We start from the raw sequence: 144179 nt of genomic DNA on the forward strand, positions 1-144179 counted from the left end.
CCAATGATTTACTGATCACTGATTATTGCAGATTTGCTTTAATTTAAAGAATAGTTTTAGTGTTGGTTAAAACAAAAAAGTAAAAATCCTACTTTTCTTTTAAGTACCTGATAAATTGCTGATGCTAATTTTTTTTTTGCTGATTCATTCTCTTACATCTGACAAAATTTGAGAGTTCTGTCACCATATAACTTTTTTTTTTTTTTTCAATTTAGGATTTATAGACACTATTTTTTGGATTAGATATTCAGTCATGCCAGGTGGTGAGTTTCCAAATCTTTGTAAGTGTATTACTTTGAGTCTTAGTTATTAGGACACTGTACGTATTTGATGAACATGATCTTAGCTGAAAGGCCCTTCTTCGCTTGCCCTTTATAAACTGGTCCCTCATCTGTCTCATCTCTTTAACATTTTAAATCCCCAGGCCTTTGGAGCGCAAAGAGGATATATGATCCATCTGCTACAGCAGACTCAGACGTGGAGATGGAGACGTGGCCAGGGAGGGTGAGGAGAAGGGAACAGGGACAGAGAGAAGGAGGCCAACAAAAAAGGCAATGAATTCTGAGAAACTACCTCTTTTCTGGCTGACAGGATTGTTGTATGCAATGGAAGGCATGACAGATTTGGATTAGGTGTGGGAATCCTCTTTATTCCTCACATTTGAAATGGCAGCTATCCCTTGTGTTAGAACTTAATCTGTTTCAGGTAGACCAAGAGCTTTTGCAGAATAGCAGATATGTCTTCTTTATGATTCCTTAAAATACATTCCTCACTTGGGGGGGGGGGGGGGGGGGACTTCTTTGCCAATGGACCCTCATTGTTTGTATGTACTTGTGTCTGTCAGTGCCCACATGCTTTCATGTCTTTCACATTGGTATTAATATAGCAACATCAAACCAAAGTATGGTGAAATTCGGAGGTGGCTACAATAATTATATTAGGAAACAAGTAGCAAAAGATGAGACCAGAATGTACTCGACTGTGTTTGGCGAGGCCATTCAGTACATTGAGGAATGAGGACACAAAGCTTTGAAACATTTCCACTTCTTTTTTTTCTTCTTCTTGCCCATAACTCTTCAGTATTGCCACATTTTGTCCACATCCATAATATCACATAATACATAAATCTGTATGTAATTAATGCACGGAACGTTTGTTCCGAATTCATATGCATTTTATGGTGGAGCACAAATGGACCTTTATGCTTTGCTTCAGACATGCCACTCTGTGTTTTTGTTTCCTACCCACAAATGCTTGATTATATAGGAAGTGCTTTTCCGAGCCTTTTCAGAGTTTGTCTAACCCTTGCCTATGTCAACACCAGGCTTGGTTGTCTGGACCTTGGACCTTAGATAATTATTTCCCTATGTCATTTACACTTGCTTGTAAGGTGAAACTAACCAAAAAAAAAAAAGAGTTGAGTTGCAAATTCAAGTCCCAGTTCTCAGAAGACTGGAAAGAGAGAGAACTCTTGGACTATCTGTATCAAAAAGTGAATGTAAACTACAATGTCAATGAAAGCCTTCATCACTGTGTTAAGTGGTGGCTTTTTGCTGCTGGCACAACTCTTCTTTAGAATTAGTTTTTCATAAAGGGTGAAGAGAAATAAGAGGCTGGTTTCATGCTTGCAGTTGGATAAATGCAGTCCATCCACTCAGCGCCCATGAGAGAGTGATTGAGTCCCTCACTCGTGGGCACTGACTGACCAGTCTGGCTTCAACACTTTCACAGCCAATTTGCTAGCATGACTTGGCAAATTCTAATATCTGCAGAGCTGTAAACACTTAAGTGTGCAAAGTCAAGGTGTGCAATGTGCTTAAACTCCTTGATAAAACATATTTTTGCTAATGTGGCAAATTTAACACCGGCTAAATCCAAGAAGTTGATCGCATCACCTAATGAAAATCCAGTATGACCTCAAAGTAGTTCTGCTGATTGATTTGCATATTCTCAATTGGCTACGCATATTAATGGCGTGGAAAGCTTGTAGTAAAGTAAAGTAGCAGCCATGCCTTATTGCAAAGTACTGCAGCAAACACTTGAGTAACTAGAAAAGCACCCAGAGAGCGCAGACCTCCGCCGAGCAGCTCGTTCCCCTCAAAATTAGGTTTACACATCCACATGGTGATCTGGATCGTCACCAAAAGGTTATTATTCTTGGTATCTTTATACACCAACCATGAAAAGTAAAAGTGAATCCGATTTAATGTGTATTTTTAACAGATTTTTGAATCCATAAATGGCGTTTTCAATGTTAAAATTGTATATATTTTTTCCTAATGTCATGCTCGATCAATTCCCAACATTTCCAGAAAACTTCATCCAGGTGCACCCAGAGCTTTTTGAGTTATCTTGCTAACTGATGAACGAGCAGTCAGACAAATGCCGGCGATCCCATAAGCCCCGCCTTGGTGGAGGTAAACATATGTCATTGAGTATAGAGCCCCACAGCTTGGCGCTCAAGTAGAAACATGGAGGGTCCCTGCTGGCCATGCAGCTTCACTCCAGCCCATTACAGTCACTAATCTGGTCTGACACCAAGCTGATTTACAACACCCCCTACTCTAAGCACTGACCGACTAGCGGTAATTGATTTAGAACAGTGGAAGCGCATGCTGAGTAATATGAAGCTTTCAAAAGCCCTCATGTAAGCTGTTGCACACAGTCCGGCCAAGCTCACCTCAGTGAAACACCGAATCTACAGGTGATAACGGGCAACCCAACGCGAAAGGGAAGGGGCTTTTGTTAAGCAATGCTAGTGAGAAAATGTGTACGCAATATTTTTCAAATGCTCCCGCCATGTGTCTAAGATGCTTTGGTTTTTGTAACATTTTAGCTCTTTCCGGTTGTGAAAACTCCACCCATGATATGGATAGAGCTGAGCCAGATCTATCAAGCTCTGTATCTGGCCAGTCTTTCTGCTCACATACCTTCACTGTGTTTGTCTTTTACTGGCGGAGACAAAGCTTTCTGCTCAGGCAGTGGGGGTGCTGAAGTCCTCTGTTTGGGGTGTGTGTGTGGGGAGGGGGAGTGTGTGTGGAGGGGAGTGTGCAAGCCTTCTGTGCTGCCTAGTCATTTTATGGCACCATCTGTCCACAAGTAAACCGTCAAGTGGTGACGTCTCGCCCATTTTTATCTCTTAACAGTGTGAATTTGTGCTTGATATATATGCACATCTGCTGTTTAGAATGTGTCTCAGCTGCAGCTCTAATGTTTGGTCATGGGAAAGAATCATTCTTAGTGTTAGGGTTTTCCTAACCCTCTCCCGGTTCTTTGTTCTCCGTGTGGGTGTGTGGTCAATAAAGAGGATTTGGGTCAAGATTAAGATATTTCTATAACATGCAGATCAGTACAGTTGATTTGGATTATCAGCGCTGAGGTTCGATCCTGTTCCGTGTGTGTGTCTCAGGTCCGAACAAAGGGCCGCTCTCTGCGTCCGTGTCTTCCTATGTCCATGAGTCCGTCCCCCTCAAGGTGGGGGTCCCGCCCCAGCCAATCTTAACCCCTGTTGGTCAGTGTTATTATGTGTCATCACTAAATGAGACGTTCATGTAAATCGGTTATAATAATACTCAACTAAATGTGGTGCGTTCCTGTTGTTCTGTCGGCATGTAATCACGTTGTGGAATCCCATCTAATTTGGAAATTCCCTACATTAGTTATTCAGTCATTTATTTGTACAATGATCTGTAGATCCTTCTAAAATCCAGGAAAATCCAAACATGAAAGAGGCTGAGTCTATTACATTTTTAGAACATCTTAAATGAACATAAAGTTTTGATTAACTATCATCATTCTTCATTAGTTGTGCTTTGGCTACTATATATGTGAGATATTGACGTTTTCCACATGGCAGAATACTTGTAAAATATAATTCGATAACAAAGAAATGCCTTCCTGCTGTTTCATTTGACTTTCTGTTTTTATGAATATCCTGTTTAAAATATCGCATCTAACTTGTTTGAAGTCTGAAACTGCTGCTCCTGAGGTTGGTGCCGCTTCACAGAGAGCTGCTTTATCCACTCGATTGGGCCAGTTAGAGACAGACTTGCTTTTATTTGATGAATGTCTGTTTTACATTGAGCCGGCATTTTGATTTATTGCGGGCCTTTTACCCAGCACTTTGTTGCGCAAGCCATTTTCTCCTTGCTCTGCGGCTCGACAATGCCAATAATAATCGCTCTCCAATAAATTCAAGTGCCACTCTGCTATGTCTCTTCCTGTCCATGTAATACATATCAGTGTAATTCTTTCATTCCCAGATTGATGTGCAGCTACACTATTGGTAGCCCTCCAATAGGTGATTGTAAATCCCTACTGGAATGGCAATTTATGGAGGGCCTAAGTTTTGTTTAATGTTCACCCAACCAGACTAAACGTCAATTGACACTGAATAATAAGGGTGAAGTCAGTATGCAACTGTCTTTTCATTCTGTGGGAAGGCAAGATCAGTCTGTTGCATAAAGTCCACAGAAGCTCTGTGTCATATGATGTTAATATCTGCATACGTGTCATGTGAATGTATTATTTTACTTACCAATTACAGTGTTGTAAATGGATTTCTGTAAGTCACCCATGTGTGTCGACACTTTATTTATGCTCTTATTAGGTTTTCCTAGATGAGTACTTTCATTGTAGGTCATCATTGTGTTCTTTACTTTGTAAAGTTCAAGTTGAGGCAGTACATTTATTATTGGTGTCTTTAGGTCTCCTAATTGTATTAACAATTACACTTAGGATTCAGCTTGCAAAAAGTGCTGTAAAACCACAATAGGTCACAGAACATTACCATTGTTGGGTGAATTTCAAAAGGTCTTGCCATGGCGTAGTAAAAAAAGACATGCAACATCAAGTCCCTGAATGCAGCAAGGCCTTTTGGGATTAGAAGGAAATCGCATTTTGTTACTTTTACAATGGCAAGTCTCCCTCAGTTTTAAATGCCTTTCTGCCAAGGTAAGAAGAAGTGCAGTCTTGTAAGGGTGAGAATTGTATGCCATGGAAAACTAATCAATTCCAGGTATCCAAATGCAACAAGTGTTTCTGGAGCCGCCATCAAAAGCCTCACTTGTTTTGGTGTGTCTTTTCTAGAGATGGCCGTTATTAGCACGCTACTCTTCAAATTATGTATCTAAACTGCCCTACTTCCCAGGTCTACAGAGCTTTACAGAAATGGAAAAAGAGAGAGAGGGAGAACACGAGTAGGAGGGATGGAAAGGGTGGTGTGGAGAGTACTACCGGTGGCCAGAGTAATAGCAGAGTTCAGCCAGACCCTTTCTGTGTGCACAGCTGGCTCTCAGATTGTCTGTCTGTAGACTATCAGTTCCATATTCTTATATTCTTTGATTGGTAACGCCCTTACCACACATGCACCCACATGTTAGAGGCCATACGTTGAATGAACGGCAGTTGATGTGGGTGGTAAGTAGGCAAACCGGATAGGTGTGTATTTTCTCTGCTCGCCTCCCTTCTGAACGCACTGCAAAGTTGTTTTTTTGTCCTTCACTGCTTCTATGAGACGCTCATATCGCATTGTTCCCTTAATGACTTCACTAAACCTCTCAGTCAGCAGTCTACAATACAGCATGCACTCTGTATATAGCATGGTGCATGCTCGGCATTACTCAGAAGTCCCCAGACACTAACGACTCCAAAGCTCTCTAAATGAGTGGCGGCTTTATTGGGGGTTAAGGTTATATAAACACAAATATTATTTTTAGAAACTTATGTTCTCTTTCATGGTATCTGTGCATTAAGATCTTTTTTTTTTTTTATCTTAATTGAGGCCTCTATCAACAAGTTAAGAAACATAAACTTATCCTAAGAAATTCAATGCTAGTATATAGCAAAATTGAGTTTTGTCCCGATTGATCACCTCACATATGTGTACATGTAAAATCTTAAGTGATTCAGCAAGCGGTAGCTTAATGCATGGCTGTTCCTTACCATTATCCGACCAGGCTGCAGAGCTTGAAGCTTGAATTTATTATGCCACGTCACAAACAATGCTTATAAGAATAGAATAGTTCCCATCTGTCTATTTATGCATTATTCATGTTTAGTTTCCACATTATTATTTTAAAACATGATATATACATATTTGTTTTCAAATATCTCCCATGTACTTGAAATATGCCATTTAATAGCTGGGGAATATTAACTATTTTTTATTTACTGTTGTCTTTAAATTACTCAGGCTACTAAACAACTGCAATGGTGCTATTATTAATAACATAATAGGTGTGAGCTACACTCTAACGAACTGATGTTTCTGATAAGACAGATATGACTTATGTGACAGGTAACATCTAGGTAGTTTTTGTTACATAACACTAAATTTGACCATACTGTCATACAATTTCTGTTCTTGATAATTTGAAATACTATTTCACACAGCTTAGCTCTGTTTGTTTGATTCTTACATTTGGCGTATTTTGCCGCAACTGGTAGCTGAAACAGCTCAGAGAAGTATCACAATGAAAATGTTTATTATGGCAAGATGCTTGCTGGTTTTAAACCTTTCACATATTGATTCCACATCACTAAACTAAAAAACAACAACTTGTTTGTGCAATATAAGAAACATACAATAGATAAGGATGTGAGTTATTTTCATGTTGAATTTGCTTAAAAAACAAACAAACATCAAAGGCTTTCTTTACTATTTTGCTGAGATCAGATTATCATACCCACATTTCTTTACTTCTTGTCAGGAATTAAACTTAATATTTCACTTAATAGTTCTTCCTGACTAATTAAATTAATATTACATTTGATCTCAGTTTCTGACGATGTAATCTGGATGATTGTTTTAACCATAATTATGCATTGCGAACTATTCCTCTTACCAGGCTGAACCATGAAGTCAGTACTAAGACGGAACGATTCACACGCAATCTCACAAGGGCAGACATTCACCCATTTGGTTTCTGGCTGTTTTCCCTCCCTCTCTGTCACACAGCGAAGAAGGTCTTCCTGTGTGCTGTGAGTCTTTCTTGTGTTATGGATCACACTTCCCCAGTTCCACCACATCGGTGTCTTGTCCTCTCAGTGGAACTGCCGCCACGGCACAAACAGCAGATAGTGGCAAGTGTTTGTCCCATAGTATTTGTGTGCTGCTGGGAGGCGCCAAGCCACACTGGGATAATAAGTAGATAAAAAAATAAAGAATAAACCTCGCTCCAGGAATTTGCCTCATTGAAGATGAAAAGCATCTGCCTCTCTCTGGCAGCTGCTGTGAAAGATATCCCTCCGCCGCCAAGGGTTTGGAGCACGGCGAATAGCCAACTCTATCAGGCTCATTCACTCTGTCTACCCACCGAACCAGCGCAATGCTGGCGTACATAAAAATGAGTGTCAAAACAAATGTGTCAGCCAACAAACTTGAGAGTTACACTCATTTTGCAAAGGTAAGTTGAAATAAAAACATGTCCGAAATGTCTTTGAATGTGGTTGCCGAGCAGGGACGTGATCCGGTTCATTGGCACTCCAGGCAGGCTTTTTTTTGTGTGTGCTTCTTTGTCTTATTCAGATCGCTAATGCTCAAAATGCCAAATACAAACTGCTTTCTCATTATCCTTAATAGTTTGGACACGTGGGAGTTCCCCCCCCCCCCCCCCCATGGACTTTCCATGGATACATTTCTGGAAAAATATACATGCAGGTGTAATATAGGGAGATGATCACACCGTTAAAAACTTTATTGTCTGCCGGTGATGCTGGCTGCACACACTGCACGGAAATTCTGGAGATGCAAGGTGTGTGGAATTTGAATATGAGTTTACTAGATATTAAAGCCTGGAGGCACATTAGCTGCCAATGATATGTGTTTGCAATTGTGTACTCGTGAAGCATCACCACAGTGAGTCATAAGAGGCAAGCTTTCCAGACTTAATTCTCTGTGTTGAATAAAGTCAACTGGACTTGTAGGAAAAGCTTGAAGATGTTTTGCCCCTGGAAACGGTTCAGAGCTGAAGAGGCCTCTTGGATGAGAGATAAAATGTCTTCAAGTCCAGTTGATGCTTTCCAACATGGAGAGCTATGATGACCCGGATCACAGGATCACAATCGGACATACCTGTTTTCCCCCTTTTTCCAAGCGAGGTTTTACATCAGTGCTCAACAGAAGCAAAAGAGGCTCTGCTAAGATCTAAACTGTTTTCTTAGCTTTGTTTCACAAAGAGGGTTAAATTAGTGCCCACTGTTTCCACGCATTGAAACAGCCACACGAATAATGGCTTGCCCAACACGTCCACAGGCTTGATAATGGAAAAGGCGTTTTTCTTTTCTTGTTCTTCTTCTTTTTTAACCACTAGAGGCAACGTGTTGAGCCGAACTGAATAAAATATAGCTGACCAGCCAACCAGGAAGCCTCAAGATATTTCACAATGTTAATGTGTCTCTTTTCAAATATCAGCAAATCAGTATTTTATTTTCCAGTTGGTATTATAAACTCAAGCAGAAATGGCAAGACAGTTTGCACTTCTGTTCCAGCAGGCCTCTTGTAGAAGCTCTGCACAGAATTACTGTCCTTGAAGACAAAAGTAGGCCTGCCTTAAATCTTTTGAAACTTTTCTCGCTCAGTTCTTTCTTCTGACATACTCCGGAGATACTGCTTTAATTTAAGGAGCGATATCTATCCCCCACCATATTGTGGGCCCCCTTTACAGAGTTGTGATTACTCATTACAGATGGCCATGGGCATGAGCAGAGCGATAAGAAATTTAGTTAGCAGAGTTTCTGGCGATGCACAGCCACTTTGTTAATAATGGCATGAGACATTGAAAATGCAGGCCATCACAAATTTCATTTATCTAAATCTTATCAGTTGGCGACGTCATTTCCAACACACAATCTAATTTCCCAAAGAGCAGAGCATCAGTGCTTGAGAGGCTCATCTTGAGAGGCAGCCTTTGTTTCTGTGGCTCCACCCACCGCTCTAGACGATCGGAGAAATGCTGTCTCTTCAATTGTGTGGTTCATCAAGGTTACTTTGTGGCACACCTGCTGCTGCTGCTTTATTGACCAGCCATGCCCCCCCCAATGGGCCGTGTTGTATGCTAATTGTTAATGTATGCACGCATGTTGTCATATCATGAGATCATTGCACTTTGCTTGATTTGAGCCCATCTGGAAGACACTGTTCCAATTTCTTAATGGGGGGAGCATTAAGTGGGCAGTGGTCCTCTGGGAGTTTAGGAGGTCCTCTGAGGGTTTTATTTCTTCTTTTTTTAAACTGATCCTCCCTCTGAGAGGAGAGTTGAAGAGTTAATCCTACAAGCTGACCCCCTCTTTGTTCTTACCCTTTCTTCCCTTCATGTCTCTGCAGCACGACTGTCCACCGTATCCGCTAACATGCTCCTCTGCCTCGAGCAAGATTTTGCTGTGGGTATTAGGTGTCTTGTTCATCGTGACCAAGATCATAGGAAATATGCTTAGATAATTTGCGTCTCCTTTGCTTCTGCTCATTTGATATTTCCGTACTGTTAGCATTCAAATCTATGCAAATATAGCCAGTTTGAATACTAATTTCTGCTCTCCTTTTCTGCATATGTGTCCTCTCCCAGGTGTTAGTCTTTGATCCTGTTGTCAGAGTGGGACGTGTCTAGTGGGGGGACTGAGGAGGGAGCAGTGCCAACTTGGAACATGGTGTCTAATATTCACCTGGCAGTGCCCCTCCTGCCCAGAGGGGCGTTGCTAGTCCTGCTTCTGCTCAACTACCAGGTGTTCTCCTCTCTGGCAGACAGTAAGTCACTTTGTCATGTTTTCACCGTCGTTTGTCTGTTTGTCTGTTTGACTTTTAGCAAGAAAACTCAAAAGCTTATGGACAGATCTTGACGAAATGTTCACGAAATGTTGGGAATGTTACCAGGAACAGATTATTACATTTTGGTAATGATCCGGAAGAGATCCTGGATTTTCGGCAACTTTGCAGTCAATGGAGCTTCAAAATTTGTTCATCAATATCTCTGTTGATTATTGACCAATATTTATGGAATTTGACAGTCATGCAGGGTGTTGACCTCTATCTCACCACCAAATATAATCTGGATCTAATCCAGAATGAGGTCAGAAAATATTTTTACATTTTAACATTGAATACTCCATTTGCAGATTCAAAAATCAGTTAAAAATACGCATCAACTCCAAGCCACTTTGACTTTTCATGGTTGGTGTATAAAGATACCAAGAACAATAACCTTTTGGTGATGATCCAGATCACCATGTGGATGGTGTAAATCTAATTACGACGGGAATGAGCTCCTTGGCGGAGGTCTGCGCTCTCTGAGTGCTTTTCTAGTTCACTTGTGAAGTCCTACCTTGCACTTTGAATATGCTCACGCTTTAGAGTCATACGAGCATTTTAGCAAGCATGATTTGTGACTGAAATGTAGCTCCCCTTTTTTTTAAAAAGAGATTCATATGTTATATTTAACCTATATATTGGCCATCAATAGAATATGTGACTATTTCCAGTCAGAAAAAATGTACACTACTGTACAGCAAGGCGCTTTAAAATATTACATTTTTATTCAGTGTACAAAAATTGTATCTTAAATAATGCATTTCCCAAAGTACAGTGAGCTTTAGCACCTTCACAGAGTAAGTGTGCAGTGCATGCTACACCAGCCTCTGACTAGCTGTCAATCTAAATGACAGTTTTGGGTGGAAGAAGGCACTCAAAAATACATCACCAATGCTATGCTTTGGATCTTCGGATCAGCCAAGAGGTAGTGCCCTCTCAAAGAAAAGGTCAGGGGCAGAATTAATTCAACACATGGACTCACCTATAGTGCTGTCATAGGGTCACTGTAATTCAGTTGTACCCCAGCACCTCCCATTCCCCCAGCTGATCGCAGCCTGCTCTGTCCTTTCACACTTGAATCCTGCAGGATGTGTCTTTTTATACACTTTGCCTCGTCACACTCGGCACTGTTTCATTTTTAACTCCTGTGGCGTGTCTGTAGTTTTGCACAGTGTCGGCGTGGACTTGACCTTGTGGAAAGGTTTTGCACTTTTTCTAGAGATCTTGTAAGACTGTCTTCCCTGTCTGCCTGTAATGTGATCAGACTGAATCAAGCTTTGACAGGACCCCTGCCCAGATGCAGTAACTTGTAACTAAGTCCATTCATGCTGAAAGCGAAAGATGTGACAGATTTAGCCATATTTCCCATCCCACCATTGTATCGTAATACAGTGACACAGTTTATTAAAAAAGAAAGAAAGCATGATTTAATATTTGATTATGTCAAGGAAATGTCTCAAATAGGACACATTTTGGTTTTTGATTAATCTCCTAGACAAAACAAAGGAGATGTGGACTTTCTGTCTTTTATTTCTTGATGGAATCGTTTTTTAACTATATTGGAGCAATATTAATTTGTTTTAATTAAATCATTAGAATTTAAGAAAACATAGTTTATCATGGATTTATCAATTGTAAGTGGGTCATGTTGGCAATACTAAATCCACCCAACACCATGGAGGTATTTAAAGATACACTCACAGCCAGATGCAGTAAACCAGCTTGAATCTCACTGTGCTATAAAAAAAAGTGTGTTGAAGTTCACAATGGTTTCACTTTCTTTTTTTTGCTCTCTGTCTCTCTACCACAATGAAAGCAAGATGTCCTTGTCTAAAATTTCAGTATATATGTTTATGGACTACAAAACATGCATGTATTTTAATGAGCTGACATATTCTAAATCCAGTTTGCAAGCATTTACTTTAAAGACACACCCAGACAAAGAGACAAAATGAGCTTGAGAAAAGATGAAGTTTAAGCTTACATTTCTTTTAAAGAACAGTTGATGTTTGTTTGTAATTTAATCTAAGCACATATGGAAAGAAATGTCTAGACCCCACAATTACCAAGACTACAACGCAAACAGACATAGAATTAAAATAAGACAGCGAGGGGGGCAAAAAATAACACCTGCCACTAATGGCAGGGTTGTGTGTATTTCATGCCTGTAATTTGCATGCAACTTAGTAATGTCAACTTTATAGTTCTGGTTTGGATTTCCTGTATTACAGGGCAGACACCAGACAGATATAACGGGCGGAATGCCTGGGAAGTTTTTGATTACATGCACTCGTCCGGCGTCCCTGTGTTCTAGCAGGACAAAGTTAAAGCAGGCCACCGGTTTAAACATTTTAGTAGTGAGGCCTTCCATTGCACATGGAGCCCAGCTTGCATGGCAAAGTGTGCTAGTTTAGGATGGCTACATTTAAATGGCTGTTGTCATGCTGTTCTGTACAGTATGGTGCTACACCTAAGATGGGACTCCTGTACAAGCACCGTTATTGTTACGGCCCTGCGACATCATTCGTCTCATACCGCCATTGAGTTGCCACACAAGTCACTGATTACACTGATCACAGACACTGCATTAATCCCTGGGGGGGGGGGGCTTACCCTAATCAGCCAGCTCTCTATACAAGCCTCACTGTACACAGCAGGCTCCCAGCCCACAAGGTCATCCTCAAAGTCACACATAGCCAGCACTTAAATGTAATGGTTATCTTTTTGTAGTGCTGTCATTGTGAGTTATTTCGTAGGCTTTAATACGCTTTTGACGCATGTGTCTCCTCCTGCACGTGTCATGTTAGAATCCTGGATGTCTTTTCACGTGTGGTCGGCCAGTCTCTGTGGACCTTTGTGTCTCTTTCTCTTATCACTTCCTTTTGCAGAATGTTCGCAGGGAGACCATAAATAGCTCAAATGGAAAGTAACGTGATTTTGTTCGGTAGCATTTAGATGCATTATTTGCGTAACTGTACGTGCTACCAGTAGTTAATTTGTTGCTCATGGGAACTAATCTTATTCATTGTGCTACTTTAAAATAACTGCTATTAAAAACACATTGGTTTTAGACGGAAATGTTTCAGAAAATTACCTGACGGGGGGTAAATGTTATTGTTGGGCCAGTTCCTAAAAATCCTGCAGTTGACTGCTGCGATGGACATAACCAAAGTGGTTTAGAGACGGGTGGCCAGACAGGGCAGCTGGGGGGGTGAAAATTGGATTGTACTTTAGGTGACCATATGGTCACCCAGCTCAAAAAAGATCACAGATAGAAATGGATTCTTTTTTAATTAATTTAAAGTAAGCATCTCCACCTCAGAGAGCCACTCTGAAAGTAATGCAGTTTTCGCACATACATATCCTATAGGCAGGCACAATGGAAGCGAGGGCGCGAGCGAGGGAGAACTGACCTGATGAAATATAGTCTGAAAGCAATGCGGAAAATATAAATGTGAAAGAAAAAAAAGGCATCTGCAAGATGAAGTGTTGTGTGTGTGTGTGTGTGGGGGGGGGGAGGGGGTGCCTTAGCTCGGTGGCGGAGATGCAATGGGAGGTTGTTTATGTAGGGCGGTGCAGCAATGTCAGAATGGAGGAAGGAAAGGGTCATCAAGGTTAATGATGTGAGATTAATAGTTTAATTAGGGAGCTCAATAACAGACTAGAGTCGACCGACCCTCCTTAATGCCCGGGATAAGTCGAAGTCTCAGGATTACGAGATGGGAGACAAAATAGATGGCTGTATTTTGAAAAAGACACTTCATTCTGGCTCTCTTAATTATTACATTTTAAGTTAATCTTGGGCTTGCCTAATTAAAATTAGTCTCAGACATACTGAACAGTTGATGTGATTTACTCTGGCGTGAGAAACATTCTGTGTATTTCAAGCATTAAGTCGTTTTCTTTGGTCACATCCTGACCATTGGTCAGACTTAATTAATTGTGAGCATCATCTGAGGGTGCATTTTGAAGTCGACCCAAACACAACCCATGGAAATCATAAAACAAGGTTGGATCTCATGTGTGAACTATTTCATGGGTATAGTCGCACTTCAAATTTCAAATCTGCCAAATCTTAAGGGAAGCATAAAAGAGCTTGTTGGCCAGAATATTTTTTTGTTGTTCCATGTCCCTGCTGTAACACAATTTAATTTCTCACTTCGGTTTGGCTAGTAGAGAGTTGCATTACTTAATAGCTTTGGGCGTTGTATTTGAAATGAGAAGAACAATGGTAGGGGCTATTTGTGGTCTCTCAGGGCTTTTTTGTGGGCTCTAAGGGGGAGGGCTAATCTTGGGGAGGCAAATTAATGAGGTTAGCAGGATCACTAGAAGTTGTGCGGTGATGGATGATGAGGTCACTCCACAATACAATCTGTGAAGAACTGAGGAGCCGCCGCATCAGCCGAACCACCGACCAACCCCCTCCTGAGATTATTTAACACACTTAACTTACACTTCCTCTTAATGGTGTATTCATGTCATGGTCCTGGCCAGGTTGGCCATCGGCACTTAACCAGCCGTATTTACACCCCCCCATGAATTGCGCAAATATCCCTTTGTTTTTATTTTTTTCATATATCAAAAAGCACAGCTTTATATTTCTCCCCAAAAGCAATCACTGTGAAACGTCCACCTTGAAGTATTTCTGTTGAATCTCAAGGAGCCACACAGGTTGAAACCACAGGTAGCGAATCAGCTTCAGACGAGATTTAGGTCAGGTGTGAGTTTAAAATATCCATGATAATATAAAAACCTCCAACTTTTAAATGTGTTATTCAAGGAATATCCTTATAAACAAAACTACACAATGAAGTTTTTTTTCTTTTTTTTTTTTACACAATTGTTAACCCCTGCAAAAATTGGTCACCAACGCACATCATTTGTGTGTGAATGAGTGAGTCATTGTGAGCATCAGTGAGTAAGTGAGTAAGTGCGTGTGTGTGTGAATTTTAAAATGTCATACATTAACTGACTAGACTGAGAGCTGTCTCCCTTGGCTTTAACTGGCTTGAGAATATGAAAGCCATTACATTAATGTTGCTCGCGCTGTGAAGAGAGGAGTGAAGGGTAATTGCTCTCAGAGTTCTTGTTCTTCTCTGCTGTCTTGAATAATTCACTAAGGGTTAGAAGGCCTGATTGAGAGCTTGTCTCTGTGGTCCACCCAGACGCTGGAAGTTCAATGTTTTCCATTTCCTCATTTCTGCTCCAGGTTTTGACTTTTTTGGCTTAAGCCCTCCCCCCCCCCAGTGATGATGAATAGCATTGCTCTTGTGATTTCACGGAACTTCTGATTAAACTTGCAAAGCTCTTTGGCTGCTATCTGCTGCCGTTTTTCTTTTCTTCTTCTTTTTTCAACTGTCAAGTTTCTTTGTTATCAGGCGTGAACACAGTGTGAGTTGACTGTCAGTGAGTGGGAGTGGAAAGCGCAAAGAAACCAGATCATCCTGCAAAAAAACCTGTTCAAACATGTGGAGGAATAAGCAAACTCCACCCTCATAGGTCCATGTTGCCATCAAAACAAGCTCAGCCTTGAGTGTGAGGTGACAATAATTCTATGCAGGAAGTTTAGAGTGAAGACAGTCGATTTGATGGAAATAAAAACACTCCCACTTTGTGCCACCTTGTGAAGAATTTGTTTATGTATTTCACAGCGAGGGGAGCAGTACGGTGTGATTTACACTGCTGCACGTGGATGAGGCGATGGACTGCTGTACTACGTTACACAATGGCAGCGGTGTTGTTTTCTCTCAGCATTATGTACTCGTGTGGCAGATCTGAGAATGTAAATGAGAAAAAAAAAAGTTTTACAAAACATTGTAATGACCATAAATACACTGACCAGTGAGATGATTAGGAGAAATTCCATTTACTATCACATTATCCATGGATATAAACTGTAAGGTGTGTCACGGGGGGACAGAAATCCGTTGCCCCCTATGGCGTTCAGCTGTAACCGAGAAATACAGATAGCAAACACAATGTTTATTGGTTTAAACAAACAGCCTGAAGTGCAGTTGACTTTATCGGTGTAAATAGCTTGTACGGGAGACAGCTTTATATGGAATTAATTGCAAACAAGTTGCCTGCTAATGGCCCGAAAAAGACCTTAATGGAGGTGTTCCATTAAAACAGCCAGTGCTGAGGCCATCAGGCAAATTTCCCACTAAGTGTTGCTTCATGAAAATGACAAGTTTCTAATCCATTATTAATAAGAATGAATGGTTTCTCTCTCTGCTGTGTGTATATCGATCGCTGATACTCAACACCGCAGAGTGGCTTTCATTGGGGCGCTCTGGTCGGCCTGGGATTACGCTAATGGTGAGTCACACAAGTGTCATTTACACAACTCTCCCTGCTGTCTCTGCATCTATTATGAGCCCTGCTCCGAGGCCCCACCGTAGCTGCTGAGAAAACACACAACCAGGAAAACAACTTCTGATTTGTCATCGCTGTAAACTTCTCTCCATTTTGTCTCGTCTCTTTGAAGTTAAATTTTGATGTCACCCTAAAGTATGAGCCACACTCATTCATTGATTCGTTCCTGGGCTCTTTTTTGAATTGACAGGTGTTTCCTGATCACTAGTCCCGGCACCTTGAGATAAATCTAAAGTGAAAAATAAAGCAAATGCAGCAATGTCTTGCAAAGCCTTGTATCTTTCATCTCTCAAATGACCTCAGACCCATGCAGCAAATAGAACTGCAGGCAGTAGGTTAACTGAAAAGGGGCTTTTAACTCTTTCAGCGCTAAAGACATTTTTATAACCAAAACATTCACTGCCAACCCTGACATTGAAATCTGCCTCTCTTCAATGGCCAATAACTCTGGAACGGAAAATGTTAGGCACACACTTTAGTTTTCCTGATGAAAGAAGAGACTTTGATATTTTGTTTGATACATTCCGTGTTTGCTTAGCCATAGTAAAGAATATTCTGTGGGGATTGGAAAATCGGGCAACATGGGCAAAAACTGGGGCACTCAGCATGTAGCTGATCTGGAAATGGCTGGCACTGAAAGAGTTAATCCCCCACACAGAGAAATCAGGAGCCTTCAGGCTCATTCAGTACTGTCTAAACTACAGATCTATGCAAGCAGCCTGCCCTCAGATTGAAATTGCAAGTCAGCACGGCACAAATATTCATCCTTGGGAGTTTAAGTGTAAATGTTGCACTATTTATTTACAGCACAAATACCAATAATAACTGCCATTAGATTGAGCTAATACTTTATCTGAAGCTTTTGATCAGTCGGTGTTTAAAAGGGATGCTTTTATTTGCCTAATAGAATGAAAGCCTTTTCGGTTTCCTCACAAAACAAAAATGTGTTTGCCGTGGTATTTGTGTACAGCAGCACTGTGTTACATGGAATGGACTTCCCAATGCATTAATGTGGTAATTAAATGTATCATCTTTTATTTAAACTTTAAAAGTAGCTTGATTCCAGATTTGTTTACCTGATTCGGATAACTCAGTTGAAGCTTTTGCATGACACTCGGTAATTAGGGAAGCACTTTGGTTCATGATTGCACCTCATCCCTGCCATTGCTTTGTATGCTAAGTGCCTGACAGCCACGGAAATGGGAATCAATTAGAGGAAAGTCTGGATTTCGTCTTAAAGAAAAAGCACTGCCAGCGCGATCGCCTCACCCACCTGCTGTGATGGGTCACTCTGCAATCCTAATGCAAACATAAATGCTTCTGTTCTTAGGATCAGCTCCAAATTTGTCACAGTTGCCTCCTATGGGTCAAAAGTTGACCATCGGAATTTGAGGACGCTTGTTTAAGAGGATTGGTACAGGAAAGGCTCAGCGAGCGCCAGCTTACACTTCACTTCCACTTCCATTAAAGTAGTTACAATTTCTCAAATCAAGTAGGTCTTCACTAAAATATTTACCGCGGCTCATGGCTGTGCATCCTTGAAATCGTAGCATATGCTGAGGACGCTTTAGTACTATGCTACCCTTCATTTTAGCAACAAAAAGAAAAGCCCTCACATCTACTTCCATAGAACGGCTGCAAACAGCTGTTGGAGGAAACTCTTGGGAGTAAGGATTAGAGATCATCACGCGTGCCTGCGTTGGTGCAGGATTAGGCATACACTCCGGAACGTTAACAAAATATTTTTTTTTCGACCTTTTTTGTGTGTCTAAGTGCCTGTTCGAGACAATTTTGCAGATTGGTCCTGCGCTAAGCGAGAGCTTTGCAGCCAATAGCCGCTAAACCAGGTGCAACATCAATCTTTTTCGGCAATTGTGCGCTTTCAAAGCACATCCACTAAAAGCAAAAAATAAAATGTGTGTCAAATGCTCCACAGCTCTCCATTCACCTTCATTTCATTCTATTTCTTTCTGCTCCTGCAACAGCTCAGCTTGTGGCCATGTGAAAGTAAAATTTGATTTTAGACGACTTGGTTAACATCATTAGCCCCAGCAAACAAAAAGAAACAGAAGGTTACAGATAAAGTATTATTCATCTATCATTCATTCATTGAGAACCGCTTTGTCCGTTAACCGGGTCGTGGACCGTGCTGGAGCCCATCCCAGCAGTCAACAGGCGAGAGGTGGGGTTACACCCTGGACAAGCCGCCAACCACTGCGCCACAATGATGACATTATTCCTCTGATAAAAATGAACACTTTTAGTAAATGCAAACTTTGACGCTGCATTGGTGCCCCAAAGGGATTATATTCAGCACTCGTAAGAAATACTGCACCACTTGCAAAGATCTCCCTGCATTGCTTTTCGCAGTGGGTACCGAGTTGAAATGTCATTTTTAAGAGCATATTTGCAGCTAGCTGCATGTGTTTCCTGTTACACTCTGATGCTCCAGAATAGGACTAATTCACTGGGATACTACCTGGTTGGTTCAGGTGGGTTTGTGTTCTACGTAGGTCACAGAGGACACATGGATGGACTGATGGACTGATGGACTTGCATCGCTGTCCACACATATCCACACACTGACTTACACGCCAGATTGCATCATATTACACTTTAGCCGCATCACTTATAAAGAAAAAAATGAATGAATGAATGCTTATTTGATTGTTATTTGAGAGGGATGAGGAAAAACATGGAATGGATCATTACAAGTAATAATATCAGCTGGACTCATATTTTCTACTTTTAAATCAAGATAGACTGATCGTATATCTGAGATATCCGGTGTTGAGCATCTATATTGCGCAAACTGTGTGCAGTGTTGGAGTATGTATGGTTACATTAAAGAGTAAAGGTATACGTTAAGTGCAAACTCCTACGCACCTTGTTAGAAGCTGGTTTGCTGGACAGAGAGGACAAACTCTGACTCCTTCTCTTCAGGTTTGGCAGAAGTTAATCACATGACATGTAAAACATAAAAAAGAAACTAATTTCGGCAGCCATCGTTGCCATTTCTCTGCTGTGTGCTCAGTGAAGCTGTACTTGCATCACCTCTGCGCGCACAGCTTAATGATTCACCCGTTTGCACGTGCACACGTCTCCTCGTTGTCACTGCAGTTTAGGTGTTCCCCACCTGCCATGTTAAAGACTCTGGAGGTGAAGCACAAGTTATGTGCATCCGAGGCTGTAACTAAAACATGAAGGATGTCATGCTATAGCATGCGCCCGAGGTGCGCTCATTGTATCACCTTGCCAGCTTGGCCGTCTATACACGTCGGTATAACAGACATTCTGTTGTCTTTCACTTAATAATGCAGGGTGTGGCGTGATGCGCTGCATCGACGCCCTCAAGGCAAACAGGGAACTCACTGTTCTTACAGGTTATAGGTTTAGTAAAACACACATGATCCGGAGCCACAGGGATTACTGAATTAAAATCTAATAGTGGAGTTTGGATTTTGGGACATGCCAAAATGCGTCATGTGGCAAATTAAAGGCTACTTGAATGATAGATATCCCAATAAACTCCCAAAGGGTCTCGTTCATGCTGCTCTTTTTTAGTTGTTGTTGTTGTTGCCGTAATTTTTGCAGCCATATTTCTATCCACGTAATTCATTTTTAATATTGGCTAGTGATAAATAGCTACAACTGCAACCTTATTGTCTGCAGGCAACACCGTTCGACCAATTGGAAATTGTGCATCGAACCAGAGGTGAGAAATTTGACACGATGCAGATACGGGCTCACATAGACTCGGTGTCTCTCCCATGGCTGAGCCTCAGGTGTTCACAGCAACAATGCTGGTGTGGGTTTTCTTTGTTGCCTTTGTGTGGAGAAAGTGACACCCGCAGATAAACCATTTTTACATGCCGATGTACTTGGCAGACCTCCGCTTTGGTCTCCCCTCTCACTCCTTTTTTCCTCTTCCCCTCCCTCCCTCTTTTTTTTTTTTTTTTTTTAAATCTCTAACCGTGTCTCTCCACCATTTTGCTCTGACTCTCAGACTCGCCAAGTTTCGTCAAATCCCCTGAGGACCAGACGGGCATCTCTGGGGGCGTGGCGTCGTTTGTGTGCCTGGCCACCGGGGAGCCCAAACCCAGAATCACATGGATGAAGAAAGGCAAGAAAGTCAGCTCCCAGCGCTTTGAGGTGAACGCTCATTTGTCGATTTCAGAAAAATATACACGCCGACGTGAAAAATATCACAAACAGGGATTTCAGCCTGCCCGTAGCCGTGTGAGGCATCCACACTCACACCGTTAACACGAGCAACACTTCCACATAGCACCGATCACTTGCCCTGTTATTAAACACAACACCACCCCTTCTCTTTCCTGAGCGAGACCAGACAGGCTCCCCGTCGCTTTAATCTCCCTCCATCTTGATTTATACAGTCCTCTTCATCTTTTTCAGTGTTTTTACACCTTCATCTCTTCAGCTCCACCTGCTCAGGCCATATATCTCCTTGATGTAACACTTGATGTGCCCCCCCCCTCTCCTTTGAAGGGAGCACTGTAGGTGGCAGGTTACTGTATCTTTGACCAGCCTTACCATACTGCACCATAATGTAGTCATGTTGTCATGTTAGCGGGGTTACTCCTGTACGTCTCAGTGTTTAATGTGGCTTCATAATATCATGCTTTGTGTGTGTGTGTCTCTCTCTTTAAGAGGACATCTAACTTATTTTATGGTGAAAAGCCTCATCTGGCAACAGGACATTAAAATGGACTTTTGTGGAATCTGCTAAGCTGTACCCTGGCAACTTTTCCCTCTCGCATCAGGAGCACAGAAACAAAGAAAACTGTAATCTCAAAGTTCAAACGAATATTATTTATATGTCGCATAAAAGTGACATCCTTGGAAAAGCAAAGCAGGCTCCTCAAAATAACTTTCCTGCCATTTTGCCTTTCCTTTTGTCTCGCTAAGGTGATCGAGTTTGATGACGGCTCGGGCTCCGTGCTGCGGATCCAACCGCTGCGCACAAACAGAGACGAAGCCATTTATGAGTGCACGGCGACTAACAGTGCAGGCGAAATCAACACCAGTGCCAAGCTCACTGTGCTTGAAGGTAAGATAAGTATTTTAATTTTCTTATGTGGGGGGGGGGGGGCTCAGTTTTGTTACCCATCTTGCCCCTCCCTTTCCTGCAGCAGATGCTCTTTTAAGCATTTATTCTGACGCTTCGAGGAGTGAATATGGGTGTTTGCTGTAATCATTCATACATTTGCACACTCTGAGGATTCCTGGTGTTGCCGCGGCGTCGTGGAGGAGCAGATCTATCGGAATGTCAAGATGCAGGAGCAATGCAAGGGATTGATTTTTAAATGAGACGGCATACAGTTCAGCAACTCAGCAGATATGTGACCTGGAATTGAAGCTACATTCTCAGAAATAGCTGCATTCCATTGGCTATAATACTCGTGTTTACTTTATCTCATTCTTTATCGCGTCAATTTGAATATTTTACCACAATTAATCATGGTACAATCGATAAAACAACAACAAATTGCTCCATAAAAAAAACCCTGGATAATGACTGATGAATAAATGATTTGATTCTAAATATATATTTACAAGCTAATGATTCTTATTCATCCAAAGAACGTGTCGGAGAATGCTCCACGCAAACGTGGCAGTAATTGGGTCCACTCGCTGTGCCTGCAGGCGAGTTTCAGCTCCAGTCTCTTCTCGTCCATGGAGTTTATGCATGTGATTGAAGTAGATCGTTTGACCTACACTGGCTTCCACGCCGCAGCGCCGTGAGCGTGATTTCTTCCTTAGTTTGTGTTAGTTTGTCACGGGGTCTTGGCTGGTGAGAGGTCTAAATCCACCCACAGTTATTACATTGAAAGCAGATCCCCTCCTTCTCATTCAAAGGCAGTTATTTTATCATATGTGGAATCCCATCTTTCTTATGCCCCCCCCTCTGTAAATGCTGATCTTATTGATTTGGTTTGGGTAATCTTCCCAGAGAGACATTTCCACTGCTGAAAGGTTTCCTTTCCATCTCTCCCCTGCATTATATCATGAGGACTTCCATGGCTGACACAAATAAGCGGCGCTGACATGGCAATGAATGAGAGGAGAATTTCACTCAGCGTCGGAAGGCAAAACAGAATCTGCTCATTTAGTGGAACAGAAAGGTGGACAACAGTCTGACCCAGCAGTGGAATCCTGTTCTCTGCATAGAAGCTTCACCTGTACTTACATGCATGCTCATTATGGGATGTGAAATACCAGTAGGTCTTTAAGTGCTCTTTGCATTTTTTGCGAAAAAGCACATGCGAAAGTCACAATGGAAAAAAAAAATGTTTACGTTTATTTCTCACAATATACACCTATTCAAAAGCAAAAATACTGAAGCCAAACAAATTCTGCTTGTGATCATCCCAGTCTGCACCTCCACACATTCAGGGTGTTGTTCTTGTCTGGACAAAAAAAAAACAATGTAGGTGAATAAACAACACGATGAACTGCTGCTGTCAGACGACAAGATCGAGCACGCCAGCGCTGCACGACCTGCTCAGAGTGAGATGGCAGGCAGCCAATGCAAACAACTGGCTGGTGAACGCTGAGGACTTCGTTGAACATTTAGGAGGGTGACGAGAGACGGGTTGGCTGGAAATTTTGTATCTATCTCAACATTTCAATAGCCTTAAGAGTCAACATGCTGTTGCTATGACACTGTTTTTCAGCCTCTCCGTCGAGGAGGTTATGTTTTCGCCGATGTTGGTTTGTTTGTCTGTCTGTTTTACTTTTAGCAACATAACTGAAAACGCCTCCAGGAACAGGTGATTACATTTTGGTGACGATCCAGAAGAGATCCTGGATTCTGGATCACTTTGACTTCAAAAGTTGTTCCTCAATATCTTGGTTGATTATTGACTGATGTTTATGGAATTTGAAACATTCGTGCCTCTATCTCACCACCGAATACTGGATCGGATCCGGAATGAGGTTAGGAAATATATAAAAAAAATTACATTGAAAACCCCATTTTACGGATTTAAGAATTCACATCAACTCCGATTCACTTTTACTTTTCATGGTTGGTGTATAAAGATACCAAGAGCAATTTAGAACCTTTTGATGATGATCCAGATCACCGTGTGGACGGCGTAAATCCAATTACGAGGGGAATGAGCTGCTTGGTGGAGGTCTGCGCTCCCTGAGTGCTTTTCTAGTTAGTGTTCTGGAATACGTTCCAGCCTCGCGGTCAGCAGGAGCTAACGTAGCATTGCCAATCTCTCCCTTGTGCTGGTCTCAAGCCCGGATAAATGCAGAAATTCACATCAGGAAAGAAAGACATACCGGATCGGCCGAGGCCCAGCCAGCAGCGTTGTTAACCCACGGGACGCTGCTGGAAATTGGATTACTGTAGACACGTACACAGTCTGTGCAAACACACAACCTCACAGAATAATTTTGTCAACTTGGCTCTATTTTTAGAGTATTGTTTGTAGCCTGGTGATACATCAAGTTCATATCAGCCACACTACACAAGAAAACTCTGGGGCAGCACCAAACAGACTGAGACTAATGTTTCCCCTGTTCAGTGGCACAGCGGCAGCCTGAAGGTCCGAGGAGTTGGTGTCACGTCACAATGTCTCATTGTGGAATCAAATGATATCATCTGAATAAAGTGACTTCTCAGAACTATTTACTGCAGTGCCCTTGATCAAGGCACAAAACCTTTAACGCTCCTTTGTGAGTAATAAAGAAGGACATCGGGCTGTCTTAACTCGAACAAAGAGAAATGCAGAAATGCTTTAAAAAAACGTGACCCTTGCCCAAATGAATAGAATTTGATCAAACATCCACTGCTTAAGAGAACACTCGTAAGCACACTTTGCATCCGCATGCCGTCGTAATAATACACTGAGCGTGCACCCAATTCAGAGAGGCAGTGAGAATGATGGAGTCATTACACCATTACCGGTAAGTCAATCTGGATTATACGTTTTAGTAATTTACTGTATTGCGTCATGTTTTTATTGTAACCTCTTGTTCGTTTTTAAGTCTTGTTGTGTTTTTATTTTACATGTCTAGGGACTGCGGATGTAAATTATCATTTTTGCTAAAATCCGTTACATTTACATCTATTATATTATTTTGTAATGATGTTCATTAATGTGCACTGTCCCTATCAAATAAATAAATAAATGAAATGAAAATGAACGTTTAAGCAGAGCAAAGGAAAGTTGACCATTAATTATGGTTATTTCATATACTGGCTCTTTATTTTGGTATGCCAATCCTGCAAAACATATGGATTATGAAAGTCATATTGGTGCAGCTTTACATGTGCTCAGAGAAAGACTGTAGAATATAGTCCACAAAATAGGAGTTCATTACAATGCCTGGATCAATTTTGTATCATTTTTAAATTCAGTATAGCAACATAATTATACCAGAACTACCAAATTCATATTTAACACCAGAGGCTGTGAAGTCTGTCCTTGGACTCATTCTATCCATGGTATTGCTTGGGTAAAGTGACACTCTGTGTTTTAGCACAGTTTAAACTACTGCTTACCTGTGGGTGATTTCCAAAGGCATGTTTTCACACCACAGCCTAGTCAGGCTTTAGTACTTTTGCAATCATGAATCTTTGGTCCCCCTGTAATTATGGCATGCTGTAACAGCCTTGCACTTTCTTTGTGGTTGTTGTCAGACTCGGGATGCCCCCCCCTCCCCCCGAGTCCAAGTCATTTGATTTTGAACCGATACCGAGTCCCGATCCGATACTTCTATAATAAATTAAAAATAAAATTAAAGAAGACTGAAGAAGCGGATCCAGGATGTCCCTTACTTTTTATTTTAACGTCCGATTCCGATCGAGTCTGCAATTTCTTGATCGGACCCGATTTCCGATCACGTGATCGGATCGGGACATCCCTAGTACAGACCCAAAGTCACTGCCGCCATTTCTCACCATGTGCAAGTAAACAAAGTTGCGTTATTGTTGTTACTCTGTCATGATTCAGAATCTTTATTATTGCCACCTTTTTCTCACTCAGATCTTTTCCTTCTAAGCCTTCCAATGTTTTGAAGGCATCTACCACGACTACTGTACTTTCGGATTGACTCATCAGGGGTCGCAGCAGGGCCAGCAAATCGATGCTCTCCACTTCACCCTGTCCTTTGCATCGTCCTCCCCAACAGCAGCCACTCTCATGTCCTCCCTCACTACGTCCATGTATCTTCTCCTGGGTCGACCTCTAGCCCTGTTCCCTGGCAGTTCCATCCTCAGCATCCTTCTACTGATATAGTCCCTGTCTCTCCTCTGGACATGTCCAAACCATCAAAGTCTGGTCTCTCTGACCTTGTCTCCAAAACGTCTAACCTTCACTGTCCCTCTTATTGTCTCATTTCTAATCCTATCCAACCTGGTCACTCCCAAGGAGAACCTCAGCATCTTCATCTCCTCCACTTCTAGCTCTGCCAGGCATGAGTGGTAGAAAGCTGCATGCACATCTGACCTTTACGGTTGGATAATTACAATACAGACAATATTGAGACCAGAAGTGTAGGTGTGATTGAGAAATATTGATGCTGTCAGTCTTTCATTTTCTTTTCTTGTCCCTTGTCTTTCATTTCTGTTTCTGCCTTCTTGTCTCTATAGCTTCTTATTTGTATTTTGTCATCCTTCTATATCTCTATTTATCTCTCTATTAAATATGGTGGACAGCATGTCTTTGGTGTGACGTTACAGGTTGGCATAGAGATATTCATTGGGTGCCAGTTTTTTGACCTTGAGTGCTTCTCTTGAATTTGATCTGCCTCAGTAAATGTTCAGGTAAATGGCGCTTGTCTCAGTGATGTATGAAATAAACTCCTGCTGGCCAGAGAATACAGAAAATCAGCTCACAACATCAGTCTGAAGTGTCGTGTGTTGCCACTTCTCCATGCCAAGACAATATTTCACATTTTCCTCGTATTTGATGAGCGTGTGAAATATAAAATGAAATGCCTCCACCCAAGATGCCACGGTTCTGGGGCAAAGGTAAAGACTAGGGGATCTTGATGGTGTCAGAACCGTGTCATGACCCTAATTGTAATGAGAAAATGACAAGGCTCTGTGGGGTAATGCAGAGGGTCTGGATTTATTTAAAGCCAAAAGCTAAATTCTTTCCTTCAGCAAAATCCTTTAAGAAACATAATTTTTAAAATGGCCTCTGAGGCTGGACCTGTTTCTAGAAGGGAGGGATGTTTTGGTATCAGATCAAAAGCCTCATCATTACCAGAATCCTCCTGCCCCAATAGATCATTCAGACCAAGTTTTGAATGTCTGAACATGTAATGCTGGGGGGGGGGGGCATTTTGGTTAAGGTCAGGTAAGAAATATGAAAGGATTCAAAGGCTCTGCTGTGGACAGGAATCGCCTTTGATTGGTTCAAATATGTCAACTATAAAACATTTGAGTGATGCCATTGCTGATAGTACTAATAGAGTTCTGTCAGTGTTTCAGTTCAGTTCAGTTCAGTTCAGAGCTTTATTGTCCCTCAGGGAGAAATTTGGTTTCCAGCAGAGGTCAACAACAACAACAACAACAGTAACACAATCACAATACACAGGACGACATGGAACATGAATCAAACACAGTAAAAACAGCCTTAAAAAGATACATATGTCCTATCTCTCGGATGGAGGCCCTAATAATAATAATAATAAATAAAGTGCTGTTTAGCAGTGCAGACAAGTGAGATTAGCGCAGGTTAAGAACATTTATTGCTGGCTCATGCTCGACCTCACCATCCTGGAGCAGACTGATTAAAACAGTGTTGTCTGCAAACTTTAAAAGATGCCTATTTTCATGGTTGCTCCTGCAGTCAGTTGCATATAAAATAAACAATAATGGGGACAGGACACATCCCTCTGTTTTACCTCTGACTGGAAAACAGGGCATGATCGGACCCATCAGGTTTCAGATACGGTAGACTTGTGTGCCCTGCATCTGTTGGATGTCCACAAATGACATTCTCACTGGTTAGGAAAGGCAATATTCTCTTTGCATGCATTATAGTATAGCTCCTGGTGCAGAGGCAAAAATGAATGTGACAAAATGCCATGAATAAATATCTATATCTGTGTACAGCTCGGCAAGTGTGGACAACAAACCTGACTGGATAAACGGCACAGAAATCACAGTTGGCTTCTTCCCAGGCAAGATAAAAAAAAAAACCATACAGCGACTATATTGGAATGATTTAACACCAAGCACTGCTCCTCCAACAACTTAATCCCCCCCCCCCCCCCCCCCCTTTATTTTCCTTTCTGTTCCCATTATCACAATGGCCACAAGTACTTTATCTCTCTCTCTCTAATTCGTGTATGTAATGGTCATGCTGCTATTTCAATGGCTGCTCTTTCAGTGGCCAGTCCGTGTTTAACGTTGCACAATCAAGTCATTATTGAAAGTTGTTTATGAAATTGATGCAGGCTGTAAATGTCGACGTTTGCTTTGGCGGGACAGGTTAGGCTGCTTTACACGCTGGGCTGCTATGTGTCACAGCATGCAGTCAGTAAACAGACGCTCAAACTCGCACGCACACAAACTACTGAGAGAGATGCATCCGCACGCAATCACACGACCACACGCAAACACGCCGGCCTGCAGTTCCGCCTTCCTGTTTATTCCTGAGCTCTATAGTAAAGCACTGCGTCACCTTTAATTTGGATAGAGGACTGGTGTCACAGATTATACCCAGCCTGACTAGTAGGATTTCTATGCTGGCTTCTCCAAAGCCACCAAGTCTGCATTCTGACATCATTTCTGCGAGGAACGTTGGGCTTTTTTGAGGACAGATGGGTGAGGACAACAGGGATACGGATTTTTTCGTATGGGGGGTGAGAAAGGGATCTATCACACCAGGATGGAAACCAGCTCACGTCACTGCTGTAGTCTCTACTCACTATAACCCGACTGAAATGTAGAATCTAACAAGAAATTCATACTTAATGTAAATTTGTAGGCTTATTTTTTTCTCGCTCGATTTTGGTAACAAATACGAAGTATAATATGTAGGAAACACAAGTACGAAATGAATACATAGTAAGTATCCATAAGTCGGCTCGCCTGTCAGGAAATAAGAACAAATGGAACTTTCATATGTAGATTCTTGCTCTTATGTTTTCCCTTAGCCTTTTACAGAAGAGGGAATCAAGTCTGATTCTCCTGGCACCAAGCGAGCAGATCCGTGTTTCCGATCAAGGGGGTTCTCCTGCAGATGCAAGTCAGGGTCAGGGTTTGCATTCTGTCGGAGGAGATGTTGCACTTAGTCCGTGGCAGTCATGAAACTAAGCAAGACAACATCTCCATCCCAGTCATCGCACCACTTATTTGGTTATTGCAGCATCTCGTCCAGATCTGTTGTTTCATTGCACACATTTCCTGCTGCAAATAATACATTTTGTCTTCACAAACTTGCCCACTGCCCTGCCCACTTCTTGTGTCATTCTAACGCGTCACCAAAATGTGACAAATACTCAGCGTTGCTGTCGAGTCAGGTAATGTCCATGCAGCTGAAGTCTGCCATACAAATTCAAAAATCGAGCGCCAGCAGTATTTCACACGTCTGTCTTTTGTGGCGCTGCTCTTTTGTTTACATAATCAAGGGAAGGTCATCTTTACAGATCATAATCCTTCCATTGAGGACGACTAAGCAATAATTAGCCATGGTTATATTTCATATAAATCGCTGTATGCACTCGCACACCAATGTAGTTATGACGGCGACGAGCTCAGCCTTGCAGTAGACATCACATAAGCAAACTTTTTCAACCCAGGGAAATCAGTCAGATGGATGAATAAGAATAAAACAGTGACTCTGCAGGAACTCGTCTCATGCAGAGGACTGCGCACGGATGGTTTGTTGAGATTCTGGATGCAATGTGACATTAAACTTCCTTTCATTTAGCAGAGCACTAAGGGATTACCACACATTGTTGATTACTAATCTATGCTACTGTCATTTTCACACCCACATTGTGTATATAGCAATATCTGTTCCCATATATGCAATTAATACCATACTGGTATTGAGGTCTGGCAAAGGTCAACTTGGTTAGATTATGCTGTATTATTTGTCATTAAATCAGACTGAGCCTGTTTGAATGCAATGAAATTTAAATGGTAAATGAAGTAAGCCTCCATGTTATCAGTTACCGTCTCATGTATTAACATCGCATGTGCTAATTTAATAAACATGTTCCTCATTATATATGCATCCTCTTATTTCACTCCTGTGCGCCCCGTCCAGAATGAATCAACATGTTTTCTATAAAGATGCATGTTTGCCTATATGCAGTCAAATGGGCTTGTTGATAGGACAATAAAGGAGTGCAAAAATGACACTCTGATTTCATCTTTATTCCCAAAACACACCTTGACATAATTACAAGGAATAAATACAACCCCTTTTAACCTTGCTAAGTATCCATATTATAACCCATTTGACTCGCAAAAAGAGAGTTGCTCTAGTTGTGTTTGGAAAGGTTTCATCATTCAACCTGGGAATAAAATTCCTAAGCATTCTTGTCAGCATCTTTAACATTTGAATATTTTGCTGCACTTCTTGTGTGTGATCAATAAATGATCACAGAAAAATAAGACTAGCCAGGAAGCAAAGTTAATAAAAAATGCCCTTGTTAAATTATTTATCCAAAGAGATTGTGATCCCAAACAAACACAACCACATTGTGTTGAAATATATGGGCAGAGTCAGAAAGATCTTGCTTTGACATAGTATTTCTATCAGCTGCACTTGTCACTCAGTTGCTCCTTGCTTTTGGCAAGTTGTATCATGCATATACAGAAATGTGTGGTCTGTCTGTCTGTCAATACTGATAATGTCAGGGAGGTCAACGAGTGCAAATAGCATGGAGCATCAAGAAAACAAAACTCTTTATTTCTTTTTTGTAGCTTTCGTGGTGAACAGTCTGTAACTGGGTAATTACAGCTTTTGTTACCTGCCACTACTTTCCACATAGTTTTCCCGTCTGCTTCAAGCGATATCCTGAGAGGTGGTAAAGAGAGCCTAATGTTTTGATGTATTTATAATGATTAACATTGAAATATGGAAAGCCTGCCAAAGCTGTTGCACTGAACTGCTTTTAATAAATAAATTACTATTTATTGCGTGTATCCTATGTTGGAAACTTACTGTGCAGACATAAACATTTCTTGATGGGAGTAATGCATAGGAAAATGACACATGCACCCCTTCAGTTAAAGAGCAAAGGCCATTGTAAAGCTCCGTAGGTCAAACAAGTCAGCAACTCCCCAAGCCCGACTGGCTGTGGCTAGACGTGGTTGCTGCATCAGGGGAGTTCTAATGCCTACATTCACTGAGCTGGCTAATGGGAGTCCTTTTACTCTTGCCCCTTGGGAGTAGTAGTGGAATTTCACACAGCTGAAGGCTTCTAGTCACATGATGCATGGGGAATAAATTGGGCCCGCTCTGTGGATATTAGTAGGACCAATACTGGCATCAGAAACTGGCATTGTAATTTATGAAATGACACCCAGTCCAACTTTACAAAATACCACCAGCAATCAAGCCGTTTTTTTTATTTCAAGGCCATATTTCAACCTCTCTATCGTTCTATCAGCGTAGATTATTGCATTAGCTTCAGTCAAAGTGAACATTTGAGAGGCTAACACCCTTCACATTTTCAATCCCTGCCACGTTGAAGCTGTCGACATCGACTCACAGATTGTGTGTTATTCATTATCTCTGACTGAAAGAATACAATAAGTAAAGGCTGTCACTGGAGCCCAGTCAGTGAGTGTTTAATTAACACAACCTGCCACATTCCACTACGTCCACTGCCTCTCCCAGAACTCATAAAAGCCATGCCTATCTCCTGCAATTACTCTAAGCATGTCACAATAAAGCTTTGCAGGTGATTCATTGGAGTTGTTCAGAAGATAAATGAAGTAATGTATTTGCAAACCGCCACTTTGTTTCCTTCCGTATGGCGAATCCATTAACCGTCTTCCTGATTAACCCCTCCATCCCCAAATTACCTGGATGAATGCCCTGTCTTATCAGCCACATTGTAGTACCACATGAATTCACCATGAAGCATGGCTTTTCAGTCATAAGACACAATTTCATGAAGTGAGTTATCAACCATGGACTGTGGCGCTCCATCTTACTGCATTGTGTTATCTGAAGAGTTTTCAATCAAACGCCGGTTGGTGGGACTGCTTGTTGGTAATTAGAGCTGCGTAGTTAATGCAGGATGTGCTTCTGTGCTGCAGAACACTCGTTCGCTTGAGGGCATGAATTCGAGAGGCCACCCTTGTGTTGCAGTGATTGTTTGAGGCCACATTTATGTACCTACTAGTGCGCTGCAACATAAATAACCAGCTTTGGGCATGTGGCAGGGCTGATATCAGATCGGAGAAAAAGGGAGAAGAGGAGATGAATCGGAATGGAGAGAGGAGATGATAAAAGAAAAGAGGGAGGGTGGGAAGGGAGGAAGGAAGGAAGAGAAGGAAGGCATTTGGGAATAATTAGATGACTGTTATTGATTATCTGAGGAAGTAAGGCCAAATGTTCTGTTTGGCCGGACAAAAGTTCTTATTATTTTGAAGGTCATTGGATGCATTACAGTCTTTTTACTCCAAATGCACTTTAATGAAAAGCCAAACAACAACGCTGCTCCAACGCCACTTATGTGTCGCATGTATTAACAGCTGCATTGACAGTGTTTTTGTCTTTACTTTGTTTTGTGATGTGTGCAGGTTTTCTGTGCCTGCAGTTCACATTATCTCGATACTATCACTATCTTTATAGGGCCTACCCATTTTAATAAAAATTTTACCCTGAGAGTTCACCATTTCCATGTAATTCCGACACTTTTACATCAATTAGTTTGACTCGTGGCTCGATATGTTCCTTACCATCCAAAGCCCTCCAAGCCTTTACAAATCAAAAGAAGCGAGGCAGCTGTTTGAATAGCAGTTCGGTCTGTCTGACCTCATATGGAGCCAATTAGTTGCTACCTGACTGTCTCGCAAAGAAGCAACAGACGTTCATGTCGTTCCTGTCAAATTCACACGAGGTGAAAGTCGACTGAACCACAGAGGATGTTCATAGGGAACAGCTTAACAGATTTTTAACCCCATCCACACCGTCTAACATTACCCTCACCACTGAAAACTGCGGGCGCTGAGTGAACTTACTGAATATTTTACACTCCATCAGAGATCCAGCTATACATTTAAGTATTTAAGTTTAAGTAAGCTCATGTTAGCTTCGGCTTCCTGTTCGCACGCCCAACTACAGCTGACTATCTCTTCACACACTTCAGTGTCTCAGGCAAATTCAATCATCTGCATCAACGGTGCTTTTGTCTTGAAGCAGCCACAGACCCTGAGGTTTGGGTTTTGTTGACTACTTGCCCAAGTCTTCTTGGTAGACTGACTTAAGACCAGTTTAGCCATTGACAACACTTATTTAATTGTGTTTAATTTCCTTTATAGGTTGCCAGTTTTATCATTTGCATCGTGGAAACACCGATGTTTTAATTTTTGTTGTTTCTAGACCTAACGAACATTTTAGCAAGTCTTTAAGATTTAATTAAAAAACTTTTTTTTGTCAGACATCAACTTGATGACGCATGCAAATAAAATATGAAAATGGCCCACATTTTTCTGCTGCAAAAACAGTTTGCCTCCAGTGTACTATTTTTACCGAGGCAGAATTTGCAACAGAATTATTTCTTGTAGCAAGTGGCTTTGTTTTTGTCCCTGTTTTCTTTGCGAATGAGAAATCACCAATTAACTCTTTGAGTGCCATTCACGTCTACCCAAACATTCACTGCCAACCCTGACATTGAAATCTGCCTCTCTTCAACGGACAATAACTCTGTAACGGAAAGGGGAGGCACATTCCTTTTTTTCTGATGAAAGAGACATTAATCTTTCATTTGTGTAGTCATAGTAAAGAATATTCTATGGGGCTTGGAAAATCGGGGGAAATGCGCGAAAATTGGAGCACTCAGCATATAGCCGAGTTGAAAATGGCTGGCACTCAATGAGTTAAAAAAAACAACAACAAAAGATTTGCCCGAATAATTAAGATATTTCCTCACCATTGATGCGAGTCAGATTAATTATTGATACGGACTGAAGCTAAAGGCTGTGGGCAGATTGCAAGCATCTACACAACTCCTTTCATGTAGTAGCAATGTTGGCTCATTAATATTCCTAGACATATGTTTCATTGTATGTCCTCTCTGAAGGGACTTGCTCCTGGTTACACTAACTTAAAACATGAATTGCTGCACATGGAATTCACTATTTTTTGCAGCAGCTACTAGTGCATTCTGAAATGGAATCAAGGCATTTTTATTTTATTTTTGCAGAAAACCTCCCCGATTATGAAGGAAATGGCATTTTGGAGTGTTTTCCTTCCATTGAGATGAGTGTGTTTGGGTTGAGGGAAAATCACTGGCTGATGTTAGTGTTGGATTGAGCTCCAGCAGCCTCCCAGTGGGACAGTAGGACAGGGACGGGTCTCTTCCAGCAGGACGCTGATTAGACCCATCACCCTAGCTGCCACGCTCCACTCACACTAGTAATTGGAGCTAGCAGGAGGTTGGCATGCACCCCCCTCCGCCCCCCCTCCTTCATCTCTTCCCTGATCCTGTCCATTTTATTTTTTCTTCCTTTCTCTTTTCTCATCTCAATCAAACATCACCTGACTGTTGCAGCCAGCCGGTGAGTCACAGCTCATCGATACAGCGGTTTAATATTACTGTATGCGTTAAAGAAGCCTCTTTTTGTCACATTTGCCATCAATGCTTTCTCCGTAGTTCGTACTACTGCTGATCTTCTTAGTGTAATCAAATCACATTCTGCCCTCTCTTTTCAACCATCCCGCTATGCAACTCCAGATGGACGACTTTGATGCATACTCAGCTTTGCATCGCTTGTCTGGCTTTGATTCTGGCCTTACTAATTTTTGCAACGACTGTATTTCATATGAGCTCTCTTAAACAGCACCCCTTTAAGACAAATTGGACCCTGAGTCTGAAGCATCTACCACTTATTTTAGATCAGCAAGTTAAACACGCAGATGGTGTACAGTGAGGAAGTGATTTTTAGAGTTAGAGGTAAATTGCATTGCGTTGGTATTTCCTGCTTTTTTTTGTTGTTGTTTTTGTTTTTGTTGCAGTAGTAGTTTGTCTTGGTAATGGAGCGCTTGCGTGACATTATCACAGAGTTCTCGCTTTACTCATGTTCTCCTGCCTGGACTAGACAGAGAAGTCGAGATTTTTTGATGTATTACTCTCCAGCACAGAGGACTTTTTTATTAAAACTGCCCTCTATCTTGACAAACATCACCCTGCATCGCCTGCATTATTTCATTGGACTCAGGCCAAATTCCCTCATCTTTTTTCACCTCCTTTTTAAATGAACGAGGACTGCACAAAGGCGTGTCTTTGTCTTCTCAGGCTGGCAGGTAGGGAGACGAGGCCATCCACGGGAGGTTCTAGTAGGAGCAAACCGACAGAATCAAATCTTACCTGTGGGATAAATGCGATTTTTTACATGTGGACAGAGAGAAATGTTAATTATTTCAAGTCAAGGATGAACAGCTTTGGAAAACTAGGCTTTCTGATTTTGTGGGTGAAAGACAAGTCAGATTTTCAGCATTATGTTAACATTGTATCTAAATTTAAAAACTTCAGCACAAGATTTTAAAGGCTGAAAACTTCTGTCATTTTAAAGGTTCAACTTTTTAGATTCCTTGTATTTTTTTCTACACAAATTAAATCTTGCACAAAATGTAACAATTCTCTATTTGTCCTGCTTACGTTACCCCAAGACTAAATCCTACTGTACACAGGTTTTTATTTACAGTATGTACCATTCTGACATTGAAACTGTCCTTGTTCTGCCGCCAACATATGTACTAAATAAAGTACTTTTTGACAAATTGTCACAGCAAGCGAAGCCACAGTTCACTTTCCATTTATTACGTGTACTGTGACAGAAATATCTAACAGTTGTAACAGCAGATCACCTGCAATGGAAACATTAAGAAGTATTTCAGTGTTTGTGCTTCCTGATAGGACAGAACCACTGACCGGTGTGAATAACTCCTTTGTGGTCTTCCACCCTCTGCTACCGTTAGTTTGCATTTTTCACATCCAACCTTTACCAATAATCTTGATCAGAAATAGAAAAGGCAGCAACACAAGACGGCAAATGGAAAAAAGCTGATGCTAATGTTTGGGAAAGATATAATTTGACAAAGCACTATAGCATAAGCAGCTTTTCTCACTAATAACCAATACATTTTAACAGACCGTGTCATTTCCGCAGGTATAACTTGGACTAAGTCGAACAAATCTTTACACATTTTCTGTGAAATATAATATGACATGCTTTTCAGGCCCATTTTATACTATCTCAAGGGCAGATGGTTGATGCGACTGACAGGGCCGTATTATGCCTCATTGAATCATTGTTTCCTCCATATATTTACTTCACATTTGACCTAGAGGGAAGCAAAATGGTTTTCTGGTTGAGAGATGAAACGATTTTTAGAGTGTGTGTTAAATCCACAAACACTAGGAAGCAACAGAGAACTGTTAGTCATACAGTATTTAATATATTCATATCTTCATATCCACTTATTCATTGAATAACGATTCATTGAATTAGGTTATTTAACATTCAAAAGGTTTGTAGTAGAAACCCAAAAAATTAATACGTGTATACAAATAGGCCTATGTTTTTGACAAAGTCTAATTTATCTCCGTTTAAATCTAGGTGGTATCTCAGTTTATAATGTGTCCAGCTGCATTAACTTGTGACTTTGGCTTCCTTACGCTGACATATTATTCATATTTTCAATTCTAATTATATGATGTCAGTATTGAGAATGAGAACCTTTCACTTTAAAATCTCACATTCTGCTTTGAGGATTACATATTTTTAGTTTTGTCATGGATATGAATTTACATCCATTATGATGAGTTGGATTATTCAAATAGCCTTGTTTAGCTTGCCTAAGCCTAAAGCGGTTCATTTATGCATGGGTGCCAAGAGGCAGACTGCAACTGCCCTTCCTCTGCCTAAACCTAAGACTCCCCCATGCCATTTAAGAAGCCCGCTATGATAATCAATCAGAGATGATTTGAAATCCAACTCATACCAGCGCTACCATTCCCCTGCAGCATATTCTGCTCATGCATTCATTTATGTGTTTTTGGGATTTGGTGTTTTGGGATGTCACTACTCAGTTTGCAGCACATTAAATGTATTTGACCTCTTTCACACTCTCCTATGTCCTTGCCAGTGCAACAACTGCACTCAATGCCTTTCAATTAAGTGTCTATTATATATATATATATATATATATATATAATATATACAAACAAAAAAATGAGGAATATATATATATATTCCTCATTTTTTTGTTTTGTTCAGTTTTATTTAGCAGTGAGTCTCAGGATATACTAAATACCACCCTTTGTCCATTTTCAGAAAACCAGATCCCACATGGCTTCCCCACCATTGATATGGGTCCCCAGCTGAAGGTGGTTGAAAAGACTAGAACAGCCACCATGCTGTGTGCTGCCAGTGGAAACCCAGACCCAGAGATCTCCTGGTTCAAGGACATGCTTCCTGTGGACATCAGTAGCAGCAACGGAAGAATAAAACAGCTTCGCTCAGGTACAGTTTGATTTGGTCACATTTAAGGTTATATGGTTTGTAGTATACTCTATATGGTATGCCATGTTTTTATTTTATTTGTAATGCTAAAGCAGTATGCAATTTGTAAAATGCACACCAGCCGACACAAGTCTTTGTTAGATGCATGCTTAATAGATTCCCTGTCCGCACAGAGTACATTTGGATTTGTCCTCGAAGTTTGCCACTTTGAAAAGTTTCATGGCGACTTTTCCACATAGCTACTTCTAAGGAAACACAGAAGCTCAATAATGCTGGCCTGGCATTTTTCAAGTCTTTGACAGTGATGCATAAGCTTTCTGTACATTTCACAGTACAGGAAGATAATTCTTCACTGCATTAAATAATCCTTAATCCCTCTTTAAGCATGCGGCTGGGTGACAATGAGACCCACAGATGATGCATTAGCTCGGATTCACCCTTGCAAAATGAAAAAAGAAATCAATGAGGTGCCCTTTGTTCCTTTCAGCAGTGCACTTGATATCTAAACAATGATTGTCTGACCTGGATTACACAGAAAAGGTGGAGAGATTAGTGGCGTTTGACCAGGTTCAGTTGTGTCACTCCTGCCTAAATTATCCTCGCTTAGAGAGATTCAAGTCAGGCAGCAGGTCGCAGGCTCGAAAGATTAAAAATGAGAACTAGTCTGTAAAAAGCCTGGTGCTCGAGCTGCCCGGTGGAAGCTGAATACAGGTCACTGGAGCACGTTCACTGTCCCCGTTGTGGCAGTGTTAAAGAATGTGCTGCTACAAATAACCAAAATTAGACACAGATTTTTCACAAAATACACCCTTAACATAACTGCTATTTCTATTGCTATAATAAAACTGTGCTTAAACAGATTTTTTTTTCTTCCACATCTGGTAACAAACTTATAATTAGTTTTCTTTCTTGTATGTAGTTAGACTGCCTGAAAATCTGCTGATATGTAATCCCCACCCAGGCGAACGATGATTCTTTTTATCCGCCACCCTTTACTTGAAGACATCTGCTGCCGTATCAGGATTTACTTTCCTTGCATATGACCTGAAATGAGGCCAATTTTCCGATGGCAGAAAAAAAAAGCACATTAATTTGCTGCCACAGTGTCGCCTGGCAAGGCAGACCCAGCTCTTTTTAATGCATCACAGGCTTTATTCTAACTGAGTACACAGACACTTTTTGTTTATCTTTCCAAACTTCACTATCATTCACAACGCAGACACTTTAGCTTCTTTCTAATGTTTTACCTCTGACCTGAATAATTTATCCAGTGCATTGCTGCAATTTAGTTTGCAGGGTTTCCTTTATTTCTCTTAGTCATTTTGCCGACTGCGTTCCGTGCAAATATAGCGGTTACAGGTAACATCATCACATTTCAAGCAGCGTACCTGACAGACGTTGACAGAGCTCAATGGCTGTATTTCTTTTGTTCATTGACAATAAATTATATTTAGTTCGAAATGTATTTTTAACTTAGAACATTGACAAGTTTACTGAACTTCTTTGCATTACATTTTTAGATGGCATCTGCTTTATACAGTGGAACCTCGTTTCTTGTACATAATTCGTTCTGTAATGCTGTTCGGAAACCAAAGCTATATTTCCCATTAGAAATAATGGAAACTCGATTGATCCGTTCCTACGCACCAGATAAATGGCCATTACATGCCTACAGATAACATGTAAAAGTGTAAATAGTACGGAAAAACAAAAGCATAATAAAAGTTAATTTAACACAATTCTATATCATTTACATGCCGTTTTGTCTGCGGTCCCGGGAGGGCGGGGGAGAAGGGTTATTACTTTAAAAGGGAGCCCCGCTCCATAAAATAAAATAACTGGGTACTGTCCTCGGGTTTTTATCCTTCTCTTTCTCTTTTGCTCAGCTTTCTTAAGAAAAGTCAAATTTGTTGATTTCTCCATACCATACTGCAGCAAGATCCGAAACAAGGACCCCATTTTCATATTTGTTGATTATTACCTTCTTCAATTCAACAGTTGTTCTCAGTGCTTTTGGCTCTCGGCTCCTCGTGTTCGCTTCGCCTCGGCTACACACCGTGTGTTCGAAAACAAAAATCTGTTCGACTCACGAGGCAATTTAAACTCCATTTTTGAAAATCAAGTTGTTCGACTACTGAGTCGTTCGAGAACCGAGGTTCCGCTGTATCTTCTTTATATATATATATATCTCTAAGCCATGTTTTTTTTCTACCACAGTTGTAAGTGGATTACTAACTAATCTTTCAACCCTGTTTGCATGAAAAATTACTCCCACATAGGTGGTACACCAATTAGAGGTAAGGATGATGAAGTCTATTGGAAAACATCACATCCACACCATTCCCTCACAACCATATCAGATCCCCGCATTCCCAAATTCCACATCACATGGTTCATCCATGCTGTCAGCGCCAACCCTTCCACTCTGCCCTTCGTCCCCACCCAGCGTGTTCTGTCTGCTGTCTTCTCCTTAACAAACAAATGATCACCAACTTTAGGAGAATGGAAATATGTATTTGCCACAGATTTGTTAATACCCTTGTTGTATTTGGTTATTGAAAATATTTTAAAGCATACAAGAACAATGGCTTGTGTTTTCTTTTCTCCCACGAGTGGTCCTTTCACGGCATGTTAACCACATAGGAAGGAGGCTTGTTATTAATGGATGAGCAATTGAAGTTGTTCGTGGTTCTGGTCTTAAAAGTGTGATACCAATATGCCTAACAAATAGAGGTTATTCCACAATCAGAGTGGGTTTTATTTTCAATGTCATTCAATTTATTTTTGTTTCTATAGAGACAGATCAGAACAGAACTTTATCTCAAGGCTTTACAGGAGTAGCAGGGAAATACCAGCAGGGAAAGACAGAACCCAACTTGACCCACGAGAGACATAGGCAAGAGAGAGAGAGAGAGGTAGAAAGACAGAGAGACAATGAATGAGAGGGAGAGACAGAGACAAGGACAGGCAGGGGGAGAGACAAAAACAAAGAGCGGGATTGAGAGACAGCGAGAACAGGAGCAGACAAAAACATATTTACCAGTACTTTTCAACATGTATGCTGCTGAGCAAGCCACTGCCTGAAGAGCTGCTATATAAACCGATATGCTTTTTGAGTGATCTGATACTATACCATACTACTAAAATATTAAAAATTCTGAAATGGAGTCTGTTCCTATTAGTGACCCTGGGCTGCCCACTCAAAGTCTGTGGAGGGGAGGTGGGGGGGGGGGGGGGGGTGCACAATGTTTTTTTTTTTGTGAGAGGGAAAGTGAGAGGGGTGCACAACACCAAAAATAGAAAATGAATAGCTGGCGAGAAATGTGGTGGGTCACCACAAATGGACGTATGGGCACTCCTAGAGTTGGAGAAAGCAAGTTGAAGGTGTATTCTTAGAAATTAGGACCTATTTTCAAATTTCCTCCTAATCTTTAAAAACCTTACGAACGCGTGCGTTCACGTGAAACAGACATCTTTTTCGGCTTTAATCTATGTTCTTGTTTTTAGCGGAAAGAGGTGAGTTTCTGCAGTTTTTAGCTAAAGGCCGTGTCACCACAGGAGAATCCACTTGCCTTCTCCACGCGGCCCTGAAACGGCTGCGCTTGCATCGAGTCGATGTCGCACTTTGCCCCCGACTGGATGTCTGGTAAAGATTGTTAAAGAGCCAACTTTTCTCCATGGTAATTGCGTGCTTTTCCCCTTGAGGTAAATTCTTGTGCATATTTGGGACATATTTGGTTTCACTGTCTGTGAGACCAAATATGTCTCACTATTCATGGATTCTAACAGCACACATATATATAGTTAAGGCAGCTTTATGGAGGTGTCTGTGCCCTTCTCTCATTTCTGCACAGCGGCACAATGCCATGACCTCGAATCTTTTTCCTATGTTTGAGTAGTTGGAAGTAATTGAAGGGGGTCGGAGCGTCGAATCTCGTGACAACTGCTGCAGCTGCAAACTTCTCCTGCGGTGCTCGCGCTGCTTTCTCCCAAGAGAGAATGGGCAGATTGACAGATTGGTGACAACAGCGTTAGTATGCAGGGGCGCGTCAGTGCTGAATCAGACAGCGATGAGCTCAACTTGCAGAGCAAACACCTTGGAGCGACGTGTTGTCATGAGATCTGAGGTCGTTTTTTTCCGTGCGCCGCTGCCCCCCACCCTCTTTCGCTTCGCTGTTTGAGGTCTTGCCTTAACTCGGGTCCCCTCGGTTGGTGCTGAACCTGTTTGTTACCTTCATCTCATACTGCATGATGTGGAGAAAAACATATCCCGGTGTCATTTTATGCTGAGTATTTATTTTTTTTGTCATTTTGAAACTGCTCGGTGGCTCATCGGCTTTTACGCTCATACCATGCTGTTTTGAGACGTGACGACTGATGTCACTGTTTGTGGCGCGCATCTGATTGTGCTGAAGAGACGCATATAGTCTTGTTTTTCAAATATATTTGTTGAATTCACGGGATGCAGGTAAGATGTCCATTTTCGGTCCATTTTCGTTTCACATATTACAACTCCTCTCATCTGTCAGCAAATTTGTGTTTCTGTTGCAATGACTTTATGTTGCTTAGTGACATGGATGTTAAATGTTAAACTAACCAGACCAAGACGGGCCTTCTGGGCCTTTAATGCTTTACTAGTAGCAGCACAGTTAGTCTTCTTTCTGATGACTGCAGATATGTACGATTATGAAAACTAATCTCAGCCATCCTGCAGAGAAAGTATCCCCGTTGAGGACGACAACGAGTACCGGGTCAAACAGTTTTGACTTCACGGCTAAATTTATGATCAACGAGAGGTATAAGAGAAGCTGTCCAACTGGCTTTGTAGCAGTATTTTAAGCCATCAAGGAAAAGAATGAATTTAAGGAGCAGTTCGCTGCAATTTTTACTCCCAGACCTCTCGAAACACGATCTCATTAGCAATTCCCCCGCGGCCCACAGCTAGAGATAGTGACCTTTGGTAAACAATAGATCACAAAGCTGTGCAGGCGCTTTATCATTGCCTTAAATATGATGTTCCCTCATTTGCGGTTGTCGTGAAGCTCGGCTTTGTCCCAACATGTGTTGAAGGTAGATAACGCACCGCGACACAAACACGTGCGTTTCAGTTATTTCATTATGCACAATGCCTCATTATAGTGAGATTGTTGTGCTATTCTGATGATTAATTAACCCGCATTCTTAGTCTTTTTCTTTATTTTCCTTAACCAGGCTAAATTCCTGTTCGTGGGTTCATTTAACCTGCAAAATCAGCTGAACGTTTTAGTTTTTGTTTCTGGAAGCATTTCAGTGACAACATTTTGTGTCCATGTCTGTGAGTCTTAATTACACGTGAACAGGTTTACACTAAGTTGACTCATGATTCCAGCAAGTCGCCATTGTATGGCATGAAACACTGCTTTCACTTCAACATTTCAACATTATGCATCTCATGCTCGACAGCTAAATTTGCTAATCCTCAATACAGGAGCGCTGCAAATTGAGAACAGCGACGAGTCTGACCAAGGAAAGTACGAGTGTGTTGCTATGAACAGTGCTGGGACGCGCTACTCCTCTCCTGCCAATCTCTACGTGCGAGGTAAAGTCAAATGTCTATTTGCTCTTTCTTATCTGTTATGTTACAATGCTGTAAATTCTATTCTAAATGTCATTCACTCCAGTGGCTGTATATATTTTAATATCTCTTTCTGTACATGAGGCTTCGCCCTCGGTGGTTCATCCACACAGGTGCAGGTTGGCCTCATTTTTATTTCAGCTGTTTAGGGTTGTTAGGGCCCTTCTTTTCAGTGTGTGCCTGCTTTACAGACGTGATTGACATCTTCATTTTTTTCCTGATGGCTTTGTAGCGCCAGTCAAGGTAGGAAAAAAAAAGCATCACACCTTATGTTTCCTATTGGTACACTGAGTCCTTTCCAACATGTCTCAGACGGCCGTCAACCGTTTCAGAGTTCCAATTATGTTGAAAAATATAACATCCCTCTGTGTGTGTGTGTGTGTGTGTGTGTGTGTTTGTTTGGGGGGGGGGGCTTTGATTGTTATGTAATTCAACATGTGTTGACCACATTTTTACCACTCTGTTTTTCTCTCCTTCATGCCCCCCCCCCACCACCATTATTTCTGCCTTGCTTTCCCTCCCATACAAATGAGCTAAAATGAACCTCCTGTTTGGATGTGAACTCGAGCAGGTGCGGCTTCTGTTAAAACAGCTGCATTGAAACGGTTTCGTTTCGAAAGTATCGAAAGGCCTTATTAATCCCCCCCCCCCCCCCCCCCCCCCGCCACAACGCAGAGCTCCTACAGGCATGGGGGCGTCTAGAGTTTCAAGGTTTGTTTTTGTTGAGCAGACTAATGCAGGGCAAGGGATGCATTGTGGCCCATCTTGGGGGGGCTGGTATAGGGGTGAGAACAGTCGAGGTCAGCCCCCTGTGAATACCACCACCATGTCTGACAAACACGAAGCAGAATAGCTGCTCAGTGTGTTGGAAGAGGGAGTGGAGGGAGTGTCAGTGTCAGTAAGACACTCAGCTCCCACTTCATAATTGTGTTAAAAGCGCAGCATCGTATCTCAGCGAGCGTGTTATTGGTGGATGGTTCCATCGTCTGAATTCACCATTCATCGAGATAAGATGAGAAAATGCTTTTCCAATGTGTCCCTTTGAACCCAGACAGAAAATTATATTATAACAGCACATAAGAAATGGAAAGTTGAATTTAAATTATTTTATTTTTCAGCAAAATTTCCGACTCATGTATTCTGTGTTTTATTTTGGAAAAGAAAATCCCCAATATAACAGAACCTCCGCCAAGATCAGAGGAGCTGAAACTAGAAGCCATCCTTAAAAAACACTGTGACATCCTAGTTACAGATGAAACGTGGACTCCAGACGGTTTAGATCTTACAGAGGAAGGCATTCAGACAAACAGCGAAGGGGGGGAAAAAGGGTTGCATTTCCTGTCTGTTAATCGAGGCACGTCTGCCACAGGTGCAGACGTAGCCTTTTCTTCCACTCAGAAGTAATTACAGTAGTTGTGAGGCGTGGCGCCGGCAAGGCCCCCCAGGCCCAGCCAGTCAGTGGCACCACCCAGGTAGCTGTCAACCCATTGGCCCCGACCCCATCTTTTCCGGCAGCCTCTCTACACCATTGGAGAGACATAAATCAAACCAACCATATCTTGTTAGGAGGGTTCGTGCCTGGGATGGAGAATAAAGGCTCTCGAGCTCTGCTTTCGCTTGGGCTTTGTTAATTTTGAGGAGATGAGACCCGAGGCTGAGCGATCACAGGGTGGCTTGATTGGATTTGAAACATGAGGGACTCAAGTGACCTTTGACATGCCTCTCCTCCTTTTCTGTTGTTATGTGTGGGGTTTTTTTGTGTGTGTGTTTTTTCTCAGACACCAGAGGAGGGATTTAGGGGATTGCAGCATCTGTTTTTATGTAAATGCAATACACTTTGGAAGTAAACACGTCATATAGAATTGCAAAAAATCAAAATTGTCTGTCAAAATTAGGTAGAGTTCAAACTTCTGGAACCTTACAGGTTTCATGGGATGCTCCTGCTGGTGTGAAACGCCAGGGATAACTAGCCGAAGAGATATGTGAGAGGAATTACCCCGGGGCAAACTAGTCTGGTATTAGCCTCGATAAATGCGCTTCAAACATTCACTGACTTACAAAAACAGATTCAACTCTGCAGTCAGACTTTAATGCGCTCATTATGTGTTGCTGTTTTATGTCTGTGAATGTGCTTGCCCCCCCCACCAACACTCTCTTATTACCTGATTCAACCCCTTTCTGCAGGTACAGACATGCTTTCACCACCACCTTGTCTTGACATAGAGTCTGATGTTCTCATATATCTTCTTCCGAGTTGGGGGGATGGACATGCGGGTGCATGCTTTATAAGTGGACTCCACCAATGTGGGCAGAGTCACAAGAGTCCAGTGATTGTGCACGAGTCCTCATTTGTCAAGTGTTTGTCCCGTAGCGGCGGCGCCATGTCAGCTTCTGTCTGTTCATGTATCCAGTTGACATGTCAACATGTCACGGACGATGCAGCCGCAGTCAAGCTTTGCTTTTAACACAAAATATCTTCATGCTGTTCTTTCTATGTGTGAATGTGTTGTTTACATTTGGGAGGGAAACTGTGGTAATTTCTTCACACACAAAAAGAAACATGCATGTTCTTTAATTCTCTTTTTACGAGACCAATGCCACACTCCCTCCCTGGTACTCGATGTATGCGTCACTTTGCCAATCTGTGCTGTGTCACTGAAGTCCACTGTGTCTTTGGAAGCACTGTTCTGTTTCACTGTGTTGTTTTCCTCTCCACTTTGTATCTTTTAATTCCATTGCTCACCTCCATCAAATCACTTCATCCTCAAACAGATCAGCGTGAAGGTTTGTCAGTTTCACTTTTATCCCCTCCCTTTCAGTTTGATGTGTACTTTTTAGCGAGGTCAGATATCCTTCCCAGCACCTCCGATAAAGACACCGATGCCACCGCTCTAAGATACTAGCACTAATCACAACGATAGATCCCTTGTCCATTGTCGTGTCCGTCTGCCTCTTTGCACGGATCTTCGCCTTGCATGCCTTTTCTACTCCTCTGTGTTGTGACGAGCCTTGCCAAGACACAGACCAGCTCGCTGTGTGGTTTGCTTATGTTTTTGCTAGATCTCTGTTTTACAGTGCATCTTCCCACCACACCCATACTGTCACTGTCAACTACTCCCCCCCCCCCCCCCCCCCCCAAAAAAAAACAATAGTTCACTATTCATTCTCGGACTTTCCATCGATCAAGCTCGGCCTGTCTGAGGTTTTTGATTCATTACTTGGAAATATTCAGGTGGAAACCAAATCTGTCTGGTGTTTAGGCAGTAATGCCACTGAGGGGCGTGGCTATTAGAACTCACAAAGCCTTTCTCTGGGGATTGTGTCCGTTTCACCATGACTGAAGGAAGTGCTGGAACATGTTAGTCTAATGAGAAAGTCCTCTCCCCACTTTCATAAGCTGTTGCAGCGAGGGGCACTGCAGGAAAGGTTTACTGAGGAAGACACGGCCCCTTTTTGTTGTTTTAAAATGAGTGCTGTCGCAGCAAATCATGCATCACTAACGGCACAACATTTGGTTGAGTGCAGACGTTTACTGACAGATCCTCTATTTACATTTCAATGAATGATGGCAATGTCCGAGAGAGATCATGTTTCAGCAGCCGTCTTTACTTGTACCTCCGTGAAACACTTGCAGTGAAAAGAGCTGACCTATAGGATATTTAAGAATGAGCTTGGCAGTGCGCTGACAGGGGGGATGATCAGCCATCATGGTTGCCCTGCGGTTGTTGCCAGGAAGCTTGGCAACCCGCTGACTCCATGCCAGCTTGCTCAGTTTGCAAAGATATTGATTGGCTGAACAGGTTCTGCTATCCTTGGACACTTTGTCAAAGCACTTAAATTTATAGGTATCCAGCAAGCAGGCAGGCAGAGAGGAGACGGGGCTTATTTTGTGGCTTTGATAGAGTCCCAGTGCCCATCTCTCGAAGCGGCTCTCAATGGGAGAGCGGCTTCAGGAGAATCGATAACAATTACCTGCCCTCTAGTCATTTTGTTCCACAGCACCTCTCCAAACTTAACCGCACAGCATGCATTATTCACAACATTAAGTGTTCCATGTACACGGGCCCATTGACTGACTGCTCTTAGCACTGTTTAGTGTATGGAGTCATGAAAGAACAGATTCTTTGAGCTTAATGGTTTTACATTAGGCCTGCGTCTCTCGGGTTCCTCTTTTTCAGGAGTGTGTGTTGCGAAAAATAGTTACACTTGGAGTGCATTACATTTGTGTGAGACAATGCAGGTGGAGTATCTATTGAGATATGCATTAGGCCCACTGGAAATCAGGTGGTTGTTCTCTGTTCGTCACTTGCTCCTTTTCACAGCATACCCAAGCATGTGATCCCATCCTGTACCTTTTCCCCAGTTGCTGCGCATGGTTTCCCAGAGAATGCAGTCCCTGTCCTGTTCCCACCCCCCCGCCCCGCCCCCACACTTGGACCATCCAGTCTTTGCCTTAAAAAAATCTGTCATTTGTCTTTGAACTGCAGGAAGCAAATGTCATGGCTTTTTGAACAAATCTTCCGCCCATTGGAATTTATTTCCCTCTAACGCTCCAAAAAGTTCTGTATTTACTAACTGTTAGTATTTCTCAGATATTGTGTGAAAGAGACAAAACATTTTATTTTTTCTAAATATATATATATATATGTACCAGATTCAGTGTGTTTTGTTGCCCAAATTATTTGACTCTAAATTATTGTGTCGATGATGATGTGATTTACAAAAGCAAAAGGCCGTAAGCGGCAAATGCATCACTACAATTACTTTTAGATGAATTTAGTTGAATGGACACCTCTTCTCTGTTGCTATATTCCTGACTGGAATCCCAGAAGATGTTTTATGTGTGTGTGTGTACGCGTGTTTGTTCATTTCACCGTGTAATGTGGGGTATAACAAGCATGGCTATATGTCTGGTAACATGTTCTGGCTCAAATTAAATCACGGAGGGAAGGGTGAAGGGAGGCGGGGAGGGAGACTCATTTGAAAACCCATTTTCATGAAAACGTGTTCAAAAGGGCAATTACCGGCAAGTTGTTTCCCCCAGAAAGGAACTTAGTTGTCGAGTTATCGAGGAAGTAAGTGTAATTTCTGCAAGATAGTTTTATGCCGTTGTGTTTTCTTGATATAGGGTCCTCAGCATGAAGGCTAATATTTACGGTCTTCATAATCATGGTTAAAGAAGTCATATTCTCCCGCCTTCATATGTTCAGCACATATTATGGTAGAGCAATTCAACAATGGAGAAATTTAAGGGGTCATTTCTTTTTTACTGTGATCAGTTGCCAAACGTTTCCAAAAAAAAAAAAAAAAGAATTTAAGTGTAAATGTGGCTGGCATGACTTGTGTAGCTTTATTTAGAAAACAAGTCATATGTAAATGCTGGCTGGCTATTTATTCTGGGCCAGCTTTTCAGTATTGCATGGAGCCTCTGCATCAGTGTTTGCCTTGTCCCCGGTGACATTAGTGGGCCCTCGTCTCCATGGGAACTCTTTTTTTTAATGTCAGCCTATCTGCATATCAGAACTGCACAAAGAGAGGGAGAAAGAGAGAGAGAGTGAGAAAGACAGTCTGAAAAGAAGGAGCCAGGGAAAGGGATTAAAAATCAGACAACGCCATCTCCACAGGGTCCCTCAATGATGCAACTCCCACAACCAACTGACACAAAAGGGGGGACAGACATAGTCACCAGCAAAACTGTCCTATTTTATTTTCCTGCAGACCCCTTTTGTAGACAATAGGATAAATCAATCTCTCAAAGTTGTCTTTTTGTTACGGTCCTATTATTCTAATTGTGTTGACTGCTCAGTCAGACACAAACCATCAGCACTCCATTCAGTTAGCTTTTCTGCGTTAGCTTTCATCCTTGTTGTGCTGCATTTAGAAAATCACTCCTGAAGTCAGAGGGGGAAAAAAAGACCCACCCCTTTCACATCGTGCATACTACTGTATTTTCTCCTGCTGCCCTTCATCCTCTTAGTGCGAAGAGTCCCACCGAGATTCTCCATTCCCCCCACCAATCAAGAGGTGATGCCAGGCGGCAACGTCAACCTGACATGTGTGGCAGTGGGCTCACCGATGCCGTATGTCAAGTGGATGATGGGTCTGGTGGAGCTGACCAAGGAGGAAGAGATGCCAATGGGGCGCATTGTGCTAGAGGTCACCAACATACGCGAGTCAGCAAATTACACCTGCGTCGCCATCTCCTCTCTGGGTATGATAGAGGCTACCGCTCAGGTTACTGTCAAAGGTGAGAGCCACAGTTCAATCCAATTTGGCTTCTATCCATCTCTGATTGCCGTTGTTGTTTTACTGATATCCTGCCTCTCCCTCCTCAGCGTTGCCAAAGCCCCCCACCTCCCTAATTGTGACTGAGACCACAGCCACCAGTGTGACTCTCACCTGGGACTCTGGAAACCCAGAGCCCGTCTCCTACTACATGATCCAGTATCGAGCCAAGTCCTCGGACAATGGCTTCCAGGAAGTTGAAGGCGTGGCAACTACCCGATATAGCATCGGTGGACTCAGCCCCTACTCTGAGTACGAGTTCCGCGTCATGGCGGTCAACAACATTGGCCGTGGACCACCCAGTGACCCTGTGGAGACACGCACTGGAGAACAGGCCCCCTCCTCCCCACCTCTGCACGTCCAAGCGCGCATGCTGAGTGCCACTACGATGCTTGTCCAGTGGGAACCGCCGGAGGAACCCAACGGGCAAATCAGGGGCTACCGGGTCTACTACAGCTCTGACCTGACGGCTCCCCTCAGTGCCTGGCAGAAACACAATACAGACGACAGCAGTCTAACGACAATCTCAAGCCTGATTCCTGACATAACCTACAGCCTCCGGGTGCTGGGCTTCACTTCTGTAGGTGATGGGCCACCTTCTGACATCCTGCAAGTCAAAACTCAGCAAGGAGGTGAGCAGGCAACCTCTGCGTGGTTCAGGCAACGGCTTAGATTGACCCTGTGTAGATGCAAAAAGTGCTACGTGTTATTTAGGCAGCGTGTATTGTGTGTTTCTACAGCTGGTGTGTACATGAGGCTGTTTGTGTAGTTTTTTTTGTGTGTGATTCAATTGCCTTCTCCTACAGTGCGTTTTTGGAGCGGGATTTATTGCTGCTGACGTTACGGAGCGCATTTAGCTTTAATAATGTGCCACGTTCTTCAACCTCTGTCCTCTTGGCCCCTTTGTCCTCAGTTCCTGCACAGCCTTCCAGCTTTGAGGCTGAAGCTGAGCTGGACAACCGCATCATGCTATCGTGGCTATGGCCCGTGCAGGACCCCATCACGAAGTATGAGCTGCAGTACTGGGAAGCAGGCTCAGACAACAAGGTTAGAATAACTACATCAAGTCCCAACTATTTGACTTGCGTTTTCCTCTCCTCTATTCTGTCCTGTGTGTGTGTGTGTGTGTGTGTCTTTCTGTCATTCTATAAATGCTTTTCTGCAGTGACATTGCAGATGAATGAATCTTCTCTTTATGATGTGGTTCCTCCGAATGGGAGGCAGCGGCTGTCACAGTAATGCATTCAGCTCCCCTGCTGACGAGGACAGCAGAGTTATGTTCTGTCTCCTAGTGCTGTGGCTCTTCACTCAACGCTGCTGGACCACTGCGCCAATTATTCATTAAACATTCATATCTGCAGTCTCAAATGTCATGCATGTAAGAAGGACACACATCAGTTCGGGCTTTATTTGTCATGACAAGGCAAGAAATGGCTTAAATCAACATGAAAAGGACTGGCGTGGCTTCCTTTTGATTTTTATTCACCTGTACGTATATGGCTCTACCCTTCCAGAGATACGTGACCTTCGACCCAGCCGGCTCCTTTGCTGTGGATCAGCTAAAGCCTGACACCTTGTACAGTTTCTCCCTGGCAGCCCGTTCTGAGATGGGTTTAGGCGTCTTCACCCAACCCATCGAGGCTCGCACCGCTCAGTCCAGTAAGTACCATCATTTGACATACCGGTAGCTTACATTTTCTCTCTCATTCGTGTCTCCCGTTGTCCAGTGATTTTGTTGAGGGTCTGAGCTGAAATAAGCAGGTTTAGGTTCAGGCGTTGGTAACTTGAATATCCAGGCAGTTACAGCGCAACATAAAAGAAATGCTGAGCGTGCAACCATCCTGGTCAGCTTCTCACATCCAACTGCCTCACCTGTGTCAATAAAACTAACTCTCCTGTTGATCTGTCTGAGGACAGAGCCTGTGTTCAGTGTCAAAGGTATGTGCTTGTGTTTTCCCCCATGTGTGGCTTGTATTTTGCCGCATGTCATGGTTTGCTTTTAAAGTATCAGCATTCAAAGTGTCACTACGCCCGCCGGCCGCTTGCTTTATTTTAGCAGTGGTGACATCACTCCTTCACCACCTCATCCATGAGTCTGATTCGCAGTGCATTTATTCCTCACACACTCTGTACAGGAAGGTAGATGTTGATGGTAGCGAGAATGCTCATAACTGCATGACTTCAGGCAGCCCAGTGTGCCTCGGCAGTCTCTGAGAAACACTGTTCAGAAGCCCACAGCTTCTGCGTCGACGTGAGAATACCAGTCGACACTGTCAAAGCACTTGTTTCCACTCTTTGCATATCTCTGTCCAGTCCATTGCTCCCCCTGCATCCTGCGAGAGGCAGCAGAGAGGAGTTCTAGACAAAAAAAAAAAAAAAGCATCTCCATAAAAACATTGCTTGAACACGTTTTGGCACATTTTTTACAGTCCATAGCCTCAAATGGAAATGTTGTGCCAAACTCTTCAACAGTTGCCTGGGAACACGATTTTGCCCGCCAATTTCTCAGTCCAAGCACGCCATCGCATTCAGTGTGGAAGCTTTTTGTAGACGGTATAAAAAAAAAAAAAGAATTAGTCCGTTATTTTTAATTTGCAATGCATTGCATTGACATTTATCACCAATACTACAAATTAGTCATTAACCCTAACCCTCACTGAAAACCCAGCCCCGGTGTGTATTTCTATGTACAGTACTGAATTGCAAATATTCAGATCATGCATAAACATTGTCGTTTCCCTAAAATGACTAACGCTCAAATGAATTCACATGTCCAGGCTAAATTTACAATGATTGGGCCTTCATTTTAAAATATAATACTTGTTGAAGATGAAAACGGTCTTCACTTTTCGCTCAGTTGTGTATTCAGATTGGAGCTACATATTTTTATTGTGACATTTTGATCACCTTACAAAAAGCTTCCAGTTTTACCTTCTGTTTGCTTGTGTCATCTTGTATTTTTTTCGGTTTGCTTGATCCATCCACCCCCCCACCCCCCTCCCTGTGATTGTGCTCCCCTTCCACTTCCAGCCCCATCCGCCCCCCCTCAAGAGGTACACCTGGTCAGCTTGAGCTCCACCAGCCTTGAGGTGAGTTGGGTCCCTCCACCTGCGGCTAGTCGCCACGGTGCCATTGTGCGATATACAATCAGCTACCAGGCCCTGGCTGGAGAAGACACGGACCGGAATGAGGTGACGGGGATAGGCGCGGATGTTACTAGCTATACGCTGGAGCACCTGGAGAAGTGGACTGAGTATCAGGTGTGGGTGAGGGCACACACTGACGTGGGGCCAGGCCCTGAAAGTGCCCCGGTGAGGGTGAGAACCAAGGAGGATGGTAGGTTGGCACCTCTTCTGGAGTTGTGTCCTCTCTGTTGTGTTGCTTTGCGCTGCCTGTCGCTATTTGCCTTCGCTTTCTCCGGCTTCGACAAATCCAACTTTTTTCCTGTTCATCAATTTTCCACTTAACGAGACAGTATTTTGAGACGAAGGGTGTTTCTCTCTCTTTTTCATTTCTATACTTCTTTGCATCTCGAGCAGGTTAAGGCTCATCTTGCCGTGGCCGCTCTCATTTTCCCTGATAAATAGCTTGAACTAACCTTCTCTGTTCAACAGCTCTTTCCTCTTCTTCTCATTCATTTGTCATTTTGATTGCAGCCAGACAGAGCGACTTCTCCTGAGAGACAGTCGTCTATTATTAGCATGTTTGGAGTTTGCTGCAGCTCAACTAATTTCATACTAGAATCCAGCGTCTATACCTTCATCACAGGACCACATGCTGTTCTGTTGAGTGTTTGGGGACATGGCTTTCTTCCAGATAAAAACTCACGAGTCATGATTTGCTTTCACTTATTGGCTCCTAATCGCAAAATGCAAAGAACTGAATAAAATCAAACAACCTCAGCATAACCCACCCCACCCCCATCTCTCTCACTGTCTGTTTCATTCTGGGTTTCTCATCTGCTTTCGTCTCTCTTCCCCTTTCCCTCCCGCTGAATCTTAGTGCCAGGAGCGCCCCCGAGGAAGCTGGAGGTTGAGGCAAAAAATTCCACAGCAATCCGGGTTACCTGGAAGCCGCCCTTGCAGGCCAAGCATCATGGCCAGATCCGGGGCTACCAAGTCATCTTCTCCCGCCTGGAGAATGGTGAGCCCAGAGGCCAGCCGAACATCATGGACGTCGCTTTGCCAGAGGCCCAGGTACGGGACGATGTCTTACTCTTGCCCATTCTCTCTCTGTCTCTTGTTCTCTGTGTACCTGCCTTATGTTCATTTTCCTCTATTGCTATTCCCCACTGCTTCCGTATTCTCTTCCATTCTCTGCATTCACACTTAATTCCCCCCCCCCCCCCCCCCAACTGGGTGACACAAAATGTATTTCTGTCCACTGCAGTATCCCTCCCTACATGTTTTGCTTCGAACCATTCCTACATGCGACATTTGACTCTAAATTGGTATCCTACTTCTTCAGCTTTGGATTAGCTGTCGTAATGAGATCCGTTCTAATTCTACAGTAATAGCTATTAAATATTTTACAAGTGTTAGATCAGGAGTGGGCTTAGTGGAACCACTGCACCTCTTTTTGCAGTTTAACCATAATACATATGCACTGCCTTGTTACCATGTTTATGAATTACAGTCCCCCCCCCCACATGGTGCCCTTTGCACATTAATTCAGGCTGATCTGAATTTCCCGAAGCCGCGTGACACTGTGAGATGGATGAGAGATTGTAATCCTTCAGAGAGATTCAGATATTCATGAATACCTTAAAACCAAAAGCCTCACTCTCGCTTTTCTCGCTCTCTGTTGGAGGAAAGAGACCAGCTTGAGAGCCTTGTTCTGATTGCATGCCTGGAGAAAACACACATTTATTCTCACTGTTGATGGTCCCATATAGAAACATCTAATTTGAATAAGTAAGTGTTCCCTGGCAGCAGGAACGCCACAAAATGTTTTTTTGAACAGCCTTGCGTGTATCCCTGAGCGGCATTTGCTGATAAATGCGTTGCAACACCATTTAGGGAGAGCAACAGGTTGCTAGTTCAGTTATTAGCCTGTACACACTACTGTACCCCTGAGTGCAGCTGTTAACCCGAATTTGTTCTGGCAAACTCCTCACCATCTTAAGTTGTAGCATCTCAGAAGAGGCATGCTGCCAAAGTCACCTAGACATCGGGCATTCATAAGAGTGAATTTTGGACTAAGACAGAGCAACCGGAATAAAAGCCGGAGTTTGTCATTCATTTTATTCATCCTCTAAACATTTATTACCAATCCAAGGAACACACTTCTGTAACGGAGAAGCAACCAAAGCGTTCGCATCAACAGAGGCAGATGTTTTGAGACGGTCTCTTGTCATCAGCACATTTTCAGCAGGACCTCCCTGGGAGTAGAGCAAAGGACATGGGATGGGAGTGACGCTAACCAAGCTGGGACTTAAAGCCTTCAATCCTTGCAGGAGAATGAAATGGGACTCAGACTATCCAAGCAATGGAAAATCAAAAGCCCATGTGTCCCCATCTGTGTTTAAACTCCGCCGGTTTACGTTTGAGCCCCAAACATCCATTCTGCTTGCAGCTCGATCAGTCTGATTTGCTGGATGCCCCACTCTTAATATCTTTATCATATTATCTATTTCAGACTAATATGCATATAATAACATTCATAATTTGAATGTGTAAAATGTTCTTTATATTTGTCCGCTTCATTCATTTTTTTCCCTGTACTTTTGCGTTAGGCATGGCAGGTTTTTGGAAGGGTCATTTGGTTGTGTAACCCAGTTGTACAACGATCCTTTATCCTTAATAATAAGAGGCTCTGCTTGCCAAGTGTTCCACCTTTTAATACCCATAGTCCAGCACCTTTGTGCTACAGGAGTGCTTTCTGGCAGCTACTGCTGTTCGCTGTTATCTGACTGCGTGCCTGAGAGCAGGGCGGCATCGAAAAACATTGTGTTTGCTTTTCTTCCTGGATGTGTTTATCGCCATGTTCTGCGTGACTTTGTTTTACGTTATGAAAGCTGAACTGAACATGACCCTGCTTGTCGAGCAAACAATGCTCCCTGCCATGTCTGATTCATGCCAGGTTGGGACGATGAACTCAAAGACAATTTGGCGCTCAGCGGTCCCCTCGTGTTCCAGTAAGGTGCCAGGGACACCGCTCAGACACCTGAACGTCTCCTCCGTCCCATGCTTCCTTTTTGCCCATCTACCTGCCCCCCCCCTTTTCTTTTCCCCTGGGTCCTTCTCGTACACCCTTCCCACCTAAGATGCCTGTTGAGCAATTACCAGAGGCTTGCGTGCGGGTTGGTTACACATGACTGACTCATCTCAACAGACTGTTTTGTATGAAGCCAACCTGCGAGGACCTGCCCGGACGTCACTAAAGACCACACAGTCATTCATTGTCCGGGTTTACCCAGCCGGTTTAAGGCAATTCCTCAGATTCTAAGGCATCTTTCCGTGACTTTACCCGAACAAAACAATCCAGACGACATGTGCAAACATGCTTGCTGCTGAGATGAACCTTGTAGTCTGTGATCCAGTGTCTGAAAAGACTCGGTGACTCATCCCAGAGTCATGCAGATCCCTCCAGAGCAGACCTGCAATTGATGACAAATCAAATGAAAAACAGTTTTTCTCTCACTTGGCCCGTCTCTCATGGTTTTCTCTTAAGAATCTGTTATTTTGTTGTGAAATCAGTTCAATATCCGCCCCTTCACCTGCAGCGGATGCACGATAAGCTTGCCAGGAGCAAAAAAAAAAGGCACTTGCAGCATCATCTTAGACTTAAGTCAGACATCCAAGTCATCTGATTGGATTCAAAATGGTTATCTATCTAACGCCCCTCGTCCTTGTCTCTCTCTGATTCTGGCTCAGGGTGAGCAGAAACACTGGGAGAGGCTGTCTGTGTGTGGGCGGGTTAACAGCCTCTTTTTCTTTTCAAGCAGGAGCCCACATAGCGCCCTCATTTCCCTGCTAAATTTACACCAGAGGCCAAGTTATCTGTGATGTTATCAAACCCTGTTCAGTCACTTTTCTCCTGTGAAAGTCGCCTTAACCTGAGTGGGCAAGTCCACACCACATAGGGGTCGCAGCGACCTCTCGGGTCACGTTGGAACTGCCCAATAAGCTGGCAGATGTGGCCTGCTGGAGTCTGAGGTCAGCCCACTGTCTGCACTTCAGATCATTTCTACAGAAGTTTACCTTCCTGCACTCGTTAGCCTTCATTCAGCGCTACATTCCCAGGTTCATTTTGTTTGACCACTCATGCGTTTTTGTGGTGCATTTGTGTTTGGCAGCGAGCAAGGCGATGCTTCACTGACTATGGCCTTCACTTCTTTAGATTGGAGTTGAATGTGAATCCTTCCCCCCAAAAAAGAGAGAGAAAAGAAGCACCTCAGCCCGTTTCACTCCATCAAACATGACAGCTCCTTCTCTTCCACATCACTCGCTCCCTTTTTTTATAGCCACACATCGCAGCCCATGTCATCACATTTGCATTCACCCGCCTGAAAATTGCACTGCTCCCGTTTCTACAAACGACGCTTATCAGCAATGATGTGTTTTCAGCTTGCGTTGGCATTCGAAATATAAATGAGGGGGGGGGTAATTTATAATTCTCCCATGGAGTTTTGAGCAGAAAGCAAAAGCAGGTTGCGATAGAAAGGGATTAAAACCCGAGATGAGATAGGAACTTTTGCGAGCCTTAAATGCGTTCGCTTCTCCGTCGACTTACCAAATGGAGTCGTTGGTAAACAAATTAAGTAATTGGGCACGTCACAAACTGTTATGCATGGAGTTAAGTTGCAGCTGTTCTTAAATGGTGCTGTTTAATGCCCCGTCCTCTCACAGGAGCATGAGGTAGCAGCTTTTTAACGCACCGTGTGTGTCGACTGGGTTCAGCCGGGGCCACGAGGAGGCCCTGCGTCTGCCTGAGTTAGCGAGGTGGTGATAAACATTCATCCTCTGGGAGGAGGGTGGAAAAGTTGCATCTTTTCTCTTTTCATATGCCAACATTCAATGAAGTATAAAAAACACAGTTGCTCCACTGCGCAATGATTCACCAGAGAGACTTTTTTTTATTTTTTATGAATTCAGCCGATTCCATCAGCCCCATGTTTTTTTAGGACTTGCTTACCTAAATTACAATGTATTTAAGGTTGTCTAGATATGATCTAAAACATATAGATGAGAGATATGCATCTTCCTCAGTGACTGATTCATTCACTGAAGGTCTTCAAACGTTTAGAGATAACGGCTGTATGATTGTGTGCTCATGGTGATCGTGACAAACAACCGGTCTCATTGTGAGACTGCATGTCGTCTCGAAGGTGCCATGATTGATACCTGCAGGAAATGAGACCCAAGAGCAAAATCCCATTGGTTAAAGTTAACGCATAGTTTTTACATGCATGACGTTTTTACACAGGCAGTCCAAATAGCAGGCAAAGAGTCCAGCAGACAACAGGCTCAGCATGAGTTTAAAGGCAGGCAGGGTGGAAAGCGGGGGGGGGGTGTACCGGTACTCACAAACACTAGAAGAACTGACCCAGAAGGGGAAACGGACCACAGACCAAACGCAAAAGCAGGGACTTTAAAGTCAGACGATGAAGGTGTGTCATTAATTCACCTCCTTCCCCTACCCTTTAATGTTCCAGCATCGTTGTTTAGCAGCTTCCTGCATCTCTCTTCCTGCCGTACAAATATACAATCATTGCTATCGACCACCCTCACACGGCTTCCTCCGTTCTGTGTTCCCCAATTTGTCCCCCAGCCTGTCATCTCTCCTGCTCATTGTCACCCGGGTCATCAGTGAACTCTGCCGCGACTGAACTGTAGCGCTGGGGAACACCACGCATTCTGCATCGATGGGGCCTGATGTCACAGGGCTAGCGTAGCAGCACCGCTAATAGGATTTCACACTGATGGAACCCCACAGCAAGAAATGGGCTGTTTGCTCCCCCACACAGCAAGCAACAAGAACATTTTAACACATTATTTGAATATACGTAATGCATAAAAGGCCCCTCCCTCAGTTCTGACAGGACAGCAATGCTTCAGAGCCGCCACAAGCTGATGCTTTACATCCAATGTGACGCAGGTGTCATGTTGAATCGAGGCGCTTTGTCATTAAGGATGAGAAAGGTTTTTATTGGAATCATTTGCAAATGAAAAACGAGGCAGTGCATCGTGAACAATAAGGCGATCCACAACCATTGCTCAACTCGCCCGAGCCATTTAACTTGTCTTCTGTTTTTTGTACTTTCACTCCTGTCCCAACACACTCTCCCTCTGCGCTCTTTGTCTCCAGCATTACGGTGGTGACACCTGCATTCATCTGTCTCTGAGTGAAAAAAAGACAAGTGCTTTTTTTCCCCTGCCTGTTGTGTTTGTCCCTGACTCATCTCTCTCCCCCCATGCTATGTCCTGTGTCTTGTCTCCCATCAGTGGAACATTGAGGAGTCCACCGAGCATGTGAGTAACACTCCATGTGTGCTGCTGGGTTGTCTTGCAGGGCAAGCTCTTCTCCCCTTTCTAATTTTGAAGTTGGGGGGGCGGCTTTGTGTGCCTTTGGATTATGTGTGTGCCAATGCCTGTATTCGACATAGTATGAATGTTCACGAAAGAGCACAACCCGAGCACCACCACAGCCAGGGATGCTATGTTTGTGTGTGTGTGCGCACTACAACCACAAAGCATGAGTATTTATTATATGCACTAATGATTGTGTAGAAGTCTAATATTTCGCGCTGTTGCCAAGAGACGGAAGTTAAAAGCAGCTCTGACTGATTTGTTTTCTCTGTCGGTGCCGTCGAAGATTGTCTGTCGCCATCCTGGTGTGACGCTGGCATTAACCAGGCTCACCCAACCTGCTGTCTCACAAGGCGCTCCACGCGACATGCCCGTCTAACCGGAGGAGCCGTGTGTTTTATCGGCTCAACACATCTCCAAGGTTGCTTTCGTGTTCTTTTCATTTGCATTGATGGCTGCTCGCTGCTCTGTGGCTGTCACTCAGCCCTTTGTTATGGCTTATTGCCGCCTCGACGTCATATTGCACCGGGAAAGCTCCAGAGCCACTCAGCGTTCCTAGTCAGTCGAGGCCAGCCGGGGTACCTCGTTGTTGTTTTCAGCATTCAAATAAAAGCACATTTTTTGATCCATTTTTTTTTTTTTAACCCCTTAAATTAATGTCAAAAAAAAAATTCCCTCATAGAATACCGGTTAATGAATCCAATGTTCACCTGCAAAGGTTGATAAATTCCGAGAGTTTTTTTGTTTGTTTTTGTTTTTCCTCTTTTTACAAATTAGCCAGCTGGATATGCGGCGATCATTTTTATCTATTTCATAACAGGCCAGTAAAACGAGAAATCTGTTTGCATTTCACGCATGGTCAGATTTCTTCATCTTACGCCCACAAGTCGTGAGTCACATTCGCCTTTTGTCTGAACGTGTTGATTAACACCTGACAGACACAGAGCTTTACACTGTCATAGGAAGACATCTGTTCACGCATCTTTATTATTCCTTTAGCAGCCATCTTTGGGCAACAGCAGCCTGTGTGCCAGGTAGCTAATGTAGTGTGACAAGACACAGACACATGTCAACAGCAAAAACAATGGAATGGTTTGTTCACCCGTGGCGTTCTCACAGGTATTACAGTTTTTGATGGAATGTGAGGTTGTTGTTTTTTTATGGCCTTTTTTTTTTATACAAATACAAATGGTTCCTTACGCTCTGAAGCATATTTATTTGCTTTGAGAATGCTGCCCCCCCCCCCCCCCCCAGGCATTTTCTACTACTCGTGAGGATAGTGGTGTAGGGAGCGCAGTAGAGAAGAATCTATTTCTACGACTAGTCGCCTTAATAATCTCTGTAATGCCCGTTGGTGCTGCTCTAAGCACTTGCTCTGAAGGAAACTTTGAAGCCTCGCTCTTTTTTTCTATTTTCTGCTGAGTTTCAAAACTGTTGCTAGGCCCAGTTTGACCTTGCCAGAATAAGGATGAAAAAAAAAAAGAACATCTGCAGCTGCAACTGCTAAGACAGTAAAAAGGATTTTGCATGATTAGAATAATGAGACTTCCTTCATAAAGTTAAAATGGCTTAATGATACTGTAATTTAACATTGTCTCTCCCCTGCCTCCCTTAAAGGCTGGAGTTGGGGGCACCAAATGTCCCTTAAAAATAGGGGGGGGCAGGCAGCAAAAAAGTATTGTCAAACTGAGCTGCCTGTTAAATGTTCCTCTATGGTTAGGAAATTAAAAGTTCATTAGTTAGAAAAACAGCGCCAGGGCAAAGTCATCTAATCTTCTAGAAGGATGGGCTGTTTGCGAGGAGTTCCGGCAGGAAGGCTTGCAGGCAGCGTTGTGTTTGTCCTCTCAGTGGCCCCAGTTAGAAACAGACAACTTCAGTATCTGAGTTCAAGCTGCAGGCATTCATTTGTTCTCAGCATTGCGTGTATCCTTGTGTGCAACATGTGCACGTTAAAACTGTGTGTGTGTGTGTGTGTGTGTGCATACGCATACTTATAGTATGTGTTCATAGCTTACAAACATTGGTGAGTATTCATGTTCATGTGTCTGTGTGTCTGTTGACTTATGGGCTTCGTTCATGCTCACAGTGCCTCATTCCAGTGTGTGTGACTGATGCAGTCTGGTGAAGTGAGTGCCAGTATTGCAGGAGGTTTCCCGTCTGTTTGTTCCTGATGTGTTCAGCCACCTTGATGTGTCTGTGGTTTTGTGAAGAGACTGCTCAGCTACGTGCATGGCGATCCAGAGGACAGCAAAGTAGCGAGAATCCCACTTAAGAATAAAAAAAAAAAATTCAATTGATTTTATTTCCTATATTTGATCTTTATTAGGGGTTTATTGAGGGTAGTCAGAAGTAGAATAAGACTTGGATTTTACAGTGCAGAGCTGAGAGGGTCCTCTGGGTCCAGCTTCATGCTCATCCATGCAGCAGACATGAACACTGACACACTGGTGATGTTCTGGTTCATTTGGTTGGTTTGTTGGTTAACGGGTTCAGCGTGTGCCTTAACATTGGATGCAGGAAGAGGAGTTTTTCTTGACTCAAGAAAAGTTCCTTGTCCTATATAAACAAAACTCTATCAGATGCAAATGTTTTGTTTCCTGTTGTAGGTCAATTTGATCAAGAAACTACACTTGGATAAAGAATGGTGTTTCTTTTTGTGTCTTTCTTTTGGTGTTGTGTGGGGTTTTTTTTGCAAAGGGATGCTTGTGTGAGAGGTGGTTTGTGGTTTGGTTTGTTTGCCACCGAGGCAGCCTTGCTCAGGTTCACCGATTCCTTTGAACCTCTGACCTCGTGATTGTTCCATTTTGCAGGAGGCCATCATTGGTGGACTTCAGTCTGATACCACCTACTCGGTCACTGTGGCAGCGTACACCACCAAGGGAGATGGAGCTCGAAGCAAAGCAAAAGTCATTACAACAACCGGAGCAGGTCAGAGTCACTTTGCTCAGGGTTATCATGCAGGACTGTGTACAGTTGAACGTGTGTAATGTGGCTGGAAACTCATCACCTTTATCTAATAGCTGTTAACTTGACTGGAATGTAATGCTGTGGCTTTAGTGGGATGCTAGATCTTCAGCAGCCACACTAGTTGCCATGGGTAACCACTGCTTAGGATGAGGTGGATGAAATCTAACATTCATAGGGTTCATTTTATCTTCTGTTAACACGTTTGTTTTCTGACTTGCTGTTTCTCCTTGTTTTTAATTTTAGTATGACACTCAACTAACGGGCAGTATTTTTCCTGACCTTACATTGATGGCATGTCAACGAGTACAATCAATGTTGTCATTGTCTTTACTATATATTTTAGCTGTGTCTCCCCAAAATGGCTAATTATTTCTTGAACACAGGGTGAGCATTTAGTTTCGACATGCATCTCTTTCCAGTGCCGGGCAGACCCAGTATGATGATCAGCACCACTATGGGCAACACAGCACTGATTCAGTGGCAGCCTCCTAAAGACATGGTGGGCGAGCTCATGGGCTACAAGTTGCAGTACAAACGTACTGACGAGGACACCTACAACGAGCCTGAGCTTAGTGAGACGGACAACTATTACACCGTCACGGGTCTTCACAAAGGCGCCACCTATGTCTTCCGCCTCAGCGCCCGCAACCGCGCAGGCTTCGGCGAAGCCTTCGTCAAGGAGATCAGGACCCCTGAAGATGTGCCCTCGGGATTTCCGTTCAACCTGCAAGTCACTGGGCTGACCCAGTCCAGCACCCAGCTGACATGGGAGCCCCCGTTGCTCGCTGAAAGGAACGGCAAGATCATACATTACGTGGTTGTGTACAGGGACATCAACAGTCAGCAGAACAACACCAACCGCACGGCCGACACGCACATGACCATTCAAGGCCTTAACCCTGACACCACCTACGACATCCGGGTTCAGGCGTTCTCCAGTAAGGGCGGAGGACCCCTCAGCCCCAGCATCCAGAGCAGGACCATGTCAAATGGTAGGATGACGTCACACCTGCATGACACTCACACATAACATAAGCACACCAGTTGTGATTTGAACACATGTAAATCAGGATTTAATACATGCACAAATAATCCGCCCACACTCTTGGCTGTGCATATGCTGATGCGTACTGAGGCGCAACACACACACTGCAGCATAAACATGATCACTATATCACCTGCTTATCTGAACAAGCTGAAACTGTGTTTTATCATCTAATACTCAGTACAGTACAACAGTTCATTGATTTATGGAGTACTAATCTCATTACATGCTACAGTCCCATTAACATGCATTCTCATCTCTCCGTTCCCCATTATCATAAGGCATGCTCAGAATATATCTACTCATGCATTTTACAAGAATGAAAATGTTGGATTTCTTATACATAACCAGTTACGAGCAGAGCGCACCCCCACTGCCATACTCATTTTCCCATTATGCGGAGATCTCTTTCTCTCGTTGTAAACTTCAGTAACTGACTAAAGCAAATGAAGGCTATTTTTATTTTCTTCTGTAACCAAGCATGAATGATTGCAGAGGCTCTTCAAGCTCCCCCTGTGGCTTGTCAAGTTTGGCCTAGAGGTATCACTGTGAAGTGTTAACCTTGTTTACTTCCTGTATAGTAGTGTGAAAATGAATTACACAGACTTGTGGTGTACAAGATTTCATACTTGAGATAACAATCAAAGGATTTTCTCCTTCCTAGATTTTCCCACCTTAAACTTCGGGGTCAAAGCCGTCATGAAAACATCGGTCCTCCTCACCTGGGATTTGCCACCAAACTACCAACCCCAAGTGCCTTTTAAAGTGAGTGGGGAAAAATGTTATGTTATTATGTTATGTTTTTTTTTTTTTTTTAATATATGATGATAATATTTGTAATTGCACTTGCTATTAAACTTGGATAAAAATGTGATTACAATAAAGCATTTTAAAATCCAACCATCAAAATAAAAACAGCACAATAGAAGATGGTCAAGGTTTTCTAAAATTGAAAACCAGCATTTTTATCTAAAAATATAATTTGTGCTCATTCAATATTTGTATGTATGACCATATTGCAGTGCTCCCCTGTAACACCTGGGTGGAATGCACTGACATGCCCTACTTGCACAAAGAAATCCAGAAAATCCAGTCCCAAGCTCATTTATGAGGAAATGGCCTGTCAAAATGATATTTATATTGATTCCCGTCTAATGGTAAGGGAGCAAAGATGATTTGACACTAAAAAAAAAATTGGATATGCACCAATGAGCACTAAAGCCTGCGTGACGAGGTATCAGATGAGATGGACGCCACGCTTAGAACAATTCTGCTTTTGTCCATGTGTGCATCTCTGTGTGTTAGAGGGGCGAGTGGAGAAAGAATTGGCCACGCCTACATGACTTGAGGACCAATCATGCCTGCTACATGCCGTGTCTGGTCGACACGTGCGCGTGTACATTTTTGTGGGAAAACACTGGGTCAGACAAACAAGCCAACTGCTGCTTTGATTAGCCTGTCATGCAAATGGGAAAATGGTGAAACGTCGTCACGTTCAATTCTTACCCTGCTGGACAACCGTGTCCATATGTTTAGTTGGTTTTGATATCAATTTGAAGTGATATGCGTATTTCCTCGGTTCCTTGACGAAGAAGGCCTTCACTGAAATATTTGAATTCCTTGTTTAATTTTTTTTCAATGGTCATTTAAATCCACGGCTTCACGTTTTCCTATGTGTGCTCACAGATCTTGTACAACCAGCAAAGCGTAGAAGTGCGAGGAAACCTGAAGAGGAAGTTGATCACGCAGCTGCAGCCAGACACAGACTATTCCTTTGTGCTGACAAGCAGGGGAAACATTGCTGGTGGTTTGCAGCAACAAGTGTCCATCCGCACTGCCCCCGATTTAATCAAGACCAAGCCCGGCACAATCCAGGCTCAGGGTGGCACCATGACAATCAACCTGCCGAAGGTCCAAGCCACGACACGCGTTAGGTCAGTATCAAGTCACAGCGAAAGTCCTTCAGGCGAGACAATATTAAGAGCAACATGTCACTCCCGTCGTTTCCAGTTAAGTTCAAGGATTCACCGGCACTAAATATATTGGTAGTCAGTGCTGTCTTTTTGATCCATTTCTACAAATGTAATTAACACCAAAAACTAAATTATTAAATCCTTGACAGTTAATAAAAAATATTTACATTTAAAACAATTCAGATCTGTGGAATTGAAAAAAATAACCAGTTTAACTTCATACAGAAATGTGAACGTGAAATGAGCAAAGGATGGGAACTTGATATTTGGAAGCCTGTTTGTGGACACAGAGAAAAGATGTTATCAACCAGGAGCAACTTCTGAATCCAGACAACCTTTCTCACAGCCAAAGTCAAATCAATACGAAACCCATTTTGAAACTTTCAACTGTATCTTTTAGTCTCAGTCCTATTTACACCAGCAGCTGATGATAATTGAAACGTTGAGCGTCAGGTCAAGATGTATTATCTTTTAACTCAAACTGTTAGGAGCAAAATTGTAGCAGATCCTGACAAGTAATGTCTGTGCTTCAGATGCACACACACACACACACACACACACACACACACCTGAGTAGTGGAAGTGTTGATAAAGGAGAGGTAAAAAAAAATTACAGGGCTGTCAGGGCTGAAGAAACTACAGCACAGATTGACTGGCATACAGATGTGATTGGGGATGGAAGAGTGAGGGTGAGGTTTGTGCGTGGGGTCTTGTTACACACGTCTTCTCTGACTCCGAGATTCAACTGAATGTCGGATCAAAGAATGGAGGCGTGGAGAGGAGCAGCGGCTTCCATTGTCAGAAACAGCTGATTTTGTATGCGTTTGAATGTTGCATTTGGGGAGGTGGGGGGGGGGGGACTTAAAGGAAAAATTAACTGCTGCAGAGTTCAAGAGGGACAGCAAGTCAGGAGCAGCATTTCAATGAACCCAGACACAGATGTTGGTTCACATCCCGATCCATCACCGTACTCTTTAGATTGATCCTTACTCCTAAATGTCTCTTTTCCTTTCCTCATATTATCGGGCTTCGTGACGATCGCAGTACAAGAACACACAAGAGTAGTCACATAGCTGGTGCTATTAACCTCAGGATTTCTGTGGGGGGTCTCTATTAGCTAAAGGCTCCCCTGGCTGGGATGGCGTTTGTTCCAGTCTACATAGCAGGTGTTCCTAGTGATTAGCCATTAATTGGCGAATGTAGTGCCAATCTGTTGATGTTTGACCTTGGTCGGACCCGCTTGTGTGCCGCACCAGTTTTCGACTGAGCCCGGGAATCCTCCCGATGGCGGTACGTCTTTGTGAATGTTTTGAGTGTGTTGTTATTATTGTGTTTTGATCTTGGCGTGTCTCTGTGACACCCGGGTTGTGTGTTTCTGTTGGCAGGTGGTACTACATTGTGGTGGTGCCCATGTCCCAGTCAACGCGACAGTGGAAGAATCCCGACGAGATGGAGCTGGACGAGGTGAGTGCCAGGCGGTGGCTGAATGGCTAGTGTGCAAGGTCATCAATCCCCATCCCAACTGAGAGGGAAGTCGCTGGTTGTTGATAATTAGTTCTACCCACCTGAGGGCGCGGAGGCGGGGGGGCGGGGCACAGCGATATTAAACAAGGGCTCACTTGGGCAGGTAGAAATTGGCCTGATTGGTTGCTAAATCTGCAGACTCTACCCATCTGCTGGCCACTGGGGATTATTTCAAGTAAGTACTATGATAAATGTAATGCAAGCAACTTTTCTTTTATTCATCACTTTTTAACAAATGAATGCTCTGCCTCCGTTTTCTTTATTCGTAGTCAAACTTTGGCATATCCAAAGTTATACATGAGGTTTTTTCAAATGAGGACAAATATTCATGACAGCTCTATTATTCTTTTGAATAAAGGTCTCCCTTGTCCACAAGAGGATTTGAAGCTAAATTATGTGCCTAAATATTAATAGCATCATTTTTAAGTAAACTGCGAGGCTCATTGGTTTGCATCGCTATTGTTCAGTCTCTCTGAAGGAATAACAGAAGCGGCCGAGAGGGAGAGAGATGGGACTCCCTGAGTCATTAAACACTGAGCAGGCCATTGTCTCCTCCCTCCGACATAATGATTTAATGAAGCTGCATCTGGAGCAACGCACAAGACATCAATGGTAGAAAACAACATGCTACAGGAGAAAGAGGGCTGCAGCGCTGTGTGCTCTCATTTATTCACCAGCCTGATCGTCATACTGAGATTGTGTCCTGGACCATGCACTAATTGCTGAGGTCACAGTTTAGTGGAAGTGTTGCAAAGTAATCATGAGCAAAGGGCACTTCAGTAGTGCAAAGCCATCATCTCTTTAGGGGTGTCTGTGGAACTGTTTTAAGATTTTAGGGGTTGGTGAAAGTTTGGGTAGTCAGTTTTTTTAGGATTTGATGGAACTTAGGGCAGGCAGTAACTCTGTTGCAGGGCTATGGAATTAAAATTGCACAGGGTCTGCTTCCTCCAAGGTCTGAATAGATAGACACCTACAAATATGGGCTTACAGCGGGCTGGAATTTTGTTATATATATTTATTTATTCATTCATTCATTCATTGTAATTAATTCAACTTTAATTGAAGGCATTTGTGTACATTTTGTTTTATTCCTGCCAGGCTGATTGGCTAAAGTTACAAAATCATCAGTAAACTCAAAAACAGGCAAAAATACAATGCCTATTGGGAACAAAGTTATGATTATTAGCTGTGTAAAAAAATAAAGCATCTCAATCTCGCTCCATTTTAATCCATCAAAACACCCTCAAAGAAAAATCACATGAAACACTCTTTTAGGCTGTACTGGATTCATTGATGGAAACACAAAATCCATGGCTTAAAAATACATAAAATATGTACATGAGTGCATAACATATGCACTCATGTGCATATGTTCAGAAAATTCAATGCATGTAATTACAAAGGTTAGATTAGTTTAGTTCATGTTTGGTTAGGTTCAACTTTATTGTCATTTTACAAGTACAGCATCTAGCCAGAAGTGAAATTACTAGACAGAAATATACAGGTTAAAATGTTTTACATTTGTTATGTACACAGATTTGCTGCTATTTACATCTTTACAGCTAGATATAAATATAGTGGTATAAAATTCAGTAGGATAGAACCAGCCTTTCCTGCTAGCTGCCTGAACCTTGGGAGGAATGGGGTCAGTGCAGTCCTCAAACAAGCATGTCAATGTTTATTTCTTGTTGAGCAAGTATTGATTTTTAAAATACAAATGTTTGCCTTTGCGAATGCTGATTCACAGTTTAATGTGCGGCCAATCATGGCCCAAAGTGTGCATTGCTACTTTATTGGATGAACAAAATACTGAAAAGAAATAAAATAAATCTGAAAAATAAAAAAGATCAAATCCTAACCCTCTGCTGGTGCTGGAGGACCATAAAAATATACAATCTGCACATTAAAACAATAAAGCGTAATAAAGAAACAGGCAGATTGTCAGATGGCTGGGCCTCTGCTGCTGCACACTGTTACGCATGCTCTTAAAGCAACACACAAACAGGCCCCCGAGGCAAGGAGCAAAAATAGGCCAGCGTTACCAACTGAATTAAGTAATCTATTACATCAAGCCAGAATCCCAAACTAAAACCTATGAAAGAACATTGGTTTCTCTTACAGAAAATATAAATGGGAAGTGGAGCAATGGAAGTAAATAAAGGCTGATAACACAAACACAGCAAAAACTAAAACCTTATTAACTAAAAAAGAAAAGTTACTATAAACAACAGCAAAGTAAAATATTACCAGCCCACATGAAAAGATTTATAATAAAATAAATAAAATGTTTTAAAGTCTCGGGTTAGCTCAAAGAAAGTAATTATCTCCACACAAAGACAGATGTTTGGGGCACAAACCTGATGTTTTTTACATGTTTGAAACTGCAAGTTGAGTAAGGCCTTGGTAGGAGAGGGAGTAAGCCATGAAATAAAAGTCAAATGATCAATCATTATATAGCATCTTTCTTTAGGCTCTGCAGGGAGAAGAGACAGCTAGCACGTTGTTGCCCACACAGATATTCTCGATGCAGACTGATAGCATTTTTCTCAACAGGGACAGTGCTGTCCGCATTATGAAGACAGTCTCAGGACATAGATAATGAATTTAATAAAATATGTCACACGAGCCACATTTGATTATTTTTACCTTTAATACACACAAATTGCTGCCAGGACTGACTCTATGCATTTTTTTTTTAAAATTCTGAAATTAGATTAGACCTCACAGTCCTTTTTTTTTTTTGCTCAACTTGTCCTTTCACTTTTGCTCCTTTTTTTGTTTTCCACAGCTGCTCAAGTCCAGTGAAACTCCTGTCCTGAGGCGGCGACGTCACTTGGATTCGTCCAAGCCTTATATCGCTGCAAAGCTGGTCTCGCTGCCCACCTCCTTTGTCTTAGGTGATGAAAAGCAGTACAACGGCTTCTACAACAAGCCTCTGACCAGTCCACAAGAGTATACCTGCTTTGTCCTGGCCGTACTCCGATACGAGGGTGCCGACAGCACTGCTAATTACGTAAGAGACACACACGTGAAGAAAAGACAATCACTCAAACAGCATGACTCCTATTGGTATTATTTCCATGTAAGATAATGTAATATAGACCAAAATAATATTCATATTAATTTGTAAAAATGCAAGTGCAAATGTTTGAGTAAAAGACTCTCTTAAAGGTGGCAGACGATGTTATGAATATTTATATATGTATCATCTTCCATTGGGTAAAATCAGTTTGTCCCTCTAACCACGCTTCACGTCAAACGTTCACCAAGTGGCAGCCTTACCCCGTACTACAGCTTCCTCTGAAATGCATTGCAGCTTGTCCTGATAACTTCCTCATCAGAGATCCAGCCGGGTCATTTTGGCAGCCAGCAGGGCCCCTGCACAGATCTTTTTACAATGCTTATACAAGACTTTTGGCTATCTAAGTGGAAGCCTCATGCACTTATCAAGCAGCTCAAACACAGAAGCTCGGGTCTCCACGGAATGGGGGGGGGGGGGGGGGGAGTAAACTTCACTGCAGGTAGAAGTAGGGTCCGCGATTGCTCTGGGCTTCTCCACTACCCGGGACATGCATATTCAGTGGCTGGGCCTTGGGCTAACACACAGAAAGAGAGTCTACTCCATGTCAAAAAGCAAACCCCAAACTTTTCACCTAGTTCTTTTGCTCTCAACTACTTTCTTTCCTCAGTCTCTTCTTTGTGTTTCTCACCATCTCTCCCCCCCATCGTTCTTGTCTGTGAAGAGAGAAGATTGATTAGTGTGTTTACATTCATAAACATGCCAAACCAATTGGCGGCGTAGTTCCCCAAGTCCTATCCAATCAGAACGCTCTGTCCCTCGTCATCCTGGTCGCAACACGTGAACGACGTCAGGCTCGTTCGTGTGAAGCAACAACGAGGCAGAATTGCTCCTAAACGTAGGTTTGGAATATAAAGTCAACATGTAAGCGATAAGCGATACGTTTTGAAGGCATCCGTGCTGTTGGCGCACACAAACGGAGTGACGTTTCTAAACTTAAAACTCCTTTTAAATGCGTTTTCGTGTGGATGATTGGCCAAACCGTAGGGAAATATCTTCGTTCTTGGAGATACGTGGCTACGTGTGGACACGGCCTGAGGTTAACAAGAAAATTATGGCCTGGTCGACAGGATCTAGGGATTCAGTGAAGACTGCTTTAAATGATCTTAAAGTGCTCCTCCCCCCCCTCCCCAACAGTAATCCTCTACTCCTTCTCTCTGACAAGGGGAGGGAGGTGCAAAAAGGCTCCAGTGGGCAGCTGTGATGCACTTGACTTCAAAGCAGATGCTTAAACCCCCATCGATGAGCAACACTCTCAATTCACCTGCCAGATGCTGCAGAAGAGTTGCCTTTTCTGGTGCACCTCCACCTCCATTAAGTCTGTCACACCCTCCCACCTTTAAACAGAGTCGCCTGGATTAATCAGGCTTCATCCACAGGGTGGGCCAATCAGCGTGTTTACCTTCACTGCAGTAATGCAGCAACATGATATCCAAACCCTCCAAATGACCTGGATTCTTGGGTCAAAGTATTCTGACCATCAGTTCTGAGGCCCGCAGCCTCTTTTACCGCTGCTCCATTGATCGCTGTAGGCAAACGCACCACGTGCCCATCGCCCATCCATCTCGCTCACATCAAGGCATCATTTCGGGAATGCCTTGATGGGATTTCCTCAGGTTATCTACATGAAGACGACTGGAAATTATACACTGATCCCACAGCAGTAGTTTGTGTCATAGTTACAAAAATATTTAAATATACTTATCAGCTGTACAAACATGAAAATAACTGCAACTGCATGCTGTCATGCAGCCGAAAACAAGGCATTCTAGTTTTACAGAATCGTTTTATATAATTGTTTTCACACAACTTCAAAAAGACAAACTCTTTCTGATATAGGTTATTGCTGCATAACATAATTTTACCCAAATGTATTAGGTCCGAAATAGATTTGATTTGAAAAAGCATAATAATAATAGGCACATGTTCATGTCAAATGGAAAATCTCAGTCTGTCCAGAAAACCTGTTCAGCCTGCAGCGTGATGCCGTCTCACAACTTCAAGCAAATCGAAAAGGCCGTCCTTGGGTCAATTGCAGCACAACCTGCTGCCACATCAAACAGCAATATGACTCCAGTGCATGTCAAACACTTTGATTTTAACACTTCACCCAGTGACCTTGCCTCATGAAAACATTCTGCATTCTGAGGCGGGGTCTACAGGTAGTCTACCCCCCCCCGAACTGCACTCTGGGAAACTCCACAGATAATAAATACAACAGTGTTTGTTTTCTCACACCCAGCACAGCACTTGCAAACATTTATCGGCAGACAAACGGGTGAAGAAAGTAAAGCGTGCAGTGCGATTGAGCAGTTGTCAGAATCTGCCTCTAGCAGGATCTTCACCAGACCCAGGAGAATAAGACAACAGGCACTGGAGTAAATGACTTGTGTCTCTACTACACTTACTCGCCTCCAACCAAACTCCCCCAGTGTATATGAAACAGGACCGCCAGGGTTTAATAAGCCCTCGTATATCAATGGCCACAAGCAGCCAGCAGTGGCTGGAGGGAAGAATGGAAGGGGAGGCAAAGTGGGATGAGAGAGAGAGAGAGAGAGAGAGAAGAAGAGCATGTGCCTTCATGTCTCCCCAGCACCCAAGGCAGATAAACAAGCCGGGGGAAGTGTGAAACGGGATGATAGATGCTGGGTGTGTATAAACAGTATCATTTAATGTGAGAAGAGAGTGAAGGAGGGAGGTGGCGTGAAATATTGTGTGATGCGAGACCGAGCTGAGGGGTTGTGTTGGAAAGAGGAAAGTGAAACCTTTGCATTGTGCCCTGTCCAGCCTGTGAAGTTTGGATGAGAGGGAATGAAGGGCGAGTGTAGTAATGTAACGCTTTTCTTTTGATAAGAGAGAGGGGGGAGCATGAGAGAAACTAAAACAACTGTTCAGATGCATTCGCCACAGCTTTCTCTTTGTGTTGCTATTGAGACATTTAAATTTGACTCATTCGCAACGAGAACGGGCTTTATGCTCATTCTGTTGGCGTTGTGGGCTCAAATTATCCTTCATATAATAAAGATTGACTTCCTTCCAAATTTGAAAAAGAGAATTACGATGCTATGCAGACAGCGACAGAGGAAAAAGTGCAGCTCTGATCCTGAATGGAAGTGCATGTGAATAAAAAGAGAGGTCATCATTTAGGGTCGTCCTCATTGATAAAGGCGCCCATGCTATAATATGTCCTCTCAAAAAAAAAAAAAATGGACACCTCTTTGCCATTGTTTTTCTATCTCTGCATTTAGCCTGACTTCTCTTCTCTGCCTTCCAGGCAAGACGGGGAAGAGCGGCGTACCAGGGTGTCTTTGCATGTTTGCTTGTTTTTGTGCAGCACACCCCTGCGGCTTATTTAAGCCACTTTTGGAGAGACACGAAAGCTAGTGGGGTCAACGGCGCCTAGAAACAAAGTGTGCTGTGTTTAGCTGGTTCCGTACTCAGGGGGACGGCAGAGCCGAGGCCGACTGGGGAGGTTTGTGCAGCCCATGGGCCCGACAGCACGCTGCTACCACTAGAGCGCCTCGGCTCCATTCCCTCGCTCTGTTGCCAGTGCTTTCTGCCATCTCTCATCATTCTCTTGCTCTCTCTGCTGTTCTCCCGCTCCGTCTCAGACAAACACACACACACAGTCAAGCACACGCTCACAGTGACTATATGCCATATGCTAATGGGGGCTCAGAGAATGGATGCTCGTACACCACACACATTTGTCCACGCACACACCACGTCCTTTCTCATGGCCTCACTGACTGATGCACGTGTGTGTCAAAGTAAACAAAGAAGTACATTCACACAAAATTGTTGTTGAATATGCAGAGTGCCTACAACACTACACAAATTGACCCCCCCCCCCCCCCCCCCCCCACTCCATCATATGGAGTTAATGTCGTTACATGTTAATCCGAAATTGTGTCTTCTTTTCTGATTCAACTCCTTCATGAAATCGCTAAGTTGGGCTTTTGGTCTATGTAGTATATTTTCTTAATAATAAACAGGATTGTAAGTACAGTGTTGGAGATCCGGCACAGTGAGTCACACACACTTTACTTAAACGTCCCTCACTGGTTCCGGCTCTCATGTGCACGGAGCCGTCAGAAGCTACGTGACCAAGCTTTCACAAGATATTAGGGCTCTTCAAATGGATGATCACAATAGTCTGGCATGACAAAAAGCCCTCTCTTTTAGGCCCTCCCCTCTTCTCCTCCTCTCTGAAGGCACAGCTGCAGTCATTTGTTACACCACTGAAATTAAATAAATTCCCAGGCTTCCCTGCGGGGCCTCATCCTAAAGCCTTTCCTGACTCCTCCCGAAGGGGAAGGAAGCCTCTTGGTATCATCACATCAGGAGGGTCTTACTGCGGCGGCATTTCTCATTGTTCCAAAATTATATTTTCATCACGTTAAAACAGGGGAGGACGTTTTCCACGTAAATATTATATGTATATAGCACTGATTATATCTCAGTGTGAGCTAATGACAAATGTAAAGCACCATTGCTGTAGCAGGGACATGCAAATCTTTAGGCTCGCTCCCATGCATCAGAGCGAGCTGGTCTGTTTCACAATTGAGACATGCCGTAACACACTCACTCTCATACTGTCAAATATTCCTGCAGTTGCCCAAGAGTAAGAGCGATAACAGAACTATTTGACAGAGTGGAGGACTCGCGGAGCTCATCTCAGATTGTCTTTCCAATTAATATCTGCCTGTGTGCCGAGGAGCAGGCCGCTGTGTGGCTAATGATCCAGATGACTGCTGCTTGCTTCCTCGCCGTTCCTGGTGCATGCTGGGAGCCCAATTCCCTTTGAGGCCTGGGATCTGTCACCCGTGCCCCTCTTCATAACCCCCTCCAGCCTGCATCCCCATCGTCATTCACTAAGAGACATGCTGCGCTGTAATGAAAGATGCCTGGCATCGCTCCTCCTCCTTTCTCATCCATCACCTGCTCTGCTGCAGTCGGACTCCTTCTTTCAGACACTTTCTAAACACCATACTGTGTCACATCACGCACTCACTCCTCACTCCACACACGCACACAAACCCCTCCTCCATCAACTGAAGACGAAGCAGAAAGATTTACATTTGCAAGCAAGGTGGAAATGCACCTTTCCCATCACCACCTCCTCCTTCCATCATGCTATGAACACTAATGATGAAGAGATGACTCCTCGCCGGGGCTGCCATTTATCTGAATGGCCAAGGGCCACACACACTCCTCCATGCCCCTCTCACTCTCCCGTCTTAAATTCAACCAGTCGTCATCCCTCACGCAATTCAAGGATCCAGTGGAGACGTAGGAAATTGATTAACCGTGATACGTACTTTTAGAAAAGGCTTTATGTTTTGCTCTGCTGCATCTTTTAACTTTATTAGCATGCAGCGATATGGTTCTCCGGGTGTTTATATTTCATTGTCTGCAGAATTGTTATATTAGTTACACAAAACCCCGAAAATGATCACTATTATTTCAATTTTTTAAAGGATTGCTCTTGTTTCTCACATAATGTGTTTCCTGTGAAGTTATTTGCCACTGCTGTATTTTAATCTCAGCATGCTCAAAAGTACCGTAAAGTCTGCGTTGATATCGTAATCAAGTCTCGTGGTTCTTCACCGATGTCTTGCTGTGTAATGAAAGCAACAGAACAAAGTAGAACAATATTTATGATATACTTTATACATATTATGGGATATTTTTTGTAGATCATGTGTGATTTAAAGTATATGTATGAAAATGCTCTCATGCATCTTTTCTTTTGCCCTAGCAGATGACATTTTCAGCCAGTCCCTACTCGGACCCGATTCAGATCACAGCAAGCATAGCTCGGGGGACGGAACAACCGGAAATGCTGTGGGTTATGGGCCCAGTTCTGGCTGTGATCCTGATCATCGCAATCGTCATCGCCATCCTGCTCTTCAAGAAGTAAGCAGCCGTGCTAAATCTTTCTTCTGTGTTTGTGTGTAGGTTTCTTTAGGTTGCATCACGAATGGTAATGAGATCTGCTCCCCTCTGCCACTTGCACACAGCTGCTCACAGACCAAACTGTAACATCCAATTTCCCCACCAGGATATAGAGTGTAACGGGAATTGTCTTTCACAAAATTCCTCATTTCTCCCCAGAAGATTTTTGGCCCAGTCGGCCGTTTTTAGCAGGACCATGTGAAGTGTCAGTTGACATTGCTTTCCTAATGAAAAGCACAGCTTGGCTGTCAAAAAACTCTTTATTAGGAGTGAGAAATGTGTTCTAGCCAACACCAGTGGTTATTCTAGATAAGAAACAGAAGGATGCAACAAGGGAGCTTAAATAAAAGCTCATTCAATATCTCTTTAAAGCAGTCAACTTGCCCCTTGTTCAGCACACCGAGGATAAACAGGAGCCATGAAATACTTGGGGGGACGACAGACAAATGGATAATGTCACAATTAAAACAGAAAATACAGATTTTTACTCATGTTAGACACTGAAAAACGATGTCACTGTGTCTTTGAGCACACTGCGACTTTATCAAATATGACAGTAATGAAAGATCAAAACAAGCTAAGTTAGACTCTTCAATTATTATGTAAATAGTTGATAATTAATTTTCTCTGGGCTAATTCTGCTATATGAAATAGCCATTAGTTGCAGTGCTAGATAGAGATGGGCTGCTTTTAGGCTTGTTAGTATTGAACAATGATTTGTGTGTTAACAGAGGAGATAATAATAATGGTAATGTGGTTTGGCCACTATTAAAAACACCATTTAGATGAGAATCTATTACCTCTGAGACGTTATTTACCACACTTGGCTTCTTCCTGATTAGATACCGCCTTCCTATCGCTGCTTGATGGCTGCATTACGAATTCTCCATCTCACACCATACCTATTCTGCATCCTGCCGTCCGCAGCGCTGCAGACTGCCGTGTGCCTTCCATCTCCAGCTGACTTAGAAAGGGGCCAGTTAATAATAGGCCTTGCTGCTGAATAGAGCGTCCTCTGTCTGGAAGTCCTTTCTCCGTGCAGACGTAGCGAGACAGGAGAGATTGTGCTGGTGTCTGCGTGCCCTTTTCACTGCGGGCGAGCTGCAAACGTGCAAAAGGATTGTCAGGTTGTTCTAGCTGCCTGCATATTTGCCAACAGTGAACAACGATGACGTTTTTTTTCTCCATCAAGGTTTAGAATAGTTGATTTGGTTTTACATTTTTAGAGCAGTTGGACTGAGCTTTCTGAGTGTAGAAAGAAGTGATCGGTTCAAATGGATAACGCATACCTATTAATCCCCTACCCCCCCCCCCCCCCCCCCCCCTTTTCTTTGCCCTCTGTGACTGCAGCAAACAGGAAAGGTGGGTACTGTCCGGTTACATCACTCATCAGTTCATCTTCCGCCACCCAAGTACCTTTCATTTGTATTGTGCATTTTACAGTACTCGTTAGCTCGTTCAGGGTTGCAGTAACATGCTTGCTCTCGGTTCCAATCTGCATCAAACAACAATTCAATTCATGCAGGAAATCTTTCAATCGGCATGTCCAATCGGATTTGGTCAGTTTGCTGTGATTTACAATCCACAAAGAGCAGCAGGCTCTGCTGCTCTTGATAACTGGGGGTCAAAGGAGCCCCCTGAGTTGCTTCTGTATCCCGGTGCATGTTCCACATTTAGTGTCAGTGTTCCCCTTCAGATTGTCCTGTCCTCCATGGTTTGTCTCCATGCTGCGTTTCATTATCCAGCCAGTGTCAGTGCACCGCTTCAGGATTGGCCCCATCTGAATATGCCAAGGCGTCACCTGCTGTTGAATGGGCCATTGTGAAGTAAATGCCAGACAGGGAAACTGCTGAAAAGGAAATGTTCCCATCTTTTAAGCTGACATTTTCCACCAGGACCCATTCCTTTACTTTTTTTGCCTTCTCCTTGCTTCCCTGCATCAGGAGTCTCCACAAAGGGCCCTTCAACCCCTCGACAACCTTAGTGTTGTGTACACCCTTGCAGTGTGTGTGTGTGTGTTTGCATGTGCGTGAGCATGTGTGTGTGTTCCTACATTTTCACAGGCCTTAACCTTACCTCACTTTAAGCCTGTGATGAAACTGCTGCCACGTTAGCTTCAGCCCAGCGCTAAAGTGTCGTGTGGATGGATGATCGATTGGATCAGAAAGAGTGGACGTCGATCACAGATGCCGAGCTCGGCGCCAAAACCAGTTACAGTTTGGACATCCTCTCGGCTGCAGAAGAAAAGCAAGATGCTTGTCACAGTTAACTTGCCACGTTGCCAGCATTAGCCTAAAGAAGCCCACCGCACTTTGAGATAACGGGCGGCGTTGAGACAAAAGCCCAAGTGGCTGAAGCAGACGGGGTTAAAGCCACGTGTGCGCCGCCAGCTTTATGTCTTCTCTCCACACCGGACTTCGCCAGAAGGCCCTGCTCCCTCCTAAAACCCACACTCGCCACTTGCAAATGGAGAGCAATGAGATGTGAAATTTCCACAGGGCACCCTGATGCTTCCTTCCGCCCATTTCCTTTTGCAGTCGGGGGGGGGGGGGCTTGTGTGTGCGCAGCTGCATCTGTGTGGGTGCGTGTGTGTAGTCGTGAAAGTGAGAGAGGTGGGGAAGTGTACATCTGTGTGCTGCTTGTGTGAGTCTGTCAACAGATGCTGGCAGTCTGAACGTGAGAATGTGGGCAGGCTGCTTGTTTCTGTTCCTCCCCCCCCCCCCCCCCCTGACGGACACGGCCACGGCCACGGTTGAGTAGAGCCAGCCTGAGCTGGGCTGAGCTGCTCTGTGCTAGGCTAGGCTAGCCCCAGCTAAGCCAGGGCCGGCGGCACAGGTGCTGCTGAACTGGTCTAATTAGCCAGTGTTGTGCCGCCCAGCTGATGAGGTAATTGCAGCATCCGCCTGTTTTCCCTCTCAATCTGGAAAGCCAGTAAACACAGCGTGTTGTTAGCACACACACACACACACACACACACAGCAGCAGAAATTACACATTTAAAGCTTTGCTATTCGCACACACACACACACACACGCACACATTTGTGCACACATGCCCACACAGCAGCTGTCACCTATCCAGCGGCAAACAAGCCCGACCGAGCCCACTCCAGAAAATTGATGGCGTTCCTTCAAACACATTAAAGTCCAGTTGGTAAACTGATGGGGGTAAATGCCCTTCCACCTACTGCCTCTTCAATTGCTGGTCCTCAGGAGTGCTTTCGGGGACAGCGTCATCAGCTTCATCAAGTGTGCCGCTCGGCAAAAAAAAATAAAAATGCTTTCTTTCCCAGTCCTTGTCAAGCGTGTAAGAAACACAGATGTCACTCTTAATTATCCTGTCATTTCTCCTCGCCGTTTCCTTGAGGAGTCGATGTCTATATTTCTGCTCCTGCATTAATCACGTTGGTGGGTCTTTCAACCTTATTGTCGTTTTTCTGCCACCGTAGGAAGCGGGCGTCACCTCTGCCAAAAGATGATCACTCAGGTGGGGTGAAGGACTCCCTGCTGGCCAACTCCTCCGATCCCGTTGAAATGAGAAGACTCAACTACCAGACCCCAGGTGATCAGCCACAGCCTGACACATTTTGCAAAATAAAATTCACTAAAGGCTTCCTTTAATATCACTGAAGAGCATTTTTTTGGTCCCATGTTGATAATTTAATTTGTTGCTAATTACAGAGTGGGTTGTGTGAAAATTCAAGTGCAATGCAATCACAGTATATTATAATGTCCTTATAATGTGGCTTTAACTACACAGGTGATGATTGGTGATGCCAAATGTCTGCCTGTGTTGCCTTGAATTGGCTTTCATGGACCTGTTTAATGGCGAGTTGAAGAGAGCGCGTTGTTCCGGCAAGCATATGAATTGTTAATGATTTTTAATCCTGATTGGATTAAGAGTTCAGCCTCACTCAAGGTTCCCTTCATGAAAAACGACTAAACGGTTATTCCGAAAGGAAAATCTGATAATTTGCATCTTCAATGCTCCAATAAAATATCAGACGAGGGTGATTTATATCTTTGATTCAAATCGTTAATAACTGTTATTTACACACTGTTTCCTTGCATTGTATACCCCCCCCCCCCCCCCCAAGCAAACGGAATAGCATTTCCACGATCAATCTGTTCTTTTAATTGATCATCTATTGGTGTTTTGTGTTTATTGCTTCAAATCTTCTGCCCAATACTTCCCAATAAGAGAGCGTTGACTAAATGCTGGTCCTCAGACTCCGCTCTCGATGGTGTCAGTGAAGTGGCGCAGAGAGCATTAAAATTCCATCCACGTGTGGCGGTGATGTGGGGATGGGGCACGAGGGGTTGTGTTACGGTGCCCCGCCTCAACATCAGCCTTCTTCCTTTTTCCTCCTGATCCCCCCCCCCCTCCCCCAGTCCTCCTCCCTCCATCAGCTCCTTTCATTTCCCTTTGCTGGTAATGAGTCCTGCTGCCTCTGATGTGAAGGTGAGCCAGGCAGAGGGAACAATGGAGCTGAGAGAAAATGTCAACCCCGGTGCACATGTGTTCGTGCAAGTTTCCGTGTGTGTGTGTGTGTGTGTCACTTCTCACGGGTTATTAAAGATCCCATTTGCCGTACACACACACGCACACACACACACACACACACAACACAGCCCTTTTGAACCCCTGCAGAGGAATTAAGCAGCGCTGCCGCTCTAAAAGAGCCCTGTTCTTCCATCCTCCCACTCCACCTCTTTCCTCTTTTGTCTTCCATTTCTCCCAGTAGGGTAATCTCTCTTTCTCTCACACTCTGTACCCCTCTTTCTCTCTCTCTCTCTCTCTCTCTCTCTTTGTACATCAACGGGGGTTTTTTCTGTCCTTTTCTACTTCACTGTTTGGCATCAAGAGTGGTGATTATCAAAAATCACCAAATGCTGCCTGTAGCTTGAGAAAACATTGGAGATTCCGAGGCTAAGCTGGCTGAATATTGAACAGACCATTACTCCGTCCTCCTGCTCTTTCTGTATTTGATTCTCCCACAGCAGGTGAACTCTTCTGCCCTGATTCTGATCGTTGCTAAGCGATTGTAGCTCATGTATCCAGGATGCTGGTTTGTTAAACAGACCTTGGATTTTGGGACTCCCTGAGTAGATCTAGGATTTTTTTTTGTGTGTGTAACTTTTCTCGGTCTGGGCAGGTCTGGTTCAGCTAATAGAATATTTGTAAATAATTATTTGTCGATCATTTGTGCTTGACACTGAAAATAAGCATGTAGTGGATTTTACAGCATTGTCCAATTTAAAGTAAGTCGTGAAAGAGGAATTTATTCAAAGGGAATTCTTGTTTCATATGACCAGGGGGGTTTTGGATATTATGTCTATCGGTAAAGATAACATTTTCTCTTTTGTCAATATGTACACCTTTAAAAACGAGTACAAGGAGCAAGGAATAAGAGCAATCTGACATTAAAGAAGTTGGCATTATTATTATTATTAGTCTGTCAGAAACATCCCTCAACGTTCATGGACTGACCTTCTGACTCAACTTCACATTTTCTTTCATTAATCCTCACTAAACCTTATACCTGTTGTGTAGTTCAGTGTTGATATGCAATAAGGTAATGATTAGATACCGATATTTTGGGTGACCTTTTTGATTTAGCTCTGATTAAAGTGATAACTGTTAACTCGTTTGCAGCCTTATCGTTTCACCACACACCTTTCTTTATTGATTCTAATTAATGCCAAGCAGTTCTAGAAAGTTCTAATATAAACAATAATAATATATAAAATGATCTTTATCACTTTTGTTGCACAGTAGTGCCTTCTACGCCGTCGTGCCATCGACCCCGGCCATCCTCTTAGAGATGCTTTACAGTTAAGCTTTGATTGCACTCGTCTCAATCTGAGCTACGGTACTTATTCATGTTCAGTGAGGACAAGCAGCAGCCGCAGCACCATCCAACAAGCTTTAGCGCTTGTATGCAGATATCGTTTTTTTTCCCTGAATCTGAGCCATCTCCATTAATTGTTTTCTTCCTCCCTCCTTCACTGTCCTTTCTCCACAGGTCCCAGCTCTAATCGCTGCCCCAACACTCCAAGTTAGTCTGCACTCTCACGTATTGAGTATTTCCCCATTCATGCAACCTTTCTTCTTCTCGTTCTCCCTCTCTCTCTCTCTCTCTCTCTCACACACTCTCCTGATCCCATTCCTCATGTTGCAATCCTGGCAGACATCACAAGTTTTCAGGCTTGTCGCCTCTGGCACTTCAAGAATGCAGCAATGTCCTTTCATGGCTGTGAACTTATTAGCACCTTATTGGTGTAGAAGCTGACCTACTGGACGATTTCATGGACAGTTATACTTGGTGTGCATCAGCCTTGTTATCTATTGCTTCACTCTCCATTTGTGCAGTAACATGATTGTAAAAGACCTGGCTTAACACACAAATACACAAACACTCTCATGTCTCTTTGGCTTAGATCACGCTGGCTGCAGGCTGAAATGACCCAATGCGACCTGTATTCGATCTTTTCGTGCCAGTCTGAATGACACAGATCTGATTTGGGTTTTTTTTTATGCGACCCAGGCCACTTTGGAATGTGATCCTAAATCCGATACGTATCCGATCTTTTGCCATACGATTTCAGTCTGAACGGACAGGTCGCATGTATCAGACCTGCACGTTATTGATGCACGATGTGCGTCGCTATTGTGCGTTCGAGTAGTCGGGAGCAGGTGTGAAACAATAACCATGGCGGATGATAATGCAGAAGCGAAGTTTCTGAATGAATGAATATTTGGGGAGGCAGCTCTATTCGGGCCAAACTCGAGGGGTCTTATCGGAACCGGGCGTTGTTTGAAAACATTTCCAAAGAAATGCCTAAAAACCCGGCTCTCTTCCTTTTTAATCTTCTTAATATGAAGCTGCAAACGTGCTGCCTCCAGTTGGACAACAGTTTTAAAATATCCACATGCACACCACTGTTCGCATCCATATTTACTTCCGCAAACACCGAGCGTCACACGTGTGCGCGTGGCGTCGCTGTGTCCTCTTCTGCGCATGCGGAACACTTGCCGTTCACACAGGAAATCACATACAAGCCACATTTAATTGGGAATGTGAAGAAACTCGCAAAAATAATCAGATTCCACACACACAAAAAGTCTGAATTGAGCATTTAGTCCTGCAGTGTGAACTACGTGTTTGTGTGATAATGTGAATTTAGAAAAGGTTTGTCAGGTCTCGTCCTTTCCGCTGGTGATAGTCACCAGCAACTTGCACCATAGTGATAATGAAATATGTGTCTGTGTGTCTGACTGGTGGCTTTAATGGCTGCATCTACAAAGTGAATCACACGCGATGTATAACTTTGATTCTTCTTGCATCATACACCATTAACTTTTAACTCATACAGCAAGTTCCCAGCAATCCGTTTAAGCACAGAGCCTTGCCAAGTTCAGAGGCACAGGGGGAATTTGTGTCGGTAGATTAGCAATAAATCATCGAATAACCCGCCGATGAGAAATATAGAGAGCAGCGGGGGGGGGGGGGGGGGGGGGATTAATCCAGCCCATGTGCCCTAGGCTGGACTGAAAGATATCCTATTGTTGGGAAAGAGACTTTCAAAGAAATTAGTTTTGGCTGGTGACCAGTCAGGTTTTTTTTCCTCTCTCTGGAAAGCGACAGTGTGACTGATTCGTAGAGACTGGTGGGTTCTTGCTCTAATCCCACCTCTGTCACCAATTGAGCGTCGTTGAGTCAGAGATGTCTGCCTCCTGCTTCCTTCTCGAAGCATGTTCATCCCCCCCCCCCCGGTCACTTGTGCGTTGCCGTGCCAGCTCCACATCTGTCCGCCTCACTTAGCATGATGATATCACCAAATGTCAAAAACATATTTCAACTTTTACACTCCTCTCTCCTCATGTATTGTCGAGCAACGTGCCCTCTCCTCACTGTTCTACAGCCACCTCATGGTTCCACTGGCAGCTTCACTCACTCTGTGGTCCAACCAGCTTTTGTCTTAGTCGACGTGCATGTCTGATGGAGGAACAGCCTAATCTCATTCTTTTGTCTTCTCCCCCCCTCCCTTCGCCAGGAATGAGGGAGCACCCACCCATTCCTGTCATTGACCTGGCTGACCACATAGAGCGACTGAAGGCCAATGACGGCCTACGGTTTTCCCAGGAATATGAGGTAAGAGCTGTGCAGAAATGCTGCATCGATGATATGCTCCTCTCATTACACCAACAAATATGTTTGGGTCTGTGTTTATGTCTGTTTGATTCCATATGCATGTGTTGTAATGGATTTAGAAGCCTTCTTTCAGTCATTCTTCAGTCATTTTTTTTACAACTCTATTACAAACGCACCAGGATGTCAACACTTGCATTAAATACTGCAAGATGATTTTTCACAAAACGAGCAGGTGGCGAGTTGCTTAAGCAATCTGTGCGCAGCTTGATGCTCCCCCTAAGAATGTGATTTTGCAAGCAGCTCCTCTCCAATGTAACTCCTGTGACGGATTATTGCTTGTTGGTGTTCTTCCAAAAAAAAAAAAGGGCTGCGGAATTTACATTTAAAGTGGCACATAGTTGGTTTGGGGATGAGGCAAGGCCAGATGAATTGGAGAGCCATCTTTGAATATATATTTTAAAAAAAAACTGAGTTGTCTTTTATATATATATATATATATATATTTGGCTTGGTTCTTCACATTGATGAAGTCTGTGCTCGTTCCTGACTCAGAGAATCGTTTTATTTTGGTGGTCTTTCTGTAATCATCATTTTATAGTAACATTATAGTTCTTCTTCTCGCTTATTTTTAAACATTGTGGTGAGGCTTGGATGGTTTCCAGCACAGTTTTCTGTGTCCTTGGACAATCATTTGCTTGGTTCTAATACAACAGCAGTACAATAAATACCACCTTCAAGAAGGCTCTATTGTTCTGTGTACACTGTAAATGGTCAGTTTGGTGAATGTAGTGATTGGCTCTGAATTGAAGTGCTTTCCCTGGATTTACAGCCTTTTTCTTGGGGGGGGGGGGCTTACGTGCTTGTCAGAGTGAGGGCTTGCAGTACTTGGGCTCTTTTCTCTACTTGCAACTAGAGCAAGAGCGCGACTCTGGCTACTTGCAGAAAAGTGAGTGCTACCATCTTAATCAGCCCAAGAGTTTAAAAAGAAATAAATAAATGATGTAAGTGTGTGTGCGTGTGTGTGCATGCAGTGATGTAGAACTCTTCCGTGCACAAGATGGAGAGCAGAGGCATGCTATCCTGTAAATAAGATAAATAACATGAGGCTGTTTGGTTTGTTAAATATACTTTGTTCTACAGGAAAGATCATTTTAAATGGCTTCTATTCCAGCGCAATATAGAAAATAAAATTTAATATAATTGGCTTGGCCTTCTTGGAGGGGGGGGTTGGATTATTATACAACTTATTTTATACTGTTTATGATAGACTAAAGCATTAAAATGAGCTCTAGGGTTGTATCTGTATGGTTGTGGCCATGATTAGGTTGTTCGGCCACAAAGTTGTACTTTTCATAATCGTATGTATCTCCAGCAGAGTTTGTGGTTCATGTGAAACTCAGACAACTTGGGAGATAATTCGGCCTTCTGCACTCATTTCAGTGCTTCTTTGTGTTGCGCAGAGCCTCTCCGACAAGCACTCCAAGCCTGTTGGGGCAGTGTGAATGAATCAAGTTGAAACTATCTGGTTTGCACTACTGTGGGCAACCAGCCCTGATCCAATCTAAGCCAGGGAGGACCCCTCCCCCCCCTCTGCAGCCCAGGCAGATGGAGGCCCATCTCTCTGCCAGTCAAGACACTGTGGCCGAGCTTGTGGCACTTTGTCACAGTCATGTTCGCCGGCTGCTCACATTACATCTTCCCTCAAGGCACAGACCTTTTAAGGGGTCACTGCTTCCTCGCTTGGTGTTTTTTCCATGACAACATCACACTAGAGGAGAGCATGCTGGGTAATGAGCAGAAGTTGTCAATCGGGTGTGCTGCACCTTCCACTGGCAGGTCTGTGTTTATAGCAGGAAGCATCATCATGCTCAGTGATCATCGCGTCTTTATGTTTATTTCAAAGTGTTTACCGACTTACCAAAATATAAACGTATGTCTTTGGAGACAAGGAAATCGCTGTTACAATGAGCGGACTGCACTGGCTGCGGAGTTGTGAGTGGATACGTACATCTTGTTATGTACATAGAGCCACCAGAGCAACACAATTCACATGCCAGGGACATGACAAATAGTTTATATTCTTCTTTCTTCTTCTCTATTTTATAAGAGATTCCTCTCAGACGCCGTGTCGTTAGCGAACAGCGAAATTGGGAAATACATTTTTGCACAACAAGCAAAAGCGAAGCGCATAAACAGTTACACATAAAGCAAGATAAATGTAAATTTAACACAATTCTGTATTATTTACATACACCGTTTTGGCTGCGGTGTCGGGAGCGAGGTAGAGGGACAGACGGACTCCCTTTCAAAGGGACTCCTTTGAAAGGGAGCCCCCCTCCATAAAACCCTGGGTTTTTATCCTCCTTCTCTTTAGCTCAGTTTTCTTCAGAAAAGTCGAAATTGTTGATTTCTCCATACCGTACCGCAGCAAGATCCGCTGTTTTTATATTTGGCAATTATTTCCTTCTTCAATTCAACAGTTGTTCTCACTGCTTTCCTCTTTTCGTTTCCAGTGGTGTTACTGCTGCCTTTCTTCGGATCCATGACTAAGAGCTAAAGGGAACAAAACGGAAAAACACGCACACGAAGCAAAAATTCTGCACGCAGTTTTTCTCCGATGGCGACTCAAACTGAACCTACTCGGGTAGACTCCGCCTTTGTCCACGTGTCTTCGGTTCGCCTCGGGTCCTCTCGAACCCCGAAAAGGAATTTTAAATTCCATTTAAGACACCAAGTCGTTCAAGAACCGAGGTTCCATTGTATATACATATATATATACAAACACCAGGATCAATATGTATCACATATACAGTATAAATGGCCTATACATATGCAAATATAAGAAACATTTGACCACACAAAATGTCTGCCAAGTTGTCAGTTAACAGGGTTTTGTTTAACCTCCATCGTTAAGTGCGGACCGCCTGTACATGGCTTTTTATAGACATAAAGTTCGACTTGTGTGCATGTAACTTTTACGCCATAGATTTCGCTATAATTGTGCTACTATTTCCTGGAGGACAAATTAGAGAGCTGTGAACTAACTAAAAGCAAATTTGCTCTGCCTGTGATTCCCATATTAGACAATATTCTGACTGTTATATTGAGGCAAGCCACATTTGCACCAGAAAAACGCTAAAAATGTAAATCAACTTCTATAGGGTTTACTTTTTTCACCCGTGATTTGATTTATCCTTTTTTAGAGGTGTCCATTTTAGGCATGAAATAACTTGTAATACTTATTATACCAATTATTAATAATTGCTGCAACCATGCAACTGAAGGAATTCTGGAAGTTGTCATTTTATACCGCGATTTTGAGAGGCCAAAGAACTGGTGAATTAGTGGATGTGGTTCCGGTGTAAGCTGTAGGGGGGGGATCGATGCGGAATAACAAGAGCCTCTGTGACATTATCGAGCCGAGGGATGGGAGGCCATCACACATCTCACCAGGTCGATATGCGTGCAGCTTACTGTCGCCTCGGCCCCAGAGACAAACGATGCAAGAAAGGAAGGGTTACAAAGGGGCTGAAAGGGAAAGGCTGAAACAAAAATACAAGATGGGGAAAAGACGCCTGAAATAGAAGATGAGCAAAGAGACAGAGGACGAGAACAATGGTTACCCCAAGAAGTCATGCATACGACTTCTCTGAATGAGGTAATTCAATAGGCCGATCCTAAAAGAGGAAGAAGAGTGTGATCTGCAAGCTTCAGCTCAAATTTGAGTCACGTCTCAACTCCAACAGACCATCTGGGTTTAGGAACAGGTGCACGTTATGGAGGATTTTGACAAATATTTTTTATGGTGGTTTAAATCAACCAAACAAGTTATTTTACATTTCGTCATCACGCCTATTTTGGACATTACATTTAATGCATATAATCAAGCTGTTCATGCACCAATTGCAGCTGTATCCAGGCAGCAGTGTGGAATAGCTGGAATCTGTCTCCTCAACAGTGCAAAACGACTTTTCTGCTCTGCCCCCATTGAGGCTTTTCTTGACATGTCCTGATGTTGGTATTATGCTCTGTTTAAAGGCTTTGTCATCCGTAGTTTGCAACACTTTCATGGTTGACAAGAGACAATGAGGGTAATTTTGCTCAAGCCCTCCTGTCTTGTTCCTTTTCATCCATGAACACTAAAGAGCTTTTCTTTTGTGCATCTGTTTTCCTCTCTGTGTCTCTCCGGTCAGTCTCATAATTACTCCGTCTCAATGTGCGTGGAGAATATCAGTCATCCGGGGTCATGTTAGAACTCAGTGTTGAAAAAAGTCAACTGAACTTGTAGGAAAAGCTTGAAGATATTTCACCTCTTATCCATGAGAAGCGAAGCATCTTAAAGCTTCTTCCACGAGATCTAGTTGACTTTATTCAACATCAATCTCTGACTTTCTCTCCTTTCTCTCCATCCCCCCCAACCACAGTCTATTGATCCAGGCCAGCAGTTTACCTGGGAGAACTCCAACATGGAAGTCAACAAGCCAAAGAATCGCTATGCAAACGTCATTGCCTATGATCACTCCAGAGTGGTGCTCACCTCTGTTGACGGTAAGAGCTTGTGAAATACCAGCTGGTTTGACGAGGCGAATTATTGCATTTTCTTCATTAAAAAAAAGTGTAAAATCTGCATTTTGTAATAACCGGTGCGATGTGTAACAACTTATTACAAAATGCTGCAAACTTTATTGCATATTGTGTTCAAGAATTTGTGTTCAAAATGCGGCAAGTTATTATAAAATGCGGTGTTATTACATAATGATAGGAAAATGTAATTACATTTTCACATAATGCGGTGCTACAGTCCGCAATCTTGTAATTTCAAGTAAATCATGCTGTGTAGTTCACTTTATGGTTTGCATTGTGTCTTTGCTACAGCAGTTCCAGGCAGTGACTATGTAAATGCCAACTACATCGACGGCTACAGGAAGCAGAATGCCTACATCGCCACACAGGGTCCACTGCCAGAGACACTGAGTGACTTCTGGAGGATGGTGTGGGAGCAGAGATCGAGCACCATCATCATGATGACCAGACTGGAGGAGAAATCACGGGTAAGGAGAGGCAGCGTAATTCATTGTACAACACTTTAAAGTTTGGCAATGGAGTACTGACTAACACATGAACAGTTTATTTTTCATTATTTATTGATGGGCGTCTATCAAATATTAATATAACATTATCTAATATTAGTAATGCTCATTTAATAAAATTATATTGCATGTTTACCTCCGCCGAGACGGGGTATATGTGATCGTTTCTATCCACTCGGTGTGTTTGGGCCAACAAATTGAAAGTACTTGACATACAACAATCTGAAGTCTTGTCATATTCCAGTCATCATGATGTGCTGCACACGTTCAATAGGGAGTCTCTCGATGTGACCTGTCGAGAGACGACCCGGGTACCTGGACTCTTTCATGCTGTAGCCCCCGCTGTGATGAGCCAGAAGAATGGGACTTCATTGTCCTGCTGGAACAAACCGTGTTTTTGATTCTGTATATCATACCAGAAAGTTACAATCTGTCCAAAGGTGGAGTTTCCTGACAAATATAAATCCATGTAGCTTTTTATTGAGAAGCAACATCAAGCCAAACAAATCCTGAAGGCAAACAGTCGACCATGCAGCACTGCTATAGAGCTGGATTTGTCAGCCTGATCAAAGATACCAGGACTTCAAACAATATTTTGGTTTTGTGTAGACAGAATCAGTTGATGCTGCTTAAGTTAGAAGGCTGCATGTTATTACTTAGAGCCATCGCAGCGAGTTCTCTAGTTGATTGCTGCGTATTTATTTTCGCACCATTGTGCCAAGGTTTCACTGAGTGTCTTATATTTGTATTTGCTCTTTCTGAATTTGGCACTTTAAAGCCACAGCATCATTATGAAAACTCTGAAGTCGAAGCTAAGAGGATTGTCACCCAGCAACACTGGTGCGCTCCTAAAAATATATTTCAGCTAATAAAATGGGGGGTGGGGGTTGAGGGCACGTTGATATTCAACATTTGCAGGGTTTTGAATAATTACACCACAGAATCCTCTTCATGAATTCCTTGGAGGAAATATACATCAGCATGGAGCTCCTCCATTATGTAGTGCTTTATTAGTGAGTGCATGCAGCTCCCTAATGAAAGAGAGTCCCAGACTACAGATGGCAATTACAAGAGTTCATTTAAAAAATGTGAGTCATCTATTTTTATTTATTTATTTTGTGGAGCAACCTGAGTTGGTGTGGATCATTAACTGAAGTTGACTTTATCTTTCATTTTCTGTTTCCGTTACCTCTGCCAAGGAGGTTGTGTTTTTTGGCAGCGTTTGTCTGTCTGTCTGTCTGTTAGCAAGAAAACTTCAGGAAACACTGAGCATGTTACCAGTAACAGTTGATGACATTTCGGTGGTGATCGAGAAGAGACCCTGGATTCTGGTTCACTTTTCTTTTAACATTGCAGTCAATGGAGCTTCAAAATGAGTTCCTCAATATCTTGGTTGATTATTGACAGATGTTTATGGGATTTGATACAGTCATGTAGGGTGGGGGACCTCTATCTCACCAATAATAAAATGTGGATAAAATGAATGTCGGTCAATCATTTTGTGGTGTAAATTGCAATATAGGTGGGACTGAGGAGCTTGGCGGAGGTCTACACTCTCCGAGTGCTTTTTCTAGTTTTGAACTGTTAATACAGACAATCATTTTAGCCAGGCTGATGTCTTACGCTGAAAAGTGCATGAGCCCGACAGAAAGATGAGGTTTAGCTTGCTATAGCACCATCGTTACCAGTTTTGTGAAACCTTTGAAGGTCAGGAATTGAAATGAGACCAGAGCTATAACGCACTTGTGTGTGTGTGTGTGTGTGTGTGTGTGTGTGTCCTGTGAGAAGTCAAAACAGAAGCAGATCATAGTGGAAGCTGCCGTCTCTTGTGTGCGCATCTGGATCAGTTTCTGTGTGCGTCTGTGAGGGGGGAGAATATCCCAGCGATATTCATTACAGTGCTGACTGCTAATCCATATGTTTGTACTGCGAGTGGATGCCCATCACTCATTTGAGTTTCTGCTGCATGGTCTAGCTCTGCCTCTGAATCTGAGCTTTCACCAGCGAGGTGAACTGTAAGGGGTGGGTGGGGGGGGTTGTTTGTTGATTTGTAACAGCTACCTGAGACACCAAATGTCTTCCAAATGTCAGCTGGGTACTGCAATATCAATATGATGAGCTCACCCGCACCACATCGCTTCCTTTCATGTCATCCAGATCAATAGCAGCACGTCCTTGTCCCAGCAGTTCTAACATTGATGCTGTGTTCGTCTTGTAGTTGATGCTGCTTGCAGAAAAAAATTATTAGGGACTGAGCCAGCAACACAGAGACTAAACATCAGAAGCTTTTTCTTGAATACGTCTGCAAGAATTGACTGATCCCCGAAGCGAGAAGCGAGACCAATCAGAGCGCTCGGCCCGGTGTTTTGATAATGATGTGATGCATTGCCGGTCGGCTCTGAAAGCCTCATGTACGACTTTTAAATTAGATGTTCTGAAAATCAAAAGCAGCATGATGGTGGAACTGCGTGGCCTAATTTGGATTCCATGTTATTCAGAACTAGTTCGGTACATCTTTGACTGACATGTCTAATTATCGACAATTCTAACCAATCGCGACTTTCTCCAATCTGATGACCAAAGGTTCATGTTTGAAGTAGCAGCAACCATTTTTTTTTATTGTTCCAATCTAAAGCCTCAACAACGGGAGAAAGTCAAATGAGCCTCATCTTCATTAAAGTGTGTTCTGTGCACATGTGGAGCCAGGTGGCCGAACCTGCTGTCGCTTCGTGATGGCCGAGAACAGACTTTTAGACGCATCTCCCTTTACTATCGTTACAAATGTGCCAGAAGCATACAGGCTGGGAACCGCCTGACAATTGGGTCATTTTAAATAAGCACATGCTGCTAAAAGCAAAATCAGAATTTAATTCCTTGAATTCCCTGTTTTATGCCTGCATCAAACGGATACGCATGCTCAGGTCCAGTTTCAGTCGAGTTCATATTTCCTGATGTACAGGAGCTGACTCTGAGCCTTCCCTTTTTAATTACGGTAGGCAGTAAGCTTCTGACCTGACCTCTCTGATGTACCGTCTTGTTAATCAGTGTGATCCTCCATATAGGCTTGTGTGTGTGGGGGGGGGGGGGTGTTAGCATCAGTTCACTCTAACAGTCCACCCTCCCACGTTCTCTACCAGGTGAAGTGTGACCAGTACTGGCCGTCGCGAGGAACAGAGACCTATGGGATGATCCAGGTCACCATGCTGGATACGGTGGAGTTAGCCACTTACAGCGTCCGTACTTTCGCCCTATACAAGGTATAGCTATTTTTTTCATTTGCAGTTAACCACAAGGGGAGCTATGCTCATGTGGGACGTGTTTCCCGCAGGTAATTGCAGTTCATCATTACCGGGGTCACATTTGAAACTGTAATTTCTTATTTTTCTGAAGACAGATAAATGGCTATTACTGCTGGACTCTATATTTCACTCCTGTAATTGGTTTTTAATGTCCAGGATTTGTCTCTTGTTCTCTCAAAGGCAATTAAATATTTAAGTTTTTCCACTTTGATCCATATACTTCAATGCTGTGATGATGTGACTAATGTTTTGTCCTTTATTTCTCCTCTGCGTTCTCTTTTTTCCCCCCGTTGCTTATTATACTTACCATAATTCCTAATTAAATGCAAGTCTTCAGTCGGAGTGGGTACTCGGTTTCAATCAGGAATGGTGACGATGCCACAAAAGCATATCAGACAAATTGTCGGTGTTCATTGCCAAAATGATATACATTGCCTACACTTACACTTACAGAATGATCGCACCCATGAATTAGAGCACATTCTGAGCACCGATCAAAGAGCGTTCACTCAAATAATTTGCTAAAAATTATGGCATGTCTGACAATTAAATGACTTGTGCTTTTCAAACTTACAATTTCCCTTCGTTCCTTTCATAGTCTGACCTTGCTTTGACCTTGCCTTGTTCAAACCATTTTGCACAGCCTTGTTCACTGTCATGTCTCTAAAATATCGGGCAAGTAGAATTCATTTTATCAAGCTTTTGATAGATTTTTGTAAATGATAATTTTACCAGAAATAAACTGCAGTTTCCAGGTTTAAACTAAAGCCTTGCTTTTGCCTTGACTCTCCTTCAGAATGGCTCCAGTGAGAAGAGAGAGGTGAGGCAGTTCCAGTTCATGGCTTGGCCAGACCACGGCGTGCCGGAGTACCCGACTCCCATTCTGGCTTTCCTGCGCCGAGTAAAAGCCTGCAATCCTGCAGATGCTGGGCCAATGGTGGTTCACTGCAGGTACATATAAAGACATGGAATTCATGTTGGATTTTTCATCTCATTATGGGGCTCCTTTATGGGAGTGAGTACAGGAGCTGAGCTGTAAAACACGATGTGCACTGGAAACCATAATAATACTACTGTTAATACACCTTAATGTTTATTAACAGTAGTATGTGTGTAGAATGAGACATTCTACACACATACTTTATATATCTGATACAACGTACAACTGTTTTTATGATGATTTGTTATTTTTACCAAATTGCAGATCAACTAAATGTTTTTTTTTAAGATGTCTTACTTTGGATCTTCCTCTCTCCACTTGTAGTCACCATGTTATGTTCTCACTTAATATACCCCCCCGAGCACATCTGCTTGAAAGTTATAAAATAAATGTGATGGAGAGGGGGGGGAAACAGAGGTTCAGAAAATGGAAGCAGTCAAGTAGTTCAAAACTGAAGTACAGTACTCAGACGGTGCTTGAGCAGATTGCACGAAGTAAAATCCTTGCTAATTATTTACATATTGATACTAAGATGTATTTTGTTTTTTATTTGGAATTTACATCTGTTCTGAATAAAAGCTAATGACTGTGGTACAGCATTGTGTGACGTTTGAATTCCACACTGCTGTGATGCTGCTAGAGCCCTATTTTTTTTTTCTTTTACATTTTCTACAAGCTTGCCTTTTGTATGGCCAATTATTATGATGCATGATTTTTCTTTCTTTATGGTGAACATAGAAAAAAATACCCTTTTTATCGTGAAATATTCCAAACAATGGCACCACAACAGCATATTTGTAAAATGTGCTAAACGTGAAATATTAGGATATTAGTATAATATTAGTCCTCTTCAATTTGAAACACACGATTACCGGTACTCACACAGCTTGATTGTCTCAGACCTAATTATTTATTACTGTTGTTGGTCAACATATTTACCGTGTTAACAGTAAATAGTTCAACGAGGCTTTGGAGTCCAGTTGAACTTTAGCTGTGGTGTCAGCTGTCACCAGCGTGTCTGTACTACGCGCTTTTATCAAGACGGTCCTGTCTCATATACAGTAAAACATGAAATGAATTGCCCCTCACCTCACCCTGTCTTTTCTTCATCAGTGCCGGGGTGGGCAGGACTGGCTGCTTCGTTGTGATTGATGCCATGCTGGAACGCATGAAGCACGAGAAATCCGTTGACATCTACGGCCACGTGACGTGCATGCGCGCCCAGAGGAACTACATGGTCCAGACTGAAGACCAATACATCTTCATTCACGAGGCCCTGCTTGAGGCTGCCACCTGTGGCAATACTGAGGTGCCGGCGCGCAACCTGTACGCCCACATCCAGAAGCTGACCCAGCCTCCGGCCGGCGAGACGGTGACGGCCATGGAGCTGGAGTTCAAGGTGACTGATGAGCACGTAGCCTGTTAGCTGTTTTCACAATGAGCCACTTCCTACCTTTACAAAAGACCTTTCAGAAAAGCTTTTCCCAGTTCATACACTGAATCAGGCGCATGGCAGACGTTGGCAATGTGCAGTAAGTAGTACCACTTCTGGTTAATGACGAACAGAAATTGTCATTTTACACAGTCCATTCGGAACCTTCTAATCTGAATCGTGCCATCAAAAGCATGTAATTATCAATCCAATAACTCAGTGTTCAGGACTTTAGTCTTGTGACGCTGGTGCTGAGACAATACTAAGGCAACAGTAATGTTGTCTTTCAACCCCAAACAGCACAAACACATCAGCACCAGAAAATATGATACGACTGACGCGCAAACACACGCAGCTGCTGTTCAAGGTGACACGCGACATCACCTTCTGTCAATAGCCATCGACTGTGATGCCATTACACACTTTCCTCCCAGCACAGCTCTGCCATTAGTCCTCTTATGACCATGATCTATTCTGTTTGAAGTGATAATAGCAACTACACCCCTGCCAATGATGGAGAATGAAAGAGTGAGGGAATGATTTCAGCGTATTTGGGAGCCACAACCTCCATGCCCACAAACAGTCTGGCCACAACGCACAAGCACATCGACACAAATGATCTCTGAGTGCCACGGCTGCCCATACGGAGTCCTGTGCTGTCCCATCTGTGCTCTGACCACTGCCAACTCTGAGCATGTCACTCCTACAAACCCCCAAGCTCTAGGACTGTGTGGGAGATGAGCCCACTGCACTACACATACCAACACAACTTCATTCAACGTCACAGGAAACTATGTCTAAGGAGAATACTTCTTGAATTCTGTAGTTTTCTTCAGGTCAGGGGTCACTCATTTATTTCCTCCGTCTCAGTCTGTATCTGGTTTATTCCTGTCTTTCGTTGAGCAGAGACTGGCGAATTCCAAGGCCCACACCTCGCGTTTCATCAGTGCCAACTTGCCCTGCAACAAGTTCAAGAACCGCCTGGTCAACATCATGCCCTTCGAGTCTACTCGGGTCTGCCTGCAGCCGATCCGCGGTGTCGAGGGTTCCGACTACATCAACGCCAGCTGCATTGATGGCTACAGGTGAGCAACGCTGCGTCTTCATCTGAATGCAGTGACAACGACCGTAAGCTGTACAGGACATGGCTATATTGTTCTATATTTAACCGCTATGTCTTATATATACTTAAAGTTTCTATTTCTATTGTATTACAGCTTTACCCACGTATCTACCCACGATATGCTCCCTTTGGTTCTCATCCTTAAACACATTGTTTTCCACTGGGAATCCAAGTAATCAAAAAGTAAAAAAAAAAAAAACATGTTTATATGTTTCGTACGTCTTGTTTGTAGAGTATTTAATGCAGAAGGACAGTGTTTAGGACATGGACACTGTGTACTTGGTAATGATGGAACACGTGCTGCTATATTGGTGTGTTTTGAGTAACAAATTAGCTCTACCATGCAGACGGATTAGCAATATCAGGATTTGGATCCTCTGTCTGCTGGATGATTGACCGTTATTGTAGAGTGAGGTCTTTTAACGGGATTTAGTGATAATAAAAAAAATACAGTAACACAACCTTTAACATTTAAGAATGTTTCAGGGACACTGTATCCATTTTGCGGTGAAATGGAAGAACTTGTAGACCATTATTTATACATAAGGCGGCGTCGCTTTTATGGCCGCATGGTTCAACAGTAAGTCATCCATCCATCCATCCATTTTCTTGTCGTTTATCTGGCTTGCGGGTCATGGGTCGTCTGGAGCCGGCATGTTTTTGGGGGTGGGAGGAAACCAGAGAACGCAGAAACGGGAAGAACATGCACACAGAAAGGACGAGTACCCGTACCCTCTTGCTGTGAGGCAACAGCGCTACCCACTACGCCACCGTGCTGCCCGTCAGTCAATCCAGTTAAACATATTGGGCCAGGCGAGAGCTGAAGATGGCTGCGTTATGGGCCGAGCAGAGCGTCCACGGAAGTGTCTGTTATTGTTAAGGCGTTCTGGGATTTAAGTGAAGCGGACTCGCAAGCGATTATGAACGGCAACTACTGAGGTTGCCGTTCACATGTCCACTTATTCTTTGCCTCCTGAAATACGTCTCACATGGTTTCTCTGTGGCCATAAACATCCTTAGATTCAATCGAGGAGCCTGTGCTGGCAGTCATTGTTGTATTTTACCTTGCTGGAGGACAGAGCTCTCTCGCGCTCCCCAAAATCTTCTGATATTGCTTCGGTTGAGCTGGTAGATTATTGTAGGTGTGGAAAATACTGCAGATATTCACAAGATTAAATAAAAAAAAAAAAGGTATGGGAGGGGACTGAGGATGAGAGTGCAGTATCCAGTCGCTAGAATTACTCCTGACTTCGTCAATGTGGTTCTCATCTGCGGATACATATTGAAACTACGGCATGTCATCATGTGCTCTGTGAGTCCAAATTGCTTTCGAGGTGGGGGGGAGATGAAAAGCCAGAATGCTATTTCATATCTATGAAAGTATGAGCGGCGACAGACAGCGCTGACTCCTCTGTGGCTACCATCTACACCGACGGGATGGATCTGGCCCGCCCTGATGTGCCTTTCAGTCCATGTAGGTCCATCGTTGTACCAGGCTGTAACAGAGACACCCCCCCCCCCCCCCCCTTACACACACACCCCGCTGCCTCCACCCTATTTCTCCAGCCCTGTTTTTAATTAGAAGTTGCCCTGGCAAGGCCAACCCTCCATTGTTGCTGTGTAAATAGCATAATTGCAGCAAGAGTATTGTAATGAGGAGTGTTTACCAGGCCCCTCTCCATTCCCCCTCCCCTCCTTTCTTTCTAAATGTTTTTACCATTTTCTGTCTCTGGCTGTCTCTATTCCCCTTCGTTATCTCTCTTTTTCCGAACCTCCTTCCTCACTCTCTCCCTCCTCCCACCACCATCTCTCACTCGCTGTCTTAATTTACCATCCAGACATCAGGACACAGACAGACATATCTGTGTGTGTGGGGGGGGGACCTGTTGTCTGCACCAGTGGCTCGGTGTGATTAAGCTGCTTTTAAAGCCTAGGCATAAATAAAAACTAAACGGGGGGGGGGGCCTCCAGTGTCCTTCACCACAGCTCCTTCAAGAATAGCCAATAATATGGTAAGCTAATGAGAGGCACGCCATTGATTCCAGCGATGCTATCAGGGGCACGGGCTCTGGATGGGCTCCGATGCGAGCTGGAGCTTTAGCATTGTAATGAGGTTGAAATGAAACGCTCTGTCCTCAAGCACTGCATTCATGTGGGACGATGCGGAGAGGGCTTTGTGCTGTTTGGCAGCGCTCTCGTCAGGACGCCGTGTGCAGAAGTCAGTGTTGTGAAATGGTTAGAACTGTTTTTGTTTTTGGCTAGGAGCTCTTTTATGAGGAGTCCACCCTATCAATTTGAAATGTAGCATTTATCCCCTGCTTAGTTTCAATCTCTTCCTCTTCCTCCTCCTCCTCCTCCTCCTCCTCCGCGCCTGCGTCGCCTTTTCCTACAATCTCGTCTCACTTTTCCTCCCCTCTCACGCTCGCCTCTCCTCTTCATCAGTCGGTTCTACTTTGTTCTCGGATGACCAGCTGGAGTGTTTACTCTTTTACATCTTCTCCCTCTAAGTTGTACACCCACCCTCCCCGCTTTCATGCATTTCATTTGATTCCTCACTATGGTGGCTTCTCCTCCTCACATGCCATCTCTTCTCCTCTCTCTGTGGTTTCTTTATTTGAGTGAGCGAGGCCCTGAGCATATTCTAATCTTCCGGTTCCACATTAGTGCCTTGCCTGCAGCACCTTCATTAGTTGCTCAGCCGTAGCTCAGTATGTAACTGAATGTGTTTTGTAGCGTGTTTGAATATACACGTGAAACTTCTGCACGCATGCATTGGAACACCTGGACGCTTGCATGCACTGTGAGTGTGTGAGTGCATGCGTGTGCAATTATGCTTGCAGCCTTTGTCGGATTCCTCAAGGGCTTCACACTCCGTTGGTCAGTGCGTTGCTGCCACCTGCTGTGTGACAGCAGAACTCATCGGCTCGACCAAAGTCACGTAGGACACCAGCACAGCGTTGGCACCCTGGCAGTGGATGAGCTCATTTCTAGCTTAGCGAGCAGGTCAAGTGCTCTCTCTGTCTCGTACAGTGTTGTGTTACAGAGGAGGAGGAAGAAGTGGAGGAGCTGTTTGTGTCTGAATGTGTGACGACGACGGCTGCAGTGAATTATTTGCATAGGGATTTGTCTATTTGACATTCTGATAGATGTCCAAAGGCATACCCACATTTGTCGGTGAACCTTTTAACAGCAGGGTCCTATCAGATCCCTTTCCCTACAAATTGTTCTCCCATATCGATGCCTTGTGAATGAATATCCAGCTAAAAGTGTTGCTGGCGTAGAACGAAAGACACACAGAGCTGTCCCACAGCAGAATTCTATTTGAATAAATTTATGTCTGAATATATTTGAGCACTTTAGTTGAAGGTTTCGTATCTTGTCTGTTATTTGATTTGTAGGGTTCTGATTTTGGATTTACAACCTTTTCCTCAAGAATATGCTTCTGCTTCTTACTACGTGATCTTTTTTCATAGCAGCAGCTGTAACGGCATCAGAAAGTGTTGAATCTTTATGTAACATGCCTTCTCTGCTTGGTTTTCAGACAGCAGAAGGCCTACTTGGCCACACAGGGCCCACTGGCAGAGACCACCGAGGACTTCTGGAGGATGCTGTGGGAGCACAACTCCACCATCATCGTCATGCTCACCAAGCTACGAGAGATGGGCCGGGTAAATCACAAGCACACACTGTGCTGAACATGAACATAGTCTAGCACTTCAGTTAATGACTCCAGAACACTGCGTAAACATTAATTCATTCCAACCTTGAACTGGTTTAAAGTTAACTTGAATGTTAACTTCCCTATCACCATGGCCGGAATGCATCTAGGATGAATCCCTGAAAGATTTGAGTTAGTTACTCTCCTGGCATTCTGATAATTCCCATCCTACTTGAATGCATCACGCCTCAATGCAATCTGTTTCGGTAGCAAGGGAGCTGAATAGCAATGTAAACTCCTGATTATGTAGTAAAACTACTGCATCTCTCCAAAAGTTAGCAACATATATACATATACATATATATAATATATATACCGGTATGTATTATTATTATATATATTTTTTTTTAATACCGCTTTCTGTTGATTCCATCGTCCAACATATCTTTCTTTACCTTTAGACTTTTTCACTCAGTATTTGTGCTAAGCTAACCGAGCCGTTGACTATCTCCATCCTAACATAGTTAAGGGAGTGTTGAGAGAATGGCATCAAACGTCTCATCTAACTCTGAGCGACAGGATGAGCACCTCACTCAAAAATTCAAAGTCTCCCCTCAAATGAAAAGAAATGGGTGCACTCGCCAAGAATCACTTTGATGAAATGCAGAATATCTTTGACTGAATTGTTTGCAGGCGACTGTGACGGCACTTTGTATCTTTTATCACCTTCTCATCCATACTCATCATTATTGTAGTACTCATGCAAATTATATTCATATGGTTTCCCAACTCCGCTGCAGCAGTCTATATTTCACATCTGCAGATTGGTCTCTTCTCATGAATCAGAACGTGTTTTTCTTCTATGTAAGAAAAGAAGATTCTTCGCGTACAGGTACTTACAATTGTGGGGTTTATTTTTTTGCAGGAGAAGTGCCATCAGTACTGGCCAGCAGAGCGTTCAGCCAGGTACCAGTACTTCGTGGTGGATCCAATGGCTGAGTACAACATGCCCCAGTACATTCTCAGAGAGTTCAAAGTCACAGATGCCCGGGTACGTAGGGTCCACTGTGCACAGATCTGTATGTATGGGGGGGGGTAGTGACATTTTACCCAAATACAACCATCCAACCCAAATCCATCTTAATTTTGGTTTTCATACAAATGCTGGCAGTCGCTCTAAGCATTAGGAAACATACCGACTGTGATTTCAAGGCCGAGATGATCAGAACACATTCTGTGTTATTTTTCTTGACAGGTTGACACCAAGTGAATGCACCATCAAACATGTTTACCAGGATCTAGTAGCAGCATGCTTGCACTATGCTGTGTGTGTGCATGCGTGCGTGAGTGTGTGTATGTGTGTGTACATATGTCTCTGTTTCACTATGAGAATACATGAAAAGCATAGGCTGCAATCCCCAAGGGCCAGTACCACAACTCCCTGTGATGCAGTCGTTTCAGTAGGCTATAAATATACTTTACTGTCAACAGAAGGCCAGCAGCACTGCAATCCCACATCCACACACATCTTGAAAGGGACACACGTTGGGAATAAACCCCTAAGATGAAGAAGAAACATTTAATTGATACATGCTGACATCACAGCACTGTCTAATTGCTCTTAAGAGTTTGTCAGTCATATCTTCCTCATCTTGCATCCCGGGTCCAACCAGACGATTAGAGTGCGCTTGTTAAAACCACCTGGCTTCTGCTTCTCATGAACCTCGCCTGCAAGGCAGTGCTGCGGTGTTTATTTGTTGTTCATGTCAGAGCGAAGGCTGCAGCCAGAGCTCTGCTCATAGCGATAAACTGCAGCATCAGAGAAGGCTCAGATGAATCACACACACACACACACACCCACACACACACATTACGGTATGCATCTATTTGTCAGGCTTCTTATCAGTGCTGCTTGTTCCTTAAAAGTACTGACTTTCTTTTTTTTTTGCCGACCCGCAGGATGGCCAGTCCAGAACAATCCGCCAATTCCAGTTCACTGACTGGCCCGAGCAAGGCGTGCCCAAAACTGGAGAAGGCTTCATTGATTTCATTGGACAAGTGCACAAAACAAAGGAACAGTTTGGACAGGATGGACCAATCACTGTACACTGCAGGTAAGTGGCAAATTAAGACAATAAGACACATTCAGACAAATCACAGGCAGAAAGGGAACTGTAGCTTTTGGTGCTGTTAAACTTTAAAAAAAAAGTCATATTAGAACAAAAATAATCAAACTAGTAGTTATAGGTCAGACAGACTCTCCTCTCAAGATATAATTTCATAAAAGTATTTGATATTTGATATTCAGAGCGAGTTGAAATGAAGTTCCAGCATGCAATAAACTTTAATCTGTAATTACTTAATATGGAATCATACATTCTTAAAGTGTCTATGACCCCTTAAACATGTAATAAAGTTTGTGTGTGTGCTCCTCAGTGCCGGCGTAGGCAGGACTGGAGTCTTCATCACCCTCAGCATTGTGCTGGAGAGGATGAGATACGAAGGAGTAGTCGACCTCTTCCAGACAGTAAAGACTCTCCGCACCCAGCGGCCTGCCATGGTGCAGACCGAGGTAAGAGCGTCTACAGATGAAGGCATTGTTCATTCTGCTTAGCCTGCAGCGCCGGCGCCACATTCTAAACTCAATATTGTATCTAATTGTTCAAATGTGCTTATCTAAAATGTCTTCTTCGTTTTTTAACTTCCTGAAACGGTTTAACTCAGGCACTCTTTAATAGAGGTTGTAGAGGTGCTCTATTAATCCCACAGCAAGCTCATCAGATGCTGAGGCAGAGGTCCAGAGTTAAATGTCCCTTCTACAGAACGCATTATTCCACAAGTGCGTAACAAGAAAAAGTATCCTAGAAAGTATTCGAGAATATTTAATTAATTGTTGTGGTTCCAGTTTAAGAAGACAAAATAAAGGATTGCAGATTACACGAAACTGTCACTGCAGCATTAAATATAGAGATGGCGCCGACTCAGACTATTACTTTGGACACATCAAGAATGTTTACAGCATTAATTATGAAAAACTCACTTTCCCACTATTATGGAGGGTTTGGGTCAACCCAAAAACAGCTAAATAAACCATCCAGTCAATCCTGCGTAGTTTGTGTAGTTCTGTAATCAAGTACAGAAACGCTTCTGGAAGAAACTTAACTTACTGTGACGTCACACTACCAAAATGTGGTCTCCTCTCCCCTGCAGGACCAGTACCAGTTGTGCTACAGGGCTGCGTTGGAGTACCTGGGGAGCTTTGACCACTATGCAACATAACCACTCCCACCGAGCAGCCTCCCTGGTCAAACCTCTCAGGAGTGTGCCAAGAGTCCCATCTCAGCCTCATCAACTCACTTAACCCCCCCACAGTCCTCCCCTCTGCAGCTACCACGGGGGGGGGGGAGGAGGAGAAGGTGACACGCTTTCAGACCCGGGAACGGGTTCAACCAATCACAGAGATCCATGCCGACCTAAACAACCACATGAGATTTTGCTTTAGAAACGACAACAGAAACATTACAATGACTCGGACAAATATGACAGCTCTTGTACAGACGCGGCGGCGCAGAGCGGCAGCTCGCCCCTCTGCCCTGCCCAAGCCAAACCTCCCTGATTGTCAAAGGCTACTGGTAGCACGAAGAGAGCACCCTCTCCGTCTTTACGTTCCTGTACTGTCAATATTACGATTCACTATGTTAAGTGTTCAAGTTTAGTATATTTTTTAGTTGTTTTTAAATAATCATTTTAACAGCAGACATTTATTCTGTCTTAAACTGCGGTCATGCATTATTTTCATAATCGGTACTTTTTTTAAAAACAAAATATATTTTTATTTTACGGTACTTTAGCACAAGGGACATGCATTTTAAACACGTCTCTAGATACTAATACAGGAGGACCACTGTTCTCTCAGCTGCTGTTATTTTATTCATATCATGTGTCATAAGCATTGGTTTTGGTCTTACTCAGTTCAGTAACTCAATGATGTTGCCTTTTCACTTTGGATTAAAAACAAAAGAAAGAATCACTGATTTCAGAGCACACACTCGCTAAAGTTTGTCCCTCTGTAAACATGGTAGCTATTAATAAGACAAAGTGAATTAGTTAAGAAATGACTAAATCAGAGGTGTAAAGAAATGGGAAGCACATGATTTCTATGTTTTTTTTGTTGCTTTGTCAGAAGCCTATGGCATTGAGGCCTTCATATTACACAGCGGAGAACTTACCTGAAGAAAACAGACTTTTATACCCGCAGGGCAGTTGGCAGAAAATAAACTCCCTGATCTCTGAATATTGTTGCTCTTCAAGTCCCTCCCATCTCCTCACTGCCCATGAACCCGGTCTGATCGCTGGAGTTGAAGCACACAAGAATGAAAGAAGTAGAAATCGCTGATCTGGGCAGAGGAGCAGAGCCATGAACGCAAGACATCTGTACAAATCCAACCATTCCTATGAGAGGAAAGAGACAGCCCTTTGGACTGAACCCTGATATTATTTTATACTGAAATAAAACTATAAATATATATATATATAATTCTGACTGATTATATATATATGTACATTTACACATAGATATATACACAGTTTCAAAGATATATTGTTAAAAAGGATTCATTCTGCTGATCTACCAACCCTAGAGACCGCAGGAAGCCTGCTGTCCCTACAGTGTGTATTAATGGACCACCGTTGTATCTACTGTACTACCATAGTAACTCTGACAGCTGAACGAGGAGAAACTGCACAACCCCCCCCACCCCACCCATTTCAATGGATGACTCCTCGCAAAAACTCAAGCACACGTCTTCTCCCACACGAGCCGCAGGAGGGGGGAGCGTCTCGTCCGAGAGGCCTGAACGCCGCCGCCCGCCGCGGTGGTGATGGGAGGGAGGGGGGACTTGAAAATGCTGGCGAAAAATTCAAATGTTCCTTTTTACCTTGTGAATGCTTAGTGATGTAGGGGTTCAATCTGTTGTACACAGTCTGTTTTCTATCTGTCGATAAAGAACTGGAATTTAAAAACAAGCTGAAACTGAAAAACATTGATGTTAATAAAGATAATAATTCGGTTTTTGTACAAATCCCAGCCTGTGTGGCCGTTTATTTCTGAGATGCACCTGCTTCATCGGCCTGCCAGGAATGTTGCAGCTTCAGTTCAAGGCTCAGCTAACAAATCCTCCTTCACGTTCACTTCACAACACTTTTTAGAGCGTTAGTGTTTGCAAATGTGATTTTCCTGGCAAATACTCGAGGCGCACGTGACTGCTTTTCTCCAGCAGCAGATGCCATTGGCTCAGTTTGTTTGTTTTCTATGCTCTAATGGCTGGTTTGAAGTCGGTTGGGCTCCGTTGGAGAAATGTGAGAAACAACTTGCAGGATTCAGTAAGTGAAGAACTAAAATCTAATTACCTCTGTTGAGTTTTTTCTTCATGGTGACATTATCAAATTAGATCAAACGACGCCCATCCAGTCCTGATGAAATAGATCTATTGTCTTTAGAGTCTTAAAACTATTATTGTAGTTTAAAAAATAGGTGATTTTAACTACTGACTGCCACCAAGGAGATTTTACTTTTGTATTTTTGTTATTGTACTGACCTCGGGTAGGACTTAAGGAACAATCCACTCGATTTTGGCAGTGATCAATCGTGTTGACTCTGTTTTATCAGTTTTGAAAATAGAGAGGTCGTAGAACTTTTACCACATGAGATAATGAATATTCAAAATTGAGCTGGAGCCTGCAAAATGTCTACATTTAATGACTGCCGCAGTCTCAAAATGATTTGACTCTTAATGACAAGCACCTGAATCATCATTGATCCGCTGTGACCCGCTACCAATGTGGTGCACAACCAGCTCCTGGCAGCCCATTCTCAGCATATGCCTTATTCTACCTCCTCCAGACAAGCCACTGATTAAAATCAGCTTGGAGCCGTTCCTCCAAGTGGCTGATAAACAGTGTGTTCTGCCAGTAAACCTAATATACAGTGAGTAATTAATAGATCTGAGCTGATCTGGGCGATGTCTAGTTTTAAAAAGCTTACTTATTTATAGTTAAATATTCAATCTAAAGGTTTCTGTTGTGGTTTTATCGCTACAGAAGGAGGTTTTTCTTTTCTTTGTTCTTCACATTCTGGTGGAGAATTTCACTCCATCAAACATCCACTTCAAGGTCAAGGTCACTGGGAGTTTTGGTCATAACTCAATAACCCATCGGGTAATTATGACACAGTTTCACACAAACGTCAAACAAGATAAATGATGGCATGATCACACGTCATATCGGTGAGGTCAGAGGTTAACTTCACTGTGATGTCTGAGTGTCATCGCCGTTACAACTCAGGAACAGAAGGAGCGATGGTGATAATCGTATTTCACACTTGCTAGACGCTTGGTAATCTCATGTGCTGCCGGGTTGAAGTTGTAGCAACGCTTTGCTTTTCATGCAGCTGTCGTCGATTTCCATCTTGTTTTCCCTTTGTGTGTAGCTTGTATAGTAACTGTGTGCTTAATGAGTGGAACAATGGAAGAAGAGGAAAACGGTGTGACTGGTGGATTTGTTTTGTGAATGATTAGCAGTAACATTTACTCAGAATCTCAACAGACAGAATGTCGAGTAGGGTTTTATAGATAATTTCTGTTCTGATATTTTTCCTCCTTTGTTTTATGCTTTAATTGTGCTGTGTTTGCATTCCGGCCATTATAATAAAAAAAAAGGATTTTATAAAATGCAAACATAGCAGAGGTTGCCGCTGTTTGCCATAGATAAAGCTCAACTGGTGCTTGACTCCAGCAGGAGCAGAACCCCTGAAGGTGACTGATGGGTGCAGCAAAGTCGAGCTGCCACGTTCGCTCACCGGTAGGCTCCTCCTCGTTGCTGATTGCCTGTGGCACCTTCAGTCTGTCTGAGGATGCTCCCAAAGCTCAGCGCCTACGGCAGCATCCTGCATCCCAAGCCAAGAGCTTCCCGAGGACCTGCAGTGCAACAATGAGCCTCATAAAGAGCTCAAACAAACTGTGTGCGGTGGGTAGATTGTGTCATCCAGGGGCAGAAGAGAAGGAGTCTAACAATGAGGGCATGTTCACCGAGGCTGGAGCGGGATCATACCGGAATAGTTCAGTAAGCATCTGGAGCCTTAGATCCAGTCCAAGACGAATCATCTGGTCCAGGTAATGTTTCTAATGAGAATGTGGACACATCCCAGGAGTCCTTTTGGGAAAGCTCCATGCAAAGAGCCTCTGAGCAAATCTCCAGCTACTGTGACAAGCAGTCCTCCTCTGGTTTGCATCAGAGCTCCAGCAGGATTAGCTGCTGCTCTGAAAGTCTGCTGCAGAGAGTGACGCATCGGCGTCAGAGTTTTTAAGGGCTGGGGGGAGATCGAGCTCTCCCCTTGCTTGGGGACAAGTGCTGAATAATATGGTAGATTTACACAGCAGCAACAAATGGACATTTAAAAGAAGACGTCTGATGCATTATGTGAAATAACAAAAACTGAGCCTCGCTGTCTTTGTGGGTGAGAGGAAATGTTCATTCTGTTTCCTGTAGTTGCAGAATTCTGACAGATGGGGGCGACATGTGGCTGGTTTTACAACTGTTATTTTAAGCGACATCTTCCTGCTTGTAGGAGTAAATGTGTTGTTGCCAACACATATTAGCTGGAGTACAAATTGAAACACAAGCTGAAGGACGCGTCTGACAGTCCACACGTGTCCTTCCTGCAGCTCCAGCTGCAGCCCTGGCATTCAGCCTCTCTTTTCTACTTGCAAATTGCAAATGTATATTTGTTCTTGGGCTGGGATGGATTTACCTTGTTACCAATTTCTCTCAAAAAAAGGAGGTGTTGTCTTCCAAAATGAAACGCTGAGAAAAGCCTGCATTGTCTCATCGCGTCCCTTTCACAAAATGCCTGTTTAGATTTGGGTTCTCTAAGAAGCAGTTTTCCACTCTCCGAGATGACATTTGGCTGAAGGCTACTCGTCCAATCACAAAACCACATCTTGTGCAAGACCAGCGTAGTAGCAACATGCCTTATTTCCAGCCATTCTAATCACACCTCGACTGGAATGGCGTGTTTATAGTGTTACTGATTGAGGGCTTCCTTAAAATCTTTCCCCAAACCTAAACAAAATGTGTTTCTTCACTCATCCACGCCCAGTGGAAAAGCTTCAATCTGATGTTTATGGGATTCTATCATATTTAAATTGGAAGCGCACTTTGTTGTTGTTGGGTTTTTTTACTCTTGTATATGCTGAATGTCAGAGCGTCTGTATGACTAATGCTCTTAGCTCTTGAGTGAGACTCTGCAGTGTGTGAAGATCAAACTGTCTCACTCTTATTGACTCCGATTTGATCTAGCAATTAACAGCCGTTGGGCCTTTATTAACCGCCGTTGGGCCTTTATTGCAGCCGAGGCTGGTCTGTGAAAACGTCGCACATCTGTGAGCAATATGGACGGAGTGGAAATGTTTCTATCTCACGTCAGGAAATGTTTCAGTTCAGAAAGTCCTTCAAAAGGACAGAGAAGCAGGATATTCCTAACCGCTAACTGAAGGTCGTCGTCCATTTACAGAGGCTCATATACAATAATTGAGGCGTGTGTCAAACAAGTTTGCTGGGAAAAAAAGTAACTTTTTTTTTGAGGGGGGGGTGTTAAATAATTTTACACCATCATATTACCATCATATTCTCAGTGTGAAGCGCACACACACTCTGCTGATTTGACATTGAGTGGAGACTTGTTGCGTTGGCTTTGGACTGTACATCTACGCTTTCGGTCAGACAACCCATCAGTACACATTTCTGATGAGACGCAAATCTTGTGTAAAGATCACGTTGGGCTTTCCCTTTGTCTTTGAACGCATTTGAACTCCTAGACAGTTTCTGGCCACATCTCTGCCTCAGCAGAGGAACATCGCAACGCACGATTTGTGTATAATTTGGCCCGGGACGCGAGGGTGACTCACGGCGTCAGAATGAGATATTTGTTAGCAAATAATTTGTTTCATGTTTTTCCGCTGACTGCAGCACAGGAATGGCTGCCTTATTTCGACATCGGCTGTGGACACAGTTCTGAAGACACCCATGCAGTTTAGACCGGCAGCCTACCTGGAGATGCATTGGCCCGGTTTACACTCTCAAGCATCACCTGTTTGACTTTGTGTATCTCCCCTGTCTCTCTCCCTCATGCCTCACTTCACTCGCCTCCCCTCCGGTGGCCTTTGTTTATATTCGAGTGACCCCACACACCTGACGCATTTCCTCCCGGGATGGGGTATTTATTTAGATTGCCGTCTGGAGAGCCTGATAGCTTCCAAAAGCGCAGCCATCTGCTCCTCGTTTGCAACTCAGTGCTGCAGAGCTAAAGTACTGGCTTGTATTAGAGAAGAGGTGAACGTGAGCTTCTCAAAAACAACATCCCAGCTCTTATCTCCAGCCAGATTGAATCATCATTAAAATGCCTCTGCTGTGATAATTCCATTTAGCCGGGTTTACTCTTGTCTTAGCGCCATTTAAACCTGTTGTGAACTTTCCTAATTCCCACTAAAAGATTGAAGCGCATAGATTCCTCTGACTGCCCTGATCTGCCCAATTGAGATTATTGCCAGTCGGATGCTTAAGATGGCAGGACCCTCTTGCAGCAGAAGGTAAATGTAAGCCCTTGCTCAGGCCAAAGCATCCTTTGGTGCTCCTGGTGCTAGAGCCGGGGAGATTATCATGTCAGGAGTAATCCGACTCGGCCCAGAAGCACAACTGTTTAGGAGGAGGAGCAACACTTTGGGGGGGGGTGGGGGGCAGACAGAGGCATCAGAGAAGCACTCTGCTCCGCTTACAGTAACCGTACTCTCCCTCCTCACCCTCGCCCATCTTCTCAACCCGTAGACGTCCCCTTCCTTGGAGCTGCAGAGAAGGTAAGGAGATGCAGATTATATTTGCATCAGTGCTGCTGCATGGAGATAAAATGATCTGAGGCAGATGGAGTTTGACAAGTTAAGGCATATGTTAATTACATGTAGCCACGCTCCTGTTTCGCTGCGTTCCTCTGTTTCAGATTCAGATCTGAGCGCTAAAGGGAGAACAGGCATTCTGTATGGAGAAGATTGATGACGGACGTTTTCGGACGTGAAACAGATGCCCCTTCAACACAACTCTCCTGTTAATGAATGGATCCGTTCAAGTGCTATGAAGTTCCTGCATTCAGAGGAAAGTTGATCCTGATCTTTGCAACTTAAAAGAGTTCCATGGAGGTGGAGGCACGATGAAAGAATAGTGCAGCCTGGACCTGAATCAAGTCAGGACACCTTCCCTACTTGCAGGCACAGGGAGCTGTGATGGTTTTCAGGGGAAGAAGCTGGAACCTTGCCTTTGCTCCTGGCCTATGATGATGATGGACTTACCCAACCAGCACTTGCCTGTGGAGGTCAGCTGAAGACGAAGCCACACAGCTGAGTCTGGATTAGCCAGGTAAGGACACCACATCTTCTTTTGTTAGTTTAAGCCGGCGGCTTAAGCCGAAGGCGTTCGGAGCGACTGACAGAGATGCCGTGGCAGAAGTGGCAGAAAACACACGCTGGATTATTTGGATCGCCAAGCGGCCTTGGCTGGAGCTGAAAGTCAGTGGTGCACGTTGCACATCAATTTGGCAACGTTTTTGGAGCCGTCCCCATTGTGGCATATTCTATGTTGGAGAAGCAGCAAGGAAAAAGAATTAGCAAATTCTTGCAAAGTCGTCTGAACATCCTACCAACATGCAGACAAGTTTGTTTTGGAATTGTTCCATTTCTTGCCTCTTACTTAACATGGTGGTTTGCTTTCTTGTCATGGGTAATTGCTCTCCAAATATCTTCTGGCTTTTCTCCGCCAAAAGTATGAGCAGCACTCGTAGATTTTTTTTTACAAACAAATCCTTTCATGATTATGTCGCTGTCTTCATCAGTTTGAAGATCAAGGCTTTTTATTTTTATTTTGCCAGCGGTTAATAATTGAGCGCTCAATAAAAATGCTCATTTACATTATAAAGGATAACTTCACGATTCTCGCTCTGGGTTTTACGCTGGACCAATGATCCCTGCTTGCTGATCCATATCATACGGAACATAGCAGAGCCACAGGAGTCTAGATAGAGACTCTCCCCCATCAGCACTGGTTCTCTCGAAAACATTCAGCTCTCGCTGCACTCGACGTGATGCATGTAAATGATTTATACATTCGCTGCCGTGGAGCATGGGCTTATGGATATGTAAAAGACCATATTTCGGATGCTTGTACTTGCTTGTGCTTGCTCGTGTGGGTCCCGTTTGAAAGTAGTATTCAGCGAGTGCCAGATGGCCGTCAACCATTTGTAACAGCAACATCAACATGTTCAACACGGGTTTAGAGGAGATGTTGCTGTGTTAAAAGAGGATCTGGCACAGATAGATTAGAGCAGCTTGTGGACTCTTCTTTAGAAAGTAGCTGAGACATCAATCTTGCTGCACCTCACACAATATTCTTTCCAGGCCTTAACGTAAGCTCTTTGTTCGAAACGCTCTGTGAAGGACTCTGTTAGAGCTCTCGACTGACTCAACTCTCAGCACAATGGATAGCGTGAGATAAGTTGGGACAGGTGTCAAGCGTGCATCTGTAAGTGTGTCTGCGATGACACCAGCAACAGGCTGGAGTCGTGAGACCTTGTGCTCGGCTGTTAGGTCACTGGATTAATCTGTATAAATCCATGGGATGTGATACTTCTAAAATAAAATCTATTTCAACACTGACTTAAACCCCGTGGATTGAAAGGATTCAGAAAACATGTTTATTATTTGAAGAATGCCTCAACCCAGAGATGTTTCCCCCTTATTCATTCTCAGTAATGAAATGCAGCTTTCGCACTAACAAGAAAGGCTTGATTTAATTATCCTATGGTTACTGAGCGAGACAACTGAAACGGACGCCCAGCAAAATCAGAGTAGAGCCTAAGACATTTTCAGTTGCATGAGAACCATGGCTGGATTCAGAACAGCCAATCCTGACTCAGAACTTTCACTTCAGTTCACGGCCTTTGGCCCATCCGGTGCAACGGATCCGAAAAACCGAATACTGGACATCACTTTTCTTCTTAATCATTTTGACTTGGAGGAAGAAGAAGATGAAGAAGAACCTGCTCGAAGTGGGCTGTGCATGCTGGTCTCACCTCTGAGTTAGGTGTTTGATGGATTAACACAAATGCGTGCACACACACCACACACAGACAGAGGAAGACCACCAACACTGCAGCCAGGTGTTAACCCACGTGACTGCAGATAAAGCCGGCAGGCATTAGTGCTAATCCCGCCCTGATCTTTGGAATATGTCCCTATTACCTCCCCAAGCACTCTCTCGCTGTCCTCAGGCCTCCTGATGCTCACTTAAGAGGGAAGAGACCAACAATGCCTCCCTGGGACGCCCTAAAGCACGTTGTCCCCCTGCAACAGCACAGTAGGCGCCTTTGCTGCTGCTTGTTATGCTCCTCTGCTATTAGCGTTGCAGTGCAGGTATTTGTGGGGTGTGTTCGGAGTAGCAGAGACAGCCGGTCACATGGGTGGAGCTGAGTGGGAAACCCACAGCGTGATTCATATTTTTCTGTAGGCAGAGGCCTCAGATTGTGCAGTTGCAAATACACAATGGATAGACCGGTGCACGTCTTTAGATATCAAGAAGCAGGAGTGTTATGTAAGATGGATTATCAGTGTTTTGTGACGGTGCTGCTGGGGGTGTGTGTTCGCCCTGGACGTGGCGTGGGCGTCTGGACAACAATGGAAGGTTAGGTCTTGTCTCCTTTTCTACACGCGTCTGTGCCATGTGATTTGCGGAAAAAAGCGAAACCACGCCATTTCATAATGTTAGTGTTTATGTTATGTGAGCGGGCGAGGGGAGGATAGAGAGAGAGAGAGAGACAGAACAGGCTGCATTTAGGGAACGTATAGGAACAAATTCCACAGTGGCGAGACATAAAAGTTGGTATCCGCTTTTTTTTCCCAGCACAAAGAAGCTCTTCATTCTACGACCCGGCGATCTCTCGCTGTCACACTGGTCAAGATTCAAGTAAGCTGGCGAAGAAGGCGCTCCCTGTCTGCTGCCATTCAAAAGTGTGAACCGCAGCTGCCCTCATCCGCTCTGACAGCTCTCAGTTCATCCCCTCTAGGATGTGGCATTCCCTTTGGCTTCAGCGGGAAGAGGGTGACACATGTGCCATGCTGTAGTAATTGCACTACCACCAGATTAACAGCTCCACGGCCACCGAAAGCAATTATTCCTTGGAAAGGTTTTTTTTTTTTTTATTATGTCACTTGAGAGAATGTGATCTTTCATTCACAACAAGAGCTCGGTTGAGGGCTGAGGGTCCGGCTCCGATGTGTGATGCGTGCGTTGGAGAATACATCATGTCTCAGGAATGGCTTTGACAGACCGAGGAATTCTTGGCTAAAACGATTCACTTTCATGGCGTGCCTCAAACATGTTAATGGGGCTGTTTTCACTTGGTTGGTAGCTCTTTAGGTGGCACACGCAGGGATGGTTGTATTTTTCACATACTGTTCTCCCGACAGCAAATCCTTATGCGACCTCTGCGGGGGAAACGAGTCTTTTTTATCCTTGCGAATAGATCATTTCCTGCGTTTCGCTTTGGGGCCCACATGCTCGACCAGCCGTATCTCAGAGCGTGCACGGGCACATCGGCGCTGAAGCAGCGTGAGGGCCGGACTAGTTCTGAGCCGAGGCCATCTGAGTTGTCTCTGACTCATCCTGACTTTTTGTGTCTCTATTTGAGGATGGCTTTTCCTTCTGCTGGAGTCCTCTGGGGTCCCACCAGGTCGTCCGTGTTGATGCTCCTCTCTGTTTGTGGAAAGCGGAAGCTTTTGTCCGTCCAGGATGTGGACATCTTGCTCACTCTCTTGCTGCTCTCCCCTGAAAACGCTGCTGCCCCGTCCCTTTCCGTCCTGTATATTTATTTGGCTGACAGCAGTGAGCCAGTGATAGATATTAAATAACTGTTGTAATTAATCAGCCGCATGAGCACCTGAACAAACTGCGGAATGCTCCCTGGCACTTTTATTGGCGCCGATCAGCTGCAGATCTGACTAATGCTTTTCTGAGTGGAGCAATTATGACAATCAGAAAGTCTTCAGGGACAATGAGGTCAGCGTTTGACGACCAGGCGTCGTCCAGCGTCAGCGGATGACACATCGGAGGACTCATCGTTTTTTTACAAGCCCATTGTATTCCAGAGGAGCCATCGAGCGGTCTGGATCCAGACATTGATGTAGCTTGTGAAACAACTGAGCGTCAGGCTGAGTAACAGACTTATTAATAGCAATTACGTAGCTCATCCTTTGCCGTGCATCACAGAAGGCAGCTCTTTTTTTTTTTTTTTTACAGTTGTGCCTGATATTCAGAGCAAGAGCGTCGAGGCTTCTGCTGTGAGGAGCTGCTGTCGAACCAACGTAATCCATCGCAGCTTCTATCCATCACGTCTGGAGATTAAACACAACAGCCAAAGCCACTGCCGGTCGGACGTAGAGACACGGGCACCAATCATTCCAAAGCGGCCCGCGGGTGAACGTTTGATTTACAGAGCGGCCGTCAAATGAGGCCGTGAGCTGAGATGTTTAGACTTTCACACGAACACACTCAAACCCCTTCGATGAGCAGCGGCTGCCTGCCACATCGAACCCATATGGAATTATGAGTGATGATGAGTCAAGCGTTGGCTGACAGGACTGGTTCTACCTGTTTAGAGGTTGTTTATTCCACCCTGGCTCACACATGAAGCTTTGGTTTCATTTCCCTATGCAGTGTCCAAACTGACTCCTGTTTGAATTAAATCTTCTATTCTGTTTTCACTTACATCCATTACAAAGTGTGCAAGGCCTTTTACTCTCCCCCCCCCCCCCCCCGCCTGTGATTGTCCCGTAAACATTAACACACATGCAGAAGGCACACATTTGCAGGACTCGAGTGTAGACAACTATCTGTGACATTCTGTTCCATTGTAAACACTGCGGCCGCCTGTGTATGTATCACGCACCCTACAGAATCCAATCTGGCAAAGCGCTTTGTGAAGCGGTCTGGATTTGCTGTTAGTCGCTACCCAGTATACCATTTCCGGCTCTGGGGAAATGTTTTGCTTACCGTTGGCCTGATATGGAAAATACAAATAAGTTGGCTTGTAAAACTTGAGTAAAGCTTGTAAAAATACCTGCGATTACAATGAGGATCGAGAAAACACTTGGTTGAATGCTTTGGAACAGTTCCGTGGCTGCTGTGATGCCGTGTCGTTACGTAAAGGGAGGGAGTGTGGAAGATAAAGGGACGTTCAAACACACTGAGGTCTCTGATGAGACCTCAGTGCAAAGAGGTGCGGTTAAGAGATTCCTGCAAGGGAAGGAACGGATTTCTCTCTTTAAAAGGATGTTTTGGGAACATTTACATGTGCAAAGAGCCCCCCCACCCACCCACCCTTCATGAAATGACGAGGAGAAGCTTAATATTCGGATTTGATACACAAACTTTTAAGAGGTTTCAAGGGGAAAGGGATTGCAAAACTCATCCAGCTTGGCTCCAGTTCAAATGAGACGTTGCGGTCACATTTTTTTCCCCTCTTAAGGCAGCAGTGATTAAACACACACTGCATTCTCAGGTGTCAACGAGTGACGTGAAGCTTGTGGATGATCAACCCACTCAAAGTGAAAATGGGCTGACAGCAATAATCAACTGGCGGTAAATGAACGGCCTCGTTGAGTGAAGCGGATTCACTGGAAGGTCACGGAACTGCGATGCCGTGGAAGACACATGTCTTTGCGTTGCTCTTCAAAGTTGATGTGACAAAGTGAGAAGCCGCTTTCCACAAGGTGTTCCACGCATGTCTGACTCTTGTCCGTTTTGACTTTTCCCTGCAGAGTTTCAATGCGCCTCCACGTTCTAAGATGAAGTTATGGAAAGGTGCTACTTTTGTCTTCATGCTCTGCGGCGCAGCCCTGTCCATCCTCCTCATTAGAAACACGGCCACCATCGAACAGATCAAACCCAGGACCAGACACCCGCACGCATCCTCATCCTCTTCCTCATCGAGACGGCCTTCGTCATCGCACTCGATATCCAAGGCCTCCCCGTCGTCAGCAGAACCGACAGCGTTGTCCCGGCAGATGGGTGGTCTTCATCGGAGACCCCGCTCAGCGGATGAGATGAACGCTCTCCTCTCAGAGTGTAAGATAAACTGTTATTCTGTCCTCGTCTGCTCTGAGATACGGTGTCATGTGAAAGGCTGCTGACGTTCAGGCGGAACGCTTAGTACCTGACGCTGGTGTTTATAGAGAAGGCGTTAATATCTCGCACTACCTTGCAGTCAATTAGCACCTCATAGCTCAGTGGCTCCTCACGGCGCTTTACAACCTCCACGACAGGATGATTCACCCGCTTTCACCGGGTTCCACTCGGTCTTGCTGGGATGCTTTAATGAGCTTAAGGGAATTCTGTCACGGCCCGCGATCACCATGGTGATTAAGGATAGTTCATAGCTGTCGTGATGTCAGATATAAAGATATGTTCTCCTGTTTCACACGACTGGTGCGCGTTATCAAGACCATCTGTCATGTTGCGTGTTTATTTTTTAGTTTTAATTACAAAACCAAATTAAAATCAGATTGTCCCCTACCAGCTGCCGTAGGTGTTTGATTTATCTCCACTCTGTCAGTTTCCATGATGTTCCAGAGCTTCACGGAGGGTGAGCTTCAGCATGTGGTGGGGAGCCTGATCGACAGGAAGAGGAGGAGGAGCTGGCGCCTGGATGAGAAGCAGACCCGGAGGACTAAAAGAGCCCGGAGACCCAAGCCCTGCTCTTTGAGGGAGCTGGAGCTGACTGTCAGTGAACTGGGTCTCGGCTACGACAGCGACGAGACGGTGATGCTGCGCTACTGCAGTGGCAAATGCACGGCCCAGCGGCACAACTACGACATCACCATGGAGCACATGGTGCGGACAGGCTTTCGGGAGAAAGGCCGCAAGGACAAGGTCAGCCACGGGCCCTGCTGCCGTCCAACCGCGTTTGAAAAGGACTTTTCCTTCCTGGACAACAAGAGCCGATATCACACGGTACAGAACATATCGGCCAGGAACTGCGGCTGCGTATGACCCAGAGAAACGGGCGAAGCTCTTCTTCTTGCTGCTCTCAGCTGATGTCGGATCAGTTAAACATGTTGGTAAAAGGCAAACTGTGGAATACAAACTCGTGGAATGGGAATATTTGTCAGGCTGCTCCACTGCAGCTGCTCTGACTGTTTCTCGCGCCTGTCGATGCAAAGTGGAAACAATCACATGGACAGCAAACGCGGCTTCTGCTTAAAGAGTACAATTATTCACGCAAACAAGTTCGCCTAATCAAAACTGTGGTTTCATCACACATCAGGAAAAAAGTGCAAACAATCTACTTCAGATGTCATTCATAAAACAAATATGAAAATGCCCGTAAGGCACCAATGTTGACCTCGTGTTGTGTGCAGGATAGTTCGGACTGCTGATCTAAAATGTTGTCGCTGTTCAATAATCTTCAGCATGGCGACTCAAATCTGTGTGAGGATGTGTTCGTCCCGGGGCCATATGGCTTCGTGAGGGGTCTCCCTGTCTGTGTTTGTTACCATTACGATTGCAGTGTTATTACACAGGTAAAACAACACATTATTGATACGGATATAGCTGCAGGTTTGATACCCACCTTTAATTATTGGGTTTTGTATGTTAATGTTTCGTAGATTAACAGTGAGGACTTGTTCAAGACGCATCACTTTAGTTACACACGCATTTAGTTACACAGTACCTTTCACTCATATGCTAGAATAATTCATCACATAGACACCGTGGTGATTTTTACACCCCCCCCTATAATCCTCTGGAATCTGGAATTATTTTCCCCAAAGAATTGCCAAAATACACTGAGTCAATTCAACATGCGTGATTAATTAACAACCCCAGATCCATAAACACGTGACGGCTCAAGTTCCAGGTGACATAAGCTCCTAATTTATGAACGTTTACACTCAGATGTTCAAGCTAATCTGAATCCTGTTAAAGAAGAATGCTTTTAGTAATCAGTGAAGGCTTGTTTTGTGTTCTCGCTGACAAAAACTTAGCAGGATCTGGAAATGTGATCGCATCTATCCGTAAGACCCAGTAACTACGATCCAAAGCCCACAGCACAGCCTTCTATTGGCCCATCCAATGCCTCCTTGCTGCATTGCCTGGTAGACGTTAGAGGAAAATAAGCTGTCGAAATGAGTTATGAAGCATGTTTTTCACCTCAGACCGTCTTTATTTGGTTTGAGCCCATTGCAACTGTTTACCTGAAGTAGAATAAATGATGTTTTGTTTCCTAAGGAGGTGCAGTGTGGGGCGCTGATGCGGTGCATCTTTTATTAGAGTTTATATTGTATTTATTTGGGAAGTAAATTATGGTTTTTGCATATTTATTTAGATTACCACACAGAAACGGGACGGTTTATTATCATTGAGCAACTGTGCCAAAGAACAACAACATGTTTTTATCTAACCTTCTATACTGACTGCTGGGTGAACATCATTTCAGAGGTGTGGATGTTCAACTATCAATCTTTGGGTGTCAAATTCTCTGTACTCGGATTGTATTTATAAAACATAAATAAATTAATCAATCAACTCTAATAAGGCAAGATGTTGTTAATGAAATTCATTATGAGGATAGATGATCAGATTACGCTACACAAACCATTTTGCCAGATAAAAGCACGTCACCTCTGTCATACTGGCATATAAATGTTCTTCAGTGGCATTGGCTCACTTAGAATCTCTGAAATCATTTGTTATACAGAAGCTCAGCGGCCCGTGTACCGAACAGCAATGAGGACATGAGCTTACACAACAGGGATTGCGACCAGACAGTTTGATCCCTCCGAGCAAGGACGTCACTGTGACGGCGTCTTATGTCTCGTCTTCAGCAATAATCTGGTCATAATTCTCTTTTTTCTTACAAACAATCCCGAGAGAACACCAACAGTTAATTGATCCCAGTACCAAGGATCGATTGCATTAGAGAACCTCCACTATTAAAAACAACATCAGAGGAGCCATATATGTTTGGGACGTGTAGTTTATTCTATTCCACATGCATCATTCCGCTGCCAGAAATACTCACCCCTGCTCGAAATAGTGTGCATTAAATCCACTATGTATACTCTCATATGCAGGAGGCCTTGTTTCTCAGAGATTGCGCACTAGGCTGCAACACAGACCTTCTCCTCACCCTCTTTGTTTATTTATACTGAACAACGGTGCGTGACGCCACCCCATTGTGCGATTTTAAACAGCATGCTGGCGCTGTGCAATCAAACGGGCATGACACACAACACCGATGTCTCGAGTGGCATTTCACCTCACATTTATTTACCTCCTGATCCTATCCGCTCGTCTGAGGTTTGTCAGTTCGAAGACGTTTTCATTCGACTGTCCTCTCAGTGTCGGCTGTAAACTGCACCTAACTGCTTTTAAGCCTTCCACTTAATAGGCTGTAAAAAACATTCAATTCTCATCCTATTTTAGGAAAATAGAGATTTTGTTTGTTCAAATTTTTAGGTAGAAAATTGGTAGAATAAATTATTTTTTTCTGGGACTTTGTGTGAATAAAAAAGTTATAATTACAGGACCCATCTTCTCTTCAATAGGATAAAATCATGACTCATAAACAGAGTTGACCTCCTGGGATGTTTTGTCTAGGTGTGTGTGTGTGTGTGTGTCTTTTGGATCAGAACATTGCATCTCACAAAAGTAAACGTTCCAAAGGTAAACATAAACAGCCTGTTATTAGCTTGACCACCATGACCTGCAAGGCTTCAGAAGGCCTTCGGGAGTTACTAACCTTTTGTCACTGTTACATCCGACATGGATTGATAATAATAACAAATAACACAAATAATAATGGTAAGAGAAAAGTTGTCCACTACCAAACAAGTAATGATTAAAAACATGATTCTAAGGGTAATGGTTTATTATGAGGGCCAGGCTGTGGTGGGATGTTGCGTTTAGGTGTGTGATGACGTAATGGGGAAAGCCTCGAGCTGCCTTGGCAGAGACTGTTTGGTTCTGACTGTCTTCACTGTTATTGTGTTTTATTAAACAATAAACAACAGATCACATGTGCTTCAATTTAAACTCGCATTTTAATGACGGTCGCCTACGCTGAGTTAAGATTATGTTACTTTAAACGCAGCAGCCCTTCGGCCATTATGAGCGTCACGTGGAGCGTCAGCTACGAAGCTGTCTCGGATTAAAACACAATAATAATAACGTCAGTGCGACATTATCCCTTAACGACGCGCCTCGAACACAACGCGGCTCTATACCGATGACGTCACACCGGAGCTGTCCAGTCGTCACGTGCTGTTTCCATAGCACAGACCCAAACACCTGCAGGCACGCGGGGCGACCCAGTCAGGTGCTGATGAGTCACATTCCTGCTCCCTGTCGTGCCGGCGAAAAACAAGTAGCATCACGTTAGCAGCGGTCTGGCATCGACCCGGCACTCGAGCATCGTGACAACACTACTCTTTAGGTTTTCTTCCATGACCTTCTCCCAGCAGACATTATGACATGTCACAGCAGGTAAAGCAAACGTGTAATTGATCTCATTAGCGTGAGCTGCATTCCTTCCACACGTGTCTGATTCAGGGCTTTGGTATTTTTTCATGTTTACTCACATCATGGCTTACAAGCCTAACTAAGTGAATAAATGTTTTTTTGCTCTGTTGTTACTGCTCCCGCTGACCGACGTGCCCTGTGGAGCCTCGCAGGGTGATGAAGAGGAGGAGGGACCAGTCGTACAGGAGAGGAAAGCCAACAAACAGCGGCCTCATGGCGGCTTCTTCAACGCACGGAAAGTATCCGAGCCGGAATCTGGCTTCAAGCCTTTATATTGGACGTACATAGACGCACTCGGAGGGTGATAATGGGATGCCAGTGATATAGACAATGTTGGACATAAACATTTCCTACATGGAGACCATTCATTTCTTGCTATTTGTTTCAGGGCCTCATATTCCAGCTCTGCTGTGGCGTCAGAATGGCACCAAGTGCTTGTAGATTTTGGATTAGTAAATTGTCTAATATACTCACTCTCATCATATTTGCTCTCCTAAATGTGAGTTATATGAAGCTGGAGAAGCCCCCCCCCCCCCCCCCCCCTCCTCAGAGATAAGTCTAACAGGGGGTCGGGCAGTGCAACACTTCACTTCCTGTATAGCTTCAGTGAGGCAGCGAGCACCTCGGGGTGAAGACCTCCGAGGGGAAGACAGAAGTCAGATGGCGTTACCTGAGTTCAGAGCGGATTGGAGGCCGCTCACAGGGAACGATGCGGTCGGCCGTCCCGGGTAACGGTCGCACTTCTGAGTGAATGGAAGTGATCTTTTTTTTTTTTTGCTTGGTGTTTTATTTGGCTCAGTGGAGCACATGTTTCAGTTTGACTTGAGACGTAATGTATTTATGACCAAAAAAAAAAATTACTTCAACACTTTGCATTTTGAGCAATTCCAAATTGTAAAGCCAACTGCAGGAGAATGGACTCCCTCACATCAAAAGGCACATCAGCCTCCATATTTGGATGCAATAAAACCCTTTATTAGAAGAACTTCCTCCATCTTGACGACCTCTGCACCAGGTGCAAGAGTAACGGCAGAAATCTGGAGAGTTTGTTGTACTTACATGGTAACTTTATACACTTTCCTGATATTTTTCTGTACTTGGGGGTCGCCCAAATATGCTTAAAATGTTTACAGCTGCGACGGAGGTGGAATCACTTTACCTCGGCTGTAAACAGATATTTCCGCTACTGCAGTAAATGGCCTTGAACCAAAAAACCGTCTGCACACACCAGCAGCAGAGGATCTGAGTGAAAAAAAAAGAGATGTAATGAAAGCAGCATCGGTGAGGAATTCATTTCATAGTAACACATGGTGTCCCTTCAGTCACAAAGCACGATTTACATTTTGATCTTAACTTTATTGGCTCTTGTGGCCACACTGGGTGGGGGGAGGGGGGGTTGATATTTTCCAAAAAAAAGTAATCAGTACAGCGCTTTGTTTTGTTTTTTTTCTATTCGTGGGATTATAATGGAAGGTTAGACCTTCAGGTCAACGAACTCCAAATCAAAACCAGCGAGACTCTTAAACTGAGCAGAGACGAATCTCAACAGGATGTACTTTATCCCCTCGCCTTTATTAGCAGGCTTCTGGCGTAATGAAATTGACCACCTTCATCTTCACGCTGGCGTTACAGACTGGAGCTCAAATCAGTGATTACACGTCCGCATATTCAAGTCACCATTACACCATGTTAGGGGATAATAGGGTTTGTGTATACAAGACATCTGTTACTGGTAACAGCTCTGATAAGATCTACAATAAACATGCCAGAGTTGTACAACCCCCCCCCCCCCCATCCCATGTCCAGCTGCAGCATGTTGGTAAGTCCAGACGTCTCCAGGGGGAGACAGCAGGACGGAGGACGCACCGGCGACTCTGGAGGACCCGGACAGCCCCGACGAATCAGCGAGCAGGTGTTTTTCCTCTTCTTGGGCAGCTCCGAACTCTTCAGAGATGAATTAATGCACTCCATTTTTGTTTTTGTTGTTATTTTTTTCTATCATTAAATAATTACATTAAGGCACTGGGCGTGACTTGTATATTTATATAGTCTTAGTTTGGGAGGTCGTGGGATTGAATAATAAAGCTGAATTAATACTTGTGCAATTCATGCATAAGTATTTACATTTAAAACCTTGAAGCATAAAGAACCCTTCATAGAAGATTCGCTGAATTTATATAAACCGTTAAGTGACATTGTGTGTGTGCGTGTTTGTGTAGATGTGTGTGTGCGTGTGTGTGTGTGTGTGTGTGTGTCACATTTAGTGCATTCTGCATAAGGAGATAAATATTCAATGGAAGACTCGGCTCACAATGACAGACTTTTGTAAACAGCATTAATGCATATAGTCTCCTATCGAATGGGCTCCAGAGGGGCTGTTGGCGGTGCTGCTCTCTGATTGGCTGCCTGGGGTTTAAGGGCCGCTGTACTGGAGGTGCAAAGGCATCTTAATTTGGCGGTGTCATCTCCAAATAGATCTGGGACTGCACCATCTTTGTTGTTGAAAAGAATGCCGGCCATTCTGTGAGGAGCTGGCGGAACAATGGCTCTTCTGTGTGCCGTTTCGGATGTCCTGCAGCCTGACGGGCCCTCTGGGCGCTCCTTGAGGGGGCCGCGGTCGTAAGGAGATGCTGCTGATTGCTGCCTCTGTGGAGAGAGCGGCTACATCAGTGTTCATGTTACCGATGGTGCCCAGAGGGATGTCAGGTCTGAGGTCTCAGTTTTCCCGGCTGCATGCGGCTGTTGTGGATCAGAAGATGCTCCCACACCTTGTAGATTCTTTGCTACGTTTGTGTTAAATTAGGTTTCAGCCCAGGCAGGGAGGGGGCGCTTCTAATTAAAATGCTTCAGAGATGAGTCAGGCATAAAAAGCACTGAGCGTGCCCGCAGTGTATTTTTCACTGTTGGTGGGTGTGTGATCATTCACAGGTTTTTTTTTTTTGGTGGGTGGGGTGATGAATGGGAGGGTTGGGGTTTGATGGAAGAAGGAGATTAAAGGGAGAAGTGGGGCAAGGTGTAGAGCTGGAAGGTCAAAGGGAGTGATAATCCTGCAGTTCGGTTCACTCCAATCATCGAAATGAAACACGCGCGTCCGAGTTTGTGTGATTGTCTTGTGACTGAGGACTATTTCTGGTGTTCAGTGAAAAAAAAGCAAATACACAATAATAACAATAATGCATCAGCCATTGTAGACAACAAACCTTTTTGCACCGTGCAAACAAATGTGATCAAATTATATTTTAGAAGGATGTTTACATTTGAAGTCAACAGCTGTAAAACATTTTATGCAACTTTATGCAAGATCATTTATTTACGGGGGGGCGGCTCGGTGGCGCAGTGGCAAGCACTGTTGCCTCACAGCGAGATGGTCGCAGGTTCGTCTCCGGCTTGTGGCCATTCTGTGAGGAGTTTGCATGTTCTCCCCGTGTCTGCGTGGGTTCTCTCCGGGTTCTCCGGCTTCCTCCCACCACCAAAAACATGCAGCCTAGGCTGATTGGTGACACTAAATTGCCCATAGGTGTGAGTGTGTGTGTGGCTGGTTGTATGTCTCTGTGTTGCCCTGCGATGAACTGGCAGCTTGTCCAGGGTGTCCCCTGCCTCTCGCCCATTGACTGCTGGGATTGGCTCCAGCTTGGCCCGCGACCCGATAACGGAATAAGCGGTTAGAAAATGAAATGAAATGAAATTTACTTACGGCAGATGTTATTATAGTCCAAATATGGAAATAAAGTTTTTTCTGCTTTTTAGAGATCGACAGATCAAAATGCTTTTCTGTATTATTAAATCCCTGCAGAATTCCTCCAGTCTCTCCGCTTAGCGTTCCCGACTTTCCTGATATGGACCTTGTCATTTGTTTCCAAGGATTTGCCGTTGATTTTGCGATCAATCTTAATCTTAATCTTTCACATGCTGCGTTACAAACACTAATTGATCCCACCAAATCCCTGTGAGCTGATTTTGTTCAATTGTCATTCCTTTCAAATCAAGATAGCACTATAGCTAATTTGTGCCACATGAGAGGAATTAAAGACAAGAGAGGACAGATGGAATGAAAGATGGTGGTTTTACTGCACTGAAACAGAGCTTTATAGACCAACTCCTGTCAATTACATTTTTAAACTCTCATTTAAAAACAAAAAAAATCACCATGGTTCTCTTCAAATACCAGCATTTACGAGTGTTCAAAGAACTAGGAGGGTCTGAAACTCTGTTCAGCTTTGATTTACAGTTTAATATTTAAAATTCATTAAATGATTTTATAGTTCCAGGAAAGGTTATTTAATGTTAAAATAAATGTTTTGGGTTTTTTCAAATCACACCTCCCCCTTGTGGAATAAAGGAGAAACGATCATTTAAAAACCCTTCAAGCTAACTCAGGTAACGACTGCCATAGTGCAGGAAAACTCCCCAAAATAATGTACATTTAATTACGATTTGAATAAAGGAACAAACAAAATAATCAAAACATTTCAATAAGCATGAAATCAATTATATTCTACGTGACATGCTTTTATTAACACATACAGTATATCAAGATTGTCTGAACAAATAAAAAAGACAAAACAAAAAAATGAAATGTTACTTTCTATAAAAGTTAAACTTTTCAGTGTTATGTTCATAATGAATCAGAATATTGCATTATCCTCATTGAATAACGGAGAATTCGTTTGATTATATTTAAAAAGATTATGATACATCTTGTACATGACTTAAAACATCACTTGTAAAATAGTTCATGACTACAGATTAAAAAAATAAGCCTAATAAATGGAGTGGAAGAAATGAGCAATACTTGCTTTTGAAGTAGATGTTTGAGTACATGAACAAGTACTTATAATATAAGAATAGTATTTAATTAAGTCTACTTTATTCCACAAACTGCTGACTAAACTTAATTAACTACATAACACGCATTTAACCGCAGGGATTAAAGTTTTGTTTTCATTCATGTGCAATAAAAAGCACCAGATGTGAGTGACGAAAAGTACGACGACTTCTTTTACTGTGTCATTTCCATGACCTGCTGCATAATCACAAACATGGATGATGTAATCTGCTGGGATTATCTGTGGATCCATGCTTAATCCACATATGTGGAAACCGTTATTAAGGGGAATACATCCAACGATAAACATATTAATTCTGATGATGGGATTTGAATACACTTTTTGCTAAATAAAGTGAGTACTCAGGTGAAAATGGTTTAAAATTGGTGTGAATTTATGATGCTCTGCTTAAGTGGTGCACATCACCATTAAAATATAATATTGTATAAGGAGGCACTGTGGCTCCAGTCCAATCTGCACTCAATACAAAATGTGACTCATTTACATCTTTGCATTAAAGATTCAAGAACTTGAAAGTGAAAACTGTTTTAATCCACACATCATTAAAGATTATTTGAAATGCCAGAGAAAGCTTTGACATTAACTCATGACTCAGCGATTTTCTCACACTTATAAGGGTGCCGGTTGTAAAATGCAAATAGCAAACCAGTTTTCCAGGTTTACGGGATTTTAATGTGGGAAATCCTGTGTGTCTGGGATTGACCCCAGTTTTCAGTAATTCCAGTTTCCAGTAATATTTGACTATTGAGTAATGGATTTATTTACATATGTGCTCATATCTGTTTGTGTTCGTGGGTTGACTTTATTTAAACAACAATGACCTGCTGGAGAAAGATGCTTCTTGTGAGTACCTCAGAGCAGAAATAGACCCGTTGCAATGACGCTTATTTCCCAGCTCTTTTAGGAATAACTTGACTCCTTATAAGGGAATGAATGACTCAAATAAAGAATCATCAGATGCTCTCCGTGGGAGATTCTATAACTGATATTGTGGTTTTGATTCTGTATTTTTGAATGTGGCACCTGCTCTTTACTCAAGAGAAATATTCAATGATTAATTTGCTGAAGTAAAAACAAGACTCCCCCATCCTCACCGACATTCCACAAATAATCCTTACAGTATTTTTTATTATGGTCTTTTATCAACTCCCATCTCTAAATGTAATCCAGGCTGACGTGTCTGTTCTTAAACAAAGCCCAAATTTCCCAAGTCAACTATGACTTATTCATGGTTCTGCCTTTTGTAAACAAGCCAAAAAAGAAAAAGAAAAAGTGGCGTCCGAGACGTTAATTATAATTTCCCACTCCCTTTTTTAATGCTGCCTGACTATCTGAAGAAGAGGAATGAGTTTAGTGTTAACAGGTGTAATTAGTTCCCGGTGAGGAATCCTTACGTGGAGCTGCTTGAGTAATGACACAAGAGGTTCATTCCAGGGCTTTTCGTTTTTCAACAATGCATTTTAGGTGCTTCCCGTTCTGACATCATGACATGTATCGGCTTGAAATGTGTTCCAAGTCTACCGGAGTTCAGGAGCTGCTGTATCGCTTTGCAGCAGCTTCCCCCTGGTTTTATTTCTATTGTGAATCGTTTGCACTTCACAGGCAGGAAAACAGTGTGAATATTCACTGGATCCAAAAACAGTGCAGATGAATTCTGTGTCCAAACTGAGGAGGACATTTCTGAATACAAGAAAGCAGCCGCCTCTAAATAATAATATTTCTGGTGGAGAGCAGAGGGAAAGGAAGTTGCTAAATTGAAGACTTGGTCGGCCTTTGGTGAGTTCTTCCCGAGTTCTTCTAATGAGGCAGCAGCTTCAGCACGGGTTGAAATAAACTCCCGGGGGGGGAGGAGTATGGGGAGGCTATGACGAAGGACGTCATAGCCTCCGTGAAAGACCACCTCCCTGGCAAACAGCGCCGAGGGACTCAAGAAGCTGTGTGTGGTCCAGATTCACCCGGAGACACTGACTTGATGGAGGTCATGTCCGACTCCGGTGGAGTGTTCCAATGAAAGGATTCTCAGACTGCGGATTCTCCCAGAGATCGTTTACTTCCTGCCCGCTGGAGGGGAGGATCCATCTGATTGTCAAACATGAGATTCAGGAAGCACAATGTGAAAATATTGGGAATATCATGTGAACATAATGTCCCTTTGGGATTATTAAAGAATCAGAATACTGATGATATTGGATCAAGTCTTAACCATTGGGATTGGGTTTGTTTGGCGGACTTGTAGAAGATGAGATGAGCTCAACCTGAGAGAGAGGAGCTCAGACATTTGCAGGGATTTCATAGTAAACAGATTTATTCCAACATGTCAAAAACAGCAAGTTGGGGTGATTTGGACATCCGGTCAGGATATCCAGCTGTGCACCCATCATCGGAGGTTTCCTGCAGGATGGATGATGCAGAACTCACAGGAGGGATTACATGTGATATGCAGGCCAGAAAAGACCCGGGAACCCCTTTTAGGACCTGGAATGTTCCTGGTGGTCAGTGGGATATTTGGAATACCCCGGTCAATCGATGACAAAACATAAAACATTTTCTGACCTGATACTTGTACCAAATTAAAAGTTTAGGGATTGTGGAAGTTTTTACAGTTAAGTCTGTGCAGAACATAAATCTAGGGATGGCGAGTTATTTTGGGAAACGTTACAGGACAGATCCTCCCCTTTAATCGGATCATCGCTGAAAGGTTTCCTGCATGATTTCTTTGTAGGTGGAAACATAACCTCCTTTGTGATGGAAAATGAATAAATAAATGTGGATCTCTGTCTTTTACGTACTTGTAATAAGACTGGTTGCTCAGATACCAGTGGATGTCTGCCCTCTGCATCCACTGGGCATGATGGGAGTTTTCCACAAGGATGGGGGAATGCATTGCTGAAGCTTTTACCGAGCCAGTGGCGCAAGAAAGGCAGAGAAAGTGCAGCCAGAACTCCTCAATGAGCAATGTAGTGTGTGTGTTGTCCAGTGAAATGACTTTAATGTCATTGGGGAGATGAAACAACCCGCTCCACAAGCGTATGGCTCAACACAGGAGAGACACCTCCTCAGGACAAGACTCAGCAGTCCACCTGCACCTGAAAGACACGGGGCCCTCCTTTGAGGACAGTAATGTCCAGGTTTTAGCCAGGGAGTCATTAGTCAGGTTTTAATGACTCCTGGGAAGACGTATTGCCTTGGTGGTTTTGGTCCTTTCTTTGTTTTCTGGACTCTCTACCAGTCACTTAGAGCAGAAGAAGCCTCTTGGATGAGAGGTGAAATGCCCCCCCCCCCCCCAAACTAGAATGAATCCAGTTGATTCTTCGTTGTTTGCTCGTCGTTCGTAACACGCTAGCTTTGACACCTGCGAGTCTACTTTTTTTTAGATGTTTTATATTTTGTTGTTTACATCAGGTGGTTGAAACAGTTCATGGTGCGCTGCTGTCCCAGCTCCGAACAGTACGCTGCTGTCCCAGTGTCCACTCTGCAGTTAACCCTGTGGTGCAAACACACCCCCACAGCACTAAACAGTAACAGGCACACTAGGTAGCCCTTCCAGACTGAGGTGTGTCCTTGATGACTATTTTGCAAGTGTTTATATGATTGCTGTTTATGTATTTAGAAGCAAAAAAAAAAAATAGTTTATGGGACAATCACTCACACACATCTCCAGTCGTTGCAATAAGGTGCTGCATGTTTGTGTGAGTGAGCGCCTTTGGACGGAGGCCTGAAGGGAGGAGGTGGCATTTTATCCTCTGCCAATAAGAGTTGCATTATGATTATGCGACTGGCCCCATTTGTTTGTTTGTTTTGCGTGCATTTGTATAAACAGGACTATGTGGAAAGGTGAATTCTGGGTAAAGAACAGGTGATTAGATTTTGTGGTTTATCTGGATGGTGATATTTTCTCTCTCACCATAGTAGGATTCTACATTTGCTAGGATGATGTGATATCTAGATTGTCCACTAGGTCGGGTTCTTTTAAATTAAGATTGCTGGTGCTAACAGATTTATTCTTCCAGCTCTGATGTCTGTACTGTACAAAATGTCATGGTTATCCATCCAGTAGTTGTTTAGATATTTCATGCAAAACCACAAAACGTAATTGCATGCTGGTGCAAGAGGAAGGATATCACCAGCCTAGAGGATCCATCATTTCAGAGCCACAAATGTTGGCACAAAAGTCATGGAAATCCATCAAAGTCAGTCGTATTTCTAACTTAATCCTGGTGACGGGTCAATGATCCAACAGACTGATACCACCATCCCTTGAGAAATGCTACTAGTCTGACAAAGAACACAGACTCCTTGCTTTGAAACAAGGATTCCCTAGTTTAAAATAAATAAATAAATACTGTAGCTACTCCCTTCATCAAAAATAAAGATAATTAAATAAAGTGCTGCTTTCTACTTCAAGAATCTCACAGTGATTATGACAAAAACATCTCAATTCAATCTGAATGTAACAGAGGAAGAAGAAAAAAGATGTTCATGTTATTTTATATAAAAGTGTACACCATATGAGAATGAACACTAAGAAGAATAACTGAATGAAATATGACAATATTTGCAGCCATTAACAATGACTAAGGTATCTTAAATGAATATAAATACACTTCAGCGGACGGGCAGGTAAAAGAAAGTCTTGCTGCAGCTTTCATTTCGACTGTGAGCAAATCAATATTGAGTATTTTCAAAAAGTAAAGACAAAACCTGGCTGCACCTGCCTCTTGAATGCGAATATTTTGTTACAGAGTAAGGGTTTGGGTTTCACTAATACTTATATCTAATTTTCTGATTGACTTGAAGCAGTTACTGACATGAGCCTGTGAAGATCTCTCTCCTGGAAACAGGTCACAGCCCTAAACCGCCGTGAACCAGCGCACCATGTGGTGAATGTTCTCATTGGTCTCAGTTGGATTCTTTTTAATCGTTGTGACAAACAATACTTTCAAGTTGCTGCGGCACATTCTCGGATGAAGAACTTCTAGCTATTCTCACCCTGACATGCTTATTTTCCATAAATCATGCTCTATAGATTCCACGCTTTACCCCTCTATGGTCAAAAGTGAAATCCAATGTTGGCTTCTGTAGTAGTTCCTATAACAGAATAGTTTTAAGCATTAAAACAAGAACCTGTGCAAGACTTCAGGCAGAACCATCTAAGGTCAGAAAGTGTTGTTTTTTTTCTACACCTCCAGCAAAGAATAACAGAAAAACACTTTCTGCTTTGCATAAAAGCAGATAAGGAGTCGGCTTTGGCGACTGCAGTTTGGGTGTATATGATGATGTCAGGGCATTGTGAGAGGTACATGCATCAAAACAACCACGATCTTGTGTTTGCTGCTTCATGTGCAGAAGTGCAGAGCAGTCAGGGTCCAGCGTACATCTACCCGTGGGCGAGACGCAACACTCAAATACAAAACAGCCAAACCTCTTTCTTTGATTTAATACAGCTACAGAGAAAATGTCAAAGCATATGAAACCCTTTCCAACATCTAGCTCTGATATTTGCCTTTCAGGATCTTTGTAGACAATCTTGCTTCATATGAAAAATAAATCTCAGTTGACAGTCCAAAATGGTTTATTTTGTAAAGGGGTAGTTGTAGATGAGAAAACATGGTGCACTAATAAATGATATATTCAAATGTACATGACATTCCAAAAAAAAAAGTATTACAGTTATCACTCAAGTTCTCCACGCATGAAGTTAAATCTTCATTGCAATGTTTTCCCAAAAGGAAATGGTTAAAACTGTATATTTCCAAAATAAAAAAAATTATGTATCAACACATTAAACCATTGGGATGCTGAAACAGAGAGAACGAAAACAGTTACATGCAGAATGTTAACTGATTTAATGATCTTAATTTTGAAGAAGAAAAAAACCAAATTAACAAGGTGAATGCCTAACAACACATTCGTTTGGGGAGGAAAAATGAGTCAAACACTTCTGCTCTTTTGTCCTCACATAACCCACGTCAGCAGAAATTAAATTGTTCCATTACTTTATTCAGTAGGACTTAGGTCAATAGGAAAAATGTAACTTATGACAATTTAGATGGTCTTGGCTAGCCATCACAAACAGCACATAGGTGTTGAGATGCCTCATTAAAATGACCATTCAAAGTAAATTACCGGTACATTTGCATGGACTGAGCGGAATGGGGCTGGATCTGATGTAGAATTAAACTGAAGAAAAGTCAAATACACTGAATGGAGCTCCTCTGGATGTGTTGGTCCCAGAGGTACGATTGGAGAGTGAGTAAAAAGATCCCAAAGTAGAAACTGCAGTCTTAACATGTGCCATACTTTAAAATGTAGAGGAAAACACCCTTACACTCATCAATATGATGAGCAGAAAAAGTCCCAAACCAAAGCTTTGAAGTCTTTATTTTTGCTATCGGGAGGAAAAAATACTCGAAAACAAAAATAAAACACAACAGGGGAGAGGCGGGGAAGAAACGACTCCAGATATTACGTTGAATGCAGAGAAAATGAACTGCACGAGTTGGGTGAGACACTCCGGCACAAGGGATTATTTCCTGGAGCTAGATTTCTAAGATCCAAAAGTACTGGTCTGGAGGACCCGTGTTGGTCAAAGGGTGTCCATGGAGATGCCTACAGCAAAATGCCTCAACTGCAGCATCTCATCAGGCTGGGTGACGCTATGTGCTTCCTGCTGGCTGGCCCTCTCCTCCCTCTGAATTACCTGCAGGGAGAAGGGCACAGCGGCTTGACAAGCGTTTGTAGCTGATCTGTTCGGAATATGAACAATCACAAAATAAAGTGGTGGTACTGCAGCAATAAAATACAAATACATAAACAAATCAACAGGAAACCAAAGAAATCACGTCATTCTTGTGGCTCAGTGTAAAAACAGGGAATATCGAAACAATGAATAGAACGAAAGGTAATAAGTTAAATAAACAAATCACTAAATGTAAGTTGTCCCTGGGCTGACAGTAATTAATTCCAGACACATTTTACAGTGGAACTTTCAGACCTGACAGAGGTTCTCCTTCGGTAAACCAGGAGAGGTGCGTTTTGTTTTAAATCTATACGTTAAAGATGACCACCTTTCACCATAAAAGCTAAGCCAGATAAAATAAGCTCTATGTGATTGTTCCCATGGAAACCATCTCATTGAACCAGTCTGAACAGCGGTGGGCGGCCCTTACATTGATACAGGAGAAAATAGGGCTCGCGTGTTCCTCTGGGATTTTTCAACATGTAGAGAGATGCAATAATCAACCTTCTGATAGGTGGATGGCCACCGGTCTAACGGTTAAACATCTGAAAGAATTCCCTAAACATATTGGATTCGTGGGAATGGGATGAATGCACAGAAACACAATGCCTGCAGGCCCAGTTGCTGTGAGCCGAGTTGTAAAACAAAACAAAAAAAAAGGAACCGATTTAAAAATCACCCACTCGTAGCAGGAGTGGGGGCTGAAGCCGAGGCAGAGGCATGGTCTTCCTCATCGCTGTCATCCTCGTTGGACTGCGGTACCTCGGCCTCAGGGATGCTTGTTTCCGGGATCTCTGGCTCTTGATCTGCCCTGCTCTTCAGAGCCAAGATACGGTGATGTAATGCTGCAGCCAACTGACCAATGTCCTTAGAGCTACCCTGCAGAAAGCAGACACAGAGGGAGAGATCGCTAAACCACATCAAAGTGGTAAAGAATCAACACTCGGGCTTTCAAATTACACCTTTGGCATCAACATGAGACCAGTGCAGCTGTGGAGCTCAGCCCGAGGCTCCACATGCGTGTCACAAACGTTCGTGATAACTAAAACAGAATCCATCTCACAGCGTTCCCCCCTGAAATGCCCCTAAAAATTGCACAACAAATGAATGCGTAAAGGACAAATCCTCCGGCCCTTCAGTACGCCTACAGTAATGTATATTCTTTGAGATAGATGCGTGGAAGATGGCGGCTAGTGTCCAGTCACATTAAGATCATCTTCACATGGGAAGGACAAAACTAAGATTTGCACACAAAAAATATATATATCAAAAGGAACAATGATTTATCAAGATCAATTTGATGACTGATTGGCCAGACAGCGCATGATAACGGACAGAGTGATACACCGATGACTACAGTCTCATCATGTTTATGTTGGGGACAAAACAAACGTTGTGTTAAATAAACCCTTTAACTGAAGTATTACAACATACCAGTACACAGAATGCCAAAGCTCTGGTACAACATTACTGGTGCTCACCGATATTAAGAAGACCTTGACCCCCTGGTCCTCTGTGTCCATGGCAGTGATTCGTACGCTCTTTTCACTGGCCTTATCCACCTGCATCTGGGGCCAAAGTTTAGTGTTGAGTATCAACCGGAGGCTTCCCTGGGTCCGCATCACTGAAAGTTGTTCAACACAAACAAGCAGCAATGAACTACTTGTCATTCAACGTTGCTGCTGCTGACAAGAAAAAGGAAACCAACTGTTCTCACGGTTCATCGGTGACGTAGCAGAAATGTCCGTCTGTTCTACCCGTTAGTCTGATTTAAGTTCTGACGATCGTGACATGCTCCGGGTCTCAGTATCGTTTGGTCACTGCAGGACATTTATGCCATCCATAGCATGAATGTGATACAAAGTCTGCAAGACCAGAGCTAGCTAATGGTAAAACACGCTGTGAAGGTTGTGGGTATCAGTGGTAAAATGGATGTGAAGTGGAATCAACCTGAACTCCAGAAGCGAATATGATACACCGCTTGAAATTTTAAGGAAGCTACAGTCTGTTTATTTTGACGCATAATTCTAACTTAGTGTTTGCTGAATAGTTTTGCTAAGACATCGTGCAGCCAGTCTCATTTATTTTCAGATCAGAATTATCTTGTTTCATCATTCATTGTTATGAAAAATCAAATAGATAAAATGGACAGTTCTGCATCTATAGCTCAGCAATCATCCTTCCGATCATTATGTTTGATCAGCATGAACATATTGGTGAGGCCAACTTTTATGATCCTGTCATGAAAGCAAGGGTGACAAAGTAAAAAAAAAAAGATGGTAGTCTTCAATTAAGCCCTCATTACATGTGCTGCAATATCTCTGCCTCATAAAATGTGGCACGGATAAGGGCTCCATCTAGTGTTCAAAGTGAGATGTTGTAATAAATTAGATGAACAGGATTTAAATTAAATTGCTCTCACTTTCATAGTTTCTCATGTTTACCGGGTCACCAAGAAGCAGGATTTGGGCAGACTCTGTGAGTAAGGGGGCGTGTTCCAGCGGGAGCGTGACTTGGGTGCATAAACCCAGTAGAGGAAAGCATTGCTGGATGAAAGACCAACGGCAGCCGAGTTAACGCCACAGACTCATTTCTTTTGTCAATTACGCCACGGGGAATTGTACATGATCAAAAACAAAGACCGTGGCCTCTACCCCTTTAATTCTCTCCGGGGATTTAAACATTACAGCCCCAGATCTACAGAAAAATGTCTCCCTTGTATTAAGCATTTGTATTATTTTTTTTAAACTTAAGTGACCTCGCTGTCCCATTTGACACAAACGTTCAAATCACAAAGAAATAAATTGAAACGGTGCGCATCGTTTACAGTTCTTTCATTCGTATACTATTTCATCCCCAAGACATTTATGCAGGTGTGCTTACCTAGACGGGACTGTAGTGTGCCGTCGTCCGTCGAAGCCATGTCGTTGAGCCTCAGCAACCCTCGACCCCTCTCTATCCACGACTGTGCAGTCTTTTCAAATACATACAGCTTGCACTGCATCTGAAGTAAAAGAGTGACAAGAATTTAGCCGTTTAGTGTCACGTTTATTGAGAGCGTGCGCCGGATTAAGACAGTACCTGTAAAACGTTGCTTTCTGATTCCTCTCCAGTTTTGACATCTACTTTCTCTAAGACGCACTTCTTGGCTGTGGCTTTGGTGTAAGCTGCTGCGGATTCCTCCAAAGACTCTGACACACTGTTTGCTGCAGAGATAACACACACACACACACACACAACGGTGACATTTTGTACACTAACCAAAAACGGATGCATGCGTTCAAGAGTTTCTTCTCATTCCTATAATTTTCCAGCAGTGGCATAAAAACGATATTACAGGAAACTAGTGATGAATCACTGGCGGCATTTGGCGTGCTTCTCCAATAACAGACCTCTCTTTACGGACCGTTAAACACCAACTAAACTAATACCAGGGGCAACTGTGTTTTAATGTCTTTTTATGTTGAACTGCTTCTTCAACTGCCCCACGTTTCTCATTTCACTATTGAAGACAGCGCAGAAAAACAACAACAATTCTCAAGAATCAGCAGGGCTTTTTGTCTGTACCCTTCTCTGGGGGTGTTTCCTGCGATGAGGGCTCGGAAGCAGGGGCAGCTGTACTGTCGTTATTTTCCTCATTTGTGGACTCGCCCTTTGGGGGACTCTGAAAACACAACAAAGATCAATCAATTTCCAAAAACGCACAATAATTAAGCGTCTTTGCAACGTGGCAGACGAGAGACTCGCTATTCAAAAGGCTGCTTTGACTCACCAGAACTCGTGCGGACATGTTCTGCCCAAACACAAATTTTGCCCCACTCTCTGTACTGTTTGTGGTATTTTTTGAACTGAAAGGGCAGAAAAGAAAAATTGGCAAGTTGATGAACATTTATCATGAACGAACATCAAGTTGATTATAAAACATTCAAAAGGATGATTTCATTACCTTGGTGTACAGATGCATTGTAAGAAATAATTTGTGCCCTTTGATTGAGAGCCCGGTGGCACACCATCCTTTGACTTGTCTTTTGTACTGTTCTCTTCCAACTATTTGAAAGACAGTTCAATTCGGAGACACGTTTGCAAAATGGCTTGAAATAATAAACGCAGCAACACAAATATATAGCATACAAAAGTAAACGGAGCTCATTTTGAATTATATCAAGGTGACTGATAATTCAGAGTATTTCTGAAATGAGTGAATGCCCCCCCCCCCCTCCCCCACACACACACACACCCGGACACCTTTAATTGAGTGTTTTTTCTGTTCGTCACACACTTGCACCTTTACAGGCCAACTTTGTCAAGGAGGTGCAGCAGGAAAGGAAAAACAACTCGCCTTTGCTCTGTCCTTGATATTCTGACCGAAGACGAAAGATATTGCTACGTCTGTCTCCTTCTCTCTTCCACCTCCGTCTTTGTTACCACTTGCTCCAACTTCCTCATTTTCATGTTTCTGAAACGCATAAAAATGATCCAGGGTAACGTACAAAATGTCGTTAACCCTGCTGAGATTATGACTTCCGATAAGTTTAGCTTTTTAACATCCAACATCGTAATATGATTTGATCAATTACAGAATCAATACGCATTACTTGAAAGGAATATTTAAAAGCCCCCCAAAAACATTTAGGTCTTTCCATTACTTGTTGATGCATTGGTCTCAGCTCAACTGAACTGACTGTCATTGTTTTTCAAATATCAGGCTTCATATCGTAACATCCGTAGACTTAGCTACTCCTGACCATTGGCGTGGCCGGGGCGACCGAGTGCTCTGTGTTGTTTGTGAGGAGGGACCGAGTCTCTGGTGCTTCATCCGATGACTTTTTCACACCGTTAGTTCCACAACTGGAATCTAAATGAATCGACAGAAATGACAAAGATAATTTAGTTGTGATGAAAATGCACTTCTGCACTATGCAGACTCTGAATATACAATGTTAAATGAATCATCATATAATTTGTTTTTTTTTAATAATAATGATGAAGAATATTTAATAGAAAAATATCCAATAAACCTGGTGATGGTTAGTTGTACTCACTAGACTCTATATGTGATTTTGAAGGCGGTGCCTGGAGAACTGCAGGGCGGAGGACGCTGCGTTGTTGTTCCTTGGGTTTCTGACTCGGGACACCTGCGACAGTATAAACCTTGCTCATTATATTTCTAAAGTCAATGTGATAACACATTACAAGAGAGAGACCATCGACCGTATCCACCAACCTGAACTTGGAGCTTGTCCATGTATGAGAGTTGGTGGCTTTAAACGGAATCCCACAGGCTTCTCCTCTGATGGTACGGAGCACAAGAGAAGGCAGGCATTAAAAAACATATATATTAACCATATGAACCAAAGGGCCCAACCTCTCAGCTGCCCTTGTGGATCCTCTATAAAATTAAAGGTTCTAGGTCCCCTGATCTTTTTTCTCCCTGACCCCCACTCTCAGCGGCATTTTTAGCCTGACATGGCCCAGCCTTTATCAGCACTAAAGCAAAAAACAAAACAAAACAGAGCACTCAATGCTGAATCCTCTTTTTTCCCTGCTTAATATTTTCATTTTACCGGCCAATATATTTCTGATGACATTAGGACAGGGAGACGGACTCGACCCAGCTGAGCAGCGTAAAAGTGTAACCATTTAACCAAATTAGCGTTACTTGAACGTCTAACTACGGAGCTCACACGGAGTCACTGTAACAGGAGTCGAGTCGAGAATTAAACCAATCAAATCCGAAACAAAACGTTCAACACGACAGAAGATTTTCACTTCAAATTAGGCACAAGACAGACATTGTGTAATTGCTTAATAATTACTAGAGCAAAAGTGATCACACACTATTCATTTTCTTCCTCTGCAATACTAAGCAGTACAACTTTATCAGAAAAAAAGTGACTTGATAATGTCAGCTAGGAAGTTTAAATAACCGACAACGTATCATTGCAGATCAACCATATAGCACACCCCTAGCCTGAACACACACGATATTACCAAAAGTATTCGCTCATCTGCCGTCACACGCAGACGATCTAGGATTTAATATGACGGCTGCCCACCCTTTGCAGCTACAACAGATTCAACTCTTCTAGGAAGGCTTTCCACAGGGTTCAGTGTGTTAAGGGGAACTTCTGAGCTTTCTTCCAGCAGTGCATTTGTTAGGTCAGACACTGATGTTGGATCACAGTCTCCACTCTAACTCATCCCAAAGGTGTTCTACCGGGTCGAGGTCAGGACTCTGTGCAGTCCAGTAGTTATTCCTCACCAAACGCACTCATCCATGTCTTTATGTCCCTCGCTTTGTGCACTGGTCACCGTCATGTTGGAACAGGAAGGGGCCATCGCCAAACTGTCCCCACAAAGTCAGGCGCATGAAATTGTCCAAAATGTCTTGATATGCTGAAGCATTAAGAGTTCCTTTCACTGGAACTAAGGGGCCGAGCCCAACTCCTGAAAAACAACCCCACACCATAACCCCCCCCCTCCACCAAGCTTTATACTTGGCACAATGCAGTCAGACAAGTACCGTTCTCCAGGCAACCGCCAAACCCAGACTCTTCCATTGGATTGCCAGACGGAGAAGCGTGATTCGTCCCCACTGCTCCAGAGTCCAGTGGCGGCGTGCTTTACGCCACTGCGTCCGACACTTTGTATTGTTTGGTGATGTAAGGCTTGGATGCAGCTGCTCGGCAATTAAAACCCGTTCCATGGAGCTCTCTATGCACTGCTCTTGAGCTAATCTAAAGATCACATGAAGCTTGGAGGACCGTAGCTGTCGACTTACACACCTGCGACCACGGAAGTGATTGGAACACCCAAATCCAATGATTTGGATAGCTGAGCGAATACTTTTGGCAATATAGTGCGTCATTGCAGATAAACCATATGAACATATATACAGATCTCCACTGTGGCATAGTTGCTCTTACATCTTTAATATTATATTTCACAATCATGTGTTCATATCCGGGTAATTTGGTTTGCCGTATATCCTGTAACTGCACTTCCTCATTTAAACTATTGTTGTTATCGTAATAAACAGCAGAAACAAAACGTTTGACAACCACAAACAAAGATGTTTCCAGCAGACTGTGAAGAGAAACTATGGTTCTAGATGCCTCACCTGTCTCAGAGTCAGAGTTCCCAGTTGGTGACTGGCAGAAACTTGAGGGCATGAATACATTGTTCTTGGGAACTGCAAACAGCGGACAGGCATTGCACTCAGCATACAAATCACTGTGTACGCCATCGGTGATTTTAGACACTTTATAGGGGCATGCTCAAGCACACAATTTATTCTCAGCACTCAGATGAGATAAAATAGTCACAGGTTCAAATGGCATTATTCAAACAGGGGATTCAGCATAAAATCATGATGTACATTCAGAATAAAGGGTGCCATGGTGACCAGCGTTTTAAGATTTCACAAGACAAAGAAGCAACCGGGTCTATAGAAACAAGCCTGAAAGCAACTGTGTTCTAACGTGAAACACACAAACACAAAACAAGCGATTTTACTTGCTAAAATGTGCGTAAGAAGCCAATGATCAATTTAGACATGGGAACTCATCTAGCATTTCATAAGCAACCATAATTAAAAACACTAGCTTGTAAATTATATTTTTCTACCAAAGACAACAAGTGCGTCTGGAACATTATGGCACTTTTTCAAATCTGATTCTATATACTATATAATTAAATATTACAGTATTTTTAGTATTTGTCAGCATTAACAGATGTTTATTTCCTGCAATGCAGTAAGTCACTAGGGAGTGAAAGCAATATTTTAGATGTCATATTTGTGCGGCTGCCCAGCTCTGCCACATGCAGCGTAATCATTTGTAAAGAACACTGGGAGGAGCCTTTTGAACATATTAAAAAACAGGAAAAATGGCATTTTGAAAAAGCCTTCAGCAGAAAGTTGATGCAAAAAAACCCAGCAGATTCGACAAACAATGGATTGATAAGTACGTTTGAAATGTGGTGAGTATTGTGCCTTATTTGCCACACAACAGTCGCTAAAGAATATAATCTGATGCGTCACAACAACACAATGCATGCAAGCTTCAAGGAGTTCTATTCTGAATAATCGTCATAGGAATATTGCTGCTTTGAAATCTCAATACTCTGTCTGCAGGAGCGTTAAATGAACTTCAGCAAACAAGAGAGGGCAACAAGTGGGCCTCTGTATGCTGCCTGGAGTTAAACAAGCCATTTACTAATGCTGGGGTTTATTAAATAATCATGGCGGATGTTCTGGAAGAACTTGCCAATCACAAATCTATGGACATGTTAAAATCAGCTTTATAAAAACGCATGAGAAGAGCAGACTGTCAAACTAGTCTTTGGAGCCCTGCTTGCACATAAGCCTGATGTTAAGAGGCTTTTCAGTCTTGTGATTTTCTTGTCTTCAGTTTTCTTCCTACTTTATTTGCTGCATCAGAGAATACTTTCACTTCACTTCACTTTTATCGACTTGTCCCTCGGAGGGCAATTCGTTTTAAGCAGTCATACGTACATTTGATTTGATGTAATGAGAAACATTCCTAATAACAGACCCATCACTTCTGTTTGTTATTTGCAGACATTCCGTGATGTGCAAGGCTTGCACTGGCCATGCTCTTCTGTTCAGTTGATGATTGAGACACGGCAATTGTACGATATTTTGTGTAGGGCTCGACCGATATTCTGCATTTTGACACATGACCAATGTAAACCTGTCTTACTTTGGTTCTGGTGCAGCCACGCCTCTTTTACTGTATATTTACTATTTACTGTATTTGCTTGGACTGAAGCGACAGCTCAATTTGACAGTGTCCAAATGGTACGATGGGTCTTTCGTTGTTTAATAAGATTTTCTTTATGCGATTCGAAGATTGAAAATGATTTGTACATTTATATCTGTTTGCTATTAGCTACTTCTGCAGTCACGACTGTCTCAAGGATTGTCCCACCCACAGCTTATGCATACGATGGTGGTGTGTCAAATTATTTTTTGTAGGTAAACCATTAGAAGTAATATTGTGGTAAACTCACATGTTGAAATATATTAATGTTCATGTGTTGTCCAGTAAAATGAATGATTTAGCTGAGTGTTTGAACACTTTTGTAGGGCATTGTATGCACCACAAAGTGTACGCCACAAAAAAGAACCAAATCAAAACAAATGTTTAGTCACCAAATTCCCTTACCAGTATGTGGGGGTGGAAATGAGGAGGTTCGTTCCCTTTTCACAGGGGGAAAATAGCTTCCCTCATCTTTATCGGAATCTGAAAATGATATATAAAAATAAACATATTTCAGTTTAAATATGAGGAAGATACAGATGAAGTAACACGTTTCAAATTTAGAAATACCTTCTCCATCCTCTGCGCTTGAACCCTCTGCAGATCGCTGTAACAAAACACAATTTGTTTTCACCCCAACAGATAAGTCATCATTCGGATAATAAAGCAAACAAACAAAACAAAAAACACTCGACTGATCTTTACTGGCCTACGTGTCTAGAGCTGCAATAATGGGGAAAGGTTTCATCAACTCAAGCAAGATGTATTTAAGTGTTCAAGTCCGTAAACAGGCTAAGAACTGATTAGCCTGTTTAGACATTTTGCATGATAGTGTGTGTCAGGCCCCTTTATGACTGATGAATGCCACAAAGCTGCAATTTACACGCAAGATGTAATATTAGTTATTAGTATATAGTATATTAGTAATTCACTCCAGACAAAATCTTTGGAGAGAGTTAGTCCATATAGTAAAAAAAAAAAAAAATGGTTTCAAGGAATACTGGAATGACAAAAACTTACCTTCTGTGCTTTATCTTTTTGGAAAACAAACACAGGTGGCACTATGGCAGGCTTGTCTGTCAAAACAAGACATGAGGTAGTTATCCAAAAATGTTTGATTCTTCTATAAAGTTTACAGCAGAAATTAAGTATCTTGGCCTAGATTTTCTCCCAAAAAAGAAAACTGTGGCGACACAAGTGATAAAGTGCATCACAACTGTAAAAAAAACAACAACAACAAAAAAACGGGAAGACATTATGCAAATACAGATTACTTGTATAATACAACACAGGAACTCTATTTAGCTCACCAAAGATACTGCTGCTGTCACGAGAACACAAGAACAGCAATCGCCAGGTGACAACAGGCCCTTCGCCTTACCAATTAGTGCGCCTGCCTTCACACAGCAGTAAAACGTATAATCCTATCATGTCCCCACACAAAGGTTTTTCCTCCGTCTGACTTGGGCCTATTACCCTGAGCAGGTGTAGCATCATTACAGCAGCGCCTTGCAGGAGCGTAAAGGCAAACCGCAGAAAATGCCGAGAACGCACGGACAGGATTGCTTCCCGGACCCACGTTCACCACCTCCGACGTCCCCGATCGCCGCTATTACTATTACGTTTACGCATGAAAGGCGTTCAGTGGAACTAAACAAGAAAGTGCTGTGACCTATATTTTGCGTCAAACTTTGCAGGTCTCTGAATCACAGTCAGTTATAACAACTTGATATGACACTTCCAGCGTGAAACACTGATAGTAATTCAAGGTTCAAGTAACGGATCGCTGTTCCCGGCTTATGTTAACTAGCTAGCATTTTCAATATGACCCGTTCCAGCAAATAGTCCCATCCACCGGTTGTTCCCCGTAGTCCCGGACCTACATTAGCTAAGCTTACAAGCTAAAGTTAGCCTGCTAATGCTTCTCATCCCGCATGAGTCATCTCTGTAATGGCACTTATATTTTTTTTATTGACGACCAGAGCAGTTTATAAAATGTCGTAACATCAAAAAATGACTCAGGCAGAATTGCAACCAAAACATTGGCTGAAGCGTTTCTTTACGCGCCCAAATGAACGCCAAGAAGACCTACAACAAACGACTAGATTGCTATTCTGTAAGCGTTTCCCTTATAACCAAAAGATAACTTGATAACATTAACCGCTAATATTTTGGTTTCGTAGCACCCGGTACATTGCATCTTTGGTCTTGTAATCATTAGGCTTATTCTCACTGCATTCTAAGCGAACACAAACGACCAACTATAAATAGTATGGATGCTAGCGTTAGGAGTCAAGCCAGCTAGTGACAGGCAACATTTCGAGGGCGTTCCGTGGCACTCCAGGTATTATCCACAGCCCTGACGTTAGCATTGTTAGCCTGTTTGCTAACATTGTAGCTATGTGAACGCCGCAAAGCTGCAATTTACACGAACTCACAATTAGGACGCAATGAAACCGCTTCGTTCCTGTTACTAAACATGCAGGCAATGCAAAGGCACCTTTTAGAACTGAACAGTATCTGTATTATTTTTCTCATACTGCCACTTACTCACCTTCGTTTGCCAAGTCCGCCATTTTACTTCGACACTCACACACCCACAACCCACCGCGCAGATAACACAAGTTGAGGCAGAAGCGTTGTCAGGCCGCATTGCCGCCGTGTACGCGGGCGAGCGACCCCCGAGCACGGGCAGAAAGAATGTATTCTCATCAGGCTGCGCGAAGACCGTATCAGCTGTGCGTAATTACGCACGAGCGCACCTTAGAGGGAACATTGCCTATAACCGAAATAAATAGGAAGATCCTGAATTTATTTGTATCCAGACAGGTATCCGTAGCGCTCTCAAAGTTTTATGGGATCTAAGTTAGACCAAGAGCCATCTTCAGATTTATTTATTTATTTTTAATCAAGATCCATCCAGCAGGTTTTTCCAGAATCCTGCTAAATGTGCCCCCATTTTAGAAACATTGCGACGGTATCCGCAATCCAGCTCCAATCCAGATCAAATTCAGAGCCGAGACCCGACCCTACATGGCTGTGTCAAATTCCATAAACATCGGTGAATAATCAACTGAGATATTGAGGAACACATTTTGAAGTTCCATTGACTGTCAAATGTCAAAATGATCCAGAATCCAGGATCTCTTCTGGATCACCACCAACATGTAATACATTTTTCCTGGTAAAACTCCCAACATTTCCTAAAAAAGATCCACCCATAACATTTTGAGTTATCTTGGTAGCAGACAGACAAACAGCCAAACAAACAAACCAGCAGCGGTGACATTACATAACCTCTGCCTCTATTGATAACAGGTGAAATTGCATTTGACGTTGCATTTATAGCACACATTAAACACATAGTCTATAAGCTACTTGATTGTAATTCGCTGTGCCTTATTATTGATTCCTAACATTGACAGGTTATCTGGCACTTAATATACTGTTCAAACATTTCTACACTTTCTCAACACAACACTTGTTCTGTTTTCTCAGAAATGTTGCTGTGTAGGTGCTTTAGGAAGTTGGTATGACTGCCAATGGTATGAATGTTACAAAGCATAGTTCACTAATGATGCATTAAAATTAAAATTGTGTCTCTCCTGTACCCATCATGTCAAAATGTATAGACAAAGTGATCAGGTGTTGCCAAACAATGAAAATATTTACAGGCTTGAACCTCCTAAAGGTTCAAGCCTGTTGTAATGGCTGTTGTAACATTTGCATATGATGTATACATCATATGCAAATGTTACAACAGCCATTTTGTTCTCTGAGCTTTATTTATAGTCTACAGATGTCCATTATGGGAATCAGCCAATTGAAGTAAGGCCAAAAAAAGAAATGTAGTTTGTTTGGACGGTTTAGTAAAAAGTTGGCAATAGTGTAAAAAATAAAAATAAAATAATTTTTTGACTCTCCTTCTTGTCTCTCCCTCATTGTCTCTGTCTTTCTCTAGCTCAACTAGATGGCCGCCCACTATGAGCCTTAGGTTCTGTCCAAGGTTTCTGCCTGTTAAAAGGAAGTTTTTCCTTGCCTCCATCACCAAAGGTCTTGCTCTTGCGTCTTTCCCTGCTTATGCGTCTTTTTAATTTTAATTTATTGTTATTTTACATCTGTGGAGTAATTTATTTTTATTTTATTTGTATTGTTAAATGTCGATGATTTATGTACAAAGGACTTTCAACAGAAACAAGACCGCAGGGGCTTTTTTGAAATGCTCCTCTTAGACAGGATGTTTCACTGTACTGTAATACATGCTACTGTTTGAATGTACTTGTATGCCAACATTCTATTCTATTCTATCTAAATATATTCATTATCATCATCACACCTGTAAAATGCCTTGAGATAACTGTTCTGGTGCTATAGAAATAAAAATGAAGTGAATTGAACAGTGAACGCCACAAAACCAATCAATTTCACAAAACCCATGGCGGCCACCTGCTTAGACGCTTGTCGTTTATATAATATATGTGAGCTGGTGCTTTTCATGAAACGCTCACCTCAAGCCACTGCAGTTCATTTCCTCTGCCACCAGAGTGCGAACAACAATGTAAAGCTCTACCGGAAATGTAAAAC

General features: G+C 43.1%; 3 protein-coding genes across 3 annotated transcripts; 2 read left to right on the forward strand and 1 right to left on the reverse strand.

Annotated features, from left to right (window-relative positions):
* The first annotated feature begins 9615 nt into the window (after positions 1–9615).
* On the forward strand, positions 9616–103625 carry LOC137904325 (receptor-type tyrosine-protein phosphatase F). Its single transcript, XM_068748490.1, has 31 exons — positions 9616–9742; positions 20184–20329; positions 21107–21248; positions 36693–36881; positions 42349–42459; positions 48473–48742; positions 48831–49412; positions 49694–49827; positions 50295–50439; positions 51811–52116; positions 52783–52976; positions 61121–61238; positions 61697–62269; positions 62987–63087; positions 64009–64256; positions 65681–65759; positions 68608–68811; positions 74663–74817; positions 78305–78417; positions 82914–83011; positions 87436–87559; positions 87887–88062; positions 91239–91358; positions 92197–92351; positions 93454–93739; positions 94679–94857; positions 98437–98563; positions 99479–99604; positions 100513–100667; positions 100990–101125; positions 101764–103625. Exons 1-31 carry the CDS (start codon positions 9643–9645, stop codon positions 101830–101832), a joined length of 5661 nt encoding a protein of 1886 aa, XP_068604591.1. The 5' UTR covers positions 9616–9642; the 3' UTR covers positions 101833–103625.
* A 10866-nt stretch (positions 103626–114491) lies between these two features.
* LOC137905055 (neurturin-like) lies at positions 114492–115695 on the forward strand. The gene is made up of 2 exons (XM_068749277.1): positions 114492–114771; positions 115259–115695. The coding sequence occupies exons 1-2, from the start codon at positions 114492–114494 to the stop codon at positions 115693–115695; spliced, it is 717 nt and encodes a 238-aa protein (XP_068605378.1).
* A 13806-nt stretch (positions 115696–129501) lies between these two features.
* ranbp3b (RAN binding protein 3b) lies at positions 129502–142182 on the reverse strand. Its single transcript, XM_068748692.1, has 17 exons — positions 142150–142182; positions 140616–140671; positions 140166–140202; positions 140001–140078; positions 137933–138004; positions 136037–136102; positions 135855–135947; positions 135558–135667; positions 135152–135268; positions 134759–134859; positions 134585–134660; positions 134380–134476; positions 133894–134018; positions 133696–133816; positions 132294–132436; positions 131496–131691; positions 129502–130773 (listed from the first exon to the last, which is right to left on the reverse strand). The coding sequence occupies exons 1-17, from the start codon at positions 142169–142171 to the stop codon at positions 130730–130732; spliced, it is 1554 nt and encodes a 517-aa protein (XP_068604793.1). The 5' UTR covers positions 142172–142182; the 3' UTR covers positions 129502–130729.
* Between the last annotated feature and the right edge of the window lie 1997 nt (positions 142183–144179).

This window comes from Brachionichthys hirsutus, chromosome 15 (genome assembly GCF_040956055.1).
Source record: "Brachionichthys hirsutus isolate HB-005 chromosome 15, CSIRO-AGI_Bhir_v1, whole genome shotgun sequence".
NCBI classification, from domain to species: Eukaryota; Metazoa; Chordata; class Actinopteri; order Lophiiformes; family Brachionichthyidae; genus Brachionichthys; species Brachionichthys hirsutus.

Bases quoted from the DNA above. Each gene is read 5' to 3' on its own strand.
- LOC137905055 (XM_068749277.1), top strand. From the start codon at position 114,492: ATGAAGTTATGGAAAGGTGCTACTTTTGTCTTCATGCTCTGCGGCGCA. The intron at 114,772-115,258 runs GTAAGATAAACT...CCACTCTGTCAG, and splicing joins GAACGCTCTCCTCTCAGAGT to TTTCCATGATGTTCCAGAGC.
- LOC137904325 (XM_068748490.1), top strand. From the start codon at position 9,643: ATGGTGTCTAATATTCACCTGGCAGTGCCCCTCCTGCCCAGAGGGGCG. The intron at 9,743-20,183 runs GTAAGTCACTTT...TCTGACTCTCAG, and splicing joins GTTCTCCTCTCTGGCAGACA to ACTCGCCAAGTTTCGTCAAA. The intron at 88,063-91,238 runs GTAAGGAGAGGC...GTTCTCTACCAG, and splicing joins GACTGGAGGAGAAATCACGG to GTGAAGTGTGACCAGTACTG.
- ranbp3b (XM_068748692.1), bottom strand. From the start codon at position 142,171: ATGGCGGACTTGGCAAACGAAG. The intron at 140,079-140,165 runs GTATTTCTAAAT...TATCATTTTCAG, and splicing joins AAGCGCAGAGGATGGAGAAG to ATTCCGATAAAGATGAGGGA. The intron at 131,692-132,293 runs GTGAGCACCAGT...TGCTTTCTGCAG, and splicing joins TCAAGGTCTTCTTAATATCG to GGTAGCTCTAAGGACATTGG.